At 46.5% G+C, this 144,179-nt stretch overlaps 1 protein-coding gene and 1 non-coding gene across 2 annotated transcripts; both read right to left on the bottom strand.

Annotated features, from left to right (window-relative positions):
- Nucleotides 1–24,404: 24,404 nt before the first annotated feature.
- On the bottom strand, nt 24,405–24,477 carry TRNAV-CAC (transfer RNA valine (anticodon CAC)). The gene has a single exon. It is a non-coding gene; the product is annotated as a tRNA-Val (tRNA).
- A 32,834-nt stretch (nt 24,478–57,311) lies between these two features.
- On the bottom strand, nt 57,312–142,515 carry LOC138573619 (TIR domain-containing adapter molecule 1-like). The gene is made up of 2 exons (XM_069649352.1): nt 142,437–142,515; nt 57,312–61,280 (listed from the first exon to the last, which is right to left on the bottom strand). The coding sequence occupies exon 2, from the start codon at nt 61,156–61,158 to the stop codon at nt 59,122–59,124; it is 2,037 nt and encodes a 678-aa protein (XP_069505453.1). The 5' UTR covers nt 61,159–61,280; nt 142,437–142,515; the 3' UTR covers nt 57,312–59,121.
- Between the last annotated feature and the right edge of the window lie 1,664 nt (nt 142,516–144,179).

Here is a 144,179-nt window from a genome sequence, read left to right as displayed (position 1 = left end):
GACAGGGCCACCTGCAGGGCAGGAGGAGCGACACAAGTGGCAGGGTGTCTGGGCCAGTTGCAAAGCAGGCAGCGCGACACAAGTGTCAGGGTGTCAGGGCTACTTACAGGGCAGGCAGTGTGACACAAGTGTCAGGCAGGGCAGGCAGTGCAACACCAGTGGCAGGGTGTTGAGGCCACTTGCTACTTCGGTCTTTCCCCCAGGCCGGAGTGTGGGCAGGAAGCTGCCTGTAGCAGATGACGTACACCAGTGTGAGGGTGCTGGGGCTGCCTGCCCGTCAGCATGGCATGCAGCACCTGGTGAATTCCCCCCTCTCGGTGGTGGATGTTGGACAGGCAGCGAGACACTGCTAGCAGGGCCTCTAGGCTGTGCCATTCACTTCACTCTTTCTTGAGCTCTTACCATGGAGCTGGAATGCTGCACCCAGTTTCAGCATTGCAGTGCACTCTTCACACGATCTGTCAAGGTGGTACTCCTAATACTGAAGCGTGACACTTGTGCAAGCATAATGTATAGACTATGTGCCTTTCCAGTGCACCTGGTTGTTTGGATAACTGTCATTTAAAATATAAAATAAAACTGCCATTGCGAGCAGATGGAGTCCTGCACTGCATCGGCATCATTACAAGCATGCCGGTCCAGAAACAACGGTGCCGGTAAGCTTACCATGTAAAAACAAAGGACATATCGAGGCTGAGTACCACAAAGGAAACACACCAAACATGGGCTATAAAGATTCACAGATCTTTTATTCTGCGCAGTTTACAAAAAAACATAGATACAGATAGGTATCTGGCTCTCAACACCCCACAATGAGTACCAGCCCGTCAAAGAGAGGAGAGAGAGTGCTGGACATCTAGACATTCATACTTTTTATACACTTCTCAGAAATATTGCCCAGCCCCTCTACATGTTAAAATTCTGTGGTCTAGAGATTGTGCCTAGTTCACATACAGCTTATACAATAGTATGCATACAGATTATATGAGTTTGCATTTCCATCAAGTTAAAATGGCGATGTATATTCTTGGATCCCCCGTTAAGCCTTAGTCTATATCCCTTCACAATGCAGTTCGGCCTATGTCCACGCTTGAGATTTACTCCATATTGTCCCAACCTTTACACAGGGGTGAATCTCATGTGCGCTGACAATACTCAGATGGCAGTTCATACGGAGCACAAGGTCTCTTTACTCAGTCTAAACAGTCGGCTCTCGGACAACCTAAACATTAACAAAACTCAAAGGTCGGGAGGCTTGGTTGCAAGTTGGAAACACAGTCCACCATTTTAGAACAGAGAATCATACGAACAGAAATCAAAATGGCAGATGACTCTAAAATGGCAGCGAGGTCGATCCAAAATCGGAACTTTGCAACACGGTTTTCTCCATAGAGCAACTAGGCTTATGCCAATATTAATCAAAAGGAGGCACTATATGATTTTCGTTTAACAAACCCTCCTTTTGGCCTAAGCCAAGTGCTAAACTTGAGATTAATTGTTTTACGAGTAACCCCACATTTCAATATCCACACATCCTGAATCACATTGATCAGATATATCAATTGCCATAAGATCTGCGGCAGAAATTTCCTTCATTATAAATTTGTTGGTCATTCTTCCCGGTGCATGTACTTTTGGTCTTAACGTTCCCATAGTCTGTGCACAACATCCCCCTAACATTGAACATATGGCAGGAAGACATTGTATACAGCAACAGCAAAACAACAGAATACCCAAAATTATCAACAAGACCGAGAGAAGCTACCATCCCCAAGATCACAAGAAGTCCCAGAACCAAGTACTAAGATCCCAATTCCCCTCGAGAACGTGTACTTCAGAATTTAGGACATGCAGATTTTGTATTGCCTTAAAGATGGTCGGGGAGGAATCTGGTACGAATACGCAGCAAGGGGACACCGCTAATTTGCATACTGCACCACGCTCAGCCAAGATGACGTCTAATACCATCCGGTTTTGTAGCGCCACTAATCTGATTGCCTTTTGCTCTAGAGTCATGTTATAGAGTATGTCAGTGGTACGGTTGATGGTTTTCTCCAGTACTCTCGCTAGTCTCCTAATATCCTCAGAATTCATAATTTGCCCCCAAAATGGTACAAAAGATTTTGCAACATCACCCAGAATTTGTGGAGGAGTATCACTGCTCTCGTCCCGCCTTGGACGAGCCCTAGAGATTTCAGTGGTGCTAGCTATAAATACCCCTGGTAGCAGAATTCCTAAATTACAAGTTCCCTGCCAATCCCTAGGTAGCCATGGAAAAGCTTCATTACCGCAAACGGAGTAGACAGGTTCGCCTACATACAAAGGTCTGTCCTCACTGGTCAAGTTTACAACATTGGTACAACCCTCGAAATCACCCATTGACTGAGTACCATTCCTTTGTATGCAGAAAGAAACAGAGTTGAGGCTATGGTTAACAGTATAAGAAGGTGGCGTGGCATCCCTATTACCGATAGGAGCCATCTTAAAAGAACCCAGAGATTGAAAAGGTCGGGACAATCTATCAGAAGGCCTAAAAGAAGCAACATTAAGCTTGCTCCTATTTGCAAAGAGTGAGCATCCCAGAGGCGTTAGAACTCGCCTTTCAAATTCGTTCAAATTTGTCCCATCAAAATTCCCTGAGATACTATCATTCCACCGGCCAAAGAATAGTGCCCGTAGAGAAGCATAACATGCAGTAGTTAGAGGCAAAGGATGAATATACCAGCCCAACCCCTTTTCCCCATGTTGCGGTAAATGAGAGCAAATCCAGCAATCTGTCTTATTCAAAATTACATGGGTTGCGTTCATTATTAACAGTAATGTATTATTATGATAGCTCTGACTATGTTGAGAGTCTCTAGGAGATAGAGTGTGCAGGTGCACGAAAGGTGTAGATACAGTAGGAACATTCTGAGTAGGCAAGAATGTTTCAAGTCGGCGTACTTCTTCCATATACCAAAATCCTAAGGCAGCTAATACTTTGAAACTGGTTAACGCAATTACAAGAAAACAACATGTTTTAAAAGACCATGTATTTGATCGTCCATTGTCATTGTTGGCCACACAGTCACTTGCTTGTTCCGCACGAGTAGGAGCGATAACAGGCATTGTTCCTTTGAAGCGGTTCTCTTTTTGAAATGATTCCTGCGGAAACTCTGTAGTCCATTTGCTGGTGATCTCCTGATCACGTGTTTTCTTAGTCTTTGCCTATGCCCAGCCACCTACTTTCCTTCAGATGCAAAAGATGGGGTGAAGGACAAGCCCTATGGTTACTCCCCTGTGGGCACAGCCGAACCGTGCAGTAAGTCTAGCTCAGTGGACGCAGATTGTACCTTGTGACTCCTGGTACAGTGTGATCTGCGAACAGCGTGTCGTTGCTTCCTGATGGAAGTGATGAATTTGCAGCAGAACCGGACAAAGATGCAAAAGGATCTGTAGAGGAGTGCAGAGATGAAGCAGCAATTTCCCCAGGCCCCGCGGGGTCAGGGAGTGTCTCCAGAACACCCTCGATGTTGCTCAATGCTGATCGATCGTTAGAAAACAGGGCAAGTAAGTTTCTCCTTATCTTCTTCGTCGTGTGGCAAAGGGAAAGGTATCCTCTTGACATGCGACACATGGATCCAATGACACTTTCCTTCCACTCGTACAGCAGTCTGTGTGGCCAGGAGGACCTAAAAGGGCCCTCTCCACCTCTGTGCGACACAGGATGCTCTCTCAAATGCTTTGGTCAGCACCCAGTCACCAGGTTGGATGCTATGACCTGGCCCCTCATATTTGGCTGGGAGGACTTCTCGCACTTGTTGATGAATCAAATACAGATTTTTCGTTAACCGGTCACAGTATTCAGAAAGAAGTACATGCTCTATATCCCTCAAAGCCCTGGGTTTAGGAAGATTCCAAATGTTAGCTGGCCTTTCCATAACCACCTCATACGGGGAGAGCCCAGTCCTAGTCTGTGGGGTTGTGCGCATAGAGAGTAACACTATCGGTAAGACGTCCGGCCATTTCAAATTGGTGCCAGCACATGTCTTAGTGAGTTTGTATATTTAAAATTCCATTGTGCCGCTCTACCAATCCAGCACTCTGAGCATGTCTGGCCGAATGGATCTGTTTATCGATCTGTAATCCCGTGCATATTTGTAGGATCACAGCAGCGATAAAATGTGGACCATTATCCTACCAGATGACCCTAACAGGGGTTGCTGGGTTTGCTCCAGGTAACATGATGCCTGCTTCCGGGGTTGATGGACTTGGTCTGGATGCCTCGGCAAACCAAACCTAGGAAAATATTCCTTAAGCATGGTTTTCACCGTCGTCATTGCTGTGGCATCTTTTACAGGGAAAGCTTCAACCCATTTACTAAAAGCACAAATGACTACCAAGGATTATTTGAGGTTATTGCAATGCTCCATTTCAATAAAATCAAAGTGAATTACCTCAAAAGGGACAGAAGGTGGACCAAAACTACCCCTTGTTGTTGATGTACCCTTCCCCACATTGTGTTGTAGACAGACCATGCAACTCTGGACAAAACACTCTGCAGTTTTTGGGAAGTTAACATTTACCCAAACAGTTTCTAACATTTTACAAATCTTCCTAGCACATATGTGGGTGGGAACATGAACCATTGAAACCATCATAGTGATGTACGCATCTGGCAACATCCATTTTCCCTCTAAGTTATCCACCCAACACCCATCATCATCCAACCTCGCCAAGCCCTCAGCCCATTGCTTAGTTTCCTCTAGAGTTGCATTAGCTTGAATATTCTTTATGGAATCAATTCCTTCATCTATAGTACAGACGTTTGTGGCTTCCTTGTAGTGTACATATCTGAATAGAGATCAGTAGCAGTCTGTTTGGCTATCTGGTCAGCAAAAGCGTTCCCTTTTCCTACATCATCTATGATTTTCTGATGTGCCGCGCATTTCATAATTGCTAGCTGAGTGGGAAGTTCACGTGTGAAAGTAGCTGAACTATCAAGGTGCCATATTGAATTTTTGTTCCATGTGAGATCAAGAAACCTCGTTCTGCCCAAAGTCTACTGAAGTTGTGAACCACCCCAAAAGCATACTGACTATCAGTGTATATATTTACTCTAAGCCCTTCGGAAAGTTCACAAGCTCGGGTCAATGCAATAATCTCTGCAGCCTGCGTGGAGTTATGCAAAATTCTTTTTGTTTCCACAATCGTGCTTAATGTAGAGATGGCATAAGCAGCAATGGATGTACCATCCGGAAGTTTGAAACAAGAGCCATCACAAAATAGCTCTCCTTGTGGATCGTTTAGAGGTGTATCTTTCAAATCTATACTGCCTTTAGTTTCTTGCTCTGTGGTATAAAGGCAGCCATGTGACATTTCGTAACTGCAAGCGATATCTTGCGGAAGGGGTAATAATAAAGCCAGATTCAATACACAACATCTTTGAATTTTGATATGCGGTGCAAACAAGATTAATTCATATCTCATTAATTGTGCAGAGGTAAGATGTTGTGTTTGCGTTCTGTTTAACAGAATGTCTACAAAGTGAGGTACCAACAAGGTTAAAGCATGGCCTCGGACCATTCCCTCGCTCTGTTTTACAGACGAAGCAGCAGCAGCGACAGCTCTCAGACATCTCGGCAAAGCGCATGCAACAGGATTAAGGATGGAGGAAAAGTAACCGCACGGCCTATTCTTCCCCCCATGTTCCTGCGTTAACACAGCCAAAGCACATCCATCACGTTCACATACAACTCGAAGGCCTTTTCATAATTTGGTGTGCCCAAAACTAGTGCTGAACACAGTGCAGTCTTGAGCAAATCAAAAGCTTTCTGGTGTTCAAAGTTCCATGGCAATGGTAAAGAAATGCCCTTCTTTGTCAAAGCTAGCATTGGTTTGATCACTAGTGAGAAGTTTGGGATCCACTGCCTACAGTAAGAAGCCATTCCTATCAAGGCTCTGACTTCCTTCTGCGTATTTGGGACAGACATGCCAGAAATGATTTTAATTCGTTCAGGTGTCAATCTTCTTCCCTCCTTTTACAGGAGATAGCCTAAATAGGCGAACTCCTGTTGACAATATTGAAACTTTTTCAGTGAAGCTTTATGTCCATGTTTTGATAGATGAATAAGCAATAACACAGCGCCTTCTTTACAAGCACTTTCTGAATATGCAGCCAAAAGAAGATCATCGACATATTGAAGCAATATACAAGTAGTAGGCAACTCAAATGTGTTGAGCTGTTCTTTCAAAGCCCTACTGTAAATGCTTGGACTTTCCGTGTACCCTTGTGGTGCACGGGTGAATGTAAACGAGCGTCCCACTAGGGTGAACGCGTACAGGTATCTGCTATCCTTGTGTATAGGAATGCTAATGGCATTCTTAAGATCTATGACACTAAAATGAGTAGCAGAAGCTGGTATCATTGTTGAAATCATTGTCACATCAGGCACAATAGGAAATTGTGGAGTGACGATCTTATTGATAGCGCGTAAATCAATAATGAAATGGAAAGGAATTGCATTATCCCCTTTCTTATACACCGGTAAAATCAGACTATTGCACAAACTACCTGCAATTTCTTCAATTACCCCACAGTGTACAAAATCAGAAACTATACACTTCAAAATTGCCCACCAACAATCGAAATCTTATACTGAGGAATACGTGGCAACTTTACTCCAGGTTTCAAGACAATTTTAACAGGATCAATTTGTAAAATGCCAACATCATTGTCGTAAATTGCCCATACACATTCCGGAACGGCACTAAATTCCGGCGGCAAAGGTCTAGTCAGAAACTGACAGAAGATTGTTGTGGTGAAATTGTCAAACGCACTCCATCCGAAGAACAATGAATTACCGCATTTAATTCCATCAACATATTCAACCCCAGCAAATTCTCACCACAGTTTGATGTCAAAGGAAACGGACAGTGATACGTGAATAGACCCAGTGAAGTCGGTATTGGCAAAGAAACCAGACGAACCACTGGCGTACCAGAAAACCCTACAGAAACATTAGTTTCCCCTGACAGTGGAATGTCTGGAACCCGTGAATGGTCAATGGAACAATTCTGTGCTCCTGTGTCTATCAAAAATAGATCCTATTTCCCACCATCATCTCAACGTAGGGACCTTTCTGATTAACGGGAATAGGTATATGTTCCAAACCCTGCTTCGGGCAATCCTAGCGAAACAATATATCATCAAAGGGAATGTCTTCAGAGAGATATGCAGTAGAAGGATGATCAAAAATGTTTCTATTATCCACACTCAGTGGCTGATTGTCTTGTGAAAAGGACTGAGAATTCTGAGAAAACTGGCTTCTACCAAGACCCCCTGTCCCAGGGCAGCCTCTGGATCATCTACCCATAAAACCATATGTATTATTTGACCTCTGCTGGAGGTTCGGGCATTGTGCTCGCCAACGACCCTCTTGTCTGCAATAAGCACATTGGTGCACAGGACCCAATGGAACATTACCTTGTGGAACATACTGTCCCTGAAACTGTGTACTGCCCCCTCTAGGTCCTCTAACAATCTGTTGTAACAACACCTTGGTTTTTAAGTCTCCCTTCTTTTTCTCAATCCTTTCCTGCTCATTATTGACTCGGTTTTCATAATACTGAGCCAAATGCAACACTTCAGACTGAGACTTAGCTTGCGATGCACTCTCAGAAGTCATAATTTGCGACTGGATGTCGGGTAACAATCCACACACAAATTTGTCCACAAATAATCTTTTTCCAGACTCTGTGCTTAAATCCTGTCCACTAAAATCTGAAAATACTTGTTCAAACCGATTAAAAAATTCGGTAGCACTCTTAGGCTTTCCTTGGATACAAGCAGTGAGCTTGTCCCAAACTATCCTTCTTTCAGGAATTAAGACTTTCAATTTTGTCACTATTCTATCAGGCAAAGTCAGTATTACCTGCGATGGTCTCTCACCAGCTGGTATATCTCTATCTTGTCTAGCCAAATTATCCCATGTGTCCCCTAACCCTGGTACATCGTCTATTGTCTTAATCTGTTTCCACAAATCAGCAGGTAGGAGCCCAGGAAATAACAAATCTATATCACCCAGAGTAAATACTGACGACTGCAAAACAGATTCTATCTCTTTATAAAACCCTGTCGGATTCTTTCTAATATCTGGGATGGATTGTCTGATGGTATTCACTTCCTGTCTTGAGAACAGGACGTGAACAAACTGCGATACATAATGTGCATCAATATCATAGGCGGCAACGCCTGTTGCAGCATTAACCGGAACCTCGACTTTGGGGACAAATGTTGGAGAAACCTCTCTCATAGATAACTGATAAACAGGTGCCTCTGAACGCTTACTAAGTAACAAAGCTAAATCGAGTGCTAAAGCAGCTGGAGGGGTGTCAGATGAAAAGGCTCTCTTATAGATATTCAATAATTCTGCGAGACAACAAATCTTTCTCTGTATACATTCATCCTGTAGGTACTCTACCATTACCTGTATCACTTTCCTCTGCATTTCTGGCGTATACTGACTATACGTGTCATATACTTCTATGGGAGATATCGACATAACTAAAATCCATCTAAGTGCATCTTTCGTGCAAATTCGCGTTTCTTCACTCATCGACTTACTAAGAGGAAGGAACCGTTTCTGTACAAAAATAGCGCTCAAACTATCACCATCTATTTCTTCATTCCGTAACTTTTCTAGCTCCTTTCTAAACTCAAATACCCTCTCGACGTGCTCATATACTTTCTCCGCAGTATCTCTTAAATATGCTAAAACATTTAGATCCCTCAACCCTTGTGGGATATCTGTATCATTCAGTCTGTTCCACATTACGGATAAATGGATTCCCATCCCTTCAATAAAAACAGTTTTCTCAGGAAAATTATCCAGATTAGAGAATGTAGCAAAGATATCAGATTGTTCACCGTTCTCCATGCACTGTCTAGCCCATACATTCAGATCTCGCTTTCTTTCTTTAGAAACTGTATTGCGAGTTACAATCTTCGATTCCTCTCCCTTATCAACTACAAGCGGAGCAGAGCCACTTGGAAGAGAAAGAACAGACAAATCTTGTACAGTAGGTAATGAAGGTGCTATCACCGATGTACAAGACAAATCTACCGGACCCACGGCAGCAGGCAAATGTGGAGGTACAGGTAGAGGAGCGACAATAGGAAGTGGAGCAATAGCTAGTAGCGGAGGAGCAATAGGAGGAGTAATAAGGAGTGCAGAAATTACTGCAGGAGGAGGAACAACATGTTACGCTCACCTGGCTCCCACAGGGGTGTAGAGCGGAACTGGACAGCCACGGTCTCCACCAATGTGATGCGTAGTGCAGAGATGACTGACTGGACTGGCCCACCTAGCTTCGTCTGCTTGACCCGTAGAAGTAGTCTCCTAAAGACGGGGAAAGGGAATTAGCCACCCATGGATTTGAATATTAACACCTCACTGCGTCCCCACTTATCACTTCTGACATTCCCTTTCACAAAGCTCACCTTATAGTTTTGTATGAGGAGCTCTCCATCCTGCGAAGAATGCAGGGGCGCGTTGATGGCCAGTTACTTCACTGGCTTGAGGATATTGGAAGAGTTCTGGACAAATCTTTGCTCCAAACCTCTGAGCGAAAGGCCGTAAGTATATAGTTCTAATGAGTTCAAAATGTCCGATTAATCACTCTTGTCCAATTCCTTGTTTCTTTTGCAGCTTAGACCCAAAAGATGATCGTCTTGTGGCAGCTGAAAGTGTTCAGGTAAGAGTCTGTGTTTTGTAACACTGTCCAGTAAATGATGCCAAGGTTTAACTCGCTGCTTTCTCTTTTCTTGCAGGTGCAGCGTAGGAAGATTTGGCGTGCTGGTGGATAATACCTCCTGCGGTAAAATCAGGTAAGCATATGGTGGCAAGAGATTGTCCTTGTTTGTTCCCTTGGCTCACCTTGTTGTTTTCTTGTCCCCCTTAGGCGCTGGAATGCGGCAACCAGGTGATGGAGACAGCACCGGATTGTAGAGATGCTGCGAGGAATGGTGAGTATGGCGCGGCGCTGCTGCTGGCGATGCGACGCGTTTAAAATTAAGTCTGTTTCTGGTTCGAAGATGCGGTAAATCCGAAATCAGGTAAGAAATCCAGTAAAGTTCTTGTTCTAACCTTTATTCTTCTTTCCCTTCTTTCTAGGCGCTCTGGACTCGAGGTGGGCGTGGCAGGATGCTGGATGCTGACTGCAGACACGGTGAGCGTTACGCTGCTGGATGCAGAATAACACGAAGCATGTGCTGCTCTTCGGGCGTGGTTTAAATAGCCTTCAAAGCAGTCCCAGGTAAGTATTCCTCCACAGCCACACCCGAGTAACAAAATAGTCCCTAAGATAAAATAGTCCCTTCAAGCCTCACATGGGCTTGGATGCTCAGATCCCTTGCAGCATGGTCTGCATCAGGTAAGTTTTAACATATGAGCCTGGCGCCTATGGCGCCAGGACTGATGTCCCATATGAGCCTGGCGCCATAGGTACCAGGACTGTACCCAGATAGCCCCTAACAGGGGTTGCTTGGTTTGCTCCAGGTAACATGATGCCTGCTTCCGGGGTTGATGGACTTGGTCTGGATGCCTGGGGGTAGGCATCATGACACAACAGCAGGAAGAGGTAAAGCAGCAGGAATAGGTACATACGTAGGTGGCGCAGTGGCACCAGGCCTTCGTTCATTTAAAAGCTTATCGATTAGTTCATCTGATGCATGAAAATCTTTAGACGGGTATATTTTCTGAATGCCAAGTTGAAAAGCCCTATCCATGTTTCTAACTGACTCTGACTGTTTCTGTTGATCGTACAATAACGCTTTCTCAGCGTTTGACATATGTCGGCGTACATGTTTCTCTCTACTTTTAAGTTGCTGCATAGCTTCTTTTTTCCAATTTTGCAATACATCAAATGCTGCAGGTCTAGCTTTTTTCTTTAATAGTATAGATTCTAAATATTCTATACGAGAAATCTCAAAGCTACCATTGATTGGCCACTGAAGTTCAGAAGCATGTCTGGTTTGTCTGTGCCAAATATCGTTAAACACTATAATACCAATGCCGTACTTACAGTACATAATACATGCCGGCGACCCCTCCTGTGGTGCCGGATGACCAAATTCCAAAGATTGTCTGTCTCTGCGGAATAATTCCCTAAAACAGGCAGACAATGTCTCAGGCATGCATATCAGATTACTGGTGCTACCTGGTCAATAATTGTACTCGTGAGGACAATGCGCCAAATCAAATATCAGGATACTTAGGAATCGGGGCACGACTCACCTGATCAAAGAACTAAGGGAGGTCCGATCGGATTACTAAGGACAACAAAGGACCCTTATGGTTGGTGATTTTGGCAAAACTGCCCGCCTCGATATATGGACCCTCGTCAAGATGCCGTCTCGGAATCGCGTGCTCACCGTCCGGGGATCGGGTCATGCAGTACTGTTGAGGTCCGATAGCCGTGTCAACTCTTCAACGTGATGGCATCGATCTTGAGGGTCCCTATTCGGGCGCCATCTGTAAAAGCAAAGGAAATATTGAGGCTGAGTACCACAAAGGAAATACACCAAAGACAGGCTATAAAGATTCACAGATCTTTTATTCTGCGCAGTTGACAAAGAAACATAGATACAGATAGCTATCTGGCTCTCAACACCGCACAATGAGTACCAGCCCGTCAAAGAGAGGAGAGAGAGTGCTGGACATCTAGATATTCATACTTTTTATAAACTCTCAGAAATATTGCCCAGACCCTCTACATGTTAAAAATATGTGGTCTAGAGTTTGTGCCTAGTTAAGATAAAGCTTATACAATAATATGCATACGGATTACATGAGTTTGCATTTCCATCAAGTTACAATGCTGATGTATATTCTTGGATCCAGCGGTAAGCCTTAGCCTATATCCCTTCAAAATGCAGTTCGGCCTGTGTCCACGCTTGAGATTTACTCCTTATTGTCCCAACCTTTACACAGGGGTGAATCTCATGTGCGCGGACAATACTCAGACGGCAGTTCATACGGAGCACAAGGTCTCTTTACTCAGTCTAAACAGTCGGCTCTCGGACAACCTAAACATTAACAGAACTCAAAGGTCGGGAGGCTTGGTTGCAAGTTGAAAACACAGTCCACCATTTTAGAAGAGAGAATCATACGAACAGAAATGAAAATGGCGGATGACTCTAAAATGGCGGCGAAGTCGATCCAAAATCGGAACTTTGCAACGTGGTTTTCTCCATAGGGCAACTAGGCTTAGGCCAATATTAATCAAAAGGAGGCACTATATGATTTTCGATTAACAACCAGCACTGTTGTTTCTGGACAGTCACAATACATATCTGCTGGGTGGGTGCCTTCCCGCCTGGCAGGTCTGACCTGCTGGGCAGACCCGCACCAGCCTGCAGAGTTTCACGAAAGCACTGGCATCGTTATTACCGGTGCTGGTGTTTCCGTGGTTCCCACTCCCATAGAGTCCCCTGGGACTCTATGGGAATGGAGAACAACATTTTACTGGCGCCTGACTTCGCGGCCGCTGGGGTTGTAATCCCTGGTGTTACTAGCATGTCAGGCGCTGGTAAATGTTTACGGTCCAGCAGCAACTGGCCGGTATCACCAGCACGGTTACCGCCAGACCCGTAATGAGGCCCCATGTCTTTCTCGTCTGGTGCCTGGACTGGAATCATGTCCCTCTTTACTGTGCACGAGCCAGCTGGTTCAAGTCATGCAGGGCCTGCATTGGGGCCATGGTGGCTTTGCCTTTGGTGGCTTTGCTTTTGAACAATCATTTTACTTCCCCACACAGCCATTTGGTCCGGGAACTGCAGGGGGCCATAAACTTTGTTCTCGCTGTGCCCACATAGAGCACTTTATTTGGCCATTTGATCTGACATGGAGCACTTCACTATTCACTGCACCAGCGCCCCGGAGACAGAGCGTTGGCACCACAGGGTGCACTTTAGCTCCTAAATTTGAGTTTTACTAATTTCACAGCCGGTCAGCACGTTATATGCTGGGGGGCTATCACTGCTATCCTTGCCTTCTGCTGTCATCGATCGAGTGCTATTTTGCTTCCCTGCCGAAGGGCCCGGGATTCTCTTTTGTTTCACAGCTCTGACACTGCAGCTACTTGCACACCGCCCACGGCCCGGGAAATGTTGCTGTGTCTTCCTTTAACCTCTCCGACATTGGAGTATATTCCGGTGGGCGGCCCGGGCTGGTTCTACCTTCATTAGGCTGCTTTCACCACCAGCTGGGCCCGGGATTTCATTGGGAGCACATGCCGCTTCTGTGAAATCTCGCCCCACCGGGGCACTTCAAGGTGTTCATCACCTCACGGCCCGGCATATCACTTTATCCCACAATTGTACTGGGTGTCATGCAGGCCCCCTGTTCAGGCTCTGACCACTGAGCAAACAGATTTGCCTTCAAGGCACCTTCATGGAGCGCTTTACCTTTTCTCTTTTGCTCCAAGGACGTGTTCAGCAGTGTGTTAGGGAGAATTCTCATAAATGTGCCAATTCCTCCCACCTTAGAGCCCTCCAGCTCTTTTGCTACACTTTGGGATGTTATGTTATGTTATGTTAACAGTACTTATATAGCGCACCGTCACCAATGGAATTGATCCCCAGGCATTCTGGAGGATCTGTAAATGAGAAGGTGGGATGGGTTAATAAGGTGAAGAGGGAGTAGGATAGTGAGAGGAGTGGTGTACTGTTGGCAGCTTCAACTCGGTAGATACCGGGTGTTGAGCTTTGGTGCGAGTATTGGAGGGCGGGATAATGGAAATATACATAGCAAGAACACAAACATAATATCTTAGAACAAAAAGCATTTATTAAAATAGCTTTTTATTTTTCTAACAATTAGTGTCTATTTTTTTTTCTTGTGTGTGTGACTTATAAAAGCACATCATTGGCTTTTTGGATCCTTGGCTTCTCTGGTCCATCGTCCAACTGGTCCTCGATTTGTCCCTCTCCTCTGGTCCTTGGTTCCCTTGCATACCTGCCAGTTAGCCCCATGTCCTTCGTGATACTGAGCCAGCCCAGGTCTTTGCTGTTAAATGCTAGGACTGGTATTTTGTTCTTTCCATTATAAGTATGAGCCTACAAGCACCACCATGCAAAGTGAAAATCCAGGACTGGCTCATGGCGTCACACATGACATGGGCCCCCCACTTGGCAGCAATGCCTTTGTCAGTTGCTCCTCTTTTCTGTTGCCCCTCTAGTCCTTGACTCCCTTGTGAGTCACTCTCCTCTGGTCAGTCACCCTTCTGGTCTTGAACAACCTGGTTGATCGCTCTCCTCTGGTCCTTGGTTCATATGGTCCATCGCTCCTTACATTTTGATGTAATCATAAAATACCCAAGTGGTTACCGAGGATAATTTTGGGCGAAAAAGAGAAAGAATAGCTATGCAGAATGTTTGCAAAGTGTCCACTTTTACTCCCCAAGTGAACAAGCCAGGGCTATGGCAGTACTGGCAAAAGGACTCAATCATCTAATTAACCCTAAAGTTGGCCCGTCAATGTACTGAGAAAGAAGTAAAATTAAAACTACAGGAAAAATAACAACAAATGAACAAAAACACACACAATAAGACAGAATCATACATATTCAGTAGAAAAAGAACTGTCAAATGCAATAGTCCTGTTTTTATAAGATGGCGTATGTACACTTGTGTGCCTGTACAGCCTAATATGACAGATATTGACTGCATCACAATAGCACAGTGAGGAGAGCGCTCACTTTGACATCTGTGCAGATCGAGCAGCGCTCAGATACCTTAGGGTTCGTAGCGCTATATAAATGCTAAATTATTATTATTTTATTGCCTTTGTACTGGCATCTTACACCAGCACACTGTCAAATACCCAGCCATAAATATTACACAATAAGGTACATTTATTATATGGCTCTTGTATGGTTGGATGTTTCCATCAAATGTCGAAGTGCAGCCCATGGTTACATAAGTAAGCACAGGTTCTACTGCCATATGCCCTGTTACAGCATCACAAGCTCAGGCTTTACCATTATGTGTCTGGTACTGGTTAACATGCTAGTGAAATCTTTATATCCCTGGGTGCTGTCATAATGTAGCTACATCCCTTATATGCCTTTGTAAAGCTGTCCCCTCCAGTCTCACCTTAGACTCCTCAGCTAGAAAGAGAACTGTCCTTTTTAGTTTAGGTTATTATAATCCAACCCTATTATATTAGAGTACAGATAGGAAGAAATGGCATACGAGGGACACAAAGCTTGTTTGTGTTGTTTGGCTAACAGGCCACCTATTGACCTCCCATTGACATGCAAACCCCTTCTCATGGGAACTCTTTGAGATCCAGTTAATCAAGCCTTAGTATCAAACTTTGCACTCAAAGTGCGTGCCAGGTTTGTTTTTTAAAGCAGTCTTCTGCGAGTTAATGACTTAATTTGCGCTATAAACGCTACAGGTGTCGTACACATGTCTTAACCAGGTCTGCCTTCAGCCACTCAATATATATAAGCACTGTGCATGTCCTTCAGGGAAGTCATTTGGCAAAGCCAGCAGTTTCTGGCTTGTGTATGTGTATTAAGCATTTGCAAGGCTAATAGATTGCCAGAATTAGATATAAGCTTGCCCAGTAGTGCTTTTTCTGCAATTTCCTCAGTTCCCTTTCCTTTTCTTCCTTTAAAGGAAGACTGTCCTGCCTAGTGATTTGTAGCCTGCCATTGTCAATACATGATCAAATAGAAACTTAATACATCATTTTCAAAACAATCACTGCAAAAGGTGTTGTCGCCATATAACAAAAAACTCCACTTTGTCTAGAAAATGCAGCAGTTGCCCCAATGTGCTGTGTGCAATAGACTATGCAAGCAGTATTTTTTAAATGTACATTATATTTATCTAGCACTTATCTAGCACTTCTATATACTTAGCAGCAGGTGTCGGCGCTGCAGCGGTGAAGGGAAGAAGCACAACAGTAATCCACAGGAAAGTTAACTTCTAGAACATGACTGAAATAGGAGTTAACTTCCCCGTGGCTAAATTGTTGTGCTTCTTCACTTCACCTGTGGTGATGAACCCTGCTGCTATGTTTCATTACAAATTATATACTTAGCAGCAAGTACCGGTGCAGCAGCGGTAAGATAACTTCCCTGTGGCTTATTGTTGGCTTCTTTACTTTACTTCACTGGCACTGCAGCACCAACCCCTGCAGCTAAGTTAGGTAACTCCTATTTCAATCATAAATTTGAACATGATTGAAATATGAGTTAACTTCCCTGTGGCTTATTGTTGCTTCTTTGCTTCACTGCTGCAGCCAATGGAACTTTGCAGCAGCTATTGCGGAGCCCAATAAGAGGGGAACTTGAATAAAATGGGTGATTCAACATTGGAAAAGAAAAGGGAATGGTAAAGTATGGTGTAAGCAACGCATGGTATCAAAGAGTAAGACAGACACAAGTGATCACTGTTCAAGGTTGTTTATTTAACTTCCAATGGATTTGAAAAATGCCTATCTAACCCTAAATCTAAGGTTGGGAGCAAGCTACGACCATCAAATAATAATAATGCAGTCCTAGTGGTGTCTTGTCAATATAAAAGGGCCTAAACTAGTAACCCTATTGCCAATTCTTACTTCTAAATACAAATAGGGTACAAGGATTGTGGACTCGCAACACGGTACCTGTGCGCTATTTATCACTATAGGAGTCTGCAGTGAAAAGAAATCTCAGGGGCGGTGTGAGCAGCAGTCCAATCCCAGTCAACCTGGCCACACAGGTTGATACTAAATTAACAAATTGTGGGATGTTGTGCTGGATTTGTCTCATTTAATTTGTTCCATACTCGATTTACCGAGCGATATATTCGTCCCAGCCAATTGGCTTTTCATATTGATCAAGATATACATTCTTTAACGGGTACTTACCCATCATTCTCCAGTCTGGTTTCTCATATTCATTGCCATTTCTAAATACTTATGCCTTGAAGACGACGCAAGTGTCGAAACACGTGTCGGCTGTTCTTCATTCCAAACCATTAAAATACTGTACTTTGCGATGGGGAAGGCAGGATTCACAGGGGCCGGGAGGAAATAGTGTTCTGCTTCGCCGACTATTACAGCAAACTTTATTCCAGGCAAGCAGGCGAATCACTGGAAGATATCTCAGCCTACTTGGCGGAGCACCCCCTCCCCAAGCTATCCGACGAAGACATGGGGGCCCTTGAGGGGGAGATTTCAGAGGAAGAGGTGGAGAGCACCATTAAGAGACTGAAGGCAGGAAAGGCACCGGGTGGGGACGGCTACACGGCTGATTTCTATAAACAGACCCAATCGATCTTGGTGAAGCCCTTAGCCAAACTGTTCAATCAGATTAGGAGCCAAGACTCAATTCCACCGACGTTTCTGCAAGCCCTCATCACCGTCATACCCAAGTCCGGTAAAGACCAGACTGAATGTGGGTCCTATAGACCCATCTCACTCCTTAACCTAGATGCCAAGATTTTTACCAGAATCTTGGCCTCCAGACTTGAGATCTGCCTTCCACGCCTGATACACCCTGACCAAGTGGGATTCGTCCTCAACAGGCAGGGCTCTGATAACGTACGGAAGACACTCCATATACTTGCCACTGTGGGTGTCCGTGACGAGGGGGCTCTCCTACTGGCTCTCGATGCGGAGAAAGCCTTCGACAGGGTTAGCTGGGCTTTCATGGGGGAGGTTTTCGCATCTCTGGGGATGGGTCCTAGGTGGCTGGGGTGGATGGCCGCACTTTACTCCTCCCCCTCGGCTAGAGTGGTGGCAAACGGGACAGAATCGAGAGAGTTCCCCCTCCAACGTGGTACAAGACAGGGATGTCCCCTGACCCCGCTAATTTACGCATTAGTAATGGAACCATGGGCAATCTCAGTCCGCAATGACGAGGCTATTAGGGGAGTACAGATGGGAGACATGCAATGCAAAATCTGCCTCTTTGCGGACAACAACCCTACTCTACATCACCAGACCGTCCCAAACAGTCCCCCGGTTATTACAGGGTCTCACGCGCTATGGCGAGTTATCGGGTTATAAAGTCAATCTGGATAAGTCAGTGGCGTTTATGGGTGGGAACCTGTCAGATCCGGAGATGGCCTTTGTGAAAGGGCTCCCCTTTAGACGGACTGAAGAGGGATTCCGGTATTTGGGAGTACAGATTACGCGTGACCTTGAGGAACTGTACACAGCCAACTTCCCCCCCTCTGGTCCGCAATCAGAAGAGATGTAGAGAGGTGGGCGGGATCGGGGCTCTCCTGGATGGCGCGCCTTAACCTCATAAAAATGGTTCTCCTCCCAAAGTTTTTATTTCTCTTCCAAATGCTCCCGGTGATAATCCCCAAGACCTTCTTTATAGAAACAAAGCGAGTCCTGCTCAACTTCCTCTGGTCGGGCAAAAAGCATAGGATCTCCTACGAAGTGTTGACTAGGGCTAAGGAAGATGGGGGAGTGGGTTATCCTGACCTGGAAACGTACCACAGAGCTTCTCAGCTGAGGGTTTTGGTTGATCACTTCTCCCCAGATACGAAAAAACAATGGGTTGCCATGGATAACAGGCCCCTTGCCCCTGTCACAATAGAGGAATGGCTTTGGGTCCCGAGGAAGAATATCCCCAGAAGCGTCCTGAATCATCCAATCTTGAAGGTGCTGTGGTCCCTGTGGGGAGAGGGAGATTACTATCGGTGGCTCACGACGTGGCCATCCCCGTTGAGCTGCATTTGGGCCCCTCCCTTACTGGCCAAAATAGCAGAACCAGCGGCGTATCAGTCGTGGTTCGAGGCAGGCCTTAGCAGGACCGGCCATCTTTGGGTGAAGGGTTCTTTTCTGCCCTTAAGCGACCTCGAGGAGGCCCTGGGAATTGGTACCCTGTCCCCCTTTCGCTACCTCCAGCTCAAGGGTGTTTTTTTTTGTTAATTCATGCTTACACATGCTATGTACTGTCGTACTACATGGATAAAACTTAATAAAAATTGATTTTCAAAAAAATACTGTACTTTGATTGTTGTCCCTTAGCCTAATGGTGTTTAGTGCAATTCCATCCCCCACATCCCACAAATTCTAAATACAAATAGTGTGGGAAACCATGTTATGCAAAAGAAAAGTGTTCAAGAAATGATATGTCAGGATACTCCAGCCGTTGGCTTCCCTTCGCCACGTTTTCAGCATGAGACAAGGTGACACTGTCAAGCTTAGCACAGTCTCTGGCTTTTCTAGCACGAGGGTGCAGTTCAAATCTTCAACATCATGTTCCTTCCTCCATAGGGTTTCACATGTACATATTCTGAAGTGATTTTCTATTCACCCCAGATCCCCCCGCCGGGCTCCGACCCATTTCAACACAAAACCTTCTCGGCTGATTTTTGCTTCACCACGGGTCCACCTCAGTCGGCTACGACCCACTTCAACACAAAGCTTTCAATTGATCTCCCTCTGCCGGGCTCAGACCAACTTTATCAACTTTGCCACAAATGTTCTTTACTGTCTCAGCATCTAAGACTTTCAATTGTGTGCACGGTTTTGCTTGACCCGTCATAGCACCACTTTGATTCACGATTCTCTACAACTCTTTCACTTTTCAGCTGGATAGCTTACAGAGACCTTCGATTGAGCAACCATGTGGTGCCGGACCACTCTGTAAAAGGTATCTTATCTTTGTTTCAAAGTTCAATCACTCATCAGCAGTTCAACTTTAGTTGCGTCTTTCATTACACATATTTAAACAATGTTTGTTCTAGTGCTCGCCATGCAATGTTCTGGTTTCCAACCTTGGCTTCAACACAGACCAGTCTTGTATCAGTCTCCCCAACTCACCGGCTGTGTTGACCTCACTGACGCTGCTTTGTTTTTGGAGCCAAGGAGAGTACCACGGCGGGTAATTCTCCCCGCCTTGATACTTGACCCAGGAGGGTCTCGGGTATCTCTGACATACAATGCAGGATTCTACAGCCTGTTTTCCTGATTTTACGCTTTCCAATCTTGAGGGCTCATGAAAGCAACGGTTCCTTGTCGAAAAGGTCAAGGGATCTTCCCTCCATGCAATACCCTTCTGTTTCATCATATTTCTCCTCTTGTTAAACTGCCATCTTGAAAATGCTGTTTCCTCGTGTGCTTTGCCTCGCTCTGAGCGTGCTCTCATGCTCTGCCTTTTATCCATGTAGTGAAGCTTAATGGAAGTCAAGTGTGTGTGATGATCAGTACCTGCCTGATCTTGCATGACCATTGTATTGGGACACATCAGGTATTTGGCTCGGGTGTTAGTCCGTTTTCTCTCATAGCCGACTGTCAGTGAGAAAGTGCTGGTGTTGTAAAGGGGGGTGGGTGGTTGGAGTTCCTAAATATCCTACTTGGTAGGATGGGGTAAATGTCTTATAAAGAGGGGGATACAGAGTCTCGCCATCTAGTGTTCCAATCACACTCTCCTTAGAGACCTCCCGCACCTGTCCATGGCCAGGAACTGGATCCCAAAGTGATAACTGTGTGCTGGCCACCTGGATGACAGATCCTCATAGACTAGTGGGTGAGACACCTTCTGGCTTCTCACAATGGGGAGTTGATAAGGGGAGTGGAAACCCACATTTACAAATACAATGTTCAGCAAAGGGGCTAATTTTCTCATTTTAGGGTGTTTGTAAAGACCTAAAAATCACCAAAGTCTCAAGCAACGCTGTGGACAGCCATCATTTCTGGGTGTTGTCACAACAGCCATTCGAATTAGATGATTGTAGTTTAGACTTTAGTATAGGAACATTTTTAAATAAACATCAGCACTAGATATTCGCCAGTGACGACAGCAATAAAAAACGTTTAGAACGTTTCTACATCTGAACTTCGGTGGCATACTACAGTGGACTGTAAAGGATCTACAAAAGTTGGTAAAACGGGAGGACTGTCTCTGAGGTGGGGTCTGAGAGCCCTAAAGCAGTCCAGCACACTGCATTACAATTCTGATGGCCTTGGGCAGGAAGAGATGGGGTGCATGTAGTCTCTGAGAATATTTCAAGGCTAAGCAGGGTCCTGTCTGTGGCATGTGGAAAGGTGCAAAACGCTGAGTCATACTCCTGTAGAATCTGCTTGTTGTGGTTGTTGTCCTCTTGAACTGAACAAGTGCAACCATACACGCTTAATATGGGTAATAAGCGGACAAAAACCACGACAAGCAACCTGCAAACACGATAAGTGACTTTGGGCAAAAAGAAGCCCAAAGTCGCTTATAATAAGCAGACATGTAGCGAAAGAAGATAATCAGCCATTCCCAGTGACAGAGCTGTTGGTCAGGGTCTATCCTTGTGGCCATGCTCTATTTTCATTTTCATGCTGTATTTATGGCTCTAAGCATCTGTGGTTGGGTGGGGCTACCCTGTTACCCTATAGGCTAGTCCGAGCCTGGTCCCTGCCTGCAGCAGAAAGTGGTTTACCATTTAACATTGTATGGAAGGCAAATTGCAGAACCGCTGGATTCCAGTCATGGAGGAATGTGCTGCTCTGCCAGCTGTAGTTTGGGAATGAAGGATGGGTAGAGTAGGCAAGCCCAGAGCTTTCGATGCCATGTACTGCAAGGCACACTTGTTCGCAAAGCAGGATTTATTTTTCCCATGTGAACTTCCGTCTGGCTGCTTGCAAGCTACTTTCATCGTCACACTATCATCTAGGGCTGCGCATTAAAGGGAGTTTTCTTTGGATCCCAACCACTTTTTGGGAAAGAAATTCGCCAAGGGCAAGGTTTAGCCCTAAGGCGAGAAGCCTCTAAATTAAATCTTGTTAAAAAGGCACACGGAACTGACATGATATGATATACGTTGCACTGTGCTTAAACTTGCTGCATGTGGTTAGTAATGAGCACAGGATATGTGTGTGCCCTGTTACATGTGTAGAATGCATTTTAAAATGATGGAACCGGATTCCCGGTGGGATGTGGACCACAAGTAAGCTATGCAGTCCCCATATTTGAGTCCTTTGAACAGCGGTGTTGTACAGGGGTGCTATGAAACCTACATTTCGGGTGGGATAAGTGGTGATGGGAGGGGCCACTTCAGAAAATAGGCGGGGCAAACTTGGAGGCTCCATCCCCACTGTGCTACCCCCACATTCCCCATGGTCTGGTGTGGGGACCAACTATCAAATAGTATATTTTAAAGCGCAATATGCAAATAGGTGATGGAAGTCTTTCTTGAAAGTGTCAGCTTTAAGATTTTACTGCATTTGTTCAAGTACATTTTTCTGAACAAATACAGTAAAACTTTAACACTGTCAGTTTCGGGAAAGGCTTCCCTCACCTCGCTGCCTAACAAAATGCAAGTGCGCACATCCAAGGGTGCACGTAGGCTAAAATTTAGGCTGGGGCTAACCCTTCCAATGCTGGGAGAGGCGCTAACTTCAGAGATGGTGGAGGAGTGACACACATACTTGTGTAGGGGCATCTAACTTCATTACTCATTGTAATGAGACTATTCTAGTGCAGCTTCAATGTTACAGTCAGTTAACTCTCTCCTTTAAGTCTGAAAACACCCAATTTTTGCAGATCCTGAAGGTCCTAGAAAGTGTGAAAATGGCAGATGGTGTGCAATGAAAGACTCAATATCATAGCATAACAGGACATAGCAGAGTGTGAGGCAGTACTTTGGACGGCCCAAGAAACTTCAGTGGCTGGGAGCAACAGGGGGGAAAATGTAATGTTGGTTCTACCTGTTAGTGCGCTATACTAGAATCTCTGGTGCACTGACTGGATGGTGAGACTATGTCTGCCTGTCAAATCAAGTGTTACGAGACTGGCGCAGGACAAGTGCAGCAATAATGCAATTCTAGGTGAGAGTATTGGAGCCACTAGCAGAGGAGCACCAGCGTACACTAATTTGGCCCTACACTTATAAAAACTGTCCCATTGTAAGGGTGTAAAAATAATCACTTATAAGCACTCCAATTTTTGCAATTGAAGTCAGGGTGAGATTGCATTATTTGCCCAAGATCACACACTTGCGCTAAACAATGAAGCAGGGATTTTAACCCACTCTGCAATTTGGGCATGGCCACCTTCCTCCACACTTTACTTGGAACAAATATTTATGTTTTGGGTGTCAAGATCTACAATAATACTGTCCAATAGAGTTTACTTGCAAAATCCACAAATTGCATAATAAAGCATCATGACAACATGTAACTACTTATAACAGCAGCGTGTTGGGCCAAAATAATATCAGTGTACCTTTATTTTCCACATTCTGAATGGAAAAATATAAGATACAAAAGGCAAAATATCAATGTACCAACTATTTTCAGCACTTTAAGACACACAATACAAGAGGTGTAAAAAACTCACTTAGATTTGGAGGTGTGTTGTTATGTGTGTTTTTTTAGAACATTCAACTAAAGACATCAAAACACATTTTCAATGGGTGCTTTATTGTGTTGCGCACTTTAACTGTTGCCTATTTGCAGGGTGACTGGACACTTTAACTGTTGCCTATTTGCAGGGTGACTGGAAAGGCTACATTGCTGATGACAAAGGAAACAAGTGGTCAATTTCATTGCAGCCTGAGTGTCCGTGGTGTTCTGTGACTCGGGGAGGAAAACGTGTAATGCTTGATGAGCCGAGCATATAGTAGAATTGCCTGGAAGAAATAAAATGCGCCAAGAAGCATGTTCTTTGAACTGCTAAGGAGTTCAGAGGCACAGAAGCCCCGAGCCCGCATTGCTCTCCTGCCTTCCAATGATATTCTGCATCCCCCACAAATGAGGGGCGGAGCTACAAGGACATCACTGGCCAATCCCGGGAAGAGAGCTGTTCAGCGGCTATAAGGCTGTATTTCCATACTCTGGAAGTGAGCGTGGCTCCGGAGATTGCCGAACACCTCCCACATGCTACCATGGGGATGCAGGATAGCATACAACACCGGCCACGTCTGTGAACGAGAAATTAAAGACTCATCGGCAACGCTCAGGGGCCAGAAGGGCGTTTGAGACAATGGATGTAGGAAACACAGGGGTAATCTTTATAAATAAAATTTACACACAGTAGTATGTACTTTCCAAAATACAAAAACAATAGGATTCAGAGTACAAATATCCTATATGTATGACAACCACTTCTCGGAGAAGTATATCTTTGTATATAAGAAGAACGCTCGCCCGAAAAGTGGGCGTTGGTGGTATAGTGGTGAGCATAGCTGCCTTCCAAGCAGTTGACCCGGGTTCGATTCCCGGCCAACGCATTCCCATTTTGATTATATTTCTTCCTTAGTGTTTTAAGAGTGTTCTTTTATTTGATTGTATTTTATTTTCACTGTTAATTTTAATATTTGCCACTCTTGTTCAATCACGCGTTACAAAACATCACCAGGAAGAGTATATCTCTTTTATATATTTTAATGGTGTTACTAATTATTTCACTCAAAAAATGAGTGTTTTCGCCCGGGATCGAACCGGGGACCTTTCGCGTGTGAGGCGAACGTGATAAGCACTACACTACGAAAACTTGCTCTGATATGGTGCAGTTGTTTACATTTCACGGATTGCAGTGCCCTACGTAGTGGTGTTACTAACAGCACATTATTTTCTGGTGAGAAGGAGTGTTAATATTCAATTATTCCTTGGCTTCGTTTTCATGACCAAGGTAACAAATAATATTTTCTTAGCATATGCTGTCAAAATATGGTGGGCATTGTGTCTAAGTACTGTCTCTGGGGGGTGGGGGAGCTGACACTTGTCAAAGCCCTGTGGGATGAGAGGTATTTGATTTACTGAATTACCTTTATTTATGAGGGCAGACATGTATGCCCTACACTCTGACTATTGCACTGTGGCACCTTTTTCCTGCCCCTTTGCTAGTACTGAAGAAAGATAACTGCATTTCAGCCACTTAGGTGCACATGGATGTGAGCCATCTTGGACTGTATGCAGACAATGGGTGCAACTGCAGGGGCCGGAAGCTTGCAGGAAGAGGAGGAGCCATCAGTGTTTAACAAGTGTGGGCTGAAGCTAACGTAGCTGAGCCCCTCCCAAGGGGAGCCCGCTGAGGGAAGTGGGTTTGTTATTGGCCAAATATATCAGAGCCCTAACCAACCAGGGGGTGGAGTTGTGGGGGTAATATCCCATCATACTGTCGTGATTAGCAATAGATCCTATGGATGGACTAGACGAGAAAGGTTTGGTACGTAGGGAAATTCCTGGGACAGCCCCCTGTATGCCGGGAGAGAGTAGGAATGGCTATAGTTGATCCTGTGTACATTCAGGGTGTGTTTTGATAAACAAGTTGTCCACGTGGGAGTCATACACGGCTTGATGGGTTACTCTCGACCAAATGGACAGACAAGCTATTTTGTATGCGTAGAACTAAAGCATGCGTTTGTCTTCTTTTTCCTTTCATAGTGAGCCGCAGATAAACTAGTACATCTACCTTTTGTTCTCCCGCATGATTTTGGATTATTCGAATGATGAGTATTCGAATGATGAGTATACCATCCATCCTGAATCTTCCGTGTGCGTTGGTGGTATAGTGGTGACCATAGCTGCCTTCCAAGCAGTTGACCCGGGTTCGATTCCCTGCCAACGCATCATTCCCTTTTGAAAATATTTGATATTCATTCCCTTTTGAAAATATTTGATATTTATTAATAGTTATAACATTTTATATGTTAACTATTGCATATATTTGTTAACGTGAGCATTGTAACGCTTTTCTTTGGTTCTTCAGAAGTTTCCGTATGCCATACAATATTTCCCACCTGAACAAGGATGCCACATTGGGTGCTGCACTTTAGCACTAATAATTTTGTTATTTATTTCAAAATAGCCTTCTTTTGTAGTGTATCGCTGAGTGCTGGTGACATCACTGACCCTGGAATGCTGGGATGTCAGTGGGTGTAGAGTGCTATGTGTTATGTTCTGAACAGGGTTTCCAACAGTTCCGCAGACCAACGGTCAGACAGAAAGAACCAATGCATCGTTGGAGCAATTTAGGAAACAGCGAAAAAAGTACATCGAAGTTAAGCGAGGAAAATAGTACCGCTACAACCGAAGGAGATCCCACGGAGACGAAGGCATGCGACGCGAGACGGAAAGAAAGACTCATAATGGAAAGAGCTGCCGAGACACCATGTAGAAGGGACTCAATAGAGCTCGCTGACCAGGTGCCGAGAGGCCTAGTTGAAATGAACTCCAATCTAGCGAAACGACGAAGGAACTCAGAAACACACTCATGTGGAAGAACAACTCCACAAGCAGAGTGGCAAAGATCGAAGGAAAAGAGCCTACACGACGTGATGATACTAGAAGCAAATACTCCCTCCTTCGAGTCTAGAAACGAAGAGATTGCAGTATCACAAAAAAGATGCAGAAGAAAACTAAGCTCTGATCTAGAACTCGAAGGCGGACATAAAAGATTTAAAAGTAACACGAGACGGAGTCTGACCCCTACACCAAAAAGAGTAAGGGAACAAATACAGAGCCAGGTACCACCTGAGTCGGAAGGCGAAGCAGAGTCTCTCCATTCAAAAAAGAAAAGACAACAATATGAGACAACTCCGATGGCTACGCACACTTCGGATGAAGTCACAACACTGGTCGAGACGATAATTGGAAGGCTGAGCCCCGTCTTAATGTCCGCGACGACGATAGCGGTAGCTCCGCTGCTGAAACTCTATGAAAATCTAAATGAGAGCCTTCGCGACCAAACAACATTAGTCGCCCTGTTGAACTCGAAAATTGTAAAGCTCGAAATAGATATGACGGACATGACGGCACAAGTCGTGGAAACTAGAAGAGGCAATGACATATCTCTAACAGCGCTAAGAGAGTCCGTAAAAGCAACAATCGAAGATAAAAGACTCTTGGCAGAAGTGACGAAACAAGCCCTGACTCTACTACAAAAAGATCGTGAACATAGAGCAGAGGCAAACGAGAACCGACTCCAATTGAACCCAGACATAACACATGATATGACCACAATTGACAGCAATGTCACAGCGCTGACAAATGAGGAAACAACAAAATTAAAATCTGCACCGACAAGAACAACGAAGCACAAAAGCAGTTGCTCTGTGACGGACTTGGAAACACCAAGTGTGATGAGTGATAGCCCAGAGAAACCAAAAAAGACAAAGGATCCTATGGATGGAGTAAGCGAAAGAGGCAACATAGAGAAAAACAATAAGAAAAAGGAACCCACCAAAGAGAGTAAAGATGGAGGCAAAAATATGAACGAAATCTCCCTCAAAACTGCAACAAAAAAAAAGAGGCCCCAAGAAATGGATATAATTGAGATTATACAGACTGAAAACGAGGAAGAAGGGTGTCAGAGTGTAGCTGTAGACAACGCTAGGACGAATACGAAAGGAAAAGAAATGAGACAGACGTTGTCAAATAATAAAGTCAACACCATAGCTGAAAAGAAGAACGAAGTGGAATGGTTTGACATCTTTGAGCCTAGAAACTCAAATAAGAGGTCCAGCTTAAGTCTTAAAAACAATCCTGCCATTTTAAAGCAGAGCAATCAGAAAAAGAAATCTAAAAATCAGCAAGGGCAGAAAGCCAAAAATTCACGAAGCGCTGCAAACTTCTTCCGAAACATCAAAGCGCTAACCATTACAGTAAACAACACTGAGCCAACGAGCACGAATAACAAAAAAAGCAGCCCAGACTCGAGTGAGGTCAGTACAATAACGGCCATAGAAGAATTACCTAAAGGTAAGACTAGACAGATCGAGAAAACCAAGGATGAAAGAAAAACAAAAACACCAGTGACGATCGAGGAGGAAAGCGAAGACGACGAAAATCTATTAAACATGTCAACCTACAGTTTACAGGCTGATGAAGAAGTCGATGAAAACAACGCCAGTGAGACAATTGACGAGTGTGAACCGATAATCCAACAAGACAAAAGGAGAGGAGAGCCAACTTTGACATGTAAGACACCTACAGAACCCGAACAAGAGGGAGCGACAGGGAAAGTAGGCAAAAGAGTCTTCCAATGGCCGGTGACCCCAAAAAAAGTAGACACAATATCAAAGAACAAAGAGCCCAAAGAGGAAAACGGCAAACATTTCTGCACGTTGGAGGAGAAACGTAAAAGGAGCACACAACAACAAAAAAAAACGTTTGTGGCGAGTAAACCATGTGGGGCATCACCTAATCCAACATTTAAAGACACGAAGTGCCAAAAGAAGTGTGAACTACAACCAATTACAGCACTATTGCCGAAAAACCAAAAAAAAACAGATAAAGCAATCGAGCACAGTTGGAAATCGCCGAAAGAGGAGAACTCCACACGATACAGAATACTAGTAGAAAAAATTGACCACAAACAGAACGACCCCGCTTTAAACAGACACTCGATACTGCAGATATTCCAAAAGATCCCGACGCTAAGAACTCTAAAGAGTCCACAAATTGATAGGGTGGAAATCATAGCAGACTCAAACCAGAAATTTGTATTGCTCCATATTGCTGAGAAAAAAGTTGCCGAAAGGATAATGATGGGTGAGAGACAATTGTTGAACGCTGGCTATCAAGTGTATGAGGTTGACAATGCACTAGGAGGAAACGACTGTGACAATGAAAATGAAAAAGGTGCTCAGCTGACAACCAAAAAAGAAGCGCAAACGAAAAGCCAACAGGAGAAAAACATAGCAAATGAAGCACAGGAAAACAAAATTGAAGAAAACGAGGAAGGTAGCGGCATACAACCCTCGCTGGAAGAGATAAAGCAGAAAAAAATTAGAATAACAGTGGTGAACTTCCAGGATCCAAAGAGGACAAGATGCAAAAACACACCGACCACTGAAGAAGACTCCCAATCATGGAGATGGATAGCAAAATCCTTAAATGAGGCACCTATGAGCTAATGCCAAAAGGGAAAATTGGTAATAACCTCCTGGAACACGAGGGGGTTTAACCACCTACTGAACTCAACACCAGAGGCCTTGAGAAATGCCGACATTGTCTGTATGCAAGAAACATGGCTATCTTGCATACCTTACATAGAAGGCTATGAAATAGCTTTCAATCCGGCGATCTGCAATGGAAAAGGTCGCCCAATGTCAGGACAACTAACTCTAATCAAAAGGAAAAGAGGTATAAGAATTAAAGAAACGTGGAATCTATCATCCCACTTACAAAAAACTAGTATTGAAGCAGTGTGTTCGTCACAAACTAACAACCAGACAATCTATGTTTTAAATGTGTACTGGAACACAACAGCGAATTCACATCGACAATTTGAGGATGACATCTTAGACGCAATCGACAGCACACTAGAAGGTGACCCAAACGCACTACTAATACTGTGTGGAGATCTCAATATGAAGTTGATTGAGACCGCGAAAGCTAAGGTATTAGTAAATCATAGAGAAAAAACAAATTGCGAACGTTGGTTCAACGAAATGTCCCTGAGAAACCTAGTAATGCTGAACGGAGCGATAAATGGTGACACCCCAGCTAAACCAACCTGGAAACGAGGAACACAAAAATCAATACTAGACTACATCTTTGTCTCTGACAACATATTCCAGGAAATCGACTCCTTCCAGGTAGTCTTGACTAACCACAGCGACCACAACATAGTGGTAGCTGAATGGAACAAGAACATCTCTGAGGAGCGGAAGCAATGGAGACAAGATCCCTCTGTGGTGCCTGGCCGAAACAGATTGCGCTTGAAACGACGCGATATTGAGACAATCACTGAACTAGTAGGGAGATCGCACGAACAGAATCTTCCGACGGCAACAGAATACCAACAATTGCTCGAAATCTATAAAGTCAAAAAGAAAACGCTGTCGTTGAGACTAGAACACAGAAAGCATCAGTTTGATCCGGAAGTCGCACGAAAAAAAAGAGAATTAAGGAAATTAATACGGAAATGCAGGGCACATCAGGCAACCGACATGGAAACTCAGATAAAAAAGGCGAAAAACAAGTACAATAACTGGAACAAACAACGTAGAGTAACAGCAGAACAAAGAGATGCAGAGTCAATGCTGATGGCATTAAATCGAAAGAACACTAGAGGATTTTGGGACATTATTAATAACACACAGAACTCCGACAAGGCACTGCTAGCAAGCATGGTGCAAGAAAAAGAGTGGGTAAAACACTACACAACGTTATTTCAAAGGAGAAAAACATCAGAGACATCAATTAAAGGCACTAGACAGCCGTGGGAAATTGAGATGGAAAAAGATGAAATTCGAGCGACCATCAAAAGATGTAACAATTCCCGTGCGGCGGGACCTGACGGCCTGTCAAATGCAGACCTAAAAGAAAACATCGACGAATGGTCAAATTTTTGTTATACACTGTTCAAAGCAATAAAAAAAGAAGGAAAAATCCCAGGGACATGGAAAACCGGGATTATAGTTCCAATTTACAAGAAGGGCGCCCGTACTGACCCCGCCAACTATCGCCCAATAGCCCTACTCGATGTTGTGGGAAAAGTGTTCGCATCGATGTTATTAACCCAGTTGACGAAGTGGATCCAACAAAACAAAGTATATGACGAACGCCAGTCAGGCTTTGTCAAAGGTACAGGCTGTAGTATAAACCTGCTGATACTGAACCTGTTAAAAATTGACGCCATAAGATCAGGAAGAAAAATATATCTCGCCTTTATCGACATGGCGAACGCATTTGATGGTGTGGATAGAGAAATCCTATGGGAAAAACTTAAAGAAAGAGGATGTAATGAGAGCCTCATTCATGCCATCAAAGATCTATACTCTGACACCTATATACAGGTGAGATTAGATCGTGAAGGAAATCTCACCAACCCCATACCAACAGAGAGGGACGTGAAACAAGGGTGCCCGCTAGGAGCGACCCTGTTTAACTTCTACATATCGGAAGTTGGAACAGCATTATCTTCAGTGGTCGCATTCCCGCCACTCATAAACGGAGTCCCAATAAATCACATCATGTATGCGGATGACATGGTAATTATAGACCAGACTCCCATAGGGCTTCAAAGAAAACTCACAGCTCTAAGAACCTTTGTCGAAGAGTTAGGCCTTGAGATTAATGTGGCTAAATCGGAGATCCTAGTATTGGAAAACCAAAGGGGAAGACTCACAAATAAAAAAATAACAACATGGTCCATAGGAACAAACAAATTAAACAAAGTGCCGCACACAAGATACTTGGGGACAATAATCAACTCGAGTATAAATGACACCCCAATGACAAAAAAACTCTTAAACAGCTGCAAATTATTAACAGCACAAGGCACCATTCTACAGCAAAAATATGGCAAATTCTCCTATGAAGCGGTAAGAAGATTCTACCAAAGTAAAGTATGCCCAATTCTCACGTATGGTGCCGAGAATATGTTCGGGTGCGACCACAAAATATGGGCCCGTTGTGAAAGCATCTTCTGGAAAAAGATTCTCCAGATCCCACTAAGCACACCCACAGCGTGCGTACTGTTTGAGTTGGGACTCTCCACTCTTAACGCGAGAATCACCTGGAACAAATTAGCGCTATTCAGAAAAACCTATGAAGCAGCAAACTTACCCCCCGCCAAATTCCTGACCGAAGACAAAGGACAACGAAAATCAGCATTAGGGGAGTGGAAACACCAATGTAAAGAAATCTTGGCGCAGTTGGGTTCAGATGAAAACACCCTATGGCAGAATCCAGAGCTAGTAAAACGAAAACTACTAGACAGAGACTGGATAGAAACCTACGAAAAAAGAGCTTCGCACAAAAGTATGCTGAATACTCCACCGGAAGCAAAAAGACGCAACACAATAGCGAAATACCTAATGCTATCACCATGCAAACGACTGCGAAGACTATACTTGAAATTTCGCTTAAACATCTATGAAACGAAAGAGATTCTAATAAAGCGAAGGAAGATCGCGGCAAGAAATTCGAAATGCAGGTTATGCGCAGAAGAAGATGAAAACCTAAAGCACCTAGTCCTGCACTGTCCTGAACTCAAAGTTCAAAGAGAAATATGCTTAAAGAAAGAGAGATGTCGAGTCTTGTCATATGGTACGGAGGAATGGTGGACACACCTCCACATCGGAGAAAGTAAATCCCTGCTGTTCTCAATGATGCGATTCCTCGACCAAATGCAAATGCGGCTAGAGGAAATCTCTCCACACGATAAGGACAAATTAACCACAAACGAATGATTAGACGATTAGTGGAGACACGGATCAAGGAAGTCATCAACTCTACATTCAGAGTTCTGAAAATGGAAGGCACAAAGCGTACAGAACGAAAAGAGAACTAGAAAAATCGCCAGAATATAGAGACATCATTGTGTAGGTGAGATAAGTAAAGGGGAAAAATGTCTTCCAGTGCAAGGTTCACTCTTGCTTTTAGAGGCAATTGTTATATTTTAAAAAGTGTTTTGCGATTTTGTAAGAAGTGTTTAAAAAAAAAAAAAAGTTTTCAAAAGGTTTGTAAAAACTGAATGAAAAATAAAAAAAAACAAAAAACAAATATCTGCGCTGTTTTGTGAATGTCCAACAAGACGACTGGGTGTCATATCTACCTTTAGCTGAGTTCGCATAGAACAATGTCCGCCATAGTGCCACCACTCTCAGCCCCTTCTATTGCTCCTATGGGTTTCATCCCCGGTTCATTCCAGAGTTGAGTCTACACTCCTCAGCTATAGCATCGTTGATGCCATTCTGTTCAACATAACTGAAGCGCATCGGACAGCCACCAACAGCTTACTATCTAGTCAGAAACGGTATTGTCAACAAAAGAACCCTCAACGCTTACCATCCCCATCCTGGAATGCTGGTACTAAGGTATGGTTATCAACCAAATATCTTCCCCGATGGCTGCATCCGTCTAAACTCACTCCACGATACCTGGGTCGTTTCTTAATTGTGGATCGGATCAATCCAGTTTCTTACCGCCTACGACTGCCCAGGCAGATGAGACTCATACATCCTGTGTTTCATTCCTGTCAGTTGAAAGAGTATCAAGAAGATCCTTACAAACGTAAGACCCCTGCCTTGCCAATCACTGAAGATCAGGCCCCTGATGAATACGAAGTGGCTAGTATTATAAATACAAGAGAGGGCGCTTAGAATATTTGGTACATTGGAAGGGATACCCCCATTCGGAGGATTCTTGGGAACCTAATTGCCTATTTACATGCGCCTAGACTCCCCAAGCTGTACCACCGAGCTCACCCAGGAAAACCGGGGGGCTCTCCTTTAAGAGGGGGCATACTGTCATGCGCTGCCTACGCAGTCCTCCTTGGCAGGTATGGAGTAGATGGAAGCTCTGCCTCCATTAAGTTGTTCCATTAGGTACCTGCACTTTCCGATTCTACGGTCTAGTCTTTCTCTCCTTTGTTTTCTTTCCGGTACTTAGCCACACCCCTCGGTCCTGACCGGTGTGTTGCAACCCTTCGCTTTCTGCTCTGGGTGCTTTCGCTCTCTTGTTTTCCCCTTCTGCAGTTTTTGTGCTTGAGCCTTCGCTGTGGGATTTTCTCCCCTTTTTCTCTGCCGTTCTGCCCTTTCCAGGGCTCCACTGTTTTCCGCTGGTTTTCCTTCTGTCGCTCACCCGCTGTTTTCTTTGGTATTTTCACGTGGCATGAGTGGCATTGCTCTCTCTTTCTCTCTCTCTCTTTCTCTCACTCGCTCCTGTGCTTCTTTATGCTTTCCGTTCACTCTCTTCTACTTAAGTGGGTCCTGGGCCGCCTTCGGTCCTGGCCCCCCCTTTTTCTCGTTCTCCCTCTTCTGTTTTCCCGGGGGCGGTGTCCTGTGGGTTTCCGCTCCGCTCCCTGACGTCTGCGGTTTACCGTGTATTATCCTCCTGCTCCACTTCTCCGAAGTACTTCCATCCAAACCTGGGACGTCTTCTATCGCCTGTATTACTCACCTGATGAACTTTTCAAAATCTCCAGAAGGAGCCAGACGTCCTCCCTCGGTACCAGCCGTTCAACACTAAGAGAGGTTTTTTTAGCTCTGCTTTTTTCCTCTCAACCGGAAGGGGGTCCCCTGTTACCCAGTCTTCTAAGGGTCCCAGGGTGGCTTCTTTTCGGGGACGACCATTTCTCTTCACAAAAAAAACGGACTCCCAAGAAAAAGGACCGAAGAAAGAAATCTTCCACAGAAGACTCAGGTGAGGAGGAAGGGGGTTTAGAAGGGCGAGAGGATCCAGGAGTTGACACAGAGGAGCACAGCCTTCTGCTGCACTCCTCTGGGCTTTTTGCTCACTTTGTTATGGGGAAACTGACATGCCCTTAAAGACAGTCAGTACTGGGAGAGTTTGTTTCCCTTAGTCCTTGTCAATGTTGCAACTTTTCTGCAACATGTTACAAGTGCACAATGTCCCTTCCAGTATAGTGTGCTTGGGTCTTCCTGTCATTTCTAAAGGACCTAGTTACTCTCGAAGGATTTTTTAGGAGAAGTGCAGATGTGCCTTGGACAGGGCTGGTGGCAGCTTATCTTTTAGTGTATTTTTAACTCTTTTCTGCCAGGTAAACCGCGGTTACTGCATTTGGCACGGTTAGGTGGCCTGGCTCCAAAATGACCATGCCACAAGGTTCTTTGTCCTGTCCTTTGGCCATCTTGCCCCTTCACCTTCCCCAGGTTGAGCAGACCTTATTTGGGCATGCATTTTCCTGCGAAGCGCCAAGCTTTCGCGAGCTTGTGCATGCCTTGAGTGTGTGCCCCCAGGATGTAGGCTGGACTGTCTAGTTCCAATACACATCCTGGGTGCCAGAGAGTCTGGTGTGATGTGAATGCCTGGGACCACCGTGGTCCATGATTGGTCCATGTATGGTATGCCTGTATGTGAGAAGATCTCCAACTGGGTCCTCTTCATTTTGGTGCGAAGGAGATTTTGGATAAGAAAGCTCCAAACACCCATACCATGTCGATCTCTGGAGTTCTCACTGAACGAAGGATAGGATCCAAGCATCCTGAAACTAAGAAACTGTCTCAAGGAACCGCTGGTGACACGCTGGAAGGTTTGGCACCCTGAGCCCGCTGTCGTCCCTCTGAAACCCTCTGCATCTGGTCGTAGAAGGTCTGCAAAGACGCTTCAACCCATTAGAATGGTGGCACCAACTATTCTCGGCACCGTCATCAAAACCGGCAAGTAAGCCTTTTCGGAAGTAACCGTGGGCCAACCGGTGGGCTGACAAGCTTGCACAGGACCTTTGCCCTGATACCGCTGCCGTTTCGAACAGGCCCATGAAACTTGGTACATCGCAGGCTCTGTGTTCACGGCACTCTCACAATGAATTTTGTACACTTGGTGTTCCCAGGTCTGGAGTAAAGTGAATGCGCCCGATCCAGAGTATACGCGGTTACTGTGTCGCCCAGCCGTGGTGACAAACTTTACAAGTTCATTGCAGCTGTGCCCTGAAGCCTGCTACAGCAGAACTGGTCTGATCCATCCACCAGGAGCAGAGAAATCGCCACTGTTCCGTTTGGGAATCAACGCTGTATCTTCGTCGCTAAAAGCTGCAGAGCCGCGAACTTGCCGCATTTGAACCTGCAACTGAAGTGGACTCGACTGCTGAAGTTTGGTCCGGAGTGCACCGGGGGTCAGTGAGTAATTGCAACCCTTACCGGTGCATCCATCTATTTTTACGCATGAGTGGCCCCTGAGGGCCCTTCTCTTTTCCACTGTTAGTGCAAATTAGCGAACTATTCCCCGAACTCTGGAACCTGCTCTGCCCTGTTGGGGAGAGCCTCCACGAATAGTGGGAACTTATTCTGCATCACCTCACCCACATTCCTGTGCTGCTACAGACCCTTCAAGAGACCATGTTTTGCCCATCTGCATTATTGTGTGCGCCAGCATTGCAAGTACATATGAGCAATACTCTCTCCTTAGGGATTGGACTGCCTTTCAGTTAGGATTGTGTTTGATGCAGGAGGGTCTAAAGACTATTTGCACAACCTGCTTCATTCCCTTTTTAGGTTGTGTATCCATTTTGTGTATTAGCCCTTTGGACCCCATTGGTTTTGTATATATGTATATTGATAGGATTGTGTTGCCTTAGAAGTGTAACTGTGATTTTATTTGTGTGTTGAAACTCAAAGGTCTTGTAATAAGTGTATTTGTATTTTTAATATATATACACCTTACTGGGAGTGATTTGTAAGTGTCCTTTACTCTGTGTGCTCATTGAGGTCTTTCAGTCACTCTCACCCCTCCTAGTCTTGACCGCTGCCAATGGTGCCTAGATTGGTCTAGCTTATCCAGCAGGTTACCCTGTTCCAAGAAACTAGTCTGGCCTTCTGAACCTCTGCCCACCAGGTCAGAGTTCAGAAATCCGTCTTAACAGTAGTTAGATAATAAACACCTGTCGAATCAAAGATAAATATAAATGATGATTGTGTTTAAAGATACACTTAAACACGTGTCTCATGTCAAGACATGACATATGCATGTTATTTTTTAAAATTTTTATATAGTATTTTTATTGGTTTATACAAAACCTTTAAAAAGAACAAGAAAACCAACCATGAAATAAAACACAGTAAAACTACAAAATAAACAATTTTGTGCAAGCGTAATACACAGAAAAACGAATCTCGATGTCAAATAGTAATTTCTAAAGTGTTAACTCAGTAAGTTCTTCATCAATGGTTTCCAAGAGAAAGGTCAGAGCGTACATTAGTTTTTTGTTGGCTTCAGTAAAACATTCCTCCACCATTCTTCCATTATTAGGTATGGTCTGAGAAAGCTTTGCACATAAGAATCAGATGTTTAATATTCTCTTCGTGGTGATCACAGAATCTACATTTCGGATCCAACTTCTTATATTTAGGCCATCTTATTATCACTTCCTTGGTCTTAAATTGGTTTAGCCCGAATTTCATGAGCAACATTCTTTTTCGCTTGTATGTCATGTTATGTTTATGTTGATTGACAGTTGTAAATCACACTTCTGCATTAGTGAGTACATCCGTCATCCACAATAAGCCAGTGGAAGTTGCAGCTTTAACCTCATATACATTGGCGTAACGGGGGACGTTGCAGCCCCTGCGGCCCCCTCTACCAAATATCCTTGGAGGGGGGCCCCCTAGACAAAAAACCCACAAAAACTCCCAATTTATTTACATTATTTTACTCACTCTGCCTTCATAAAGAAATTATTTATGTTACAGAGTACAGAGTAACAGAAAGTTTCTTTTTGAAGTCACTCTGCCTTTATAAAGAAATTATTTCCATTATGGTTCAGTACATAACGGAAATAATTTCTTTATGAAGTCGGAGTGACTTCAAAAAGAATCCATTTTTTTTTCAAGTAATAGGGCTCCCCTCAACCCCATGACATGTGTGAGTGTATGGTGAAAGGGTGCACAATTAAATGTATGGGTGGCTGGGTGTGCGTGTTGAGTTTACAGTGAACGGGTGCACACTTAAATGTATGGAAGGCTGCCTGGGTGTGCCTGTATATTTAAAGGGTGCACACTTAAATGTATAGGTGGCTGCCTGTGAGTGTATGGTGAAATGGTGCACACTTACTTAAATAGATGGCTGCCTGTGTGAGTGTATGGTGAAAGGGAGCACAATTACATTTATGGTTGGCTGGATGTGCATGTCGAGTGTATGGTGAAAGGGGGCACACTTAAATGTATAGGTGGCTTCCTGTGTGTGTGTATGGTGAAAGGGTGCACACCCAAATGTATGGGTGGCTGGGTGTTTCTGTGTGTGTGTGTGTATGTTGGGCGAGCCTGTGTTCAGGGGCACAACAAAACCTACATTTCGGGGGGGCTAACCCTTCAAATGTTGGGAGAGGTGCTAACTTCACCTGCGGTGGGGAGGGGCCAACGTATTTGTGTGGGGCATCTAACTTCTTTATGCATTCTAATGAGACTATTCTAATGCAGCTTAAATGTTACAAGCAGTTATCTCTCTCCTTTAAGTCTGAAATCACTCACTTATGGACTGCTGTGAGCTAAAAGATTATGCATTTGAATGCCGGTACTAACAGTGAAATGATTTACGCTAGTAATTGCTGGGTCTTTCTTAACAGCGAAACCCAGGTGCTGTTGAACATATGTGTCCGGTTCTGTCCGGCAACAGCTATTTAGGTCAGCCTGGTCGAGTCACCATATCCCAAAATTTTCAGGGGGGCGCTTCAGGGGCAGGCTGAAGCCCAGTCAACTCATGGCTGATATGTGCTTCACAGGGAAATTGGAGAATTTGGGGCAAATTCCATCCCATTTGACAATTTCGTCTGCCAAATAAAATTAGCCACTTTGGTCCTTTTCCTGGAATTACTACCAAACGCATGAGTCCAGAGCATTTATCCTAACCCATAATGGAGCCCTAGAGTGGTCTAGTTTGTAAGAATAAGTTCGTTTTGAAACCTGAAGACCTTACATTGGCTTCCCTATTTGCTCAGACGTGTTTGATGTTGTACCTATAAGTTAATCTCCTTGATTGTGATTATAATTACACTAAAAAACAATGTAATAAAACAAAACAATAGAAGAACAAAACTCAATAAAATAAACATTGTAACTGAAACAATGCTGAGTCAAACATTTAACAGAAACAACAATGGCAAAGCGAATTAGCAAAGATAAAAGTATTAAAGGTCATTGAGCAATTGTAGCAAGGATGGTGCAAGGGGCAGAGAAACTGGAGAGAATTCCAAAAACAGTAGGTCCGAGCTAAGTGCCAGGCTATTATGCAAGTCTATGCAAAAAGGACGAGCATACTCGTACTTGTTACTTAAGGGATCAAATAAGGGTATATCCAACTGAGCTTGGGCAGACTCTGGAAGGCAACTGCTACTGAGACTCGACAAGTTCCTGCACAGTCCAGATGGTTACAGAAGTGGCAGAAAGGAACAACCCTGTTACTAATAAGAGCTTCCTAAAAAGCTGGAGGGATACCGCTACGCCACACATGATTAATATAGCCTTCACATTTGAGCAAATGCTTTCTTTGTCTAAAGGACCCACCATTCTGTGCAAAAGGTTGCTTCAGTGGATAAAGTCAAAAACGTAAATAAGTTGCAGTGCATTTATCCTTCAGAGCTTCAAGGATAACATCCCTCGCTCATATCTAACAAAGCTAAGCTAGGTGAAACTCAGACGATTTACATCTTATTTGCGTTTCAAATTTCTTCCCATGAGGGAGTACCTGCGGTGTTGGCTACACAGCCCTGTTGAAGATAAAGGCAGTAATCTAAGGTGGAGACAGCATATCTTAACGGAATGTCAGGAGCTACAAATATTTAATGTAAAGGCCTACTCCAATTTACTGTCTAACTTTGACCTGCTCAGCTGCAATCAGTTTTGGGGAGCAATTTATTTAGCAGACTCTTTGGTAGTTGCTGCAGCAGCTTTTTATATTTGGTGTGAATTTTTGGCCTTGCTTGCAAGATATTAAATTGGCATGTAAAGGTATTCTAGTGTCTCAATCGATTTTGTGTATATAAGAGTGTTTTGGAAAATACTGATGGTAATGGATCGATGCAGAAGTGGTAATCTGCCACTTCCTATTTTTTTATTATTGTATTCAATTCTATGTCAAGACCGGAGGCTCCCATTATGCTTCTCTGTCTTTTATTCGACAATAAAGAAAAGAGCTCAGCAGCAAGATATTTATGCACCAAAAGTGAGTGTGCCATGAGTAATGTGCAGAAAACAGGTGCACCAAATATATATAATAAACATAGCAATATAACAGTAATATAACAGTAATATCTTAACATAAAAGGTAAGAGTCTCTGAAGAAAACATTTCCCAGGGAGCTTGGCTCCAGTTCATTTTGAGGCCATCAACATGTGACCTAGTCCACCAATAGTAGTTGAGATCCCCTGCATAAACAGTCCTAAACATGATGACACTTCCTCTTTCTTTGCTGCTCACAGCAAGAGATAAGTACTTCATGTTTAGCACTGCTTACGTCATCATTTTATAATTTAAAAGATAACGTTAAAAAATGTCATAATATGTTTACTGCATAGTTATAGACTTTTACTTTCAATATTCTTTAAAAAAAAAAAATTAATAATAATAATTTGTAATTTTATGTTGGGCTCCGACGTCAGTCCTCTGACCTCAGAGACCGCTTCACACGATTCCTCTCGTCCAGCGGATTCGCCGACGGCTCGCGCCGGCCTTGCCGCAACTTCGTTGCGCTCCTGAGGTACTAGGGATCCGGCGCGGCCTAGTCGGACCACGCTGCACCGCATGCAGGCCGCCAGGGGAGCTCTTGCTCTCCGGTTCCTTTCCTCTACATTCTGGCGCTCGAGCGCGCATGCCCGTTATAATATAACGGTTGTTGCAGCTCGAGCGACGGAACCTTCCCTCAGACAAGAGCGACCGTTTCTTCTCGCTGATTTTTCACCGCGCATATAGCAAAGAAATTCTCTATTCAGCATTTAAGAACAATTACAAAGCTGAACTGAAATAACATTACTGGGCAGTGAGAGAAGGCGTTCGGAAGCCCAGAAAAAATAAATAAATAAATAAATAAATAAAAATGAGTAAGGTGCATTTATTTTATAATGGCAGAACAGTACTCGCCTCAATCAGATCAGGCTTGGTCTGAGGCTGAGGGAGATCACTGTTACATAGATGAAGTGGCAATGGCTAATAGTTTTCAGAAGGTTCTGGGATCCTCTGTGGAGACCAGTGTTAAGAAAGCTGTAACGGATATGCTCATTCCCATACAAAATCGCCTAGATACTATGGAGGAGCATTTCAGAGGGACCTCCCCTCATGGGAGGAAGAGAACACAGAAAAGGAAGCACCTTACAGAAGGGGAATGTATACCGGCTCGCAAGAGTAAAAGCTCTACGACCCCCCCCGAGCCAGCCATTTAATGCCACAGCTGCCGTAACGGATGCCTTCTCAAGGCTGGAACAAGCCTTCATGAATAGGAAGGTAACCCCTTCCCATCTACCCTCTTACCCGAGGAGGAAACCAGAGGAACAAGACCCTCAAGCCCGGAGGGACACGGACAGGGCTCGGAAGAAGAAGATCTTAACAAAAACGTCTACGACGCTGATCTTTCTCACTCCTCTTCAGATGAGGAATTTCATTTTGAGGATTCAAGACCCTCTGCATCAGGGATTGCGGCAGACCCCATCCCTAATGATACAATCGGGACCAAACCTTCTACTGAAGGTACATTTACCCCGGAAGACTTAATACACCCCAGGTCCACCGACTGGGAACCATCTTCCAAGACGTCGAATTACATCCACCTTAGGCTGCGCAAGCCGCTTGATAATGAAGTTCGCGCCAGACTACGTGCTGAATGTCCACGACCAGGCATTGCGGATAAAGTAGCTCTGACTCCGGAGCTCGATTCTAAAATTATTACCTTTTTGGGGAAAAACGTTAAAGACCCCAGGAAGGGTATTGATCGCGCCTGGAAAGCCTGCCAGGACAAAGTATTGGACATAGCAGGTCCTCTAGCAAAAATCTCCGATCTTGCGAATGCAGCCATCTCCTCATCGGACCCCATCGACCCAGTGATACTGTCCGGTTGGGTCCAGAGGGCTATTTGCCTCTTGGGCAACGCCAGTTGCGCCATTTCAACAGAGCGACGGAAAGGCATCCTATACAAGATAGATGCAAAATTAACCGAACTGGCAGACACAGAATCCGGCCCAACGGCCCAAGGCCAGCTTTTCGGAGACCCTTTCATGAAGGAGATGACAAAATTTGTCGGGACATTCACGGCGCTAGACAAAGCACAGGCTTCAATAAAAAGAGTATTTGCAACCAAGGTTTTCTCCAGGGCCGGACGAGGAAGAGGTCGCTCTTCCGGCCGTTACTTCTTCGACAAGAGACCTCAACAATCTCGAGGTCAGCATAATTCCTGGCAAGAACGCCCTGACACTTTCTTCCCCTCGAGAGGTCGTGGTAGAGGGCGTCACTGGAGAAGAGCAGCCAGATACCCAGCCCAGCAACAACCCACAGGTCAGTGTACTGATAACTGCGCCAGCGCCACTAACACCTATAGGAGGGAGGTTAAGGATGCTTGCAAATGCTTGGGATACCTTATCGAGAGATGCCTGGGTCAGGGACACAGCTCGGGGTCTACACCTAGAGTTTTTTACACAGCCAGTTCAGACATGTCGCCCCGCTCCCATAGTAATGTCTCTATCAGACCAAACCGCCTTAGACAGCGAAATACTCAGTCTCCATCAGAAGCACGCGATTCGCCCCTGCTCAAGTCAGGGAGGCTTCTTCAGTCCCATTTTTCTGGTACGCAGGAAGCAAAAAGTGCGCCCAGTCATAAACCTCAGAGCGCTCAACAAGTTCATCCTTTACCGCCATTTCAAAATGGAAGGTATACACATGCTCAGAGATCTTCTCAGACCGAACGACTGGCTTATGTGCCTAGACTTAAAAGACGCTTACCTCGCAGTACCGATTCATCAAACACACATCAGTTACCTCAGATTCTCCTGGAGAAACCAAGATTGGGAATTCACAAGTCTCCCATTCGGACTCTCTTCGGCGCCTTGGGTATTTACCAAACTCTTAAGACCTGTAGTAGCTCGATTAAGAGCGCAAGGTGTTCGTCTCATAATTTATCTAGACGACATTATTTTCATGGCCCAATCACAGGAGTTAGTTCAGAAACAAACCGAACTGGCAATAAACTTGCTGCACAGCCTAGGTTTTCTTATAAACTGGGAGAAGTCAGTTCTACTTCCATCCAGAAATATGGAATTTCTAGGATTCATAGTGGATACACAGAATTCGCAGCTTCGACTCCCATCAGCCAAGATTCACTCTACCAAAAGAGAAATACGCAGACTCTTACAGAAGAACATGTTCTCCCTTCGGGAATTAACAAGAGTGATAGGGCTACTTTCATCTTCCATCCAAGCAATATTTCCCGGCCCTCTTCACTATCGGGAGCTGCAAAGATTAAAAAGCCAACACTTAAGGAGAAACCTTTCTTATTCTCAACTACTGACGCTGTCTCCTCAAGCATGGACAGAGCTCAACTGGTGGCTTTCTCACATTGAAGCCTGGAACGGCAGAGCCATCTTCGGCTCCGCTCCAGATATTATTATCGAGTTGGATGCCAGTCGCTCCATTTGGGGAGCGAGATGCGGTCCCATAGCCACGGGAGGGACTTGGTCCCCACAGGAGCTGGACCTTCATATCAATTGTCTAGAGCTTCTTGCAGGTTCCTTTGCAGTGCGCTCTTTTGCCAAAGACAAAGCGAGTTGCTGTATTTTGCTAAAGATGGACAACATCTCTGCAGTAAGATACATCAACCATCTGGGTGGCACCAAGTCGAGACCCCTAGCAGAATTAGCCAAAGACTTCTGGCATTTCAGTCTGGATCACCAGATTTCAGTTACGGCGGAGTACCTTCCCGGCCTCTCAAATGCGGTAGCGGACTGATACTCACGCCACTCAACAGATTACAGCGATTGGAGAATCAACAGAGAGATTTTCCTCCGCCTTCAGGAGATTTGGGGTCCGATGTCCATAGACCTTTTTGCTTCCAGACTCAACTCCCACTACCAGCCTTCTACAGCTGGAGGACGGACCCAGCAGCAGTTGCAACAGACGCATTCCTACAGTCATGGTCCCAGGGAATACTGTATGGCTTTCCCCCTTTCACTATGATAGCGAGGACCCTGGCGAAGGCCCGTCAGGAGCACGCAAATCTGATCCTTATAGCGCCGGTCTGGACATCTCAGACTTGGTATCCAGTTCTTCTGGAACTTTCTACAGATTCTCCAATCCTACTACCCCAGTTTCCGGATCTCCTATTAGATCCATCAGGTCAACGTCATCCTCTCCTCCTCAGCAGATCTCTGACCTTAGCAGCCTGGAGGACTTCAGGTCAAGATGGAGAGTCCCAGGCATGTCTCACAAAGCGATCAACCTTATCGAAGAGAGCTGGGCTCCTAGTACCCGGAAGAGATACTCCAACTCTTGGAGCATCTGGAGCTCCTGGTGTGATGAGAAAGGATTACATCCAATTTCAGCATCTATAGAAGAGATTTTGAATTTTCTAGCATCCCTAGCCGAAAAAGGGCTCGCCTACAGGTCTGTGAACGCCTACCGTTCAGCAATTTCCGCAGGTCATGACCTTTTCCAAGGAGTACCAGCAGAAGAACACCACCTCCTCTGCAGGTTGCTCAAGGGTGTAAGGCTTACCGTCCCACCTCCAGCTCGCTATGACAAGCTTTGGGACGTTAATAAAGTACTGAACCTTTTTCTGGCATGGCCTAATAACAAAAAACTATCCCGTACAGCCCTATCTGGCAAACTCACTACTCTACTCTGCTTGGTCTCCTGCAGGAGAGTCTCCGACATCCGAGCTTTAGATCTAGCAGGCAGAACATTTTCTCCTGATGGCATTGTCTTCCATATTCATAGAAGAACAAAGTGCAATTCCAGGGCGATTTCCTATCCCGCCTTTAGAGATCAACCGAAGCTCTGCTTGGTAAAATGCTTGAAAGTTTACGAAGGAAAGACGGCTCCACTCAGAACTTCCCCTAACGGCCAGCTACTGATCGCCCTGCGTAAACTGCACAAAGCAGTATCAGCACCAACCTTAGCACGTTGGGTCCGGTGGACGCTAGCTCGAGCAGGGATAGACACCAAGCATTTCGGAGCCCACTCAGTTAGAGGAGCCACGGCCTCTAAAGCATTTCAGGCAGGAGTTCGCCTAAAAGATGATATGAGGATGGCAGACTGGGCTAGTGAATCCATTTTCAAACAATTGTACCTAAAGCCAGTAGATCAGCCGGCATCTATTGTGGTAAGTAAGCTTTAAACAAGCATAATGGGAGCCTCCGGTCTTGACATAGAATAAAGATTTTCCATAATAACTTACTAGAAAGTCTAAATTCTATTAAAGACTCGGAGGCGAGCATTATCCCACCCGGCGAGAAAATAACATGTTACCTGATGTTAAGTAAGATGTAATGAAAAGATTAATGTTCTGAAATTTACATGTACCCTATCACAATAACTCCAAGATTTTCTCCCACCCTGATAAGGGATCTAGGGTTGTCATATACAAGAGACTAAAATTTTCCTTTTTCTTGACAGCGTCTGCAGACAAGTCCGCCTGATCACGGCCCGACACAAGTTCTTCTTCTTCAAGTTAGCTACATTTATCTCCTACTATGGACAGCTAAGTTCGCAGCCCAGAAAGAGGAAGTGTCATCATGTTTAGGAATGTTTATGCAGGGGATCTGAACTACTATGGTGGACTAGGTCACATGTTGATGGCCTCAAAATGAACTGGAGCCAAGCTCCCTGGGAAATGTAGTTTTCTTCAGAGACTCTTACCTTTTATGTTAAGATATTACTGTTATATTACTGTTATATTGCTATGTTTATTATATATATTTGGTGCACCTGTTTTCTGCACATTACTCATGGCACACTCACTTTTGGTGCACAAATATCTGGCTGCTGAGCTCTTTTCTTTATTGTCGAATAAAAGAAAGAGAAGCATAATGCTCGTCTCCGAGTCTTTAATAGAATTAAGACTTTCTAGTAAGTTATTATGGAAAATCTTTATTGTATTTAATGTTATTTTATCTGATTGTTTTGTAAATAGTTTTTCTTTGATGTGCTAAGGTTATGATTAGCCATGTGCACAATAAAAAAGAAAAAGAAATACATAAGTTATACACGCTTAAAAAGAGTGCAATCTAATTGAAATTGAATCCATGCCTCCAATGATAACCAATGCACTTGATGCGAAACCGGTGGGATTTGATCATAGGCTTGTGTGTTGCTAACGAAGGGTACCACGTGGTGGATTACTGCCTTCAAGTTAAGCAAGGTAGACTTGGACAAACCGATGAGTAGGGGTCGGCCTCATTGATATGTGAAAGGACAAGCAATTGCACATCAGGTCTAAACATATAGACAGGTAAAAAAGGGCAATTCTTCAAAGGCGAAAAGCAGGCATTGGGCTAGCAGAGTCTTCTTAATCACATGGGTCCTGAAAGAGGACAGAGAATCTAAGAAAAAGCCAGAAGATAGACTGATTAATGAAGTTGGAGGGCAATCCCATTTCTGTTTAGAATGGTGAGCCAGGACTGTATGTTAGCAGTAGAGCTCATTGTCCTTCCAATGGGCACAAGAAAGAACCTTGCATTAGTATTACTAAAACTGAGGCTCGAGGTATCCATCCGCACCTCAATCAGCGGGGGTTACGACTAGGGTCTGATATTACCGAATCAATGTGTGAGAGATAGAGCCTATCTATGTAGAAGGCCAGCTAGCTCCCTGAAGTGCAACGGGCAGTTGTATTGCCTCCTTGCAGATGATGAACCCAAAGCGGCAAACTCTCGGGGGAAGAAACCCCCCCACAAAACAGATGACTGGATGAGGTGAATCACAGCTGTAGCTGGATGTGGTATGCGTGCAGCAGTTCTAAAGTGGCAAAGACGAGGCAGAATTCACGGAGGATGACTAATTGTTAGACGATCCTCTGCACACCAGTTCGCTACACATCAGAACACTGCTCACATATCTCCACCATCCCCTCCCACGGTTCCAGGCTCAGGTGATTCGGTTAACCCAAAGAACCGGAAACCCCGTACCAGCTTTGGGGTACGGGCTCGATTGCAGCCCTTTCTGCATTGGCAATTGCCTTGGAGAGCGTATGGCAGAAGGGGTGGTGTTACGTCACCACGTCGGTCACGTGATCCAGAGTCACGTGTCCTTGTTGGACGTCACATGATCCAGAGACGTCACATGACTCCCAGACTCACAGTATAAAGGTCTGAGAGACAGAACACTCATTGCTTCTCAGCTGGCTTCAGACCCTGTTTGGCGTTACTACTTGCTCCTTGCTGTCTTGATCACGGAACTCTACCTCGGACTCCCTCGGACACCCCTTTGGTACCTTTGCTTGGAACTGTTGACCTGTTGCCGGATTTTGGACTTCACCTCGACTTGCCTTTGGATCATCCCTGATTACCTTGCTGAACTTCTACGCCCTTTCCCTTGTTTGGGATTCATGTCAAGCCCTCTATCCTACAGGTGGCTAGCCCTTCATCCACGCTAACCTGCGGTTCTACCATTCCAGGGACCGCCGCATCAACTGAGCCTCGAGCCTCTCTACTAGGTTACCTGGGTTACCCTTACACCAAATAGGTAAGACATTTTAGATCCTTTTTGTTTATCTGACTGTGTTGTGATTGCCTGGTACTTAACCCCTTTCCTTCTCGACAGCAGCATCGGTGTTCCAGAGGCTCCGTGGATCTGGGAAGACATCTCCCACCTGTGGCCTCAAAGGTCGCACAGCGGGTTTCTATTAAGTTCCCCTGTGCGTCACTTGGGGACAGAGGACTCATCGGTCTACACGACACTCAAGTCAGAACAGACTGAGAAGCCTTATAGTCGTGTTTGACGATGCAGGGATCCACGGAAGAACCCATAGCTGCTTTAGTCCAGGCAATTACAATATTAAGGGCAGATATGGCAGCCGCGAACACAGTGATCCACCAAAGGTTGGATTCCATACAAAGTGTTCAGCATTCCCTTCCTGCAGACCCTGAGTTTGGAGATGCCAGCTCCTTCACTACACCCCCTCCCTTGGCTACTTCTACAGTCCCGACTCCAATGATCCTCCCATCTCCTTCCCCTCTGGCTGCTCCGGAACGCTATCAAGGTGACCCCAAGAAATTCAGAACCTTTGTTAATCAGTGCAAGTTACACTTCTTATGCAGACCTTTGGCTTTTCCTACTTCCACTACTAAAGCCGCCTTTGCCCTCTCCCATTTAGCCGGAACGGCTGCCGCTTGGGCTAATCCCCTGCTAGAGAATAATAGCCCAGTCCTTTACGACTTTGATTTGTTGGTTCTAGAAATGTCTCGAGTATTCGATACTCGACACAAGGCGCAGTCCAGGGATTTGGAGTTTTTGGAACTGACTCAGGGTAGAAGGACTTTGATAGAATACATCACCCGTTTCAATCAGCTAGTTGCAGAAACATCATGGCCAGAAAACAAGCAGGCGGTGGTCTTTTATAGGGGGTTGAGTAACCCCATGAAAGATGCTTTATCAGTGATCCCTTCTATGCCTACTCAGTATCAGGAATTGGTTGATCTCGTCTTGCAGGTAGATGCACGACGATCAGAGCGTAGAGCTGAGTTGGGGGTCTCTTCCCATCCTACTCTTGCTAGTACTCCTGCTTCCAGTACAGAAGAACCTATGCAAGTGGGAGGTTTACGTAGTCCTATCACAACATCAGAGAGGGAACGTAGAAGGGTGGACAATGCATGCTTTTATTGTGGCACCACTGGACATATTGTGAAAGAGTGTCCTCGACGTCCCAAGAAGAGCCAGGATTTTCGGATGGCTCGACCTTAGATCCGGAGAACAGGTCGAGTGTCCCGTCATCATCTCCGGGTACCTCTCTTGCCTTTGCTCGTGTCCAACCCGTCTCTGTAAAGGCTACTCTATGTCCCTCTACAGGCCTTCTTCATGCAGTCAATATCATCATTGATTCAGGTGCCACTGGTAATTACATAGATATCGATTTGGCCCATTCCCTCAACCTACCTTTAGTGGTAAAAACACGACCGGAACATGTCCAAGCCGTAGACGGCTCTGCATTGGTTTCTGGTCCTGTTAGACACCAAACTGCACCCCTCTTGTTGAACATACAAGAAACACACACAGAAACCATATGTTTTGATTTAATTACCACACCCCAATTCGGTATCATACTAGGTATTCCATGGTTACGTGAACATAACCCACTGATCAATTGGCAGTCAGGCACTGTACTCTTCGAGTCCGAAGTCTGTCAGAATTACTGTCTCCCGGTCCATCAAGCCCCTGACACACCTTCTCGGGCCTTAGGAGCATTAGCTCAGCTCACTGTTGATGATCCAGAGATTGTTAATTCGCATACGGTTGGGGGGTTGGTGTCTGGGATTCCTCCTGAGTACAATGCATTCGAATCGGTTTTCGATCGAGGCTCTTCCGAGGTACTTCCTCCACATAGACCATATGACTGCCCAATCGAATTACTTTCTGATTCCGCTATCCCTTCGGGCAGGATCTATTCTTTGTCCCCTTCGGAGGAACAAGCATTGAAAGAGTACGTACAGAATGCCTTACGTTTAGGACACATCCGTCCCTCCACTTCACCAGCAGCAAGTCCCATATTCTTTGTACCCAAGAAGGAGGGGGATTTACGCCCTTGTGTGGATTATCGGCGTCTTAACGCTATCACAAAAAAGGATAGATATCCAATCCCGTTAATCACCCCACTTCTGGACCGTTTAACTCATGCTTCCGTTTTCACCAAGCTTGACCTACGTGGCGCATACAATTTAGTACACGTTCGCGAGGGAGACGAGTGGAAAACGGCTTTCTGTACTCGTTACGGCTTGTACGAGTATTTGGTCATGCCTTTTGGCCTATGTAATGCCCCAGCCACGTTCCAACGATTCATGAATGACATATTCAGGGATATTCTGGACGTTTACATGGTTGTGTATTTGGACGACATCTTAATCTTTTCTCGTGATCTTGGTACCCATGTAAGGCATGTTCGGGAAGTACTATCCCGTTTGAGAGAACATTCTTTGTTTGCCAAACCTGAGAAATGTCAGTTCCATAAAACGTCTGTTGAGTTTCTGGGTTTCCATATCACCCCTGGGGCGTTGTCCATGAACGAATCCAAGGTCAAAGCAGTATTAGATTGGCCAGTACCTCAAACACTCAAGTCCTTGCAGGCCTTTTTGGGATTCGCCAACTTTTATAGACGTTTCATTTCTTCTTTTTCCACTATTGTTGCGCCGCTCACGGCTCTGACTAGTCCTCAGGTACCCTATCATTGGCACAGGGAACATCAGGAGGCTTTTGAGGCTCTGAAAACCACTTTCACTACCGCACCGGTACTCCAGCACCCCAATCCTGATCTTCCGTTCATAGTAGAGGCAGACGCCTCTTCTTTTGCTCTTGGTGCGGTATTGTCACAAACGTGCCCCACAACGGGCAAATTACATCCGGTGGCATACCATTCCCGTAAGTTCTCCAGTACTGAGACTCATTACACTGTTACGGAGAAAGAACTCTTGGCTGTCATGGATGCCTTTCGTGTTTGGCGCCATCATCTTCTGGGGGCCAAACATCCCATCACGGTTTACTCAGATCACCGGAATTTACAGGATCTGGCCTCATTGAAGTGCATTAATAGCAGACAGGTCCGATGGCATCTTTTCTTTTCCTCTTTTGATTTTCGTATTATGCATCGTCCTGGCACTGCGCATGGAAAAGCAGACGCCTTGTCACGTTCCCCAGGGGGGGTCGAGTTGCCAACCTTTCCTGACACTGTTCTCGGAAAGAGTCATGTTATATGTCTTTGTACACCTTTATTGTCGTTGTTAGACTCGGTCCGATCTTGGACTAGCAATCACTCCGACCAGTTGCGAGAATGGGACCCCGTGTTTTCTGATGGGTTGCCTTTCGTACATGAACGTCTATACCTTCCCACACCTGACACTCGTAATCTGGCCCTAGAGTGGTCTCATGATGCCCCTTTTAATGCCCATCCCGGTCAAGAGCGCACTTTGGATCTTCTCAAGCGCTGGTGTTGGTGGCCCTCTATGAGGCGCGATGTAGACTGCTATGTCAATTCATGTGCAGTGTGTGCTCAGGCTAAGCATCGGAGAGGCCGACCGGTTGGGTTGCTACTTCCGCTTCCAGTTCCTCCCAGGCCTTGGCATACACTGACTATGGATTTCGTTACCGATCTCCCCAAATCACGAGGCTTTGACTCCATCTGGGTAGTGGTGGACACGTTTACAAAAATGGCTCGTTTTGTCCCATGTAAAGGTATTCCTTCGGCCCCGGTCTTGGCGGACTTGTTTTTTGAACATGTGTTCATGTTATTCGGCCTCCCTTCGGTCATTATATCCGATCGAGGATCACAGTTCACCTCTCGGTTTTGGAGGTCGTTGACTAAATTGTTGGGCATTGATACCAGGTATTCTTCGGCATATCATCCTGAGACCGATGGGCAGACCGAAAGGACGAATCAATCTATGGAGCAGTATCTTCGCTGCCTTATATTGCAACATCAGACCTCCTGGTTGGCCGCTTTGCGGCTTGCTGAGTTCGCGTACAATAACGCGGCTCATTCAGCTACAGGTTATTCTCCTTTCTACGCCCTCTACGGCCAACATCCCAAGGTCTTGCCAGTCCCTGATGCTTCTAGTTCTTCGAATCCTGCGGCCACGACGTGTCTTAGGGATCTGTCTGCTGTACATGCTAGTACTGTGGTGCATCTCACGGAAGCGAAGGCTGCCATGAAGGCCCGTGTGGATGGCAAACGTCTGGCTGCTCCCCCTCTGGTGGTGGGTTCTAGGGTCTGGTTGTCTTCACGTCACCTTCGCCTAGTGGGTTGCCGGAAACTGCTACCTCGTTTTGTCGGCCCGTATGTAGTCTCACAGGTAGTGAATCCGGTGGCCTTTCGTCTGGTGCTTCCTAGTTCTTGGCGTATCCATCCTGTCTTCCATGTGTCCCTCCTCAAGCCTTGCCCCGATTCTGTCTGCCTTCGTACCCCTGTTGCACCGGTGTCCCTGTCCTCTCCTGATGTCTTTGAGGTGTCGGCCATTTTAGGGTCCCGATGGTTTAGGGGTAGGCTCCAATATCTGGTGGATTGGAAGGGTTACGGCCCGGAGGAGCGTTCGTGGGTTTCTGCCTTGGACCTGAACGCCCCTCGGCTGGTGACCCGCTTCCATAAGGATCATCCATCCAGCCCACGGGGTCGTGGGCCGTTGGGGGGGGGGCTATGTTAGACGATCCTCTGCACACCAGTTCGCTACACATCAGAACACTGCTCACATATCTCCACCATCCCCTCCCACGGTTCCAGGCTCAGGTGATTCGGTTAACCCAAAGAACCGGAAACCCCGTACCAGCTTTGGGGTACGGGCTCGATTGCAGCCCTTTCTGCATTGGCAATTGCCTTGGAGAGCGTATGGCAGAAGGGGCGGTGTTACGTCACCACGTCGGTCACGTGATCCAGAGTCACGTGTCCTTGTTGGACGTCACATGATCCAGAGACGTCACATGACTCCCAGACTCACAGTATAAAGGTCTGAGAGACAGAACACTCATTGCTTCTCAGCTGGCTTCAGACCCTGTTTGGCGTTACTACTTGCTCCTTGCTGTCTTGATCACGGAACTCTACCTCGGACTCCCTCGGACACCCCTTTGGTACCTTTGCTTGGAACTGTTGACCTGTTGCCGGATTTTGGACTTCACCTCGACTTGCCTTTGGATCATCCCTGATTACCTTGCTGAACTTCTACGCCCTTTCCCTTGTTTGGGATTCATGTCAAGCCCTCTATCCTACAGGTGGCTAGCCCTTCATCCACGCTAACCTGCGGTTCTACCATTCCAGGGACCGCCGCATCAACTGAGCCTCGAGCCTCTCTACTAGGTTACCTGGGTTACCCTTACACCAAATAGGTAAGACATTTTAGATCCTTTTTGTTTATCTGACTGTGTTGTGATTGCCTGGTACTTAACCCCGTTCCTTCTCGACAGCAGCATCGGTGTTCCAGAGGCTCCGTGGATCTGGGAAGACATCTCCCACCTGTGGCCTCAAAGGTCGCACATCGGGTTTCTATTAAGTTCCCCTGTGCGTCACTTGGGGACAGAGGACTCATCGGTCTACACGACACTCAAGTCAGAACACTAATATCTCCAAACCAATGGTAACCAGATGAAGCACTTTATTGTAATGAAATCTTGGCCACAGATGACAGTGAGACTAGTGTAGGAACAGGAAACATCTTTACTTCAGTGCCAGTCTCATGTACAGTTTACAATGACACATAAAGAGACATCAGGTAAGTAACTTTGGGGCAACATCCACAGGCACCCTCTCTCAGTCAACCCATCTTCCAACTGACACATCCAGAAACATACAGAAGATAACATTCTCTCACACAACACTTCATGATATGATATATGTCTTTTATAACGTGCCTGTACACAAGTGTTTCTAGGCGTGACAAGACAAGGAGGGGGAACCAGAAGGAGGGCAAAACAACAATCTTACTAGGCCTTGTGTCATTCAGATCGGACAAATGCGGGGAAGAGGGGTGGGAGAAGTGCTAGTGGGGGGAAGGGAGAAGTGCAGGTAACTCAATAAGTGCTGCCAGACGGTGGCTCATTAGTGCAGTGAGGAGGGACTGTAGGGTTGTAGATACAGACCTTTAAGTGATGGGGGGCCCTGAGGCAGTGCGAGGGCAGCTGGACATGCAGGAGCCTGGGCCCGAGTTCAGTGGTTGGACAGGTGACCAATGCGTGGAGCAGTTAGGGACATCAGCCGGGGAGAGGAAGAGAGAAAGCGTAAGTGAAAAGGAAGTGCTTCCAAAACCGGAGGTTTGAGGGAGGCAGGGAGGCTGTTCTAGAGGGAGGCCCCAGTCGAGGAAAGAGATATGCCCCCCCACTCTCTGCTTGGAGAAGCATCTGACCCTCAGAGAGTTGGCGGTGGATGAGCGGAGAGCTCGAAAAGGAAGATGTTTAGGAAAATAAAGTTGGAGGTAGTGCAGTCCCAGGCCCCAGAAAACCTTGTGGCCGATGCAAAGGGTCTTGAACGTGATCCTTGCAGCCAGAGGGAGCCAGTGAAGAGATGGCAGAGCTGGAGAGATAACATCCCTGGGCTTGAGGTCAAGGACAATGCTTGCAGTCCTGTTCTGGATAAGTTGTAAGTGTGGAAGAGCAGAGACAGGCAGATTTAGAAAGAGGCTGTTGCAATAGTCCAGCCTACAGAGGACCAGGGCTCTGGAGACAGTGAGCTTCTGGGGGTAAGTGGGAAAAGGCAGAATACCTCTGAGGAGGTGCAGCTGAAAGTGTGACTTCTTTGAGATGTCAGAGAAGTGAGGAGAGAAGGAGAGGGTGTAGTCGAAGATGAAACCAAGGTTCTTAGCCTCACAGGAAAGAGCAGGAAGAGGGTCCAGGGTGGGCATCCAGAGAGAGAGGGGAAGGATGGAGCAGGTGTCCCAATGAGGAGGATATCAGTCTTACTGGCATTAAGGCAGAGATCATTGGCGGCACACCATTCCAGAATTGCGGCCAGACAATCTGGTATGAGAGAAGCAGCAGAGGTGGCTGAGGGGAGCCTGAAGGAGAGCTGGGTGTCATCCGCATAACACTGAAAGTTAGAGCAGTATGTAGCGATGCAGTGGGCAAGAGGTGCTAGGTAGTGGTTGAAGAGCCAGGGAGCAAGGTTAGACCCCTGGGGAACATCACAAGTAGAGAGAGAGATTGTTACGCTCACCTGGTCTCTGCGGGGGCGTTGGGGCACAGTTGGAGCCCTCCCCGGAGTTGACTCCCTCATGTCGCTTCTCTCCCCCAACTGCTGTCTTTCCGTGGGTCCGGAAGGCTGGACCTGTTCCTGTGATAAAATGAGAGGCAGTGAGGAAAGCGTGGTGGAGTCGTAGTTCCCCTCTGCCCTTTCGTGCCAAAATGTAGTGCGTAGAACTTTACCCATGCAAGCTCACCTGTTTGTTCGTAAGGATGAGTTCTCCGTCCTGCTTTCCTTCAGCAGGGGCGCTGCAGATGGACCTAGTTGCATCACTGATCCCAATTGCGGAGGTCCAGACCGGCTGCGACCATTCCGTCTTGACGGTAAGTCTTTTATGATTATGATTGTTGTTCGTATCCTTGTAACAATACTGTCCAAAGGAATATTGTTCATAACGGTATATTGTTCTCTCTCCCTTGTAGTGATGAAGATGACCCAGGAGTGCGTGATGGAGAAAAGAGTCTGCCCGATGCCCCCACCACTGGTAAGTAGGCAGTTTCAGAAGTTGCACCAAGTTCGTGAGAAGTGCCGCTTTAGCGAGTTAAAGTCTATGTGACCGCTCACCTTGTGTCTCTTATTCTCTTTGCATGCGTGGCAGGTCGACGATGGCCGGAGAGCGGTGTCCGACTCCTACTGGCTGCCGGAGATGAAGATCCGCGTGGAGGCTGCACCCGATGAAGGCCCCGTGTTGGTGGAATTCAGAACAGGTAAGGTTTCTGGGCGGTACCAGTAGAGGATTCCGGAAGACAGGTAAAATGAAGGCAGCTACGGTGGAGTCGGGAGCAGATGACAGCGCTCCCAGCGATGGTGTGGCCTCAGGTAAGGCGTGCGCAGTGACTGCAGAGTGTGAAGCGGATGGCGGTGTTTCCGGCGATGGTGTGGCTAATTCCAGGTAAGATGGTTGAGGTATCCGGTGACTGGAGATGCACGTGTTGAGCCAGGTAGGTGCTGGAGGTTCTGGAGACTGAAGGCGCACGTGCTGAATCAGGTAAGAGTCTTCTGAACGGCGGTAAGCATTATGCTGCACTCAGCAAACTAACGCGAAGCGCCAGTATGCTGGTGGGGCCGGCTTATATAGCCTGGCCCCAGCAACTCCCCTTAGGCTCTGCCTTGTGGCCCCACCTTGCTCCTTCTTCGGTCTTCTGAACATGCCTTCCCTGTGATAATAGGGCCCCGCCCGGCCTTACTGCATGTGCCTTCGGTGTTCTGTGTGCCATGCACACTTTGAAATGAGCTTGGTGCCAAAGGCGCCAAGACTGGGTCCATTGGGACCCTGCATGAAGTGAAACACTGGGCTCCTGCCCAGGGGTCATGACAGAGATAGAAGAGAGGAAAGACCACAGTTGGACCTGGGAGGGTCGGTCAGTGAGAAAGGAGGCCAACCAGGCCAGAGCCTGACCAGTGATACCAGGTTGTCACGGAGGTGATTGAGCAGGATGGCATGGTTGACTGTGTCAAAAGAAGAGGATAGATCGAGGAGAACGAGGACAGAAGGAAGATTAGAATCAAGATTGGAGGAAAGCAGTTTCCATGGTTCTGGCAGCTGTGAAGACAGACTGGTGGTTGTGGAGACAACCAAAAGATTTGGTATGCAGATTAAGCTGGGAGATGACCAGCTTTTCCAGGAGTTTGCCCATGAAAGGAGTGATTGAGATCGGACAACAGTTAGCCGGAGAGGAAGGATCGGCAGAGGGTTTCTTAAGAAGAGGGTGAACAAGGGCGTTCTTAAGGGGGGAAGGGAAGGGTCCAGTTGCAAAAGCGTGATTGCAGAAATCAGCCAAGGCTGGAGCAAGGGTATCAATGTGGTCCTTGATGGTTCTGGATGAGCAGGAGAGAACCTGCTTTGATGAGACATTCATAGATCAGAATTGTCTAGAAACATAGTATGGGGTGAACAGGACATTCATGTAATAGAAAATAGTTGGAAGCCTAATCTGCAAATGTAGTGCCTAGTCCCCCCTTCTCTCACGACTCGGTGCATCTGTCATTCTGGAACAACACTTGAGAAAATAAAACCAAATGAGCACCTCTGCTCTGCATGTCCTGCCTGCTCAGGAAACGGAATGGGAATGTCCACTACAACCAACCACCCATGAATATACCCCTGATCTGAAGATGTGTTTTGGCCAGTGTTCTTTTTGCCGAGTGACTCTTATAATTGCTAAAAAAAATGTATGTATGTAAATCACTTTGTTGAAAATAGACGATTGTTTGTAGGGAAGAGTAAGAACTCACTCACGCAACAAGGTGTTCACAAGGTCAATTTAAGACAATCGTATGCATTTCTTAGACGGAAGTTAGCTATTGGGTTGAGCATGCCAACAACATAAGAATTGGATCTGAACAAAACCTGTGGGAGAAGATCATTAAATATTAATTTTGGGAAAAAATGTCTAATATTACTCAGTTAAGTGACACACATTTCAAATTATTATGGCATTCCATTGACTGGATTACTGATCAATAGTTCCTGGTTACGTATAATCAGCCATGACCATTTTGATATTGGTTATTGAGGGCAGATTAAGATTTCTTGCAACATTTTATCCATATTGTATAAGTAAATAAAACATGAGACAAATACTGAATGTGACACATGATTCAAAAGTTTAAAAAATGTTATTTGACGTGAAAACGTACTTATCTTCAGAAGGTAAATAAAATAAACCTTAAATGTGTTGTATAAATTAGACAAATTTGAATTATATTTTTCAGGAAGAGTAATTATTGTGTCTGGGAGGCACGGGTATATAAATTGTGTTTTTGCATCTTTCAAGTGTTGTTTTGGTTTAGCAGAGGACCCTTGAAAAAACCTTACTGTGCAGTCATTATTTTTAAGTAGATTACTAATAGTACTCATTCCCCTGCCATGTGCTGTGCTTATGTGATTGAACCCTCACATAGATGAATATTTCATTATTGTCTATAATGTTTACCTCCCTTCAATGTTACGCTTTTACGCAGTTACTATGTCCTATAAAAAAACAAATACAACCAGAAATTCCAGGAATTCAGGAATGAATATTCAAAGTCTAGATGCAGCTCAGGCAGGAAGACGAAAGGTACACTTACACGGCAAAGCATTAAATCACAAATTTATTCCGAATTTTCAAGCATACCCAGAATGTTAATTCTGTGCAAGGCACTGGTATTGATTTCCGAAATCCACCATTATAGCAGCAAAATACACAACAACCTCTTAGATTGGAACTCTAGACCTTCCATAGGAAGAGGAGCTCGAGTAAGGCGGATACTCCAGTCACGTTCTAGCATCAGATTCATCCCACAGCAGGGCTGAAACACTTGGCCTAGGCCCTTGGTCACTGCCTAAGTTAAAAAGGTGTCTGTATAATTGGTGAATGCACTAGACAGAAGGAGGCATAATTGGGATAGAAGAAGGAAGGAAACAGTTAAATCTGCTCTCCATCCCTTTTTTGGCCATGTAGAGTAGCAGGACCAAATGACTGAGGCTTAAAAGTGCTATGGGAGGAAGTGAACCTTCAATGTGCTACAATGTAGAACGATTGTCTTCAAGTACTAAGCTTGGAGTTGCAGCTCATATCTCACCACAAACAAACATTCTTATGCAAAATTACTCAAAGAAAGCCTTGGCCATTTAATGCAAATGCTCAAAAAGATCAATCTAGCACTTTAATTCATTGAAGGGCCAAAGGACATGCAAAGCAAACATAACTACAATCTTTGCAAAAAATCAACTATAAACATTAGGGCACTGCTGCTATGTATCTGTGTAAAGGATGGCACCTCATTGGCTACAGCACTAAGTGAAGTTGGCCAACAAAATGGCAGCCAAGTAAGCAAAGTACATAAAGTCCTTACTAGTGATTACACATTACACAGTTGTCAATAACGCTTCTATGAACCAATACCTCTGAGCTTAAGTGCTGTATTGTGGGATGATATTAATCATTGAACATTTTGGAGCCCTGCATGTAACGGCCCAGTGTCACATTCATCATTACATGGACTTTCTCACAGAAAACGTGGGAGGCAGGCAGAATGTGCTGGATGACTGGCAGAGAATGGCCTAGAGACATTTGCTAGACATGATCTCAGATTTCTAAAAGAGCAAGACTCTTAATTTCTTCTAGGGTTAATGTACACACGGACGAGTATGTAATCACTTTCTCTCAAAATGTAACATGGTGCCCTACCCACTTATTGGCTATCTTCTTGACCAGATCCATTTCATTGGCGTTTGCCTGTCAGTGCAGAACATAACACAATGATTGGCTTGGAGTCACTCTTTCTTCTTTTTTCATGAGGATCTTCCCCATATTAAGGTACTTTCTACAAGGAACAAAATGTTGAATATGTACACAGATCACATGATCTCATCATTTTGTTTCCTGGTATCCTTGCTTGCCATCGGATCACTTTTCAAAATGTTCTACCATGAAGTCGCAGTCTCCTGATTTAGCTAGCATTCCATCCTTTTGATGGCTCTCAGCTGTCGGCAAGCACCCTGCTATGTGGATCTCCGCTGGAGTCACAGACTCTCATCAACTCCATTTTCTTGCTTCATTTTCTTACTGTCTAACAGTCAGTGATAAATGACCACCTACTTTGGGTCTAAGTCAAGCACTTGTCACAGTCTTACTTGGTGTTCCACCCTGTGAGCGGATCCCAGGAGGCTGGAGTCACGCTCTCGGCATACCTTTGTTTGGTACAACTTGCTCCAACTTCATCACTCCTTTGGCTTCCTGCATGCTGTGACTTCGACATACTGAGTTGTCTCCTGATTGGTGTTTATGCTTTTATTGTATCACCATCTGCGTGTCTCTGCCAACAGCCATAGATTCTCTCCACAAGTTCATGTGCTTCAACCTGTTATTGAATTACCTTTTCACATGAGATCTGATAAAAGTCATACACATTGCTCATCCTCATTAGTGCTCTCTGCTTCCTCCTCTGCCCCCTCAACCCTCATTTGGTTTTGGTCACCAATCTGCACACGACTTGCATGCTGAATTTGGATCACTTGGTGTTGCCCTGCAGATGCATACTGTGTTCCTGGGGGGGCACCAGCTTGCTGTTGGTACACTATCTGAGCGGGACCGTAAGCACCATGTGGATAGAAAGGAGGCGGCACATTATATACTTGGCTAGGTGGAAAGGGACAGAATGGGAATGGTGGATAATACCCTGGAGTGCCAGGTGTGCAGGGAAACTGCTGAAATGGAGGCACACCTGGAGGAAAAATGCCTGCTCCTCCATCCATAGAATGTGGCCACGGATAAGAGGGGTGAGGGGGAAAACAGTTTCGTTGCGACATCAGTTCCGAAATGACCTCATGATTTCGTCTGGCCAGATCTTTGTTAACTTCATCATCCTCAATTATTCTCTGCAATGCTCTGATTTCTTCTTCCTTTTGCCAGATTTGTTTCTGCCTTTTAATTTCCTGAGGATTGAATGTTCTCTTCACAGTGTTAGGAAAATTGGACAAGCTCTCATCCAGGGGATTCAGGGACTTCAACCACAAAGGCATTTTTTGTTTCTGCAGTCGATCCTCACGTGGAAGGAATGGAATGACTGTATTGTACTTAGGTTTATTCTCAATTGCGTTCATTACAGCAGCATTGGCTTGCGCATCGGGCCAACCAGACTTCCAACGCTTTGATAGGAGCAAGACAGTGAATGCAGAATTAACAATTGCCTCTTGCAGGCAGTTCAGAAGAGAACATCCAGGACGTAAAAACCCATCATGGAAGGTGGTCCCGTTAGCAATCCCTATACCTTCCAAGGTGTCTCGCACCAAAGAGGCAATTTCCTCATCTCCCTTGCCATGTAAAATAACGAAACTGAAAAATGTGTTCTCACCACTGTCTGGCTCAGTTGATAGAGTATTTGCGTGCAAGGGCTCAGGGGCTGGTGGCTCCTTGACTTCCCTTTCTTTTGGAGAACTGGCGTCTTCTATTGGCGTGCTGGGAGTAGACGGTACTTTCTCTTTGTCCACCATGTCTTTAGGAAGAGATGCCCCTTCTACTGGCAGCCAGGTTGGGCATGTGTTCTCAAGTAAAGGAGCAGGTAATAATGATGATGTCTCCTGTGGATTCTTGGCACAGATATTTTGTGTCTCAGTTACTCCAATCACAAGTTGTATCGGAGAAGATATGTCTGTACATTCCACTGGATACTGCTCAATGCTTGTTGCGGTAAGTACTGAATCAACAGAAGCAGATGCTGTCTTTTCCGTAGAGTGTATATTATGTACAACTAAAACATTGCTATCATCCATTTCGCCTAGCATCAGACCATGTCCTCCATCAGTAGGTTGTATGGGGTAGCTTGTAGTGTCCTCACACAGCTTGCGCAATGTTCTCTTTTGGTGGGTGTGGCACCCAGGCACAGTGAGAAATAAAGCAGTAGGAGATTGGCTAATTGCCAAATTACTATTTAAGGAATCCACACTGTTCGAGTAGCGTGAAGACCCAGAAACTGGGGTTGCCTTCTTTTTACCACTGTTAATTGGAATTCCAGGGCTACTTACTCTTGGCAGTAGTGGGGAGGGATGAGAGTCTGTTCTAGATATTAGTGTGTGTGGCTGATCAGTATCTGTCCACATATTTTCTTTTTGCAGGAGAGTGAGAACCTGATCAACAGTCTGCAGAAATTCAGGGTCATGTGGTTGGACTAACAAGGTGTCTTTGCATTGCAATCCCTCATTTTCTATTTTTTTCACTAAATATTGGGCCACTTTGGTATTTGGAAGGTCCCTCAGCAACTCCAAAGCAGATGATGTTTGTCCTAAAACATTGAGAACAATGGCTTCCAGAATTGTGCCGCTGTTTGTGGCGGGCGCATGCTGCAGCTTGGAACGGAGTTCAAGAAGCCTCTTTCGTGGGAAGGCTGATACGTTGTGAAAGACATCTTCTAAACTTGCCGGCAATCTTGAGAGCACCATCACCTCATTAATGTATGTAATCTGCAAGTTCTAGGAGGAAGCACGAGCCGCAGATCTTCTTTTGGGCAGCAGTTCATTGGATGGATGAGAAAGGCGTGTCCACTATCCCGAGGACACGACAACTAAAAGAGACACAAATATTAACAGTTATTAATTAACCAAACATGTTTTATGCCAAAAATAATTTCCCATAAATTCATCTGCATCACTTAAAGTGCACCGACAAAGCCAATAATATTGTTTTTGTATAGGCACTGCCCACTTGCCAATTAGTTGCATCATATATTCACATCATTGGCCAGGTATTGTAAAGCTGTGGTGCACTACTAATGCACCGCAACCCTTATTTTACAACGGCTCAGTGTGCTTTGCGTGCCTAGGAGGGCATGTACTGCCCAACAGTTCATGCTGAGAGAATCCTTTTGCACCATACTGCTCTGCAAAAGCAAGGATACATCTAGCATGTATTGTTGGCAGTGACGTCGTGAGTTCATGTGCACGGCCCTCTACCATATACATGATAACAGCTGGCAATAGGTAAATCTGACACCGATTAGCCAAAATTAAAAAGGAAAATACTATCCTATAGGAGGGAAGAAGGCGTATAAGTCAATGGTGGTTCCTCTTAACTAGAAAGTGAGTTCTTCTTTCAACCAGACTATTCGGTGTGTGCCATTTCTGAAAGCTGCCAGTTTAATTTGTCACATAAGCTATCGTCATAACTGTCTGTCCCTCAAGAAGAACTCAACTTTCCCTTTGTTGGGTACAATCTGCTGTGCCATCTGTCTAAAAGGGATAGGAAGAAAGGTAAGACTCATCTAACAACCCCCTGTGAAGAAGGGGTGAGAGAATGTGATTCCTTGCTATGTAAAGTCAAAAGTGACAAATAAAAAAATAAAAACAACTGTTACAGGAAATAACTGTTGCAGAACAATTGGATTTTCGAATAGACACACTGTCGGGAGTGAACAATCTCACGTGCAACAATTTGTAAAAAAAATGCCTGATGCGAGTTCTGATATTACAGTCAACAGTGTGGATTTCTCCATTTATTGTTCCCTTGCTGGAGTGTGCAAGACATCAGGAACTCGGGTGTAAAAAGCAGAGATTCACGAAACTAAGCAGTTCTTCAGCCGGGTATCTTGCACCCTAAAGAATATCCCCTTTATGATGGTCGACTGCTTCAGTGACAAAGTGATTACTGTCGCCTTCGTCAGGACCGGGAACCTATCTGTGCTTTTGTGGGGGTCTTCTGGGCTTCTCTTTTGCTCCAGGGATCTCAAATTCACCTCATTATCTTCATATTTGGTAAGACATGTACGACGATAGCTTATGTGACTAATTAAGCTGTAATCTTCCCTATGTGTGTTACAAGGTACATGATCCGAGACAGTAGAAACCAATTCCTGCATGTTAAGATTTGAGTCCTGATTTTTAAACTACAACCTATGCTAATCTCTGTACCTCCCAAACTTCCCCAGCCCTGATAAATTATTTTATTAGAAGTTTCAAGAAAATACGTATTTCTATAGCAATATTCACCTGTTCTGGGGGCTGAACCGGGTGGTATTTTTTTTATTTTTATTGACTTGCCTTAATTTTTTTATACAATTTTTGCAAGAGTGAACATCATGAGTTGGCTAAATAATGTAGAAAAGAAAGGTCATCCAAGCTGTTCCAATCACTTTAGGACGAGGTAAGGTGGCAAGAAAAAGGGAAAAGGAAGAGAAGAAGAAGAGAGAAGTGAAAAAGAGGGAGGAAGAGGAAGAAGGAAGAAGAGCCAAGTGAATGACCACAGCCTATGGTCATTTACGTAAGATCGGGCATCCATGAATCTTGGAGTCATTCTGTCACATTGGCTCTTCTCTGCATCAATTTGTGGCACCTTAGTCCGCTTTCTCCTATATGGGTTCAGATTGTTTGAGTAGGACCGGGGTTGTAATGGCCAGAGCCCAGGTTAATAATCATGATTGCAGGACCTACCTGTTACCACCGGGTACAGCCTCCATACCTGGGGATTATTTCTATTAGCACTCCAAAGCAAACCCTTGTGGTGTTGATATCAATTAAAAAAACAAAAAATGCATGCCACCACGAGCCTACAGCCTGTGGGAAGAGGAGGCGGGAAGAGGGTGGTTCAGGTGGAGGGTGGCAGGTCACAGGGCAGAGGCGGAAGGCAGTGGGCAAAGGGTGGGCTGAAACTGACACGAGAGTGGGTGTTTCTGGCAGAAGGATTGTTCCAGACCTGGGCTTGGATTGTGAGATTCAGACCAGTTTTGGATCAACCTGATTGGCTGGTGCACTCACCGATGGGGCTAATTTTGCATACATGCCAACCTGCCCCATATTCAGAAGATACCCAGCAAGTTCTATTACTTTCTTTGCATTCTGAGTCTTATAGATTGGAATTTCCAATTTTAAATCCAGGACTAGAAGTCAGAAAAAACAGAACTGGATACGGTTGGAGTTTTTGCCCCTTTTAACTGGCTTCCAAAAGGTCTTTTTTGCACTTGTGCATAGGGTATTGATGTTCACAGTTTACAAAGTTGCATGACTGGATATATTCATCACCATGGTCCACCAGGCAGGGAAAATCATCTGAGTAGAAGTGTTCTGAAAGAGGATGATAATTTGCTGATCCTGCTTTTTTCTTTTTTTTTTAAACTTTATTTATATTTTCTAATAAAACATATAACAGGATCAACAATAGGTAACAATTCTCAAAAGTTGTAACATTAGTATTTACAGAAAGTACAAACTATCAATGAGTTAAATGAGTAATTCCTAAAAGATTATAATTATCCAATGAGCATATTAACAAAAATTAAGCACCCCACATAAAACAGACACACCGCACAACCAGCATGCCTTAAATTTGTCATAACCTGCATGAACACGCAGCTATCAGATGTCATTCACTAAACCCACTTTTATACACCATACAAATCATTAAAGGGCGACCAGATATCCAAATAAATGTCTTCCTGATTTCCTCCTATAATACATATACTTTTCAAAATCTGATAACAACTGCATATCATTGACCCATTCTTCCACCTGCGGCTTTTTCCTAGTTTTCCACAATCGCAAAATTGGTTTCACTGCCACTATTAAAGCCTTATTAATCCAACACCTATACCTTCTAGCAGTCATACATCTTCCTCTATCTGATAAAAGAATTGTTGACAAGGGTGTCCTCGGAAAGCTTACAGACAATACTGTATCCAACCGATCTAACACATCCCCCCAGAAACTCATTGATCTTGAACAATTCCACATCATGTGAACCATAATCCCTCTCACTTACCCATAACCCCAGTTTACCTCATTATCTAGGAGAACAAATCCATGCATACACACAGGTGTCCAATACAGACCACCCAGAACTTTATGATGAACTAGATGTAAGTTCGAATCCAATTTACTCCTATAACCTGCCTGTAGTATCTTCCTCCATTTGTCTTCCGAAATTGAGCACTGCAACTCATTTTCCCATTTTTCTTTCAGTCTATCCCATGACTTAACATTAATATCTTCTGGAGGAATTAGGTTCACGTAAGTAGATACTGCGCGTGAAAATGACTTCAGTACTTTACATAAAACAGGTTCAGTGTCCAGTGAACCCGACAACATTCCTGTTACACTCACCTGGTATCCACAGGGACGCCACCGAGCCGGGTTACTCACTGGTATGCTTCTCAGCTTTGCCCTGATGTGGTCTGCGGGGAAGGTTCTGCCTTGTGGTAGAATTAGGCATGCTCTCCGTCCTGCCTTCTTTGCAGGGGCGCGTTGTCTTTCATGGGCGAGTTCTGTCCAGTTACTTCACTGACGCCGGCCCGTTTGATATTGTTCAGGTAGGTCTTATTGCTGTTCTTTAGTTTTGTTGCTATCCTGCATGGCTTTCTTTGTTTAAAATCTCTCTTTTTTTCTCCCTTGGGTATGCAGAGCTTCAGCGCGGCGAACTGGCTTGGTTGAGCCCCGCTGGTAAATGATGGCGCATTAAGAGCGCTATGATGCGGTAAGTAAGCGCTATGTGCAGAGCTGCGAAGTCTTGCCTTTGCTAACCTGTGTTTTCCTTTCTTGTAGGTCGCGGTGTTCTTCAACGCGAGTGGAATGTCCAGAGGCGACCAGTCAGGTAAGCCTTTTGAGCAGTTCGGAATTTGTAAATGTCTCTACTGATTTCTTTAATGTTGCCTCTGTCTTTCTTTTTCAGGTTGTTCTGTCCGGGAGGCGTGCAGATTTGAGGAAGCTGTTCTCAGTAGCTGCGAGTGTTTAAAGATGAAGACTGCAGGTAAGATGCTGCTGCTAATGATGTTCCTTTTGTCTCTGTCGTGAAATACAAAGTAAATTAACAGGGGGGTCCTGGGAGTCCCTCTGCCAGACATTAGTCCTGGTTACGAGAGACGTACCCAGAGTCTTTAGCTCACTATCTTTCACAGAGAAGAAATATCCCAAACATATCAGTTTTTGTCCTGCCCTGAAGCAGTCCAGCACCGAAATGCTAGGCAATTCTCCTCTGAACAAGAGTACCAACAGCATCCCCAGACACGTGTTTCGGTCTGGTTGGACCTCATCAGTAGGGAGGAGCTGTGCCTCTCTAAGAATAGTGAGCAAGGGGTCCACGTCTGGATTCCCCTAGTAACTCACTATTCTTAGAGAGGCACAGCTACACCCTACTGATGAGGTTCAACCAGACCGAAACACGTGTCTGGGGTTGCTGTTGGTGCTCTTGTTCAGAGGAGAATTGCCTAGCATTTCGGTGCTGGACTGCCCCAGGGCAGGACAAAGACTGATATGTTTGGGATATTTCTTCTCTGTGAAAGATAGTGAGCTAAAGACTCTGGGTAAGGCTCTGGTAACCAGGACTCATGTCTGGCAGAGAGTCTCCCAGGAAACCCCTTGTTATCTGCATATTTCAAGAAACTTTAGTTCTCATCCTAAGTTACTAGGGGAATCCAGACGTGGACCCCTTGCTCACTATTCTTAGTGAGGCACAGCTACACCCTACTGATGAGGTTCAACCAGACCGAAACACGTGTCTGGGGTTGCTGTTGTTACTGTTGTTCAGAGGAGAATTGCCTAGCATTTCGGTGCTGGACTGCCCCAGGGCAGGACAAAGACTGATATGTTTGGGATATTTCTTCTCTGTGAAAGATAGTGAGCTAAAGACTCTGGGTAAGGCTCTTGTAACCAGGACTCATGTCTGGCAGAGAGTCTCCCAGGACACCCCTTGTTATCTGCATATTTCAAGTAACTTTGGTTCTCACCCTAAGTTACTAGGGGAACCCAGACGTGGACCCCTTGCTCACTATTCTTAGAGAGGCACAGCTACACCCTACTGATGAGGTTCAACCAGACCGAAACACGTGTCTGGGGTTGCTGTTGGTACTCTTGTTCAGAGGAGAATTGCCTAGCATTTCGGTGCTGGACTGCCCCAGGGCAGGACAAAGACTGATATGTTTGGGATATTTCTTCTCTGTGAAAGATAGTGAGCTAAAGACTCTGGGTAAGGCTCTTGTAACCAGGACTCATGTCTGGCAGAGAGTCTCCCAGGACACCCCTTGTTATCTGCATATTTCAAGTAACTTTGGTTCTCACCCTAAGTTACTAGGGGAATCCAGACGTGGACCACTTGCTCACTATTCTTAGAAAGGCACAGCTACACCCTACTGATGAGGTTCAACCAGACCGAAACACGTGTCTGGGGTTGCTGTTGGTACTCTTGTTCAGAGGAGAATTGCCTAGCATTTCGGTGCTGGACTGCCCCAGGGCAGGACAAAGACTGATATGTTTGGGATATTTCTTCTCTGTGAAAGATAGTGAGCTAAAGACTCTGGGTAAGGCTCTTGTAACCAGGACTCATGTCTGGCAGAGAGTTTCCCAGGACACCCCTTGTTATCTGTACCCTCGTGAAATACAAAGTGCCATACTTGCCAATTAGGGCTTCAGATGACAGCATTAGCAGCTGGAAGCCAATAGTTTATTCAAAGTATGTGCTAAATGCTGAAAGTAATGCGGACAGTAATGTGTGGTAGCGCCTCTATTACGCTTTAGTGAGCTACAAGGAATATGCAGGCCTAGTAGGGGTGGCAGGTCACATTGTGCTTTGTGCATAGACAGACAGGGCAGAGGCCCCAGTTCTGTAACTAATAGAGACATTATTGGAGGGTTTGGAGCATTATAGCACCTATTTAGCGCTTAGATCTTTGAAGCGCTATGGGCACTAAGCTATGAGGTCAGGCCTGGTAGAGCTTGCTCACATGGGGTTAATTCATCTCGGGTTCTGTTAGAATATTCTGCCTTTTCTGTAGCTCTGCATGGCTATATAAACAAATCCTCGTTCCCTGAGAAGGCACTGATAAGACATTCCTGAGCTTTCGCAGATGGGCTCCAAGTTGGGAGGGGCAGCGAAGGGAGCACAGTGGAAATTCACTGAGCTGGGTCTTTCCATGGGCAAACCTATATTTTGCACAGGGAAGGTTCTGGCAATGTGCGTCATGTTGATTGATGGCACGAGAGCACAAAAGGTGCACTCACCCAGAACTGGGTGGGAGATCAATCTGTGGACTTGGTTCAAGCAAGAGCGAGTGTCCGGAACCTGATGCTCTATCGGCACCCTGCAGCGCTGTCATCTGAGCGAGGCTGGCAACAGCTAGCTTATGAGGGCCAGGGTCTCCTAGCGCTGATTAAGGGACGTAAGACTGTGTTTCTCTATGTTTCTCTAAGTTCTATGTTTCTCTATATTTTGTGTTTCTCTAAGTTTTGTGATTGCTCTAATGAGCTTTGTAATCTTCTCTAACTTGAATTCCAAAGTGCTGCTAAATTTACTGTTTATGCTTTTTGTCTAATAAATGCTAAACATTTTGAAGGTGTCATTTTTCACTACCATGAGTTCATTGCTCAGCACAATAGAACCTGTATTTTGGGCTGAATTGGGTAATTTTTGCTCTCAAGTGCTGGACCCGACGAAGATTTTCTCCTTTTCAAGACAATTGGTGGCAAGCTTTGGTGGGATCGTGCAGAGCAGTGCCTTGCTGTGAAATAACAATTGTGTGAGAGAACACAGTGCAGAGTGAGGAGCAGGCTGTCACATTTCCTTGGTCGTCTCACTGCAGCTCTGAGACATCAAAAAGACAGCACTTATGTGTCGGCCTGCCGCGGCCAATAGCTTGTGTGGTTAAGATTTTCCCCTTCAGTAAATCAGTTGTGGCTGACTTACTGCTTGGGAATGATGCCAGGGAGCAGAAGGTGATGAGCAAGCGGGTAATGGCTATGTTCAAAGCGCTCCGATGACAGGCGAAGAAAGATTTATGTTCAATTAGGAAATAATTTTTTCATGCGGTTTCCCTTGACAAAGTTGTAATTTGGATTGTAAAGTGAGACAAAAGTTCTCGTCCTATTTTGGCATGAGGGCAGAAAAAAAAGTTGCAAGTATTTGACATGCAAATTGTGAATAGTGATTTAACCATTGCGATTCAGCCCCAGTGTGCTAGCGAGTGGGGGGCTGTAAATAAGGAGGCGAAGGTTCGCCTTTTTAAAATTTATGCTTTTGAAGTGTTGACATTCCTGAAGATAACGTGGGAATGAGCCGAGTTTAGGAGAAAGAGTAACATCTGTGTGGAAAGATTTGAAGAGGTTTGTTTTTGGCAACTGTAAATTCCATGTGCTGGTGGTGCATTCTGTTTAAAGGAACACACTAAATTGCCTGCATTGCATTTTAGCTGTGCCGTGTTTACAATGGGTGAAAGACTCACGAGGGTGAAAAGTCAGCGAATGGCATTGGCATTTGAAAATGGTTGCATTGATTTGAAATTGCAGAATCAGTTTGCAATGGTTTGGGGGAAAAGACAATTTATATTTTCTAAATTGTCCCTAGAGTATGTGAATGTTCCCACGATATGCCATGGATTTGCTGCTAAAGACAAAGTTTTGTTGCTATTAAGTGATGCATGTTTTGGAAATTATAGTGACATGTTGACTATGACACATGGTGATAATGTTTTTGACAAATTAACAGCCCACAAGCAGAACAGAGTGTGGGTTATTCCTGCAGGAATCGTGCATTTGGCGCTGTAAAGGAAATAATTGGTTTTGGTTTGGCAATGGTACAACAGAATGAAAAATCTGTGTGTGATAAGACAGCACAAAGATTCAGTGGGTTGTGGGTTCTTTTGAAAGATCGCACATTGCATTGGAGTGAGTTTGTGAAGCCAAACTACAAAGTCACCAGAAAGAAACATGATTTTACATGGGACCTAGAGCAACAGTCTGTCTTTCAGCAGGCTAAGGACGCTTTGCAGAATTACATCACACTGGGCCCCATGACTAAAATTGATCCTTTTGAACGGGAAATTGTTGTCTACAATGATGTTGCTGTGTGGAGCTTGTGGCAAAAGCTAATGATAAAAAAGTGCCTCTTTTGAAAATGAGAGTTCGTGTTGGCTTGCTGTGCAGTGCTTGTGGCTTGAAGATAACTGGCACAGACATTCCTGTTATGGGCTGGCTGAAATGGCTGTGGGAGGAAGGCAGAAAAGCAGAATGCTGTGCTCCTGTTCAGTAAAATGGTGTTTACAGAAGCTGGCAGATATGGGAGCTTTTCTGAGTTGCTGAAGCAGCGCTGAAAACAGTTAATCTGGATGAACTGTCTGAAACGAGTGCCTTCCATTGAAGCTGCCCCAGTTTATGAGTTATAGGACAAGCTTGCCGCATGCGTATGGTGCTGCCATGTGCACAGGAATGATAAACAATGGCCGACATTCCTGCATTCCATCCCCCGTGAGAGACACTGTCAGTGTGAGCAAAGAAAGAGGTGGGGGTGCAAAGCCAGAATGCTGAAACTGAACTGAAGGCAATAATTGCCGTGAGTAAGAAGATAAAAAAGAGCGCAATCTACCTTACACATGCCAATGTACGCATGCTTTCTGACACTGGCATGCAATAACAGAGCTGATCAGAAGCAAGGAAATTGCCCAGTATCAACACTGGAAGAAAAAGAAATGCTGCATGCAAATGGCAGGCTGGGCGCATCACGCATCTGAACATTTGGGGAAACTGTGCACCTGTGAATGGGCTAAGAAAAGACAGCTGCCCATTACAAGAGACATTGCCGTGCAAGCTGCATCCCAGTGCCCCATGTGATGTGAAGTGAAGTAAAGCGCTGTGCACTGGAGAAGAAACCTCTAGGCGCTTTAAGAAGTGGAAATACACAGCCAGATAAATGGAAGCTACATTGCCAGGGTTGGAGTAACTGACAAAGACATTATGGCGTTCCAGATGGAAGCAAAACTGACAATGGTAGCCGTTTTGCAAGAGACAACATGCAGAGCAGGCTTTGGAGTATAACATGAACACTGCACAATAGCCATGATCCAGAAGCCTCACGGCTTAGTGCAAGAATGAATGTTGTGTTGAAGCAACTAAAGGAACTGATTCAGACTATTGCTCTCAAGGGGTGGCCCAAGAAATCAGCAGACACCCTTTGGGAAAATGTCAAGTCGAAAACCAGAGGCTTTATAGACAATGGCTGTAATGAAGCTGCTTCTGCAACTACAGGCGGTATTGGACTGCAGGACTTTACCTTTGAAATATGGAGTGATGGCAGCAGGGCAACTAAATCAAGATCATGAAACACTGGAGGCAAGTTGGCACCTGGCATTCGTGATCGCTTTGGTGACAAAGAAAAGCATTAATCCATTGAGAAGTGCGACCTGGGTACTTATTATATTGCTTTTGTAAAATCACAGATCAGTCTGAAGTACCATTGACCAACTATGTTCGCATTGCATGAATGAGTTTGTGATTAGGCAGTTACACCCTGTATGGTTGAGTGCAAATAAGCCCCCAGTAACACGCAGAAGGGTGACAAATAATTACAGTAGCAATGATAAAGTGTGTAGTTACCTGATGAGTCTTCTGAAGGCGGGGTGGTGTTAAGGGAAGGGGTGGATAACGCTGATATTGTAGTTTTGATGACATCCTAACGTGGATAACACTGATATTGTACTTTTGATGAAATCCTAACATTTCTGTTTGTATTTTGCCTAGGCAAAAAAACCAAGACAGTAGCGTGCCATGATTGGGGTAGATGTGTGCAATTGCCGGGTGACACTGATCAGTCAAGCAGACGCATTCTCAGAGAAAGCGAGTCACTGCGGGGTGATATGTGAACTTTGAACCTGTCCTGCACCGCACTCAATGCTGCTAACGTGTGTGACGCGTTGTCATGATGCCTACCCCCGGAGCACCAGGCCAGGCCCAGCACCCCCGGGAGCAGGCATCACGCCCCCGGGTAAAAGCCCAGTGGCCCTTAATAGGGGCTCTTTGGACTCTGTCCTGGCGCCGTTGGCGCCAGGCTCATGTTGGACATCAGTCCTGGTGCCATAGGCGCCAGGCTCATAAGGGGAAGTGTTTGGTGCACTTACCTGAAGCAGACCATGCCGCACACTCACCTGATGCAGACCATGCTGCATGAAGAACCAAGCCAAATGAGGCTTAGGAGGGACTATTTTTCTGAAGGAACTATTTTGTTACTTGGGTGGGGCTGTGGAAGAATACTCACCTGGAACTTCTTCCAAAGCTATTTAAGCCACGCCCGGACAGCCACAGGTGCTTCGCGTTGTTCTGCATCCCAGCAGCTGAACGCTTACCGTGTCTGCTCCTGCACCTGGACTCCAGCCACGCCCGCCTCGAACCTGGAACACCTGTAAGGGAATAAGAGAAGAGAAAGGTGAAAACCAAGAACTTATTCAACCTTCTTACCTGCATCCGGAATCTTCACGCCAGCATTCCTGAAGGAAGACTTCCATTCAAAAGCACCGCGTTGCTCGCTGCAGCGCCGCGCTTCACTCACCTGTTCCCGAGACGCCGCCCGGCTCCATCGCGGCTCTCAGCACCGGTCGCCACATCTTTGCACCTAGGGGAGAGAAGAAGAGACAAAAGGTGAGCAAGGGAACACAAGAGGAAAGCCGAATTTTCAGCCATATTACTTACCGGCTTTTCTTGGTGAACCATTCCACATCTCGGGTCGGCGCCGCATCTTTGGCAGGTACCGCACCCCGGCCCCTATGGGGAAAGGACAAAAGACATTACAGGGGAATTATAAAGACATTTATAGGAGTCGCCCTCATCACTAACTCACCTGATTATACCACCGGCAATTTAACCCCTCAACGCATCGCCTTTGTTCTGCACCTGAAATAAAGGACAGAAAAAACAACATAAAAGGAGGCTCACACTTGAACTTTTGCATCTTCATACTTACGGCGTAATGCTCAGAAAAGTCAAGTGGATGTGCCAGCGCCATTCTGAAAACCAGTGAAGTAACTGGACGAACGCGCGCCCCTGCACCAGAAGCAGGATGGAGAGTTCATCCTTCCAAACCATAAGGTGAGCTTAAACCGGGGGTTTTGGAGGAAGTCAGAGAAGAACGAAGAGGGAAAGGGGGGAGCAAGCACACTATTCAGCAGACAGTTAATCCCCTTTCTCATCTGCAGAAGGATATTCCTACGGGGCAGACAAGCAAGATTTGGTGGTCCTGTTCAATCGATGGTCCGAATTCTGCGCATCACGCTTGAAGAGCCCACAGCAACCCAGACCAGACCAGCGCCTCCGTGGGAGCCAGGTGAGCGTTACACGCGTGAGGACATTTGTTCTGCAACCTGCGAGAAGTGCCCAACAAAGTAATAACTTTTCCAGAACTGTCACGGTGCGGACATGGCATATTTTCAGGCATTTGATTCTGCACATTCTCATGATTCCGTTGATGGTTTTAAATAACCTGTTTGATTTGTTATGCCTTTTTTTTGTTGAAAGGACTGTGGACAAAGCAACCGTAATAGGTTGCGGACTGACATCATGCACCACAAACAGCTGTGTGACACAGCACTTGGATGCTAACACATTGAAAAATGGTTTTTGAATGCATTTTGAGATGAATCTGTGCAAAAACGAAACGTTTTGCTCTTCCAACTGAATTGCTTTAACCAGAGTTTTTTTATTGAGAATTACTAGAGTGAATGTACCCGAGAGAATGATTTATGAATTGTTGGGGCAGCAGGGTTATGCAAGCAGGAGCGTAATATATTTTGAGATAAAATGAGTGCGCACACAAAGTTAGCTGTGCATAGGTTAAGGTTCTTAATTTGAAGAAATGCTGCCGAGTATATTAGCTCTGATTAGAGATTATAACAATTGAAACACGAGGATACTTAAGGCGGGTAAATGAAACCATGACTGACTTGATACTTGATTTTATGACACAGTGTGGGAACACGGTCTTTGTTAAAACCAACAAGTTTCATGTTTCTTGGGGACGGCTGTCTCCAGCACACTGATGCAAAGAGTCACCTTTTGATTGTAGACATTTAGAGTAATTCATTAGAAAAGTGCTACAAATGAGTATCCACATGGAACTGCTAACGTACTGGCCTGGCACATTGTCAGGCATCTTTTGTCACTGACTCATATGACTGGTGCTTATGAAATCTTAGGCCCAAATGTTTCAGTGAATGGATCCAACAATTTGTTTGATGTTTCATGTTCTTTCTGACCAAAGAACTGCAGCAAGTGTTCTCGCCAAGATTTTATGGACTGTAACTTGACTAAATGCATTTCATACAATTCCGCTATGCAACAGCCACTGCCGGATGGTAGAATGGTGTTTGTATCAAAAACGAATATTGTATATGGTAGGCATCCCACTTGGAGAAGGGTATTCTCTAAGTCACACAAGGTAGAAACTGTGAACATGCTAGATTTTCCAGTAGTAAGACAACACTTAAATTGCAAACACGTAATGCACGTGTACATCATGGCAGAAGTACACTTAGACATAGATTTGATCACGAGGCAATGTTTCCTTATTACTACCAAGCTGCTACAAATGGAGTCAATTTATATGGCCCATCAGCAAATTGCGCGTAGCTAGGGGGCTAGATTCATTAATTGCGGGAGCAGCGGGGGTGCTTTAAACGCTTTTGACATAGAACCAGTGAGCAATAAGCTAGCCACTATGGGTTCTGATGCCAGCGCTGCTATAAAACTTCTGGCCCAGTGGGGCCCATTGATAAGCCCTACCCAGCGCAACACTGCTACAAGTATTGGCCACCACTGGAGATGGCAGAATTTTAGCTATGAAGACGTTTTTTCTGCCATAGGGCAGGTCAACAAGACTGCTAAAGACACATGATGCATTTTATGGCAAACATTGTTAAAGGGCTGGTCCCGATGAAGATTTTCCCCTTTTCAAGACAGTCTCCTTGCAGGTTCTGCTTCTCTGAGGTTCGAGGGAATAGCTGGACACAGTGAGCGTCACGTTGCAAGCTGCAAAGTAACGCAAAGCGTGTTGTCTTGCTCGGGTGTGGTTTAAATAGCTCCAACAAAATAGTCCAGGTTAAGTAGTCCCTAGGCTACCACACCCAAAACACTAGACCGCATAGCTTGGTTCTTAGGAACCAAGCTATGTGGATGCCTCCATCTTGCCTGACAATACAATAAAGTAGTTCCCAAGCACATTATTTTTCATGGTGTTTGAGCCTGGCGCCATAGGCGCCAGGACTGGCCCCATGAGGGCTTTTGAATCAGGCTCTAGAGGCCCAAGTCCTGACTCCACCTGGCCAATGCGTTTGCCAGAGAGGGTTTTGGGCGAGGGTCGTGACAGCTCCTAGCCTTTGACAGAGAAGTATTTTCACTTTGTTATACCTAGCAAACTCCCTCATTCCCAAACCAAACTTCCTCTGCAACTCTAAAAAGGGAACCATCTGTTTGTCCTGTATAATGTCCTCTATCCTTAAAATACCTTTAACAATCCAACTACTCCAATATAGAGTTTTGTTTGACAGGTGAAGATTAGGATTACCCCAAATTGAAGCCTTGGAATGCAGATAAATATTCTGATCATTATCTATAAACCAAGAAACTAGAGCCATACGTGTTGCATGTATAGTTTGCAATCTAACTCGTCTTGCATTTTCAGACCATTTCATTAAAGGTTTGCAGTCAAGTTGAAGGTGGCACAGCCACTTGATCAAAATTGCATCAACATTTGATGCAAGTACTTAGACTAACAAGCTGCTTAAACAGAAATGTAGTGGAGCAAGTTAATTTTGATCAAGTGGTGGTGCTACCTTCAACTATACTTCAAACGTTTGATATAGTTTGGAGTCTAGTTTGGAATTTAATATAGTTTAGAAGAGTCTAGAAATCCAACTTTAAACCTGGCTTTACTTATACATCCATCGGTTCCATGTCATTTCATCGCGGGATGTTTTTTCACAGGGTTTTTTACCACGATATTTATTTTAAGAAAAAACCCATCAAATTTTTAAAAAAATGTTTTGGGGGGTTTCCCCCCAACCTCCCTCATTTTCTTGCATTTGTATTTGTTCCCAAACACCCACACCCCATATATATATTTTACTAACCCCCCTAAAAAATTCAATTGGTTTTTTCAAAAGAAAATTCACAGTAAAAAACCCTGTGACAAAACATTCCATGATGAAAGGACATCGTACCACATCCCTCATCCTTGTTCTAGTCCTAATACCACAACTCAGGACAGGAACTCCATCCAAGCTCAAACTGAAAACTGTGCAACATTGGACATTAACTGCCTAATTTCCTTAGTAGCCTTCCATTTGTTTTTTCTGTCTCCAGGAGAGACAGGGCCTCGGAAGTGGGGTTCCTGGCAGGATCGGGAGTGTTGTGAATGCTCTGTAATCCCCACACTGCCTGGTGACAAGGAGAGGCACACAGAGGAACAACTGACGCCTTCCTGCACCCTGCTAGGCGAGGTTCTCAGGTAGAGATAGAGATTATGGAAGTCACAAAGCTTACCATGATCTTGGATGTCAGAATGTGGTTATTGCATGCAAGATCATTGGTAGCATGCAGTTTATGTTATGTTAAGTTGATTTATATCGGGGCGCTGTTGTGCGCCGTGGAAAATGGATGCCTGAATCAGGAGCTCCGTAGCCTACAAACCCTGCCTGAATAATCCTGCAGATACCCTCCACGCCTAACAGCATCTGATGCAGATATACGGACCGGAGAGTCCCGAGAACATCCTCGGCAACTTCCAGCCCGAATCGTGCCCTGCATATGCTGTAATCAGCACCTAGATCCTATGCCTACGAGCACCAACGGCTGCCGAAGTGCGCGCCAAATCTCGTGTGCCCGTGAACAACATCCACAGGCGCCGCTCACTTCAACTGCCCCGGAGCCCCTCAAATCCTCTTAGGCGGGCTGCTGCTTCCGGGGGAGAGACACAGGACCACTCAAAAAAACAACTGCCGCTGCATGGGAGCCCATAATCCCCCGTCACGGGTTGCAGTGGGCACCGGCAATCTGTGCGCTCGGACCACGCACATACTGGCCCGCTCCCCGACAACTGCCCGACTCCCTTGTCCGACTCCCTTGCAGAGGACCACGAGAAGAGTCCCCCCGGAGCCGCAATCCATCTGGCCCAGCACGCACAGAGAACTGCAAGGTACGTGGGGAGGGGACAAGCGGGAGCGCATATGAGCGGATTCACACGCCAACAGTGAATCCGTAGATCTACCCACATCAAGCCCCTCCTGGGAACGGCATGTGCTCCCCCCACCCCCACAGCACAAATAACTCACCTGAGGGGCACCACCTACCCACTGCAACAACGTGTGGGCCGGCGCCGGGGGAAGATTTTGAGCCCCCCTCCTCACCAATACAACAAGTGCCGCACTACTCAGAAGCAGAGCACCCAGCCATCCTGGACCAGAGAAAAACAGCAGGCAGCCACGACAGCCACAGTGGGACATATTCACACCAGACTCCTGGGACCACCTGTATCACCGGCTTCCCCCAGCTAAAGCATCCCCCACTCAAGTCCCTGCCTGTATCCTCTGAACGACAGAAGAGTGCAAACACGCACTCATTACATCCTTCAGCGCTCACTCCCCCCTCATAGGTGCTCGACCCCAACGCACCTAAACTACTGGCACCTAAACAACAAGATACAGCCAACGTTTGATGTTCCACAATGACGGGGGGAGCAAAGAGTACATAAAAATGCCCGATGGACGCATTCGCTAACTCCACAAATTCAGAACAAGCGATAACCCAACCACTTTCCCCACAGAGCCCCATGGCAGAAACTCCTGAACAATGCATGGCCCCCTACATGGTGGCAATGGAAAAGGGGTTCGCCGGCATCAATAATAAACTCGACGATATAGGGGACAACATACCATCCATAAGAGACGACATACGAAAGGTAAACACCAGAGTCACTGAGGCAGAGGAGAGGGTGAACACCCTGGAAGACACAGCCACCTCACAAGGCAAAGCTATTGATGACATACACAAAGACATCAGAACCCTACGTGCCAAGTATAAGGATCTCGAATCCGATCACGCTGCAACAACATACGCGGGGTCGGGATCGCAGAAGCCAAACTCAACATCCCAATGGAGCAATTCCTCGAAGGAGTCCTTCACAAACTATTCCCAGACACCCAATTCTCAAGCCAATTTCTTATCGAAAGAGCCCACAGAGCACTGGCCCCTCCTCCAAAACCTGGGGCTCCAGCCCAAACTATCATAGCACGTTTGCTAAACTACCGAGACCGGGACCTAATCCTAAAACTGGCGAGAGAAAAGGCCCCCCTGATATACGACTCCAATCGAATTCACATATATCCAGACTTTTCAACAGGGGTACAATCAGCTAGACGCTCATTCGACCAAGTGAAAAGATTACTCAGGGAAAGGAAGATTGTCTACGCTATGCTGTTTCCCGCTAACTTCGAATTCAACACTCTGGCAGGACCCAGTTTTTTGAAACACCGGAAGACGCTCTAGCATACATCGAAAGGAATATCCCCCCCGCCACAGAGGATACATGAAGGAAGCAAGGCACAAATAATATTCTGTCGCTCAGTCAAGATCCCTTATTTAGACTTAGCACTGACAAGACACCGTAGAGACCCCCAACACCCTTAGAGGCTACTACCTCAGGTGTGGAAACAGACCACACAGCCTCCATTGTTGCAAAATTGCAGTTGACAAGTTGGGATACACCGCCCGATTGGGGGGATGGTGAGGGAGGGGGGAGAACACACAACGGGTCTGTTGCCTGTAAAAGAGAAGACCCACCACGACAAAAGGCCAGTTGCCTTACTCCAGAAATGAAGAAACCACAAAAAGGAAAAAAAACAAATTGGGGAAAAGTCATAGTTAATGGTTACAGTTGTTATAATAAAATTTAAAAAAACCTGGCAACAGCACAACGTGATGAAGAACATCAAAACAACGAAGAGGCAATGGTCCAGAGGAGGTTTTCCTAAATGGCATCACAACACATAAAAAAAAGTACTAGACTCCTCTCCTGGAACGTCAGGGGACTACTCAACCCGATCAAGGCCAGAAAAATCCTATCCTATGCCAATAGACACAAAATCGACATCCTACTATTACAAGAGACTCATACTACTGAACAAATCTCTGCCTCGTTTGGCCGCCCCTGGGGCTCACAGGTTTTCACCACGAACTACTCATCACAGTCGAGAGGAGTACTGACGCTGGTCCATCGCTGGTGACTAAATCCGAAGTGGACACAGAAGGCAGATACGTAATACTATGGGGCATGTTACAAGGACAAGACACGATCATAATCAACACATATGGACCAAATATTGACACACCAGAATTCTATCAACAGATTATCACAATGATAACACCAACGGCGGAGGCGAGAGTAATATGGGCAGGAGAATTTAACACCATTCTAGACCCTCACTCGACAGAACATCCACCGCTCTACGGACAGAAACAAAAGCAGCACCCACCATTAAACAAGCCATGACCTTACTACCACTTGCCGATGCATGGAGAGAACTACGCCCCCTCATCAGAGACTACACATTTCACTCATTTGTCCATGGGTCGAGCTTTAGAATCGACTATTGGCGCAGCTCCACCAGCTGCATCCTGGATTTGAGTGAATGCACTATACTGCCCCGGACCCTCTCGGATCATTCCCCAGTGGTGCTGGAAATCCAGATAGGGACACCAGAACCAGACCACCATCTATGAAGAATGCCACCGGATCTCCTCCGAGATGACTCACTTCTGGAACCACTTCGAACTGAGGTAACTGAATTCTTTGAATGTAACCAAGAGTCGGTGAGCTCTCACAACACGATCTGGGAAACCTTCAAAGTGTGGCTTAGAGGATATATGATATCCAAAGTGCATGGTACACCTTGAGGAATTCGTAACCAGTTATCTACCGTCGATGATCACATCAAAATGGCTGAAGAAGCGTACACAAAGTCACCAGGACCAAGAACCATGACCTCGCTGCATAATACCCTGGCTGAATTTACGCTGGTGGAACAAGAGGTCTGGTATGTGGCTGTTAGGGAGAATTCTCTGTTTAGGCTGAATTTCCTAACCTAGTGAGTCCCCCAGCAGCTTTGCTGGATTTTTGGGGTTTATTTTTTTCTCCTGCCAAGAGTGAGACTCTTTTACCCTCACTCTTGGACATGATTTGAGTGTATCTCTTTGATTCTATATGTGTTTAATGGGTTATGGGGTCTTTTACTCCGTAGGGCTTCATGTGTTTTTGTGATGTGTGTTACACAGCACCCTCAGTGCAGTAACACAGAGGTGTCATAGTGACCCCCCAGTATAGACTCCATACCCTGGGACTGACTACTGTCTCCCAGGGCATGTAAAGTCACCATTGACTTTACTAGTCTCAAGTTCTGAACAGAACCAGTACAAACCATCATATTGTGGACGTACTAGCCGGGGCAATTCGATTGCCCCGGGGTCTGCTAGTCGAGGGGGCACGTCTCCGTCCCGCCTGATCGAGTTTTGGCTGGTGGCAGTGGATACTACTTTTTATATTCGACCGCGAATATATCCCTATGGGATTTCCTATTGTTCGAGGCTACCAACTTTAATTATTTAATTCCTATAGCCTCGAACATATCGCTGGTTTATTTATTTAATATTGATTCTCCGGTTGGTATTTTTTGCCAGAACTCGGTTCTAAAATGGCGTTTGTGTTCGCTTCTGTGACTCCAACCCAAGTTGAGCCCTTTGTTCCACTTTTTGGTGGGCTTCTCCACAGAAGCCCTCCAAGGTGGTGCCACTCTGTCTGGGGTACTTAGGAGGGGTGGAGGGGGATTTAGGCACCCTGGACTGAGTTGCCTAGGCAACTCAAGTCGCACTCCATCCTGATTGGCCCAAGTGGTGAGCCGGCCGGCTCACCACTTAGCATGTTTGAGTGACAGCTAGGCTGAGTGAATGGGGGTTTTCTGCATAAAAGCAGGGCTTTGGGGACTGGAACTTTAGAAGTCGCCACAGGACCTAAGAATCCGACGAGGGAGAAGCTGAGCCGACCTGCTACGACGACACCACCGGTGGAGCCCTGCTGAACCGTCTCACCACTTTTCCCAACGACAGAGGAGATCTCCAGCCCGGAGAGTCTTCTTCCTTCGACTGGTGGGGATAACCCGTCTGCTTCCTTTTTCGCTTCCTGGAACATCTCGTGGCCGCCTTGCCTGTGCCAAGCACCCTGGCAACCGGGATACCACGTTTTACCACTACCGCAAATCAAAGGGTAGTACCTTTAACCGGAAAACTCTGCGGCTGGTTTCTTCCCTGGCAGTGCAACGACCTTCATCTTTCCTCCACGTCGAGATCTTCTCTTCCTCTGGACGACGCCGTGACTTGCACCCGCTGCCAGGAACAACTGCCCCCGCTGGAGGATCCTTTCCACATAAGGTACCGTGTTCCGCCTGGCTTCCCTTGCAACCGACTGTACGGGGTAGATTTAGCCCCCGGCTTTCGACCCTGGGTTAGCCTGGGACACCCTGGCTAAACTTTTCTGAGCCTAACTAAAACCTTTCCAAACTCCCTTCAAGACTTTTTAAGCCTGTTGTCATTGTGTGATCTTGGGTGCATTTGTGCCCTGCTCTCTCCAAGAGTGGGCCCGGCCTATGGAATTAGGCTCACAAGTCACTTTTGACTTTCCTGCCTTGCTTAAGAGTTCCTAAGTATTAGTGTGGTGTATTTTCCTACATTCTGCCTTTTTACCTCCCTTTTTCGTTAACTTATTGGAGTGCCATCTATAGTTAAGCGCTCACCTCTGTTTGGAAATAAGTGGTGTTAACTAAGACGTGTCTGATAAGGAATAAGGAGTGTATATATAATAATAGTAATTGTGTTTAGAGTGATTTACAATAATAGTGCTGGAGTGTTTCAATAAGTGTGTTTTTAAATAAATAATTATATACCTTGTTACCAAAGCTCTGGTCAGTGTTTGCTTGTGCTATTGTATCTGAGTGCCTATTGTGTATACTTTGCATACTGCCTAACTCTTCTTGAGGGAAGTCTGACTGCTCAGCCACAGCTACCAGGTAAATCTGGGTGGTACAGACTGCTACCAAGTGGGTTTACTGCCAACATCTGTAGTCTTAAATCTTTTGCAGTGGTCCCCAAGGGAACTGCACAGGTTTCTGCCTAACAGTGGCACAACCGATCAAAGCCAGAAAATATGGAGAGAGTAACAAATCAGGCAAGATGCTGGAAAATCTAATCAAGTCTGAGCAGGGCCATAGACAAATCACCAGCATCACGTATGAACAGGGCATTACACACGTCCTTTCAGCTCCTGGCGCTTACCCTAGAGGAGAGAACTGCCTTAGACCTTCCACTGACCCTAGAAGACTTGAAACAAGCAATCAAAGACCTCAGGGCAGGCAGGGCACCAGGATCGGATGGGCTACCGGCAGACCTTTAGAAACTCCTCATAGAAGCACTCGCCCCACGCCTCTTGGAAGTATGGAAAGAATCCCTGGAGACGGGAACACTGCCGCCATCAATGAGAGAAGCCATCATCACGGTCTTATTGAAACCACACAAACCCCCTCGCTTTCCCTCCTCTTATAGACCTCTATCCCTCATCAACGTGGACACCAAAATATCCGCAAAAGCCATAGCCAATAAACTGAACCCGTATATGCCCAAACTAGTGCATCCGGACCAATCGGGCTTTATACCGGGCCGCTCCACCACCCTAAACCTCAGACGCTTCTTCTCCATCACCTTCCAGTTGGATCATCGAGTCAAAACTGTGGCGATTACCTTAGATAAAGAAAAAGCATTTGACTCCATTTAATGGAAGTTCATGTACGCAATACTTGAAAAAATGAGGTTCGGCCTAGGTTTCCTCCAACTCATAAGACTGCTTTACAGCAACCCTGTGGCCAGAGTACGTACTAACAAGACATTATCAACTAACTTCAAGCTACAAAGAGGCACCAGACAAGGCTGCCCACTCTCCCCTTTAATCTTCGCACTGACAATAGAAGGAATGGCGGCATGCCTACGACATAGACATTCCTGGAGAGGTATTCGTATCATGGGATCCCTGCAGTTTATTTCTCTCTACGCAGATGACACAATGTTGTACATTAGAGATTCAGATGTACATTTACCACCTGTGCTGCGAGACATAGCAGAATTAAAAAAATACTCAGGATACAAAATAAACCAGGCCTAATCAGAAATAATACCTCTGACCAGCTCCACGACCCAAACCACAGTTATGAACGGCCTCCGCTGGTCCCCAACCACAGCTCGATACCTGGGCATCATAATGGCACTAGACAAGAAAACCCTGTACAGCAATAACTATGCTCCATACTTGACGCAACTGGAAGGCAAACTCAATGCATGGGCTAGACTGCCACTATCACTGCACGGTACGGACGAATATCCCGTTTGAAAATGTTAGTGGTACCTAAACTATTATACCTATTTAGTGGTATTCCGATCTGGCCAGGTGGGAAATTCTTCCGTACATTGCAAAATATGTCTTCCCGATTTGTATGGGGAGGACGCCCGGCTAGAATCAGCTGGCCCAAACTATGCGAAAGCTATGATACTGGGTGAATGGCGGCCCCAGATTTTCTCTTATACTTCTACGCTGCACAAGCACACTTCGCTAAATACTGGAACAACACTGCAGAACAATTCGCACATATACATGCTGAAAAGTTTGTGGCATCTCCCCTGAACCTTAAAAGCATGATATTCTCCAAGATAGCTGAGGAAAAGATTCTAGCAGACCGCTATCATCTACAGTCCAGGCATGGACACAGATCCTCAAAAGAGTGGGAAGCGACATTCCATATTGGCCACACCTGCCCCTATGGCATTACCCTGATCTTGAACCCACCATGGATCGAACGATACAAATGAAATGGGATCCGGAAAAGCAAACCAGGATTGGGGACCTATTCCCAGAGGACCGATTTCTCACAGCTGCAGAGATCCAAAATAGGGCAGGACCGGACTAACCACAATACTACACCACCAGCGCCTTAAGGCAGCCTGCAAGAAGAAATGGCTGTCCATCCCGACAGCACCTCCAGTGAAAAAATTCCTATCTGACACCCTGACAGAGGAGGGCTTCACAGGCAGCATATCGACACTATATAGAACAACACAGAGCAACACCCCATCCAAAAACAAAATGAAAACTAAATGGGAAAGAGATCTAAACATTGAGATTGACGAGCAACACTGGACGAACTATTGCAGATATACTAAATCCATCTCCGTGTGTGCCAACCTCAGACTTATCCAGTTCAAAATCTTAAACCACTTACATATTACCCCTAGCCAAATCTCAAAATTGAATCCCACTAAGCAAAAGACATGTCCCAAGTGTAATGCAACAAACGCAAACGCGATACACATGTACTGGGAGGGTATCCATTTATAATGTGGAAAAAAAATGGTTGAATGCAAAAATGTCGAAAAAAATAATGCCGAAAAAAAATTTGAATGTGTTTTTTTTTATTTGTATGTATTTTTTGGTTTAGCTAGTAAAAATAAACAGGGGGCTGGGGGGAACCCCCCCATTAAATTTTTTTTTTAAAAAAAACATTCCATTTTTTTTTCTGCATTATTTTTGTCGACATTTTTGCATTCGACATATTCACTATAAACCTACTGGGAGTGCCCACCAATCAGGCAATACTGGGAAGAAATAGCAGAAACCATGAACGAGATACTAAACACAAGCATCCCGGCTACGCCACTAAAATACCTACTGGGGGACATCGGGAAGGCATCTGTCAAAACCCGCAGACTATTTGCAGTGGGAGGAGCAGTGGGCAAAAGGAACATCCTCAGGAAATGGAAATCCAAGACTCCACCCACACACGAAGCTTGGCTTCGAGACCTGGTAAACACACAAGAATGTGAAGAGACATATGTAAGAGGTATACAAACTACCTCCAGACCCAAGGACACGTGGGGCTGAATGCAGAAGAGATATAAGAGAACTGAAGCAACCACATCAAAGACTACTTAGCCCCCAATTCCCTTCCTCCCTCCAGCCCCCCCCCTCCATGCCCCGTACCTAATTGATCAGAACCGGCCAATGTCCCTTTCATACATAACAGACTTATTTCTACAATGATATTGTGATGTCATCTATGTTGTAACATGCTATGCCAGTATTAAATAAAAAATTTTTTTTTAAAAGTTGATTTATATCACACACCTTTAGCATTAGCATGGTCTCTAGGCACTCCAGTGCTTCTGTAATAAAGAGGGTGGGGTAGGTTAGCGAGGGAAGGGGGATAGGATAAAGGTTGTGCTCTTCTGTTGATGTTTGCAGAACCAGGAGAAACTGGTGTTTGTGCGTTCGGCTTTCTGAGTGTGCTTTGATTGTATGTACTAGCTTGTTGTAACCTGAGGAGTAACACGCCCAGTGTCTGGGATGTTTGTTGTGGCGGGCATGTGGGGTTTGTGTGTCGTGTGGCTTTGCTTTTGGCATGTGTGATACTTAGGCAGTGTGCAGTGTGTGCGTTGCATGGGTGGTGTGGCTGGCACTTTTGGGCTGCACAGTGGCAGGATAAGAGGGCAGTCGTACCATATTCAGCTTCACTTCATTGGCTATGATCAAAAATGGACCTAGATTATATACCTTGGCTGTCCTAAATGCTGCACCTAGAATCAGTACATTGGCTTCGATCAGTAATGTATTTCGTTTCAATACATTGGCTGTCCTCAGTAATGCACCTAGAATCAATACATTGGCTTTTCTTAAAATTGCACATAGATTCAATACATTCGCTAAGCTCAATGATGAGAATCAATACATTGGCTACGCTCAATAGTGCCCCTAAATTCAATACATTGGCTATGCTCAGGGATGCACCTAGAATCAATACATTGGCTACACTCAGTAATGCACATAGATTCCATACATTGGCTGTCCTCAATAATGTACCTAGAATCAAAACATTGACTTTGAAGTACCTGTTTGGATTGAGCAGTGCTTGGATCTGAAGTCTACTCTGCCATCTTCTCAATGAGGAGCTGCTTACTTGTTCACTGGACTCTGCATCGACCATGGCAGCTCCTCTCCTCTGCTCGCCTGCTGTGCCTAGTCACACTTCCATAATTCGCACTGTGGGCAGGGATTGTGCGTCTGGCGTCCTCTCTCCCTTGCTAGACCTGTTTCCTGTGGATGTGTCGGCGTAGTTTAGCTCTGCAGGCTTCGTGGAAGCTGTATCCTGATTGGTTCTTTCCATGACGCTCCTCTAAGGGGCTGCTTTTCTCGCATTGCTGCTGTTGTCCATGGATATTGAGCAGAGCATGTCTAATAATGTATATAGTCGTGTGAGCCTCCCTTTCTGTAGGACTCTTTCCACTGTGAGTTCTAGTGGATTTGCCTGCCTCGAACCTGCTTTCTTGACATGGCAGTCGGTGATCTAGTGCTGAATGTGCATATATATCTGAATCTCTTCTCCTCCCCAGGCAGAAGGTCTCTTTGCATTCTGCAACTGTTTGATAGTTTAGAGTTTACCTTCCTCCTAAAATCAATATTAAAGGATTTATAGCATTTTCATGCAGCCTTAAAGGTATTAGTGTCTTGGGAGGAATGGCGAATTATACCCCTCTCTGGGGGTTTCCTCTACCCTTAGGGGGAATCAACTCCTGAGGGATCCTGCTTACCCAGGTCCCCTAGGCGGTGACAAGTGTAGCGGGCTAACTTCCCTGGTCCCAAAGCGGTTGGATCCTCTTTGGGGAGAGGAGATGATCTCCTTGGATTCGTCACAGCCCTTTATGCACAAAGTACCAGTCTAGCCTTTCAAATGCCTAGTTGGTATCAAGTGCTAACAACCCCTTAGGGATCCCCATGTCTTGTCTCCGCTCCACCAGGTCTACAACTCTTCTAATATTGTCTAGTGCACACCAGTCCATTATGAATCGCGTTTGGTCCATATTCACCAAGAAAGGTAGGACCGGGGAAGACGGTTGGAGAGGATTTGAGAGCATATAGTAGCATTGATGCTCAATAGGCTAATGGGGTGATATGAGACACAGTCATTTGTCTCCTTCCCTGGTTTCAGAAGAAATGATGTAACAGATTCGCTCATTGTTGGAGTTATGTTAGCTGCTGTCTGGAAGGTATTAAAGAGCTTCTCTAGTGGAACTACAAGTTATGCTTTAAATGTTTTTATAAAACAGGGCCATGGAGCCTTCTGACCCAAGGGCTTTATTGATTCAGAGGTCCTTGATTCCAATATTAATCTCCCCTGCTGTAATAACCTATACCAAGCCTAGGAGAGTCTGTTCTTCCAATTTGTACATGACCACTGAGTCTAAGTATGTTTGTTGTTCCTCTGATTCTAGGTTGCCTCTTCCCAGAATGGTCTCAAAATATTCAGTTAAAATCCCTGTTTTGTCTTGAGTTTTACCAATTCATAGGCAAACATACAATTGGCTTTCTTTCTGCAGATGTAATAAATTTGCTTAATATTAAGTAAGGGCTGGGATGTCCTATCGGCGAGGTGGGCTTCCAATTTAGTTCTGGCCAGACGGAATTCCTTCAATGCTATTAAAGAAATCTTCTTGTGCTTATGCTCTTTCTCTTTGGCCTCCACCTCCCTTTCTAGCCCTTTATCATGTCAGCCAGAGTCCAAATGAGTCCTTCGTCTTGCTCCTTTCAAAGTCGTTGGATGATCCGCTAAGAGAGGGGCTCAGCCCTCTTTTAAAGCCAAATGAGCCCCAGTGATTGGTACATTAATGAACCAATACATGTTCATTACCAACAATCTTCTGTTATGTGTGAGGTCATAACTAGAGTGCTTTGCAACAGAAAAGGTAAGGGGTGACAAAATCTACAACTAAGTCCCACCCATCTTCCTGTCTGTTGCGGATAAAAGTGTCTCTCTGGTTAATTGAGCTCTCTGTGGCTCCTGATCAAAGGGCAGGTCTCCCTTGAGGTTTGTGGCGAGAACAATCTTTCTGTCTCCATCAAATCACATACTTCTTCCCTCTGAAAGAGGGTCCCCCAGCAGTCGTTGCCTACTGTAAACAGTTGTCCCAGACATGCAACTCACTGCCCTTCATAAAAAGGGGTGGGATCTAGCTTCATGATGACACATTGCATATCAAAGAGGTGTTGGTTTCCTGTTCCCTTTTGTCAGTTCTGCAATTGGGCCTCTTGCAGGCTTGTTTCAATTAACTCTCATCAGTATTCACTGCCACCAACAGAATTTTGACAATAGACAGGGCGGATCTATGGCGCCTTTGATATTTAATTAGGCTGGAAATGGCAGGAGGAAGGTGTTGCATTCCCCCTTCCTGAGATGCTTTGATGTACCCGTGGCTGTCACATTCCAGCTGAACATGACTATGTGTTTGTTGTGCGGCGAGCATAGGAAAATGTGTACAGTTTAGCCCCACTCATTTTTCAAGGTTGATCAAAAAAGCTCAGACGAGTGCACACTCGTCGTGCGATTGGTCAAATTCGTCACATGCCCCCCAGCCTCAAGATGTGAACCACCACCCTACTGAGGGTCTGGTTAGACATCAAGGTGAAAGTACCGGCTGAGACCATTGGCATTTCCATGGCATGTGCTGGATGTCCATATCTAATCCCTGTAGGGATATGGACCAAAACAAAAGCTTAGGGTTCTCCCCATGCATGGCCATTACCCATCGCAGAGGCCGGTGGTCTGTCTGGATCGTAAAGTGAGACCCAAAGATGTAGGGTTTTTGCTTCTTTACGGCCCACACGACTGCGTACACCTCTTTTTCTATGACAGCCCAGTTCCTATCCCTTTTTGTCAATCGCCAGCTAATGTAGGTAACAGGTTGCTCTACCCCTTCAGAGTTCAGCTGCGCTAACACTGCTCCAATCCCAAAATCACAGGCATCTGTCTGGATAATGAACTCTTGACCATAGCACTTTCAGAACTGGGCCTTTGCACAATTCGTCCTTTAAATCCTGAGAGGAGCTTTGACAGGCGGGGGTCCAAGTTAGCTTCTTCAGAATTTTCTTGGAGGTTACATCATTGAGGGGCATGGCAATGGTCCCATACCCTCTGATGAACGACTGGTAGGACCCAGTGAGACCTAGAAAGGCTCTCACCTGCGTCTGTGTGGTGGGGATGTTCCAATCCTTCACAGCCTGTACCTTTGGTCCGAGAGAAGGTTTCTTTCCCCCACCAACCAGGTGGCCTAGGTAAGTCACTGTGCCCTGCACTATCTGGCACTTTGTGGCCTTGATAGTCAGACCTGCATTATGCAGTGCCTGAGGCACGTGTTTCAGGTGGGATAAGTGATCCTCCCAGGTGTGCCTGAACACAGCAATGTCATCTAAATAGGCGACACTGCAGTTTTCCAGACCAGACAAAACCTGGTTAACCATCTGCTCAAAAGTGCCAAGGGCATTCTTTAATCTTAAGGGCATCACAGTGAACTGATAATGTTCTTCTGGGTTTGAGAATGCTGACGTCTCTCTCACTCCATCTGTCAAGTCGACTTGCCAATACCCCCCTGTGAGGTTAAAGCTACTCATGTACTTGGCAGCGCTGAGCTTGTCAATTAGTACATCTGCCCGAGGAATTGGGTGAGCAACTGTCTTTGTGATAGAATTGAGCTCCCTGAAGTCCACACAAAAGTGAACTTCAGTCTTCCCACCACTGGTCCTTTTAGGAACCATTACCACTGGGCTAACCCAGGGGTTGTGGGATGGCTCTATCACTCCTAGGGACTGCATCTTGGAAACTTCCTCCTTGGTGGAACAGCCAGTAAATCCTACTCTTCACCAGTTTACTGTCTCCAGTGTCCACATCATGGGTGCACCAATCTGCACAACCTGGAATCAGAGAAAACCGGCGACAGTCTGTCAGTTGCTGTTCTGACAAGTCTGTTGCAAGGTTGACACCTTTAACTGACCCATCTGTGGCTTCAGTGTGCAGGAGATCTGGGAGGGGATCAGTCTTCCATCAGTCACTAATGCCATGAACAAGTCATCCCGGCTATAATGGGGTTTTAGCCGGTTGACGTGAAAGACCCTGCACATCTGTTTAGGTCCTTTCACGTCAATGAGGTAATTAACCTCACTGATTTTTTTCCAGCACACAGTAAGGCCCAGTCCACTTGTCCTGAAGGGCACTGGGTTGGACAGGCTCCATAATACACACCCACTGGCCTGGAGAATAGAATGTCACTGTGGCCTTCTGGTCATGCCAGTGCTTCATCAGCTCCTGAATGGACTTTGGGTTCTTTGTCGACTGTTCCATGTACTTTGCCATTCTAGAATGAAGGCTGAGTACATAGTCCACCACATCTCGTGTAGGGGATGAGGGTTTGCTTTCTCATCCCTCTTTCACTAGACTCAGTGGACTTCTTACAGGGTGTCCAAACTGTAGTTCAAAGGGGCTAAACCCTACTCCATTCTGTGGCACCTCGCTGTAGGCGAACAGAAGGCATGGCAGGAGAATATCCCATTTTTCCTGAGGTGCCCTTCCAAGCCAACGATCATGCCTTTCAGGGTCTTTTTGAGACGCCCAACAAGCCCATTTGTTTGTGGATGGAAGGATATAGAGAACCCAGAGGTGACTCCACACCGTTCCCACATGGCCTTCATATACACTGATATGAAATTTGATCCCCTGTCAGAAATGACTTCCATGGGGAATCCAACATGGGAGAATATCCCACTCATCAAAGGGGGGTCTGATGCTCCTCAGAGGGAAAGCCTCTGGGTATCTTGTGGCATGGTCTACCACCACTAAGATGTATCTGTTCCCTGAGCTGGTTTGAGGATCCAAAGGACCCACAATATCCATTCCTATTTTCTCAAAAGCCGCCCAACCACACGTAGTGGAATTAAGGAGGCCTTGGTGGCACCACCTGACTTCCCAGAAGCTTAACCAACCAGGCAGGACCGGACACATTTCTTAAACTTTACGCCGAACTTCGGCCAGTAAAAGTGCGCAGACAACCGGTCTGATGTTTTAGTCACTCTCAAGTGACCCGCTAAAGGAATTTGGTGAGCCAAATCCAAAAGGAACTTTTGGTGGCATTGGGGAATCACCAACTTCCTGGTGCCCTCACCCTCAGAGTCTTTTGGCTCACTGTACTGGAGTCCATCCTCCGAGTACACTTTGAACAGGCCAGGGGCCTCACCCTTATCCTGCTCCTCTGCCTGCTTCCACAGACCCGCCACAGTGGCACACTCTTTCTGGGCTGTGAAGAAGTCAGTGTGATCTGGGGCCTCAACAGATGCATACTCATCCAGCTTTGGCAGGCCCTTCAGATCTGCGCCCACCTGGTCCTCCACCTCATGTTCCTGCGCTGTGCCAGGCAACTCAAGTCACTGAGTCCCCTGCTACCAAAGTAGGGTCCGCAGTGGCTACTGGCCCCTCTCCTGCAGGAGATGGTGACTCAGCAGTCTGTAAAGTGGACTAGGGGCTACGGGCCATGCCGGTCCTTCCAACAAGCCCTCTGGAAGCACTCCAGGATCTAAGACTCTCAGAGTGTTCAATCTGGCGATCTCTTTGGCCCTCGATCGTGTAGCCGCTCCGACTATCTAGGGATCAGGAAGATCATTACCAAACAGACATGGGACAGGGATGGAGTCTTTCACTGCTGTACAGGAGGTCCCAAATAAAGCCTGCACTCCAATCGCCCATTTTGAAGTACCAGGAACGTTCACACCAAAATATGTGACGTATGATAAGCAAATAAACCATCAGAGAGCCGCAGTAGGGCTCTGCCCAGTACCCATCAGAAGAGCAACACCTATTGAAGTACCAATACCCAGACAACCATGGACAGTAAGTTATCCATTGAGAAAACCATACCAACAAATGAGACGAAATGAAGATTGCTTAAGTACCGTCCCGGAAGAAACCAAAAAGGCCTTAATGGAAGACGAATGGTGATGTCACGAGAGCCCGGACAGACTCACAGATAGAAGAAATGACAACCAAAAAATAACACACAGAGACGAAACACCATGAATAAAGATTTTGTGAACCCAAAGGAGGAGAACGTTGTTGAAACACAAAGAAGCTTAAGCTGTAAGCAAGATGAAGATATTCAACCAGCTAACGCCTGTACATTAGCTTGGAACCGCAAGAAAGCTATGAAAACATAGTGCGGCTTGCTATGCTAAGTAGAAGAATAGTGCGGCAAGCGCCACTGTACCTAATCTACCTCAAAACGAAGCACATTCTAAGCAAAAGGAGAAAAGACGGCTCAATCGAAACTCAGCAGATGCAACTCATGCCAGGAGAGCCAATGTCATATCAATAGAAGGAGCGAACAGTAGCTACACATAATTGAAACTTAAGAGCAGAATATCCTGTCTTTGAAAGGTTGAGATAAGGAGGCGTAGGCAGGTGGCAAGCCGAATAAGAATTAAATGCACAAATTGAGAGAAACTAGACAAATTAATGGTGTGGGTAGCACGTGACCAGCCGAACGAGAAGCAGCACGGGTTCACGCCTATGCTTGGCATCCGCCCAGACAGAGATATGAGAACTTTTCCAGACAGAAGATGCAGTTTCGAGGCCAACCACAGTAAAATAATTGACACATAGTTGTTGAAGCGATGATTGATTGTAACCTTAATTGGAGGAAGGCCGGGTAGTTGAGGGGGCACCCTGCACCTGGCTGGCCGTTCTGCGTGCTGCTAAGTAAAGTGGAAATGTATGCATGGAGTTGGTGCCAACCCAATCACAATGGACCAAATAATCTAGGGTTCTATAGTTAGCAGAACTAATGGGACGTCATACTTTTAGTGACGTCTACAGTAGTCATTTTTGAAGGAAGGGCTTAGATGCCCACCTGACAGTGTTTGCCCGATCCCCTCACTCCGTTACCATATACAGATATAGTACCTATATTAAAGTTACCTTTTCCTAGCCAATGGAATTGCATGTTAACTTTTGAGTGTTACACGTCAATTATGATGCGTTTTGAGTATAAAAGTTATGATTTGTATGAAGCGAGACAGACTATCACATCACTGCTGATTGCCATGACTCCCCGTTTTTTGTACTTGTCATTAAACAGACTACCTTTGCCAAACCATTGAGTTGTCCTTATTGATTAGTGTTGGAGTAATAAATCTGCACCCCCATCCATCTCAAGGTGCAGCTATCTCATCTTAAAGTACTTCGGAGCAAACCTCGGCTCTATGGGCCGGCATGGGGTCTCCTAAGTACACTTGGTAGCAGAGGATGGTTATCGATTATCGATTATTGATTTGAATAAGACACCCATTGACCGTCGACATAAAGTAACTCTAGGTCTTCGGGCAAAATCACAAGTCCTTTGCCATTTGGCTGAGTAGACCGTGAAGCTCCCCGTTGACAGTGGTAGTGTAAAAGAGACTGCAGACAGGGCCTGAAGGAATCCGTGTTCCCCACGCATCCCTTCCCATTCCTACGGGCAGCAGAACGGGCGAAAAACCGAAGAAGGTTGTAACGAAGGCGGTGATCCTGAGGGTCCAGAGAGGAAACATGCAAATGGTGAGTGAAAAAGACTAATGTTCTGGCAAAAGTGCATGCTTTAGAACAAGTAATGGGAAAAGGTAACGGAGGGAGGTGGGAAAAAACTAAATATAGTTAGAAGTAGAGAAGACTGTATATATATATCTATAAGGGGATAATGACTCGGGAATAATTAAATAAATAAAGGTTACCGGGGAGGACACCTGAGAAGAGAGAGGTTACCGGGGCAGACACCCGAGAAGTGAGAGGATTCAACTTATTCCTACGCTTTTAATTCAAGCGGCTAGAAGAAACGTGTACCCAAAATCCCAGATACGGGTGAATGATTAGACTACCACAACGGTTAAAGACGTCGTGAAAGGGTTATGTTTAGACTCCATGAAGGGGTAATGATTAGAGGCAGAGATAACTGAACAGCTGTCTAGTCTGTGAAGCGTCTGTCTTACATGTTTTTTGTTGTGACGTCATATGTAAATAAAAGAAATTCTTAGAGAAATGTCACATATACTGGAGAGCAGGCAGGGGCAAGTTGGGTTAGAGCCTGGCAGACTAAACATGCCTTGCAGGCATCCAACACTCCCTTTCCACCCTCTCACAATCAGGTACACATCACAGTTGGCCACGGCCCCATGGGGGTATCTGATTGGTTCAGCCACACTTCCTATATACCCAAGATGGTCTCTGGCAGCCTTCCTGTGCATACAGTAGCACGTTCTAGCCTCTGGGCGTGGTTGGCTTTATAAGCCACGCCCAAAGACAGACCCGTGCTTTGTGTTGCATCTGTGGCATCGAGCAACACGCTCACCGCGATCCTCGACCTGCACCTACCTTGGCTTCCTCTGCACGCACGTTCCTGAACTCAGCACCTGGGAGAAAAAGAAAACACAAGAAAGTCAGTACCTGTAAGCGTTCGCGCTGAAAACCAACTTCTTCTTGCAAGCACGCACGCAATCTGCAGCATCACTTACCCAATCTTCTTGGAAACTTCAAAGCAGCATTCAGAGTTCTCGCTCACGTCTTCTTTCAGCTGACTCTTCTGAAAACAACCTGTGGAGAAAGAACAGGATTAGAATTAGTATCTGCAATTTCCTTCCGCGCGCAGTACTCGCCGCATTGTAAGAATTTGCAGCGAACACACAGAATAACCAGAATTTACCTACAAAGGCACCAGATCCAGGGAAGCAACTGTAATCCGAACTTACCTGCAAACAGCACCAGTGAAGCAACTGGAATCCGAACTTATCTGCTATATCATCACTGGGTGAAGGAACACAGTGAATGGCAGAACAGAGACTTACCCAGGGTCTAACGAAGTACCGATCCAAGGGTCCCAGAGACACACCGCCCCTGCCTAGTTCAGGATGGAGAGTTTGCCTTATCAATCCTAAAGGTGAGCCATACTCCTACACTTCACCATCACAGTACACACAAGGGGAGGAGGGAGAAATAGTGTTCGGGGTCCAAATTCAGGTAGACTAAGCATCTCACCTCTCTCTCTTGATACCTGTAGTACCACTCTACTAACCCCGGGAAAGTGGGGAAGGGGTCCGGAAGGCTTCATCGCTCCCGCAGAGACCCAGGTGAGTGTGGCAGAAAACCGTTTTAAAATGTATGCGATTTAATAGCTGAGATAAAATCGCATATGAATTGATGTTTTTTCAGTAAATCAGAAGGTATAAAATTTTGTAAAAAATTTGGATTGGAGCTTGCAGTGTTTGGTGCTCGCTCATATTGTTGGAACTGTTTAAGGCACACGAAAATATTGACCAGTGTTATATAAAAGGAGAGGGAATAGATTAAAGCATGGAGGACATAACTCCATTGACACATTTATGCAGTTGCCGCAGCACGCACCCAAACTGAAGAAATATAGTACAGAGTGGGTTAAAGGGACTGCCCACAAGATGTTTATGCCATGGTGAAAAGGTGGGTCTTTATCTAAAGCCGTCTTGCACCATATGACGATATATTTGCATGCCCCATACACAGGCAAAAAGCTAGAAAAATGCCTCGCTGTTCTGGAGCTTTGGAAAATGTATGGACAGGGAAAGGAGAAAGAGCCGCCAACAGATTGGATACTTAATGTATGCACAGAGTGGGGTGAGACACCTGCCGCAACCGAAACGAAAGTTGAAGAAAGTAAGGACGAGGATTATACCCACTGAGAGAACTCAAGGCAGCCACGGGGCATAGCAACCCCGCATATGAGTCACCTACACACAGTAGTGATGAAAATCAAGGGAAAGATAAGGATAATAATATTGCCTCCACAATCCCACGGGGAAAAAGGGAGACGTGATGACGAAAGAAGAGATCAGGCACAGACAAGTGCATCTCTCGACAAGGAGAGAGAAGGGAAGAGATGGAAGGGAAACAAAGATAGAACTGATGGGATAGCATTCGCAAAAGACTAATGGATGGGAGGGCAAATTTTATTAAAACTTGATGGCAAAGGCATTGATGACGCAAAACCACGGGAACGGATAGAGGATGTACAGGGAAAGGGAAAAGAAAAGGAGTTAAGAGACGAAAGAATAAGAAAGAAAGACAGACAAAGGGGAGAACAGCTATATCGTGAAAAACAAGAGAGACCGCTCGATCGCAACCCAAGAGCAGCCAATGAACAAGACAGACAGAAACAACAGAGGTTAGAGGAAGAACAACAAATACGCGAGAAAAGAATAAAGAGACGAAGAGATGAGGAAATTCAAAGGGCAGATGAATGTAGAAATGAAAAGAGAAAGGAAGAAGATAGGGTCAGAGAAGAGGCGAGGAAACTGTCATGGCCACTGGGCAGGAGCCCAGTACTTCACTTCATGCAGGGTCCCAATGGACCCGGTCTTGGCACGGTGTCCAGTCAACTTGTCGAAAAAAAACTGGTCGACTGCAATTTGGTCGACGCAATTTGGTCGAAAACCAAATGGTAGAATTTTTTTTATTTATATATTTATTTTTCGGGTTTTCGTTTAGTTAAAAAAGGGGTTTTTAGAGAAAAAAAGGGGGTTGGGGAGGGACCCCCCCCCAAAAAAAAAAAAAGGGTTAAAATAAAAAAAAAAAAAAATTCGACCATTTGGTTTTCGACCAAATTGGTTCGACCATTTGTCTGGTCGACCAATTTTTTTCGACGAAATGTCTGGCAACCCTTGGCACCTATGGCACCAAGCTCATTTCAAAGTGTGCATGGCACACAGAACACCCAAGGCACGTGCAGCAAGGCCGGGCGGGGCCCTGTTATCACTGGGAAGGCACATGCAGAAGACAGAGGGAGGAGCTAGGTGGGGCCACAAGGCAGGGCCTAAGTGGAGTGGCTGGGGCCAAGCTATATAAGCTGACCCCACCCGCATACTGGCGCTTCGCGTTAGTTTGCTGAGAGCAGCCTAACACTTACCGCCGTTCAGAGGACTCTTACCTGATTCAGTATGTGCGCCTTCAGTCTCCGGAACCCTATAACACCTACCTGGTTCAACACATGCATCTCCAGTCTCCGGATACCTCGACCATCTTACCTGAATTCTGCCACACCATCTCCGGAAAGACTGCCATCTGCTTCCACTCTACAGTCGCTGCGCACGCACGCCTTACCTGAATTCGCACCATCGTCAGAAGCTTCGGCATCCGCTTCTCTTATCTGAGGCCACACCATCGCTGGAAGCGCTGCCATCTGCTCCCGACTCTGCCGCAGCCGCATACACCTTACCTGCCTTCCGGAATCCTCCGCAGGTACCGCCCAGCATCCTTACCTGCTCCGAATTTCACCAACACAGGGCCTTCATCGGGCGCAGCCTCCACGCGGATCTTCATCTCCGGCAACCTGAAGGAGTCCGACACCGGCCGCCAGCCATCGCCGCTCTGCAGCGCCTGCAAGAGAATAAGAGACACAAGGTGAGCGGTCACACAGACTTTAACTCGCTAAAGCAGCACTAGTCACGAACTTGCTGCAGTTCCTAAAAACGACCTACTTACCAGTGGTGGGACCATCCGGAGCAGACTCTTTTCTCCATCACGCGCTCCTGGGTCATCTTCATCATCTGCAGGGGAGAGAGAACAATATACCATCACAAACAATCTAACTTGAGACAGTATTGTTACAAGAATACGGACGACAACCATCATTATAAGCTAATCTGGACCTCCACAACTTGGACCAGTGACACAACTGGGTCCATCTGCAGCGCCCCTGCTGAAGAAAGCAGGACGGACAGCTCATCTTTACATACAAACAGGAACAAGCCCAGCCTTCAGGATCCCTGGCAAGGCAGCAGTTGGGGAAGAGAAGTGACCAGAGGGAGCTAGACCCAGGGAGGGCTCCAACCGTGCCCCAACGTCCCCGCAAAGACCAGGTGAGCGTAACAGAAACGCAAAGAATTCGATGACGATATAGAACCTAAGCGAAGATAGAGAGCATGCGATCTTGAATATCTGGGGAGAGAGGTTACAAAACCTGATCCAGAAGTAGACTGGGAAGATATAGAAGAATTATTTCCTGTGTATGATGCAGGACTATTACCCCTGCAATAGACAGAAGAACAATGAGAGAAGAGAGAGAGGGCTATGCATCCCAATTTCCGTTGCTGGAGAAGGGGGGAGTAAGACCGCAATATATTCCATGGCCACACATGGATCGAGAACATTTGAAAAACAAGCTGCCAATGCTGACATCGGGAGCCGGAAAGTGGATACATGAGTTAGAAAAAATGACAGGAGGAAACACGTTAGCTATAGGGGACATAAAGGGTCCCCTAATCACCATACTTGGTGAGAGAGCAGACGATGTGTGGGCACGAGCAGGCTACCCTGGCGTAACCACAATACTGCGCACGACGGAGCTCCATTTAACAATTGTAGAGCCGCAGTATGGAAAGCGCTACGAGTGCTGTACCCAGATATTTCCAATATGGGAGCTATAATGACGTAAAAAATGAAGTAGTCTGAAGATCCGTTAACTTACATACAGAATTTTCAAGACGCATGGGTGCTCGAGACTCATGAATCTTGGACAAAATCTATACCTGTGTTTTACCATATATTGTGCAAAGAGCTGCCCAAACTGGTGCAGAAACTCAAGAAATTGGTGAGAATTGAAGCCAAGCCTTGGGCAGAAATACAGTTGACCATCGCACATTATTGTAGACTGCTGCAAGAATAGAATTGCAAAAAGGAAGCTGCTCGAAAGGGTGAGGAAGCAAAATTGGTGCAAAAGAAATTGTCAAAATATGCTCTTCTGGGAGCCATGATAATTAGCACAGCTGAATCAAGCATGCAGAAGGTGGCTAGTCCACAGCAGAATAATCAGGGCAATAAAGGGTTTTATACCAGGAGAAGAGGATTAAGGGGAAGAGGATGGCAGAGCAATCAGGGAGGTTTCCAAAATAATCAAGGAGGCTTTCAAAATATGCAAAATGGTAACCAAGACATGTCAAATGGGCAAATGATCCAACCACCGCCAGTATGTTGGTTGTGTGGGATGACAGGGCATTTGGCGCGCACATGCAGAAATCAAGGCATGATGCAGAACGGCCAAGGGACAGGAGCAGTCATGACAAACCCACCTGCAGTTTTACAACAGGGTGTTGCACAGAATCACACAGTGCATCAACAAGCGCCAGGAATGCAACAAGGTGTGCAACCTCAGAGCATGGGAAATTTTCCACAAGGACAATCCCAACAGGCTCCGTTGCAATTACCACAGACGATGAGCACGGGGCAGACTCCAAACCCTGGAATAGGAAGTAACAATGGGAATGGGGGAAATTCACAAGCGCACAGTGGGCGAAATTTGTATATAAACTAGGACAGCTTACTGGGTACCCTAATGTGTTCTATCCTATCAGTGACACCAGACCCTCACAGGGAACCTAGGGTGGATGTCGTTATAGGGGATAAAGAATATTCCTTCTTAGTTGACATGGGTGCAACACGCTCGTGCATACGTGAAGGCAAGTTTTCCTTCGCCGGCGAGGCCATAGATACTCAGAGTTGTACAGAAGCTACCAGTCGTGTTCCCTTCACAAATGCACTTCCAGTCTCCATAGGAGAATGTGAAATTAATGTACCTTTATTATATTCTCGGCAGACCCCAGTAAACATTTTGGGTCGAGATTTAATGACAAAATTAAACATGACAATCTCGTTCACGGAGGAGGGCATAGTATGTTCCACTCCAGGAATGCACTACTCAAATGTATGCAAAATGATTAGAGCATACGCAGGACATATAGCCATAAGGGCCATACCATTAGAGCCAGAAATCTTCGCATATTGTATGCGTGTGCTTATGGCAGGATTGCCAGGCCTTGCAGACAAAATCATTAGAACCCCTAATGAGTTCTTATTCAGACCCAGAATACCGATGCATGAGGAGAAGGCACAAGTATTTCCCTTGATGATACACACGGCTGCAGTGCGAGGGAGAGTGGCCTTGATTGATGGTTATGATGACGAGGGCCGACAATGGTGCGCAGTAATTGCCATTGAAGAAGGCTATCGATTGACTGACGTCACCGATAACGATCTGTTTGAAGATCAACCAGATATGGGAGACACAATGATATGATATGGTATTTGTAACGCGCCTATACACAAGTGTTTCAAGGCGCGACGAGGCAGGGAGGGAGGGAAACAAGGGGAAGACAGACAAACGATCCTACTAGGCCAGGTGTCATTCAGATCGCGCAAGTGCAGAGGTAAGGGGAAAAGGAGGAAGTGCAGGGGGAGGAGGTGGGGGGGAAGTGCAGTACAAGGTAAGTAGCGTAAAAAATAATAAATAATAAATAAAAAGGGCCAGCTGGTGGCAAGTGCGAGGTAAGTGCAGAGCAAGTGCTGGGAAGGGGGCTGTAGGGATACAGTGACAGTCCCACAGTGCAGGGGGAGCCAGGGAGGCAGTGCAAGTGGAGAGTGGCTGGGCCCTGGACCGAGGTTGCTGAGAGTGGCCCAGATGCAGGTTTAGTGCTGAATTCAGTGGGGAGTTAAGCAGGATTAGCAGGGGAGAGGGAGAGAGAAGGCAGAAGCGAAGAGGAAGGTTTTGAGGTGCTTCCGGAACCGGAGATGGTTCTCCTCAAGTTTCAGGGAGGCAGGAAGGCTGTTCCAGAGGGAGGCCCCTGCTGCGGAGAGAGATCTACCCCCAGCTCGTTGCTTCAAGAAGCGGCTGACCATGAGGGAGTTGGAGACGGATGAGCGAAGGGCTCGTGAAGGAAGATATTTAGGAAGAGAGAGTTGAAGGTATTTAGGTCCCAGGCCCCAGAAGGCCTTGTGGACAATGCAGAGCGTTTTGAACTTAATCCTCGCAGCCACTGGGAGCCAGTGAAGAGATTTCAGTCCTGGAGAGATACGGTCCCTGGGCTTGAGGCCAAGGACAAGTCTCGCAGTTCTGTTCTGGATAAGTTGCAGAGGGCGGAGAGTGGAGGCAGGCAGATTAAGATAGAGGCTGTTACAGTAATCCAGCCTTGAGAGAACCAGGGCTCGGGAGACAGTGAGCTTCTGGGGGAAGGAGAGGAAGGGAAGAATACCTCTGAGGAGGTGCAGCTGGTAGTGTGACTTCTTAGAGACGTCAGATATATGAGGAGAGAAGGAGAGTGTGGAGTCGAAGATGACCCCGAGGTTTTTAGCCTTGCAGGTAGGGGCAGGAAGGGGGCCAAGGGAGGCCGGCCAGAGAGCTGCAGGGAAGGAGGGAGTGGGTGTGCCGATGAGTAGAATCTCAGTCTTACTGGCGTTAAGGCAGAGGTCATTGGCCGCACACCATTCCTGGATAGCAGACAGACAGTCGGAGATGAGGGAAGGAGAGGAGGAGGCCGAGGGTAGCCTGAAAATGAGCTGGGTATCGTCTGCATAGCACTGGAAGTAGGGGCAGAGAGCGGCGATGCGGTGGGCAAGGAGTGCCAGATACTGGTTGAAAAGCCAGGGAGAGAGGTTGGATCCTTGGGGGACACCACAGGTGGAGAAAAAGATGTCAGAGAGGAAGGAGCCCATTTGGACCTGGGAGGGTCGACCGGAGAGGAAAGAAGTCAGCCAGGCCAGAGCCTGACCAGTGATACCCAGGTTATCACGGAGACAGTTGAGCAGGATGGCATGGTTGACAGTGTCAAAGGCAGAGGAGAGATCGAGCAGAATGAGAACACAGGGAGTGTTGGAATGGTGGAAGTGAGTCTCACCTTTTGGGTTAAAGTGATTAAAAGAGAAGTACCTCAAAGAATGATATTGGCACTAAATCGTCCTGAATATTTTGATGACAATATGGCCAAGGTGCCTGTCTCAGTATGGACAACAGGACCCTATGACGTAGGCCTCTTGAAGGGGGTTGGAGAAGTGAAGATTAAACTGAAACCAGGAGCAATCCTCCCAAGAGCACGGCAATATCCCATGTCCAGAGAGGCAGATGAGGGGATTTGTAAGACAATTTCGGCTATGATAGAGCAAGGCATCTTAGTGACGTCAGAGTCGTCATGCAATACGGCCAGTGTACCCTGTGAAAAAAAGTAAAGGGCGGTCTTGGCGTTTAATCCAGGATTTACGCCCAATAAATGATATTGTCGAGGCCGAGTTCCCTCTAGTCCCTAACCCGTCTACAATTCTATGTAACATACCCGTTGAGGCAAAAAATTTCACGGTGATGGAATTGAAAAATGCATTTTTCTCTTTCCTGTTGCACCGTGACTCACAAGATCTAACATCATTCACGTTCAGACAAATGCATCTGAAAAGCACAAGGCTGCCACAGGGGTACTGTGAGTCTCCTATTTTTAACAGAGTACTGCAGATGGACTTGAGCAATATTGCACTAGAAAGTGTCGTCCTGCAATACATGGATGACATCTTAATTTGTAGCACAACAGAAGAACAATGCAGGCACAATTCTGTTCAGCTTTTGACTATACTGGCTGAGAAAGGATATAAGGTTGACAAAGAAAAGTTACAATATTGTCAACAAGAAGTGCTGTACATAGGCCAGCTGATCCCACACGAGGGAAAGAAAGTGACCCCAGAAAGGGCTGAAGCCATATTTAACACGGCTAAGCCACACACGATAAGGCAGATGCAGAGCTTTTTAGGTCTATGCTACTATGTCAGGGCATGGGTCTTCAACTACAGCTCTTACACCAAGCCTTTACTTCAGGCCATAAAGAGGCCCAAGTGATGAAAGAAAAGATTGAATGGTCTGAGACCATGGAGAAAGGGTTTGCTGAACTCAAAAGAGCTATTTGTACAACTCCCGTTCTTGGGACTCCCAATTATGCAGAGGAATTCTACCTGTTTTCGCACACAAATGGCAGTGTTATGACAGCAGTACTCACCCAGAGAACCACGTTAGGGTACAAGCCCCTGGCATATAACAGTGGGAATTTGGACCCAGTAATGAGAGGTAATTTCCTGTGCGAACAAAGTTTAGCTGCTGCAGCGTTCGCCATAGAGAAGGCTACAACCATTGTAATGGGATGCTCAATGACGTTGTACATCGAGCACTCACTATTTGCCATTCTAGAGAAACCAAAGGGCACATTGACATTTCAGAGAGCTTCTGCTTATGAAGTGATCATATAAAATCCATCGATTAAAATAGTCCGATGTAAAATAGTAAACCCAGCTATGTTCATAGCAGAGCCAGTCACAGAAGGAGAGCCCATACATGACTGTGCAATTTATGAAGAATTCTATGATGAAATCCCCAGGGTAAAAGAAAATGCCTTATGATATGATGATAGGTTATTTATAACGCACTTAATATCCAGAGGTTTCTAAGCGCAGACCCAGGGATCGAACCTGTGTTGCTCCATGTAGTCTTGCTTCCAAGGCAAGCACGTTGCCGCTGAGCTATCCTCCCGAGACCTTGGCAGAAGGAGAGATCGTTTTTATTGACGGGTCTTCAATGATCGACCAAAGTGATGGGCAAAGATACACAGGCGTTGCTGTGATGAAGCACACAACAAATGGAGAGTTTCGAGTGCTTCTTAGTGCAAGAATACCATCTCATTATTCAGCACAGGCTGCAGAATTATTGCTCGTTAATACTCGCCATTGAGAATCACGCAGACCAGGAAGTAACGGTGTACAGTGACTCCGCCTATGTGATGTCGACAGTGCACGCAGGTTTAGCGTGCTGGAAAAGGAGGGGCTATCTCCAAGCAGACGGCTCACCAGTGCAGCAAACAGCCTTACTAGACAGGCTGATCAAGGCACTACAGCTCCCAGTCGGCATAGCGGTCGTGAAATGCGCCGCCGACATGAAAGGGACAGATTTTATCTCACGCAGAAATCAAGCAGCAGACACGGAAGCCAAGCATATGGCATCCTAACGTGAGACAATCATGGCAGTGGAAGTTATCCATGCCAACGAGCGAATGATGGTTACACGAACTGCACCTGAAAGTTACAGTAATTTGGGACAAACACAGCTAATGGAACTCCAAGCGGAGCCACCACAGGAAGAGAAGAACCTGTGGTAACGTCGAGGGTGTTCTTTAAACCCCTTTGGCAGCTTGTGGTGACAGGACAGCACTGGTAAACCAGTAATGCCTGTAGCCCTATTAAAAATAGTGCTGGAGCAGTACATTACCCGGCGCATATGACAAAAGAGAATCTTGCAGCAACGCTTGCAGAAGATTGGTTCATACCGAATTTAGCTGAGCACGTTGCATTCTTTATGGTAAACTGTATAATCTGCCAGCAATTCACGGCTGACGTGGGTCCCTTGCTCGCTGCGCCACAAGGAACCAGGCTGCACCTCACTGAGGAGGTCCAACAAGGCCGAAACATGTCTGGGGTTGCTTGGTTTTCTTTGCAGAAGGGATCTGGCCTAGCAGTTCGGGCTGGGCTGCTACCTTCGGTGGCGGCAGCTGCTGACTGATTTGCACATGGCTGGTCCCCTTTTGCAATGGCGCAGACAGGCTAAAAAACGGTGGTGTGGAAGGTTGCCCAGAGCAATTGTCAGTGGTTTAGATTCATTCGAAACCTTCCACCCATCACTTTTGTGGTCAGCAATTCACAGCTGGGCACACATTAAAGGCAATGAGAGGAATCATCCCAAGGCCAAATGGGCCTCTTCAGCACTTGCATGTCGACTACGTCCACATGATTCAAGTATGTAACGGGTACAGATATTCAATTGTTGTGGTGTGTCTATTCTCTAGATGGATTGAGGCAGGTCCATGTACACACCCAGACTTTACCTGTGCGGCCAAATTCTTAGTGAGAGAAGTGTTCCCCAGGTGGGGGGTGTGCGAGATCATGAGATCAGATAATGGCCCTCACTTTGTCAATGCAGTGTCCGAACAGATTAGCTTGCTGCTTGGTATAAAGCACAAGTTCTCGTCGGCGTATCATCCACAAGGTAATGGGTTCTATGAGAAGCTCAACGGCTTGTTAAACAAAAGGATAGCCAAGTCGAAGCTTACTCTAAAGAAGGGATGGTTGCACTGCCTTCCACTGGCACTGTATGCACTTCGGAACCAACCCGGGTCCAACCATCATCTTATCCCACATGAGATAGCCACAGGAAGAAGAATGAGAACTCCTCTGACACCCTGAGATAGAGCTAGATGTGATGCCCAGTCAACAGGAGAGGTTTTAGGGTCTGAAAATGCAAAACTATCTGAACTGCATGACATCTTGCCTTACTTTAATTTCAGGCCAGCTGCAACGACGATGAAAAGGGTGCAGAGCAGCACAGAACACAGAAGGAGACACTACAACAGACCAAGTTCAAGGTCTACGTGTTCCACCCGTCTTCCCTGGAGACGCCGTCCTTGTGAAGAATCATACAAGGAATAGGTGGGACGAGCCAAGGTTCAACGGTCCTTTTACAGTAGAGGACTGCACTCCGTGTGCAGTGAAACTACAAGGCAGGAGAGCTTGGATTTTTCTCTGCGATATTAAACCCTACATCTGAGAAGGCCCCCTGCCTGCACCCCAACAAGAGGAATCGACGAGCGACGGGGAAGAACCACAGCACGTGCAGACCAGATCCATGACACGGAAGAAGGAAGCATGACCAGCCAGACAAAGAACTTTTTGCAAGTTGTGGCTTAAATTGGACACTTCCTCTAAGCAAAAAAGGGGATAAGGAGATAAAAAACAGACACTCCGTGCTTCCTAGTTGCAGGGTGAAGAAGAACATTGCACATACAAGGCACAACACAGTCTATTAACTGCTGAACTTTGGACTGAGGCGTACTTAAGCCTTGATGGGAAAACAATATGCCACATTTTGACTGAGGACACTTACATTGGAAGCAAATACAGTATCCTGACTCGTTCCACACTGAGACCCTATTCGGAATCTCTTATGGTGTCCCGCAGTAGGGACATCGCCAAGGATGTGGTCACCTATTTTGATCTAGTGCTAAGATCATACCCGTCATTGGTAGGGATGCTCACCAGTGTCACAGACTTTCTTCAAGATCCTGAAAACGAAAAGACAATAAGACAACTGCTCACTGTCATTGCCCAACAAATTATCCTACTCCCTGAGTACAGTGAGGAGAAACCAAATGTCCGAAACACAGGTGGAAATCAATGAGCTTATCAACACATTGTTCTTTCGTATAATCGAAGACTGTCCAACTCTTGTCGGAAGAACAACAGACACACTTACGTTTCTTCGAGATCCAGCAAATACAGAACACCTAAGCCATCTTCTAAATAAAATCGTAATTCTAGTCACACTCCATGCGACCGGACATGCAGACATTGTTTACATTAAGGAAAAGAACACATAATCCCAAATTCCAGCAAAAACAGGACAGATGTCCTTGTCACCAGAAGACAGCAGGTTGGCACACAATGTCCTCTATCGCTGTCATGGGTATCAGTCAGGTAGTTGGGGCAAGCTGGGTGGAGGCTTGGCAGGCCTGGCATAGGCACACAAAGAACCCATAACAAAACCCTCTTTTCATTCCTTCCTAGTGTTTGTAGTAACTTCCTGGTTACCACTTCCTGTTGCCAAACAGGAAGTGCATGATAACTCATGAGCTCTCTAGTGTTTGGGTGTGGCTGGCTATATAAGCCACACCCAAGATTCTTCCAGTGCTTCGTGTTGCTTACTGTGAGCTGTATCAGCAACACACTTGGCGTGCTCTGGATGAGCCAGCTTCTGCTTACCTGCTCCGGATCATCCTGCTTCTGCTTACCTGCTCCGGATCATCCTGTTTCTGCTTACCCGCTCCGGATCATCCTGCTTCTGCTTAACTGCTCCGGATCATCCTACTTCTGCTTACCCGCTCCGGACCATTCAGCTTCAGCTTACCTGGTTCTTACTCCACACCGCAGCTATCTCCAGTCAAGAGAGGACTTCTACACCGGCACCTGTAAGAACAAAGAAGAACAGCGTTAACACGCGCACATCAGTAACACTGCGCATACTCACAGAATCTTCCCGCAACGCTGGAATCCAGGTTAGTTGTACGAGCGCAAAAACCCCTGTAAAATAAAGAAGAGACATTATTCATTGCGCTCGCTCCAATAACGCAGACACTTATTTCCCTGCGCTCTCTCTCTCTACGCGGTGCATACTTACCAAAAGCTTCCGTGCAAACTTACCTAACCACCAAGTCTCCAGTAGCGCTGAACCCGGACTCGAGGCGCTAATACCACATAATTTCTCCTGCAAGGGAAAGGGACATGACCAGGTGCGCTCGAACTGAAGGCGCTGTGCGAACCTACCAGCAGCTAGCTTCTACCCGCAGCGCTACTCACCCACAAAAATACTGGCAAACAAAGACAATACGGAACATTTTGGACACTCAAAATTCCCTGCGCAACGTGCACTTGTGGAAGGACTTTCTAGCTAGTGAAGAAACTGGTGCCTAGAACTCTTGGCCTCGCTGTGAAGGCATAAAACAGCGTTTGGCATCTGAACTCAGCCTACAGACATTGGCACCAATCACAAGAGTGAATCGCGCCCCTGCAAATGCAGGATGGAGTGCACACCCTACTAAAGATCAAGGTAAGCCCATAGGGGGACATCACAGCACACAGTAAAGAGAAGGGAAGGGCCCAGGGGAATCGGGTGAATTCAGGTCTGAGTGTACACCTTGTATTTGACAGGTATTCCTCCGGGTGAAACAGGGGAAGTGAAGACTCTGCGTCAAGGGAGGCACGTCCATCGCTCCTGCAGAGACACAGGTGAGTGTGATATTCACCTAGTCACTGACTTTCCAGACCTAGTGGGGAGACCAATCAATGTTGACGTCCTCACATTTATCAGAGATCCAGCTAATATTGTACAGATGGGAATTGTGCTCCAAGTGGAACTCTCTAACCATCAGCGGAGCTATGTGATGAGATTCTAAAAAGCCTTTCGCCGAGGGACAGATCAAGGGAGCAGTGGCAAGAACTATACTTGTTATATTTGTTGTTATTTTTCCCTATTTCTCCATACTGATCAACGTACACTATGTCCTCAGGACTGAAACAAATCCGAGGAGTGGATTGGGAGTTTACCTATTTTGAACATGCACAGTAAAGGGACTCACTACAGTGTTATTTTATTTTGATTTTTCCCATAGTCTAGCAAAGGAACTGTATCCTGACATAAGAGACAATTTGTCACTCGCGAGAGGGGGGGACACTTGTGGTACACCTGACACTCTTAAACTCAGAACGCGGAAGACGATATTGGTTAAGGGACTAATAACATTGACATTTGGCGAATGATCGAGATGGGGGTCCAGAGCAGCAATTTGGTCCTCCCACAAGAAGAGAGGCACCCCCGCTTCTCTGGAAGAAAATGCTGCCGCCTGACCTACAGGGGCATAATGTACCTTTGCATCATATTCATTATTGTTTTACTGTCATTAACCCACCTAATGATGCACGCATAAAACTCACAAAAGCACCCAGACCTTACATAGTCATTCCAGTCCCTAGAAGATCTGATGGTGGAGTGAATGAACCTGAAATGGATGTGATTAGCAATGACACACACACACTTGTGGTCATGAACAAACAAAAAAGCCGGAGACAGGGTCGACACAGAATGAGTGAAGTAAAATCACTGACAACTACATGCACGCAAACACTGAATGCACACGAAACAAGCTTAGTGTCAATTACTGCAGAACCACAAACCAAAACAGTAGAAAAGAAGAGACTGCCTGCCATAAGAAACTTCACAGAAGATGTTATGAGAAAACAAGTAGAGTTAAGAGAAAAACCAACAGAAGCAGTCATATCAGAACCTCTTAAGAAAACAAGGGCCACCTCAGAGAAACTCTATGCACGGACACAACTGAAAGTAGACCAATTATTTCTGCACATAGCCAGAGCAAGGAAACTGCAAGAGGAACTGAAGAACAAAACTGCAGAAACTGTATTGCCAAGCATATATGTTCCAACGCCAGGGACAAGTACCAGTTCTACAATACAACCATACACCGGACCAGTGTCAGGCAGCTTGGCATGGGCATTTGTAACCAACAGGAGAAGGATGTATGAGGAGATGGAAAGAGCTGCCAGACTCTTGTCCACTCAAATGGTGCAGATGAGGAAGCTTGCACCATGGACCGGGATACCTGAAAATCCCCCAGCAAGCAAGAGCCATACAGATGCATTCAGAGGTGTAGTAATAGCAAACTACAGGAAAACACTAAGAATCAAGAGAAGCATGCATGGAGATGACAACGAATTCAACGACTACCTGGACAGCACAGCACATCTGGGAAACACCATTTGGTACCAGCACATGAAGGAAGTTGGAAGACGGAATTCAGAAGGGGAATGCTTTGTTTGTGCACTCCTGACAAACAGCATGGGGAAGTCCAAGATCTTCGTAGCTGTAGAAATTGATGTCCCGACAGCACACTGTCTCTCACACATAGCAATGTGCAAGACCAGAGGCCAGTTCATGGGAAGTGATGCCTCGTTAATATGGGCAACTGAAACAGCCCATCCCGATGAAGAAGATTATGTCCAAGACATCAAGACACGAAATAGAGCTCATACGAGGAATCATGTGATCAGGAACGAGAAGCCTGAAGTTAAAGGAGCAGGAATAAGATGGGAAGTGAACCCGAGACTAAATGTCCAATGGAAAACTCCAGAAGAAGCTAAAAATTGGAAAAACAGAGGCCAGATGCAGATCTTGGGAACAATGCTCTCACCAAACGGATGGGAGAAAGGAGTAGTAATCCTCAGAGCATGGATGGTCCTCGCAGCCTGCAAGGAAGCAATTGAAAATTCACAAAGACTGGCCAAAGCTTGCAAAACTACTGACATGGGTCAAAGACAGAGGAGGACCCTTACAGATAGTACCATTGGAAAGCCCGAAATTGTGCTTCAGGAATAATGGCATAAGAAAGATGGGAGAGAATCAGAACTGCAGACACATTTTCGATGCTCCAGGAATGGTACATGGAACTGCAGTAATTATGGATCATTATTGGGCATGTGGATCCAAAGCATACATCAGACTGCCAAGAGACTGGGGAGGCATATGCACGATAGTGAACGTCCACGTTCCAGCATTGGTGATCCTGAAAAGTGACCTAAATATTGACAGTTTCCCGAAAGCAGATGCTCACCTGAGAAAGAAGAGATCTGTGGAACTGATAACTCGAATGAAGAGAGAAAATTACTTCTCTGCTAAATCCAAGTTGGAGTAAATACTAAATGGGTGCAGATAACCAGATGGGAGTTACTGCAGACCATCAACACGACCATAAAATGATTCAATACAATCAAGGAAGAGTTAAGAGCCATCCGACTGATGACTCTCCAGAACAGATATGTCCTTGACATGATCACAGCTATGGATGGAGGAGTTTGTGCAAAAATTGGGGAATCATGTTGCACATTTATACCTTCTCACGACAAAGAAAATTGAACTTTAACAGAAGCCATAGGTATGCTGACGAAGCTACAGAACCAGATGATCGACGAAACTGAGGAAGTTGATGATGACAGCTGGTTTGGATCACTATTCTTTTGGGTCCCACAATAGATGGCAGACATATTCAAGTTTCTGTGAGCCCTACCAGTGATGATATTACTAGGATTTTGTGTTATCAAGATAATAATCTCGCAATGCCAGAAAACTGCGAAGAAAGCCATTGGGATGAAGATCATGATTGATGTCAAGCCAGGATGGAAGCCCAAAAACCAGACTGATGAAGAAATAAGAGACTTTGAGAAGGCCAGCATTCACAGACCAGAAGGAACAAAGTTTCTCTATCCCAGGAAGCACAGAAACTATGTGTGAATATGGGTTTACTGTAGCCCAAATGGACAATGTCAACTAATGACATGGAATAAAGACGAACATGTAAGGACGGCAGGAAGCCTGAAAGGAGTAATAAAGATATGGACTCCAAAGAGACACTTCTTCAAACCATCATGTATAGACCCAGAAGATGAAGAAGGAATGAACCCAGGCGATGGAGTGAAGATAAATATAGAATAATCAAGTGAATTGCCTCCAAAAAAGGAGCTGAAAGTGGTTGATGAATCGCCCAGAGTGGGGAGTGTAGAGGAGGTCCCAAATAAAGCCTGCACTCCAATCGCACCTTTTGAAGTACCAGGAACGTTCACACCAAAATATGTGACTTATGATGAGCAAATAAACCAGCAAAGAGCCGCAGTAGGGCTCTGCTCAGTACCCATCAGAAGAGCAACACCTATTGAAGTACCAATACCCAGACAACCATGGACAGTAAGGTATCCATTGAGAAAACCCTACTAACAAATTAGACGAAATGAAGATTTCTCTTAAGTAACGTCCCGGATGAAACCAAAAAGGCCTTAATGGAAGATGAATGGTGACGTCACGAGAGCCCGGACAGACTCACAGATAGAAGAAATGACAACCAAAAATTAACACACAGAGACGAAACACCATGAATAAAGATATTGTGAACCCAAAGGAAGAGAACGATGTTGAAACACAAAGAAGCTTAAGCTGTAAGCAGGATGAAGAAATTCAACCAGATAACGCCTGTACATATGCTTGGAACCGCAAGAAAGCTAAGAAAACAGTGCGGCTTGCTATGCTAAGTAGAAGAATAGCACAGAAAGCGCCATTGTACATAATCTACCTCAAAACGAAGCACAATGCTATAAGTGCGATTTCACTTTGCACGAAAAGCAGAATCAACTCAGGTTACTAGAGACCAAACAAGACAAGATTCACATTCTAAGCAAAAGGAGAAAAGACGGCTGAATCGAAACTCAGCAGATGCAACTCATGCCCGGAGAGCCATGGTCATACCAATAGAAGGAACGAACAGTAGCTACACATAATTGAGACTTAAGAACAGAATATCCTGTCTATGAAAGGTCGAGATAAAGAGGCGTAGGCAGGTGGCAAGCCCAATATGAATTAAATGCACAAATTGAGACAACATAGACAAATTAACGGTGTGGGTAGTACGTGACCAGCCGAACGAGAAGGAGCACAGGTTCACACCTACGCTTGGCATCCGCCCAGACAGATATATCAGAACTTTTCCAGACAGAGGATGCAGTTTCGTGGCCAACAACAGTAAAATAGTTGACACATAGTTGCTAAAGCGATGATTGATTGTAACCTTAATTGGAGGAAGGCTGGGTAGCTGAGGGGGCACCTGGCTTACCGTTCTGCGTTCTGCTAAGTAAAGTGGAAATGTATGCATGGGGTTGGTGCCAACCCAATCACAATGGACCAAATAATCTAGGGTCCTATAGTTAGTATAACCAATGGGAGGTCCTACTTTTAGTGACGTCTACAGTAGTCATTTTGAAGGAAGGGCTTAGATGCCCACCTGACAGTGTTTACCCAATCCCCTCACTCCGTTACCATATACAGATATAGTACCTATATTAAAGTTACCTTTTCCTAGCCAATGGAATTGCATGTTAACTTTTGAGTGTTACACGTCAATTATGATGCGTTTTGAGTATAAAAGTTATGATTTGTTTGAAGTTCGTTGGAGTTGAAGCGAGACAGACTATTGCATCACTGCTGATTGCCATGACTCCCCATTTTTTGTACTTGTCATTAAACGGACTCCCTTTGCCAAACCATTGAGTTGTCCTTATTGATTGGTGTTGGAGTAATAAATCTGCACTGCCATCCATCTCAAGGTGCAGCTATCTCGTCTTAAAGTACTTCAGAGCAAACCTCGGCTCTATGGGCCAGCCGGGGGACTCCTGAGTACACCGCTACACAGCGATGGGTCGTTTCACCTCGCTAGCTGAACTCTACTATCGCCAAGGGGCACTTACTCTTTCCATCAAACCCACTTACACTACAATCAGGCCCATGAGTATACTGGCCTGGCTATACCCACTACTGGGTGACAGCAGTAACGCTAGCCGCCGTATCTCAGACTACAGGAATTTTGTGTCCATTGATATACACATGTTCTAGATAGAGTTGAGCATTATTGGGAACTGGCATCTCTTCTGGAGACACAGTACCGTTTCTACTCAGTGTAACAAATCCACATTCGCCCACTCCCTGGCCTACTTGGAAGTCCTCCTCTAAGTGGCTCACACTAATGATGGCCACTTCCACGAGTCCAACATTCACTATGGCTTGCTTGGGTAAGCCCTTGCAAGCAGGATCCCCGAAAAGCCAGCTCAATTCCTTCAAACCAGTCAAAAATATTCTTCCCCACTTCATAAGCCTGCACTAAGTCTTTGGGGATGTGCCTCTGGGGCTTATCCCAGCAACTCTGGTTTGAACCACTACTGCTGCTTTTGCTAGAGGTGGATCTGTTGACCTCTTTCTCTTCAAGCACCAGCTTGCGCAGCTCTATGTTGACCATGTCCCACTGTTTCTGTTCCTCTAGCGCTAGTCTCCTCTCCTTGAGCAGGAGCTTTCTAGATGCTATCTCATTAACAGTCAGAACAATTACTGGGCCACTTAGAGACTGTGATGAGGCCTGGGACCTGCCGGATGCCGCACTAGCCCCTGTCCTTGCTAACACTCTTGAGTGTTGAGAAACCACACTTGCCCCCCTGGAAGGATGATTGGCAAGAAACACTGCTCATGCGGTCCTCCTCGTCATTTTCCCCGACTGGAAGGTCTTGTTCATTCGGGTATACAGGGCATAGCCTGTCCCCTGGGGTCTTCTCCCCAGCTGCCCTCGCTTCTACCCAAGCTTGCAGGCTGGTCAGCAACTCAGGTTTATTAATCTTAGCGCTGTGGGGAAGCCCCTTTGCTTGACATAAGATGCGCAGGACATCCATGGTCATGCCTTTTACAGTCTCAATGTCAAGATCCATGACTATTACTAATTCTAGCAGTGACTAAACGTTGCTTGCAACAGTACTTTTACCGTTGGGTGACTAAGCTGTGCGCAAGACTCCAACTGATCTGACCACTTGCCACCAATGTAACAAATCTACTTCCAGAGCACCAGTGGTCCAGGGATGAATATCGGTTTCTAAACCATCAATCAGCCCCATACCTCTAGTACACCAGATGGGATAAAAAACAGATTGGAAACACTAGTAAATTATAAACCTCCTTGTCCGATTTTGGTAACTTGGACGGAACGGCAGGCTTGAACATATGGCCCTTTGGGTAGCATGTCATGCAGTGGATGGGAGGCAGAGTAACTCTTACACCAAATAACATAACCAACTCAGGAAGATGGCAAAGTATTTATGTTTTAATATCAATGATCTAAAACAGGGAGTTACAACAGACATCAACTGACGTTGCACAAGCTCTCCAACAGTTTGCATAAAAACACATCTTCATACTAAAAATTTGCCATAGGTGACATCATACTACGTGGCAAATAAAAAACTATGACGGGTTGTGATAGGATAAAGGGGAACATCGAAGTATACTTTCTTTAAGGGGTTGGGTTGTGATTGGATATCTACTCTCAGGTGGACAACTTATGCCCTCCTCTAGTGCAAGTCATCTTCATCATTATTAAGTACACAGTATCTCATTGGCTCTCAGACTATAAGGCCCTTTATTATATGGTCCGCTACAATTGGTTGGCATGCTTGTGCCAGTCTGCAACATTCGGCTCATTTCGTAGCATGTAAGCTCATACCCAGGTGCTAGGAGGTGATCATAAATTTGCCTCCCCGCCTAATTAGCCCAACGTCTCTCATCATCCATGCCTTCTGCCATGAAGATTGTCTTTGAACTTGGCCTTGCAGAGTATCCGTGCCTCTGGGAATATAAGGGAGTGTGAGCATGCGCTATCATAGTCCTGGAAGGCCATGCCCAACTCTATTTCCATCCTTGACTCACATGACAGGAGACCATGACATGGTCAATTTTGCATAATTAAATGTCTTAACTGAATAAAACTTGCCATGCATGGTGGTCTTTCTTTGCACCTTAACAAGGAGTGATTCATCTCCTCATGTTTGCTGCCTTGAGAATAGATAACCGGCCTTGGCTTGCTTCAACTTTGATACCAGGCCAAACAGCTTCACCATTCAAGTCCGCGATCTCAGCTAATTCTTTGTTGCAACACAACTCTCAATCATTCTTTCTCCGCGAGTCTGAGCTTACTAATTCATGACACCGATGTCTAGCTTCTATACAATGGCGGCTCCACCTGCAGTCTATTCACTATGTATTTCCAGCTTCTAAGGTCACTTAGTCTTCTTTCGTTGCTGCATCTTTACAATTACTAAATGGCTTGTATGTTCTACAGTGCTGTTCACATGTACAATCTTCTTTTTGCATATGAAAGTGTGCTTGATTTTTTACTTTGTCACTAGTTTCTAGAAAGTCCATATGTCTTCTTCTTCTATCAACCTTCTCAGGGCGTCACGTTCATCTCTTGTGACGTCACCAGCTCCTCTTTTGCTCTTTCTCATATTCCTTCGGCCAGTTCCTCACGTTAGGAGAACCCATCTCTTAGGGCATACATCTGGTATGGTTTTCTCAGTGGATACATTTTCTCGAATATTCGCTGTGGTATGGTCACAACTGCTGGTTTCAAGTTTGGCACAATCTCAGGCTCCCAACATACTGGAAGGAGGGGGCGGGACTCCCTGTAGAGGCATTTAGCCGCTCCTCTACAGGCTTATCTCTGCAAGTTCGTGGATCGTTGGTTAGTTGCAACAACGTGAAAATACAATTATTACCCAATGGTAAAAGGGACTGTCCAGTCGTGGGGAGTTTCACACGCGATTGGCCCTGTGCGATCGGGGTACGTGTATTACTGGGGTGCACGGGAAGTTTCACACGCGATTGGCCCTGTGCGAGCGGGGTACGTGTATTTCTGGGGTGCGCGGGAAGTTTCACACATGATTGGCCCTGTGCGAGTGGGATACGTGTATTTCGGGGGTGCGTGGGAAGTTTCACACGTGATTGCCCCTGTACGAGCAGGGTACGTGTATTACTGGGGTTTGTGGGAAGTTTCACATGCGATTGGCCCTGTGCGAGCGGGGTACGTGTATTTCGGGGGTGCGCACGAAGTTTCACACGCGATTGGCCCTGTGCGAGCGGGGTACATGTATTTCGGGGGTGCGCTGGAAGTTTCACACGTGATTGGCCCTGTGCGAGCGGGGTACGTGTATTACTGGGGTTCGCGGGAAGTTTCAAACGCGTTTGGCCCTGTGCGAGCGGGGTACGTGTATTACTGGGGTTCGCGGGAAGTTTCACACGCGATTGGCCCTGTGCGAGCGGGCTACGTATATTACTGGGGTTCGCAGGGAGTTTCACACGCGATTGGCGCTGTGCGTGCGGGGTACGTGTATTTCGGGGGTTCGCGGGCAGTTTCACACGTGATTTCGCTGTCAGAGCGGGGTACGAGTATCCAGTGGGGTGCGCGGAGAGTCCCACATGTGAATTGGCAGTGTGGGTCCTCCCAGGTGTGCCCTCTACCCTCTCCACAGCCCCTGCAGGCAGCCCACACCACAGGGGACTACTCAGCACCCCTGGTCATGTCCCGCACACAGCCCATCCACCATGGGCATGCCCCCCAGCCAGCCCACATGTCACCTTGCACTAGTGATCACCAACTCATGTCCCCCAGCACCCCCACCCCCCACCAGTGAGCCTCAGGCCCTGATTCATGTCCCCCAGCACCCACGCCCACCCAGCAGTGAGCCTCAGGCCCCGACTCATGTCCCCCAGCACCCCCACCCCCCAGCAGTGAGGGGCACCTGCCAGCAGGCCCTGACTCATGTCCCCCAGCTCCCCCACCCACCCAGCAGTCAGCCTCAGGCAACGACTCATGTCCCCCAGCATCCCCACCCACCCAGCATTGACGGGCACCTGCCAGCAGGCCCCGACTCATGTCCCCCAGCACCCCCACCCACCCAGCAGTGAGCCTCAGGCCCCGACACATGTCCCCCAGCAGCCCCACCCACCCAGCAGTGAGAGGCAGCTGCCAGCAGGCCCCGACTCATGTCCCCCAGAACCCCCACCCCCCAGCAGTGAGAGGCACCTGTCAGCAAGCCCCGATTCATGTCCCCCAGACCCCCCACCCACCCAGCAGTGAGCCTCAGGCCCCGACACATGTCCCCCAGCAGCCCCACCCACCCAGCAGTGAGGGGCAGCTGCCAGCAGGCCCCGACTCATGTCCCCCAGCACCCCCACCCCCCAGCAGTGAGGGGCACCTGCCAGCAGGCCCCGACTCATGTCCCCCATCCCCCCCACCCACCCAGCAGTGAGCCTCAGGCCCCGACTCATGTCCCCCAGCACCCCCACCCACCCAGCATTGACGGGCACCTGCCAGCAGGTCCCAACTCATGTCCCACAGCACCCCCACCCACCCAGCAGTGAGCCTCAGGCCCCGACTCATGTCCCCCAGCACCCCCACCCACCCAGCAGTGAGGGGGAGCTGCCAGCAGGCCCCGACTCATGTCCCCAGCACCCCCACCCCCCAGCAGTGAGGGGAACCTGCCAGCAGGCCCCGACTCATGTCCCCCAGCACCCCCACCCCCCAGCAGTGAGGGGCAGCTGCCAGCAGGCCCCGACTCATGTCCCCAGCACCCCCACCCCCAAGCAGGGAGGGGCACCTGCCAGCAGGCCCCGACTCATGTCCCCCACTCCCCCACCCACCCAGCAGTGAGCCTCAGGCCCCGACTCATGTCCCCCAGCACCCCCACCCACCCAGCATTGACGGGCACCTGCCAGCAGGTCCCAACTCATGTCCCACAGCACCCCCACCCACCCAGCAGTGAGCCTCAGGCCCCGACTCATGTCCCCCAGCACCCCCACCCACCCAGCAGTGAGGGGCAGCTGCCAGCAGGCCCCGACTCATGTCCCCAGCACCCCCACCCCCCAGCAGTGAGGGGAACCTGCCAGCAGGCCCCGACTCATGTCCCCCAGCACCCCCACCCCCAGCAGTGAGGGGCAGCTGCCAGCAGGCCCCGACTCATGTCCCCCAGCACCCCCACCCACCCAGCATTGACGGGCACCTGCCAGCAGGCCCCGAATCATGTCCCCCCCACATGACATAAAGATGCACAATCATGGCCCACATCTCCACCAAAATACCGCAGCACGCCACCCCAGTCTTGAGACACAATGATTTCCCAATCCACCCCACACTGACATGCCTAGCTCAAGACACAAACCAAAAGTCAACTATGTACATCAACACATGTCCGTCACACACACACACACTGGTTGGCATTGATTGTGTAAACCCACATTTTCACATGCATGAACTCAAAGAGCGAATTACACACATGGAAGTAAAATATCAAAATGTATTCTGGACAAAAATAAAGCAATGAAATGAAAGCTTAAAAAAATTGGAAACATGAAATGAAAAGCATGTCCAAAAGATGAGTACATGAAAAGTATAACCAATCCAAAGAAATCCAAAAGAAAAATAGTACAAACTCTCCCACCACCAAAGCAAATCCAAAGGAAACGTAAAAAGCAAAATCCATTAATCCATGGTGAAATTCAAAGAAAAAGTTCCAATAAATCCATTGTCCAACTATGTACAATCAATTGTCAAGGGTCCATGAGCCCAACGAAAGAATAGAAACCTATGAAAAAAACTACCTAATAAAAAAACTATATACAAATGTGTGGTGCAAAGTCCAAACAACCCAAAATAAAGGAAAACGAAAATGAAACCTAACACTAAAAACTATATACAATGGCGGCGGGCTAGTCTGACGGCTCACTTTCCGATTTCCCGGACCAGGGCATCATCGAACTCCTGCTCAATGTCCTGGAGGCGGTCCTCTTCCATGGCCCCGAGGGTTCGCAGGGACGATGCCATGTTGGACTCCAACTCCCTGCGAATAGCCTTGAGGCACTTCACCCGCCTCAGTGGCCTCTGCATGGAGTTCTCCACCCTGACCATTGTGAGCCGTGCCTCTTCTGCCCGCCGCCGCTCCGCATCTATATGTTGGGCCAACCGCAGCCACACGGAAGATACACCCATTCCAGGGTCCTCCTGCCCTCTGGCCGATACCTGCCCCTCTGATGTCGATGGCCCAGAGCCATCATTGCTCCCACCTAGAGCCTGCTGCTGCTGCTGTCCATGTGCCCTGTCTGATGATGCCTGCACATCCTCCATCAGCTGGTCTCCAGTTGTTGTGGTGTCCACCCCTGCTGGACCGCCGACTCCCGACTGTGGCAGGGATGGGATCTCTACCAAGCTGGCTTGTTGGTCAGTCCAGGTCCACAGGGGGCCCTGGTGGAATCTTGGCCGGAAGACGGCATGGAGAACGACTGGCGCATAGTCTCCACAGAGGAGGAGAGGTCCGCCAGAGTGCGCGACACATGTAGGAACCCACCGACCAGGACCCCTCCCAACAGTGCCATGTCGCGACGCTGCTCTTCGTGATGGCGTGCGTGCTCCACCCTGGAAGCATGCACGTCATCACGAATGTCACGCATGCGCAACGCGACACCAATCAGGACGGATCCCATACGTTCATGGGACCCCTCGTTCGCAGGTAGTGGAGAAGCAGATGACGTGGCACTCCCCCCTACCTGCGGACGGGCCTGGGACGGGGCATCCCTGCTGGTGCATGGTGGTGCAGTCACAGGGTCAAGGACAGCGACATGCACAGGCCCCTCCGCGGTGACCTGTGCTGCCTCCTGACCCTGGCCCTGGACTGCACCACTTGCACCAGTGCTACTATCCCCACCAGGCCCCATGTGTGGCTCAGTAGCGGGCTCCTCCTCCTCCTCTGTGGAGACCACCAACCTGGATGTCTCCACACCGTCTTCTGCCATTGCAAGCCCCTGTGAGGGCTCACCCGGCCCTTCCGCTACAGCCGTAGTGGCAGACGCGGCACCAGTCCCCTCACTACCGGATGATGGCAATTCCTGGGAGGGTGGCTGGGCCTTGCGTCGCCGCCCGGTGGAGGCATCCCTGCCGCTTGGCTCCACAGCGCCGTCTCCGCCCTCTTCGTCACTTGACGCTGCATAGAGGGAGACATAGAACACAAGCATCAGGGTACAGTACAATATTCCCCTAGACAGGAAGAAATAACACATGAGTGGCACTGTCAAATGTCATTTCCATCCTGTCCCTCCACAATACATGGGTGAATGCACGCAACACACATGCAGAAACAGGCACGGCGCCTGCAATCAACATCAGCATCCATGTACAAGGGCCTCTTTTAACCACAATTTTGCCATCAAACTCACATGCATCATGGCTCACACTGATCCCATGCACACACATCACCGGAGGGTCATGCATCATGGCTTGTACACCACAGACACAGTGGATAGACACAGTGGATACAACGGTGACCGCACTGCATGAGTGAATCTACACATCTTAACAGACATGTGTCATGCAGCCATGGTGTTTCAAAGTCACACACACACTTCTCAAACACACACACATGTGCACCATACATGTACATGAGAGCAGCACCCATCCCTCACCCCCCTCCATGTCCAAGAACAGAGACTGGCATGCATTCATGTGTGCATTCCGCATACAGCTTCCCCATGTTGCAATGGAACACATGCACCATCCATGTGGTTCACACATTACTGGTCTCACATGCATGACCATGATGTCCCTGCACACACACATCCATACATGGCCTATGTCACACATACAGGCAAGTATCAGACTACCAGCACACTGCAACATGCCCTGTCTCACAAAGCAATGCTTGGCCACTTACCGCTCAACTCCAGACGGGTCTGCCTCCGAAGGATCTGGGCATGGAGCGCTGGGCCTACGCATTCCAGGACCCTCATCTGGATGTTGCTCATGCTGACCCGGCACCCCTCTGCATCCTCTGCCTTTGTGAGGTGCCGGACCTTGTAGAGGGTCCTGGACCTGAAGTCCTTCCAGCGCTTCCGGACGTGCTTGATGTCGAGGGTTGCCACCCCCTCTGCGTTGGTGGCAACCACTGCGTCCTCCCAGATCCTCTCCCGTCCTTCCTTGTTGGCGCGTGATGTTCCGAAGAGGGCATCAAAATGCCCCAGGACATGCGCCACCAGGACACCAACTTCCTTCTCACTGAAGCTGGTGGCCCTCTGCCTCTCTGGCTGGGGGTCACCAGTGGTCTCAGATGGTGTTTGCCCCGACATGGCGACCCCCGAGGCAGGCGTGGATGGGCACCTGGGTCCTGGGGCTGGGCTGTGGAGCGATGGTATCCCAGTCGGGAGTCTTCTGTTGCAGCAGGGGATGACATAGCAACTGGACCCCTGCAGATGGCTGACGTGCAGGCACCAAATAGCAGGGCACTTGGGCAGCAGGCAGGCAGCAGCAGATGGCTGGTGGGAGCGTGCTCGGGGCTCTTGGAGGCAGGAAATGGCCTTTTGGGCAGGAGCGTGGTCTTCCGTGTGTTTTCGCCTGGCCAGCTTTATACGGAGTGATTTGGCATGTGAAAAAAGTGCACGTCAGCATGAAATCCGAGGAAAGGCCCCTAGCGCATAAGCGCGTAAGTGACGTTACGCGCGCGGGCGTTCCCCACAACATGGGTGCATTGTGAATCAGCACGTGAGAAAACTGCACGTCACTGTGCTATTGGAGGAAAGGGCCTTAGCGCGTAAGCGCGTAAGTGATGTTGCACGTGTGGGCTGGCTTAAAAGGTACAAGTATCACGCTATTTTCTTGTACGCGCTTTTTGTGGAGAGCGAGCGGGTGATTCTTGTACTTCTTGTCAGTTCACACGCAATTACTTCACAACGTTTCCAGTTCGTACTCCCTGTTTCCTCAGACTGCGTTCTTTTCTTCTTTTGGCAGAGGTGTTGCCAACACGCACACGCGTGTCTTTTTCACGTTCCTTTTCAAGGCAGACGGTGAGTGGCGCACGTATTTTCCAACTGTGGTTGCCCCCGTGTGTCGCGTACCCCTTCAGAGGTCATTGTAGGCTCTGTGTAACACGCATACGCTTATTTTTGTGTTTCTGGGTGCCACAGCGTAGTGCGTGTTCATTTTTCCACGTGCGTGGTCTACCGGGGGTTGCGTGCACGTTTTTTTTTGTTTTTGAGGTGCCTGTGTGTTGCGTGACCCATCATCTTCCCCCAGGGGTCACATACAGCCTTGCTAGCGCACTAGGGTACGAATTCCATCTAGTGCCCTACCCCTTTCACCCCAATTGCCCAAGACAATTGTTTACCGCAACTCCCATACGCACAACAACATCAATGCCATTGTTGGGAGGCGACCAAGCAGTAAGGGAAGCAAAGGTGGCCGACCTCCAAAAGGTGGGTGTGGCGGGCACGGTAGGGGACGTGGCCAGTATTTGCAGGGTGACCCTTGAGCCCCGTGTGTGGAGGGACAATCGGGGCCACCTATGCCCCCCCAATGGATGTGGGAAACATAGCTGACAGAATCCCAGCTCAGCCCTTGTTGGACCAGCCCATTTTGTCACCTGAACCGGCACAGGATGACTCCCAGGCTGACTTCCAGGTCAGCAAGTCTAATCCACGTGTGGCGGTGAAAGTTGCTGTCACCAGGCCACGTGGATCTGGGGCAGCAATGTCATCTGCTGCCCCAAGAAGGCAGGGTGGGGAGGCTACAGGGGCAGCTGCAGCTCAATCCACCCGAGCTCCGAGTCTCCCAGCCGGGACAGTGTTGGTCCAGGTACATCACACCGACGTTGGCCCTGCGGACATCACCCTGCAGCCAATGCCTGCACCAAGACCTATGGTCATTATGCCTTTACAGGCTTCTAGTACGCAGTACACCTGAGCTTCTGCCCCTACTGACCAGAGCGTAGTAAGCCACTCAGGATCTGCACCACCTTACACGAAGAAGAAGAAGGGTGCTCTTGCACTACAGGCTGAGACCCAAGACACGGCTACACACTCCGGCATGTCAAGGAAGCCTAGCTTCAATGACGACGAACTTGATGCACTTGTGGCCTATGTGTCGGCACATAGCCGTGAAATGTTGGTGACTGCAGGCTGTAAGACTACGGCTGCTCACCATAGGGCCCACTGGCAGACCATCGTGGACCACATTAGTGCCCTTGGATTTATGAGGCGCACAGCTGATGATTGCTACAAGCGGTGGAATTACCTTAAACACAGAGCAAAGAACTTGCTGGCTTCCAATCATGCCTCTACTCTGGTGACTGGCGGTGGGTCTCCACCAGAGGACGACCAACTCACTGAACATGAGTATGTTGATCTAACCTTCGTCACAGAGGAACAGATCCAAGGCGTGGGAGACCTACCAGATTATGAGGCATTGTCCGGTGAGTGGCCATGCAAGTTTGTGTAATCCATGTGTATGTTTCTTGGGTGATGTGCAATGATTGAATGCCAGGTGAGGGTGTGTACTCCTGAGTTGTATGGGTCACCCATGTGCTTCCTCCATTCACCGGCCTTGGGTTTGGGTATGACAGTATCCCTTCTGACCACAGTAGCCAATTAGCGCCACATTACTGCAGTTGCCCATGAACTGTCATCTTGCAACAACATTGTTCTGATTTTTCAGTGTTCATTCAGCCTGATTGTTTCAATCCTCCCATTTTTGCAACACATTTTTCTGCCCTAATGCCACATATGTGACATGCTTCTGGCATAGATTACAACCCACATTGGCCCACATGTATTACCTTGTTATGGGAATGATTTGACCATTCAGGCTGATTGAGTAAGGGCCTGCTCACATTAATTTGTGGGGCCTGTTTGTTGTTTCCTGTCATGTTGAAGTGACCAACCATTGATGTATCCATCTGCCTGCCATCACTGTTTAATTGCACACTGGATGTGTTGCACTGTGTGGCACATGCGTATTTTGTCACACTATTTTGCATTTTTCATCTCATCATGTCCATCTCACATGGATGGGTGACAGTACTCATTCACTGACATATGGTTGTACTTGTCAAATGTACCATGGCTATGCTACGTGCCATCTGTGTGCTGGCATGTGTCATGTATGTGGATTGCCCATGCCACTCACAGGCTAATCTGTGATGCCAGTGCTAGCATGTGTTGATTTTCCATCTTGGAGTCCTCAGTGTCTGCTTTTTGCCTCCCCTTCCAACTCATTGACAGTGCATGCATGCCAGGGTTATAGTCGTGTGGGACATGTGTTGTTCATGTACTGGATCTCTGCCTTGTCAGGCCTATGTGTGTGCTATGATGCTCATGCCTGTTTCCATTTGTTGTCTTTCATGTTTCTGCAGGTGATGACGCACTTGATGCTGTTGAGGTGGAGGTGATGGTGCAGACCAGGAGGAATCTATCATGATGCCTACCCGCAGGGAACCAGACCAGGTCCAGCAACCCCAGAAGCAGGCATCAAGTTGTTTTGAGCAAGCCCAAAAGCCCCTGTTAGGGGCTGTTTGGGTGCGGTCCTGGCACCTATGGCGCCAGGCTCATATGGAGAGTCAGTCCTGGCGCCTATGGCGCCAGGCTCATAGAGTAAACTTACCTGATGCAGACCATGCTGCAAGCTTACCTGGTGCAGACCATGCTGCAGAGCTCCAAGCCAAATGAGGCTTGGAAGGGACTATTTTACCTAGGGACTATTTTTTTACTCAGGTGGGGCTGGGGAAGAATACTCACCTGGACTACTTTGGAGGCTATTTAAACCACGCCCAAAGAGCAGCACACGCTTCGCGTTATTCTGCATCCAGCAGCGTAACGCTCACCGTGTCTGCAAGCCTGCATCCAGTCTTCTGCCACGCCCGCCTCGAGTCTGCAGCTCCTAGAAAAAGGGAGGAACAGAAGGAGAAAGGTTAGAATAAGAGCAAACCTTCGATCCTAACCTGGATTCCAGATCCACTGCACCTTCGAACTGGAAGAAAGAAGCATTTACGCGTGCCGCCTCGCCTGCTGCAGCGCCGCGCTGATCTCACCGGCCCTCGCAGCATCCTCACGATCCACCGCATCCATCTGCATGTTCCGCCGCATTCTGGCACCTAAGGGGAACACAAGAACAGCAAAGGTGAGCCACAGAAATAAACAGAGGCAATAGTAACTACCCCCATAGACTTACCCGATTACCGCCGGGGGTACTATTCCTCTTCATGGGTCGGCGCAGTCTCCATTGCATCCTCGCCGCACCCCGCCCCTTAAGGGGAACAAAAGGATGACAAGGTGAGACAACGGGACAATAAGGGGAACTCTTCTCACCACAATAGACTTACCTAATGTTACCACCGGAGCATAATTCCTCGAACTTCATATTTTCTCGCCACACCTGAATAAGGGAACAGGCAGCTTACATTCTGGCCTTATTTTATTGAACTGTGTAGGATAAGCCAAATCCTTACCTGAACTTCGTCAGCTACCACGAGGAACTCTTCGCTGGGGTCAAGCTGCAAACTGCAAGGAATCGGACAAGTGTGAAAGTCAGACATGTGAACTCTTACGAACTACATATTTTTTGGAGTCATTATTGTTCTGGAACTCACCGATTACTTCGAGCCTGTGAAGCAACTGGTTATCAACGCGCCCCTGCACACAATGCAGGATGGAGAGCTCATCTTTTCAAAACATCAGGTGAGACTATAGGAGGGGACATCAAAGGTGATCTGTGGGGAGAACAGCGGGGGTGGGGGGAATTTACACTCGACTCCACGGGTGGTTAATTCCCTTTCTCCATTTGAAGAAGGATATTCCTACGGGCCAAGCAAACGAAGCTAGGTGGGCCAGTCCAGTCCGTCATCTCGGCCCTACGCTTCATGTTGGTGGAGACCGCAGCTGTCCAGTTCAGATCGACGCCTCTGTGGGAGCCAGGTGAGCATAACAGAATCTCAGCCATGACCGGGCACCAGTGGATGACGTGGTGTGGTAGTGGGTGAAAACCCTATCCTCCTGCAGACCATAATGTCCACGGGTGTCTCTGGGTGCACCTCCCCAGACCTCTATGATTCAGGTGCTGAATCGGACAGTGGAACTTATGTGCTGTCGCAGGTGAGTGTTTCTGGCGGGGATGCTGTTCTGTCCAAGCCACCTGCTCCGGGGGTAGGCCCCTCTATGGGGATGTCAGTGTTGGTAACTCCGCCTTTGGTGGTTACGGTGCAGGGTCACACTCCACTACATCTGATCCTGTTCCTGGGCCAGCAGATCAGAGGGGGAATGCAGTCCTGCAGCCTCAGGCAGTCCCAGCACAGCAAGGTGCAGATCGCCTTGCCCCAAACAGGTGTGGTGCCCGCCGACGCGGTGGCCGTACGCCACCAGGCAATACTCTATGGGAAAATTCCATTTACAGTATAGCAGCACAACAGGGAGCATCGGTTGAAATTATGGCTCAGGCAATGGAGAGGGAGGCCACTTCCATTCTCCCCCCTGAAAGGCAGATGGAGCAACAACAGCAGGAAACAGACTCCATTTGCCAATCACACAGGGAAGACATGTTGGCGTCCAACAGGGACCGACGGGCGGCACTGGAGACTCTGCGCGAACCCATATCTGTAGAGACACAGGGCCACAGGGAAGCCCTGAGGTTAGAACTCCATTTCCTCAGGGAGAGTCTGGGTGAACTTGAGACTTCCCGAAATTTTAGGTCAGAACAGCAGCTGAGCAGCTCACACGTTCGCTCTCAGCTGAGCTGCAGGCAACTCGTGAGGAGATCCGGGCATCACGCGAGGCCATGCGGGCAGAAATGCAGGCAACCCGTGAGGTGCTGCATGGGGATCTCCGTACTATCATCCTCCAGAACCAGACCTTCCACACCCGCATGCTTGCTGCCATGGAGGACCATACCAGGGCTTTGCGTGGGCTGCCTCCCATAGCACCGCCACCTCCTGATGTAGAAGCAGAGGGTGAAGAGAGTGACAGCAGTTCTCCCACATTGGCATAGCCGTGCAGGCCATGAGTCCATGGAGTTATTTTTTTTTCGCAACATCCACGCAGGTGGTTGTTGGTGTGCACCCTGTCCTCGAACCTCCTGGGGGGCCTCCCCGCCAGCCCTGGTCCACACATGGTCATTTTCTATTTTTGTATTTTTTTTTTTTTTACATTGTGTTGCCTTGTGTGGCTCCCGTGGGCATCCACTGCGTATTCCAGCTGGGCACATGCAGGCTTGTTCTGTCTTTGGGTTATATGCTTGGGTTCATGACACACACACCCCTCCTGCTTCCCCTTTCCATGGGCTTGCAAAGGGTGTGACCAAGTGACAGTGACTTACACAATGACATTGGGCTCCCATGAGCTGTGTGGGCAGTGTGTAGTCAAAACTGTGTGGACATCCCTAGTGGGGAATGTTGTTGTATTGAACACTGCATGGTGTATTGATATGTGCTTGTGCATCCATGTCTTCCTCCTTATTCACAGGTACCTTCTTCATATCTTCACAAGGCCGTCTCCTTTGCAGATGCAGTTCATGTTGTATGCAGTACACTGACACATTTGCCTGACAGCAACACTCTGCAGTTGGAAGGGCCGCCACCCTTTTTTGCCAACTTACTCAAGCGCCCAATAACACTGGGCAGCTTTCAATTTAAGATGATCCATATGGCAAGTGCCAGATAAATTTCAATCATGTGTAATGCCAAGATACTGTACTCGTGGACCACCTCCAGCAGAATGCCGTCCAGTTTCCACCCCGTTTTTTTGATTTTAGTATGAAGGGGGCTGAAGACCATAACCTTTATCTTATTGATGTTAATAGCCAGGAAGTTGCTGTCCGAGTATGTCCTCCAGCACTCCAAGTAGGCCTGTGGTCCATGAGAACTATATCATCAGCATACCCCATCCATAATAATAGGGAGGTGCCCAGTTTAGGTGCAATTGAAATGGGATTGTTCAACGACAGCACCATATCCGCTAGGTACAAACTAAAAAAGAAGCAGAGCCAGGTTGCATCCCTGTTTTAATCCCTGGCAAGTGGCGATCCAACATGAAGTGCTCCCAGTTTGATCTAGCCGAATTTCGACCCGTTTCCCCTCGTGAAGGACAAGCATCATCGAGAGCAGGCCAGCAGGAATGTTCCAGTATGACAGTTTTTTTCCATAGTCGGCGCGTATTCACAGTATCAAAAAGCGATGCTAAAGTTGACGAATGCCACATTGACTATGCTTCTCCGAATACCTCATGCCTGTTGTCTAACTGATGTTAATGCAACGTAGTAGTACTTTATCCCCTTTGAAAACCAGTTTGATTTAAGGGGATAAGATTTTCAACTTCTGCCCACTTCCATAGCTCACCTAGTAATAGGCGGGAAAAGACCTTGGATGAGGCATCTAGCATTGAAAACAGGCGGTAGTTACTTGGGTCCTCATGGCCGTCCTTCTTCCAAATCGGCACAATCATACTATCGTGCCATGATGCTGGAATGGTCTGGCATTCTTCAATCCAATGGAACAGCCAATTGAGCTCAACAGCACAGTGGGTAGCATCCTTCTTGATCAACGTGCTACAGATTCTATCTGGGCCTGGCTCTCTCTAAGAGTTACTGCCTGTAATCAGCTCCAAGATATCCAGGGGGGTGGGTGGAGGGAGGGTCCTTTATAGCAACTCCTTTTAGCCGGTTTAACGGGTGGCATAAGCAGGGGAATCCCTCCGTTTCCTAAGGTTTTAGTAAGGAAAGCGGCCCATAGCAGTTCAGGGACAACAATGATGTTGCGTTGTACTGGACTATGTCCCTAAACTGTCCTCTGAAATTTCCCTGCATCCTTGTCTAACGCCAGCCCAACCAAAGATCGCTGGTAGGCACACGCTAGGTGGTATCTATGGCCCTTCAGCCATTTTTGATATTTACTCTTAGCTAGTTTAGTACTGTAAGCAAGAGCGGCTTGGTTAAGAGGTGATCTTGAGAGTTCACTCAGGGTTCTTTTTTCACAATATACACATCATACAAATGGTAATGCGTAGCTCGTGTTGTCTGACGAGCTCTAGAGTTTCTCTTAGCGAAGGTCCCTGCAATGATCAATGCAACCATATAGCTGAATTCATTGATAGCAGCTTAAGGGGAGTTTGGCAGTTTTTTGGCGGCTCGTTCTTGGCTATGCTTGACAAAGACTCCTAGGGCAGCTTATATGTTAGTAGAGACCTTGTTGAGGCGCTGATTATTCCAAGTGATGCAATTTTGTGCTGCGTTAATAACCAGTTCCCCTGGAAGAATTGGCAACAAGGGCGGGGGCAATACATTCAGGCTAAGGACCAAGGGAAAACGATCACTCGCAAGCCTATGCATAACCACAATATCAGCAATCGAAGTAGCTATATTAGCCAAAAAGGCATAGTCTAAAACGTTACAGGACTTTGGCCAATCCTGGTATACTGCAGTGGGGAATCTAATGGAAACGAGCCATTGGTCATTGTGAATCCAAAGGGATATGTTACACTTGCCCACTCTAGTCCCCGTTTGCAATGTTTTTCAAGAAGATCTCCCTCCTCTAGCATCAGGGATGAGGTGCGCTCCTGTAATAATGACACAAACTCCTTAGGGATTTTCGAGTAAAAATCTCCACATATGCTACAGAGGAGGCTTCCTATTTGGCTAACCATCAATGCTTCCACTTCCACCAAGACAGTTCTACGTACATGGCTATATGGTGGGTCGTAGATGTTGACGACAATAAAAACGATTTTGTTGCCATTGAGTGTTACCGGGCCAGATACCTTTCTGGCCAGAATGTTCAGAGAGTTTGTAACTAGCTCTTCAATAGTCATTGGTTCCTTAACATCCAGCAATAGCCCTCCCTTGGGGGACCCCGGTCGCCCTGGATTGCTAGTCTGTAAGGAAAATGCCAGTCGTCCACAACAATTGGGTCAGTATGCCAGGTCTCCTGTAAGGCCACCAGGAGGTATTGGTCGATGTTTTTCATCAGTCCGTCTCCCTCAAAAGGGATAGGAGTTACCCCTGGTGTTCCAGCAGATCAGCTCAGTACATTTCTCCACTTTGACACCCAATAGCAGTTACAGCTAAACTGAAATCAGTTTCTACTCAATTGGCTGTCAAGCAGCATGGCTGCAACCCATCAAAACATGTTGCACTTTGCTAGCGGCTGGGGTCACAGTTCCACTACTTTTTTTGGTACACTTCTACCACTGGTGTGACGCCCCTTTGCAGCGGTAACCACACAATCTACTGGTTTGTCCCAGGCCGGCACGCTCCCACAGCTGGAGCCACCATCTTCGATGGTTCCATGTAATAATGCCCCCACAAAAATATCGCCATGCAAAAATATCGCTGAAAAATGGCCGTTTTTTGTGGGGACATTATTGCATGGAACATGCGGGGGACACGCCCGCAAGCCCCAAACCCTTTTTTTTCTTTTTTCTTTTTGGCTGCCCCTATCCCCATATATATGGCCACCCATATAATATCGCCACAACCTTTTCCCGGCGATATTATGTACGGCGACCATATATATGGGGATAATATTACCTGATACCTCTTCGATGAGGGGCTGCTGGCTGCATCTGCCCACACCGGGCCTCAATCCATGCTTCAGGCGGTTGCCTATTTGAACCAGTGAACCCCATGGACCTGGAGCTCAGTGGTGCCTGTGTCTCTCTCAGCCCCCCTCCCTCTGAGCTCTGAAAGGTAAATGAAGGACTGAGACAACAGGCTACAGCGAAGCGAGCCAATGACTTGTCTCATATGGTGCTCCACCTAGACCCCCGCGCCCACCAACACCTCCTGGCTGTCTTGAAACGTTCCTTTTGAATCGGTTCCCATCCAATAGGCCTTAGACCTTATTTAAACAATTCCCACTAAGATAACAAACATATAAAGGTGTTGAAGAAGTGCCACATGTGTTTCCTGTTGTAAGAAAATATGACACAAGTTTTGCCAAGCCAATAGGTCTACGTTTTGTATACTCAAAAGCTTTTCTGCGAAGCATGAACATATGTTTGGTGCACTATTTTGCAAGACTGTGGAAGAGTGGTACGATGCTCATTACAAAAATGACATTTGTCTAGTGATGAAAAGGAGTGCATTAGATTTGTCTAGCAAAGTACCCTTAGTTTCACCAGTATTTTCTATTGCAGTTCTTTGTTTCCAGCCTGATGATGGTGCGTCCTCCGTTATCCGGAGATGGCAAACTTTATTGGCACGGGCAAAGGTGGCTAATGACCACAGGCCAAGGCCAGTGGCCCAATGACCCATCTGGGGTAAGCGTCCACTGGACTTTGCAGAGGGTAATACCTTTTGGAAAAGTGTGAAGGTTGGAAACGTACCCACCTGAACACATCTTGGGGGATTGGGAAGGATGGGTAATGAGTCTCTGCCTTCTCAACCCAAGTTTAGGCTTATCATGTTGTTGGCGCTGTTCAGTTTTTGGTAGCACGTGCTGTCCACATACAGCATGTTTCGCAGGGCTCATACAATTTTGAGAGCTAAGGGAACGACAAGAGAACAATTTTCCCTGCATCACATGACTTGGCCAAGTGTGGAAACGAGGGGACAAGGATTTGCAAAAGCGCATGCAATTGACAGATTGTGTCCCGTGACATATATGTTGCCCTCCTCAACAGGCATCAGAGCAACCAGAATGCCCAGGCCATGACACCTATGCATGGGAATATGTAAACTGTAGGCCAGGGAGCAAATATCGACAAACATGTTTGGCAAGTAGTGGGGGTTAATATCGTTCACTAGCTTTGTGTGCCTCAGCAATCAAAATGAAACGTATTGATGCAGCTAAACAACTCCGAAACATTTGAGAAGCTACATGTGTTACCAAGCAGGGTGGGTGAAAATCCACCAGAGACGAACTTGGGTAAAGCTTCCATGACCATTGTCACAATCTGCAGTACGATTTATTTATTTATTTTTGCATTTGTTGTAGTGTGCTGAACCCGTGGGTATCTAGGCGCTAGTTACATTGTGAGGCAAAAAATAAAATACAGAGTACAGCAAATGCAAGAAACAAACTAGAAAACATGTCGGGCAGGGAGGGGGTGTCGTGGTGTCTTAAACGTCTTGGTTTGAGGAGCAGGGTGGAGGATGGAGAGACAGGTATCTGATACAGCTGTAAAGAAATGGACACAGAAACTGGCAGAGTATTTCCGTCTCAAAAATATGGACCCAAACACAGATTTGTCAGGGTTTTTATATGGGTTTACACAATGAGCATAATATATAAGACAGGGGTATACATTCAGTCAGTGACATTTGACCAATATACTTCCTAACCGATCATCAGACTATCCATGTTACAAAATCTCCACCTGTGTCAGATGGCTCCATCATACGTAACAAGCCACGGTCTGTGACAGACCCTTTGTGACCCTATTCTGGTTCTCATGCAACCGATATAGCTTTAAAGCATAAACATAGAACATGATGGATCTTAATAGTTGACCTGATAAAAACCTATGAAATTCAGTAAAAAACGTGCTTGAACGGACATTATTTTTGAGGTCCAAAAAAAAATCCACCAACAATTTGCCAGTTATGGTTTCTAGAGGAACCATAACTGAGCCGCCGCCACTGTAAAGCAACCATAACTGAGCCACTGCTTTGGCCAGTTGCCACCCTGCCTGGGACATGGCTTTGGGCCATGCCCCAAGCCCAGCTTAGCCAGTCAAGCTACCTAGTGCATTGGTCACTTAACCCCCATGCTAGGCCCAGTGGAAGCTTACCCATATGGGTCATTGGGCCACTGGCGTTGGCTTGTGGTCAGTAGCCACCTTTGCCCGGGCCAATGAAGTTTGACATCTCCAGATACCAGAAGCCACACCATCACCAGGCTATAAACTAAGAACTGCAAGAGAAAAAAACAGGAAATTGTCCTTTTCATGCAACATACCGTGCCTCTGGAACAAGTTCCCAATGCACTTCAGGAACAATCTGAAGACCCTACTCTACATAGAACATGTTACTAATCATTAGCTCAACCCTAAATCACCCTATCTGGAACTTCACCCTCTCCCAATTACCCGATCCATCCCAGCCCACCTGCTGCCCAAGCACCCTAAATGATAACTCTATGGTGCACCACTATGTGAAGCGCTCTGTTACTGGTTGGGCTTTATAAATCCCATGAATACAGCGGTGAATCGAGGGAGTTTGTACCTTCTCCCCAAGGGAGAGCCCCAGCCTGTGAGGCTAGGGAGTTGAACTTTCTCTGCAAAACCCTCCTAAGGGCAGAGGCAAGTGGGACCTCACCGGGAGAGACTTCCCCTTTAGGGACAAGGTCTCCTATTTCTCTGAGGAACTCCCTAGAGAACCTGCCAATATCATCTCGTCAAACATATCCTGTAAAGAGTTACATGAAGGAAGTGTCAATATGTGCTATTGCTAAGAGGAAACTGCGAGTGTTCCTTAACTGAGATAGCCTCATTGACTGGGACAAAGAAGATGACCTATGGAGAAGAGAAGTCATGGAGAACAGAGAGAAAGGACTTTGGATTTGTGCCAGGGAAATCCCATGGCTACGTAGGATATGAAAGGGGAGGAGTCTGGGGAGGACAGAGAGAAGTCTGCAGGTTAAGAATTGGCTCGCTCGCCAGCGTTAATCAGAGACTGGACAATCTGCGTTGTCAACTCGGGAGAGAGCAGGAATCAGAGAGAGAGAGACGATTGGCATCTTGCAAGGACGAGCAGGAAAGAAGTACCGTTGGATGCACAGCGTCCTACATGCTGGGAGACAAATGAGAGAAGAGTGGTGGCGTGACCACAAGCAACCTGTGATGGACCTATGGTCCCATTAACAAAGCTGATACCACTCAAGCGCACCGGAATAACCCGGTAACGGGGAAACAAGAGTGCCTTCAGTTAGGTTACCAGACATTTGGTCGAAAAAAATTGGTCGACCAGACAAATGGTCGAACCAATTTGGTCGAAAACCAAATGGTCGAATTTTTTATTTTTACCCTTTTTTTTTTGGGGGGGGTGTCCCCCCCCAACCCCCTTTTTTTCTCTAAAAACCCCTTTTTTTACAAAACGAAAACCCGAAAAATAAATATATAAATAAAAAAAAAATTCGACCATTTGGTTTTCGACCAAATTGCGTCGACCAAATTGCAGTCTACCAGTTTTTTTTCGACCAATTGACTGGACACCCTTCAGTTACAGTGGCACGTAAGAAATGATGTGCAGGAAATCAACTGCCAACCTCACAAAGCCGACAGATGACCAGGAGGAGACAGAGAACCCGGTGACATTATCCCTAAGAGCCAAATGTACCACGGAAGAGGGGAAACCCGGGAGGAGGACAGGGAACCATTATTGGAACGCTCATACTAGTCCCAGTGTGGAGAAAAGGACTATACCATTAAAAGCCAGTGAAGTGAAGGCAAACCATTGTTGGAATGCTCATACTCGTCCCAGTGTGGAGAAACGAAATACAAAATTAAAAGCTGGTAAAGTTGAGGAGAAGCATTATCGGAAAGCTCATACTCATCCAAGTGTGAAGGAAGATACTATAACATTAAAAGCAAGGGAATCTAATGAGCATTATTACTGGAAGACTCATAACCGTCCCAGTGAAAGAGAGAATATCAAGTTAATGGCCAGAAGAAACAAGTGTTGGGATCTCCATTCTCAGGTCAATCAGGAAAGATTAAGAAAAGAAGAGAGACCACGAAACAAAGAAAATATTAAGGGAGAAATTCAGAAATATCGGATAACCCTACCAGGGAAAAAGAGAGACAGTATCATTAGTAGGAAAAGTCAAAAGGAAAATAATAAAAGACTGGAAATTCATAAACCAAGCGAAGGGAGAGAAAAAAAAACAAAATTATTGAAAGAACTGTGTGAATTGATAAAAGTAGTCACCAGAGACTATTTGAAGATAACATATTCAATTGAAGTTCACAAGCAGCAAACACATCCGGGGAAGGCAGTCACTCTCCTGTCCTTAGTTATTAGGATAGTGGTAGGGTCAGATAGGGTTAGTTTTGGACAGTGGGTGGATTCATTTAAGATTTTTCACTGACGACTGACAAGCACTGTAGCTAGTTTTGTTAGGAATGGACGCCTCATAATATAGGCAAAAGGTAGGCATTTCTTATTTTGTTTAATCCAGAATCCAGTTAAATGAATCAGCAGAGTCTGTGTCCTTCTCCCGACGCACCACAATGCGTACCCCAGGCCCACCATGCAACCCAAGGTGGCCACTTGTCCTGGCCTGCGGTCAGGTTCAGGGGCCACTTTGCTCCGTTTTGGGTCTATAGGTCTATCTGTCTCTGGCCATGGCTATTGGCTACTTTGTCAAGACTCGTAGCTACTGGTAACAGATAAACATTTTGTTTGGTTTTTGGGGCACAGTTGACACCTCTGTGGCCCCCTCATGCTCCTTTGGGTCGTAGGCACCTCTAGAAAGCCACAAGTTGCCCTTGTTTTAGTTCCAGGTATGCACGTACACGATAAATTACCAAGTTCTGCAATGGCAGTTATTTGAAAACTTTTGCTATCCCGCAATCAGACTGTCTATTTTTTCAAACAGCCAATCTGGCTGCCCCCAAGTCTGTAACCTGGAAGAGTAATAGACGGACCCGAACCCAACATAGCCAAGAGGATGGTAAATATGGTATATATGAACCCGGATAACTGACTGATTTGTTCAGACTTTAATAAGTAAATAAATCGTTTTGAAGATTTACGACACATTTGTGAAAACACACTTTCTGGACCAGTACAGCCGTTCAGGTTGCAGGCGTAACCAAAGAATCATACATGCAAACATACCCCATTCCATTTGGGAGATGCAAGTATAGTCTTGGTTTTAACTTTGCATCCTGGGACACGTAGTTCCGGATTTCCCCGTTTTAAACCGAGGTCTACAAGTCCAAGAATACAAAGTTAAGATCAGAACTGGACTAGCATCACCCGAATGGAATGGGGCATATTGACATGCATAAAGAATTCTTTGATGGAGAATGAAGGGGAAAACATTCGGTTTATCCTTAATCTGCGCTTTTGTTCCCCCTATAAAAACACAAACATCTCCCCCTCAATAAAACCGCACAAGCATTTCCCAAATATGTCAGTCAGGTCTTTTTTTTTAAAGAATGTTTTGCACAGATTCATGGAACACTGCCAAAGTTATAATCCACCTTGTGATATTGTCACTTTAAGGCTGATCCCCACATCACGTGGGGAGGTACAAGTAGCAACGGGAAGGGGAGGGGCGGGGCGGGCGGCGGGAAGTTCAGTTCACATGTTACGAGTTGAGAATGAAGACGTGGCTTAATCTCCTGTCTCCGCCTCGTGACTTGCAGTATGCATGCCTGAGGCCATGTGGGTAAGCGTCTAGAGAGGTCCTCTGGACATGACATTGGCGACAAAGAGGTCCAAAGAACCCGCGTGCAATAAACCCTCCTCGTGACCGAGCTAGTTGCAGAGGGAGAAGCACTCGCACGCGGCGCAAGAAACGCCCGAAGCAGCAGCGGCCAACGTGGAGCGGTCTCGACGCGTCAGTGCCGACAAAGGAATTAACAAGGCCTGCTCAACTCCCACTTTGAATAGGGCGTGCGAGAGCGGTCTATGCACACTGAAGTGCACAGACGTGAAGCCCACATGCGGAGGCAAAGGAGAGGCCAACGGAGAGGGAAACCAGGCCCTGGCATCAGCCCAGCCCAGATTTTTACAAAACTACGGCATCACAAGCGCACATGTGCGCATAAAAAGGTATTTACCAAATGGTTAACTGCGCGCATCCCAGCCCATTAAGAGCGCGGAAGGAATTGAAGGCTAGTACGCACAGCATAAGTGAACTAGGCGAAAAGCGCCGCAGGCGCACATTCACAAAAGTATCTGACCACGTGGCCAGCAACACACATCCAGCACAAAATAGCACAAAACGGGAACAAAGGCCATTTTCCACCACGAAAAGGAGATCAAGCGGCCAAATCAAACCCAACCGTACCCAGAAACAGTGCAAATCACTCATGCTACGCAAGGGGACCACGAACACTCGAGTAAAATAAAGAGAGGGAAAGGGAAGAAAACAGATCTTCAAACCATCTCAGAGAAACAAGCAACTACTGAGCACCATGTCTGGGGATGATACGCTCACAGATCCTCTCACTCCGGCCCGACACTACCGTCCCAGATTCAAGATGGCCTCATTACTCAATTGCCCACACACTTCAACCTCACTGAATCCAGCAGCCTGGGACCACGCTGGAAAAGATGGGTCAGAGATTTTGAGGTATGCATTAAGACGATTGGTCCTGTGGATGAAGAAAAAAAGCACAGCCTCCTCACACTGTCCATTGGCCCAAATGTCAGGGACATAGGGGAGGAACTCCCCACTGACTCAACAGACACCTACACAACCTCAAATCCGCACTAACGGACTATTTCACCCCTCACACAAATGTGGATTATGAGAGGCATATTACTCCACACGACGAAACAGATTAAAGACAAATCCATGGACAAATCCGTCATGCTACTGAGATTAAAAATGAAACACTGTAACTTCAATAACTACTCCAATGAAGACGCCCTACGGTCTCAAATCATCGCTGGCTGTGAATGTGCAGACTTTTGAAACGACTGCTGCAAAAATCTTGCTCACTAGAAGAAATACTACGCCTTGCATGTTCAGATGCAGCCCTGGCATCCCAAATTGAAAGTCTAGGCGACATCAAAATTACCCATGGCAAATGTGACAGCATCAATAAACTGGACTTTACGACCAAAGGCAATGGTCAGTCGTTCTGTTATGCAGCTATTCCTGCACGAAGGTCCGTGCCCCGCAATGGGTCAACAGTGTTCAGCCTGCGGGGGAGAAAATCACTTTAAAGTGGTGTGTTGTATATACCGGAGTCAAATGAAAGGGGAAGGAGCAGGAGGGAGACCACCCTCAGGTAAAGAGTGGCAAGCACAGAGTGCGGCCAGATAGTCGAACCACCCATATGAGCCACCTCAACGGCGGGCAAGAGAAGAAAGAGGAGACACAAGACCTCAAGAGAGGAAGTCAGGAGATTGGCGGGATAACAAGCCAACGTCATCAAGATCAAGGATAAGGCCCAGGAGGCATGTACGCTACCTGGTTGAGAAATACAAAATTGAGAACCGGCTACCCCTCTCTCTGTACTACCAGGTCAGGCGAGGTGATCTACAGAGTCGTGGTGGACAGAGCTTTCACTTACCAATGCACAAGGCAAAGAGCAGAAGAGAACAGAACCATCTCATTCAAAAACTAACAAACAATCACAACATGACATCTTCTATATTAATTTATTCAGTATAAAGACCAATTTCGAAATTTGTTAAAAAAGAAGAACTGAGAGAACATCAACAATGCAGGCATAAATATGGTGCATCACCAATTTCTTCTCGCTTACTTATTAAAAAACACAATATATTTCATATGGGGTTCGTCATTTTAGTGGAAACCACTCTATCTATTTAAGAAGTTTGCAAATACAAGACTATGTACTTTAGGTAGTCTATTGTCATGTGTCAACCTGGTTGAACACTCCCAAACAGCAGATCAAGTGCATCCTCAGAAGAGGACATCCGAAGGAAGGAAAAACATTGTGATGAGCCCAAGAAAAGGGGCTATCTATATGCACTTGGGAATCCAACAGCGAAAGAACACAGTCCAATCCTCCTAATTCAAGTGAACAACTTGGCAGCCAAATTCCCAGTGGACACTGGAGCGACCGTAAATGTGATACGCGAGGAAGTATACGACAGTCTACCACAGGCTACCCGCCTTCGACCAGTAAAAGTCCACATTTACCTGTATGGGTCCAAAACACCCCTACCGTGCAAGGGATACTTTATGGAGGTGTGCTCCTACAAAGGGCAAACAAAAGGACCCCGATGCATGTACTGAAGGCAGCCACCAAAAAGCAGTTGCTTCCTGAGCTACAAAGCCGCTATTGACATGGGCCTCATCCACGTGTTATACAGGCTCATGGCCCACAAATATGTCGACCCAGCTGTCAAGATCGAGCAACTATTCCTGGCACTATTCAAGGGCCTGGGGAAACAGAGAAAGGCAAATTGAATTTCCCATTGATCCTCAAGTACCACCTGTAGCACAACACTATCGGGGTAACCCCATAAATATACAGAAGCAAGTGAAAGAGGAAATCCACAAACTTCTTGAAGCAGATATTATCGAGCCTGCCGAAGGACCCACATCCTCTATCCCGGTTTGCCCCAGTACCAAAAAAAGATTCCACTGACATCCGCATATGCGTTGACCAAATGAGGCCATCCTAAGGGAACGCCACCAAGCACCACGCATCACCGACATAGGTCACTTATTAAATGGCGCCACTGTGTTCTCCAAGTTGGACCTCAACAAAGGGTACCACCAGTTGGAATTGAACAAAAACTCCAGCTGCATCACCACATTTGTCACACATTTAGGCTTATTTAGATACAGAATCCTCTGTTTCGGAGTCTCATCCGCAGCAGAAATATTTCAATCCAAAATCCACAATGTCATAAAACACATACCAAATTGCTTGAATTACAGCAATGATATCTTAGTATTCGGACAAGATCAGGAGCAGCATGACAACACGCTAACTCGAGTCTGCATGGCCCTCGAGGAGGCTCATCTCACCTTGACCAAAGAGAAGTGTGAATTCAGAAAGCAAAACACAGATTCTTTGGACACCTCTTTTCATCTAGTGGTCTGACCCCAGACCCTGAAAAGGTCACTGCACTCACAGACGCAGAACCACCAAAAAACATATCGGTCGTTCGCTCTATTCTGGGGTGGGCCAGCTATTGCACTCGTTACATAAAAGACTTTGCATCGGTTAGCGAACTCCTAAGAGCACTAACAAAGCAAGACACAGAGTTTGTGTGGAGCGGTGAATGCCAACAGGCATTCTAAACAATAAAACAACGCGTATCGGATGCAAAGAACATGGAATATTTCATCTCCAAAAGAGAGACAGAACTCATAGTAGATGCCAGCATGGTAGGACTTGGCGCCATCCTAACGCAATTGGATTCCAAGGAAAACCATACAAGACATATTGTTTCATACGCCAGCAAGAGACTATCAAAAATGGAACAGGCTTATTCGCAGGTGGAAAAGGAGGGCCTGGCGGTGGCCTGGGCCTGTGAACACTTCCACCTCTTTCTTTACGTTAAACCATTCACAGTGGTCACCGACCACCAGGCCCTGTAATTCATATACGGAAACCTGCAAGGAAAAATGCTGCCGAGGATTGCACGATGGGCACTCAGATTACAGGACTACAGCTTTCAAATAACACATCGACCAGTGAAAGGTCACAACCCAGCCGATTTTCTGTCACATCATCCCTGCAAAGAGTCACAGCCCGCCACCTCCATCGCGGATCAATATATACATTACATCATGCAGGAAAATATGCCAAAAGTACTCGACCCTCACCAAATAGCACAGGAGACGGAAAATGATCAAGGTCTGTAGGTGATACTCAGATGCCTTGAAAAGGGACACTGGAAACAAGCTAAACAGGCGGGGGAGAGCACCTGTGAGGAAGCAAAGCAGGACATTGGCTGCCTGTTAGCCGTCAAGGAGGAACTCACCAAAACGGAGTGAGGGTTACTGCTCAAAGGAACCAAAATAGTGATCCCTTGCACACTACGCCCGAAAGTACTAGAACTATCACATGAAGGTCACAGAGGAATAGTATTCACGAAGAGAATGCTCAGGCAAAAGGTATGGTTCATTCACTTAGACTCCCAAGTCGAAAGTCTACTCAAACAATGACCCACATCTGCCGTACTGAATCCCCACACTCTACCAGAACCCCTGCGCATGACAGATCTCCCAGAAAATGCCTGGGACGAAATCGCAGTGGATTTCTTTGGACCACTGGAAGGGGGTGAACACATTCTAGTAGCAGTGGACGAATACTCGCGGTTCCCAGACTTACAGCTGGTACTGTCCACATCAGCAATCCACACCATACCTGCCCTTGAGAGGATTTTCGCCACATATGGCATCCCCAAAGTTCTAAAATCTGACAATGCACCTCCTTACACTGGACAAGACGTCAAAGTATTTGCGGAATACATGGGTTTCATGCATCGCAGAATTACATCGTTATGGCCACAGGCCAATGGTACAGTTGAAAGTTTCATGTGCAACGTAAAAAGGAATATACAAACTGCCCGGCTGACTGGGGAACCGGTCGAGAAGGTATTGTGCCAACTGCTGCCAGAATACCGCACAGCAAGACGGGAAAGCTGCCATCAGAGATAATGTTTGGTAGAAACATAAGAACGAGACTACCACATACAACCAGTTTAGAGGAGAGTTATCCAGGAGATGCTGAAATGAGAATGCAGGATACCAGACAAACTGTGAACATGAAAAAAGAAGCTGATGAAAGTAGAAGAGCCAGAGACAATGACCTGGAGCCAGGAGATGTAGTCATAGTGCGACAACCTCAGAGCAGAAAGAACATGGCTGTGTTTGATGAAGAACCCCTGATGACCCGTGTGAAAGGCTCCCTTGTGTCAGCTGAAGGTGAACATCGAAGAATTACCCGAAACTCCTCTCATTTCAGAAAAATACCAGGTGTCATCCTGTTGAGAACACGCCTATCAGACCCTCTGTCCCAAAGGTGGGACCCATCAGATGAAGGTGACGGCGAAGACTCTTGTGAAGTGAGAGTCAGGACATGTCCTGAGGTTCATGATGACAGCTCCAACCAGAGAATGATTGTGCGACCTCAGAGACAGAGAGCTCGAATTCGACCTCAAAAACTGATTGAAGAAATGGACTAAGGTACATCATTGCGTTTAGTACGGGGGGAGGGGGCGCGGTGGTGATATTGTCACTTTAAGGCTGATCCTCACATCACGTGGTAAGGGGCCAGTAGCAACGAGAAGGGGAGGGGCGGGCGGCGGGAAGTTCAGTTCACATGTTACAAGTTGAGAATAAAGATGTGCTTTAATCTCTTGTCTCTGCCTTGTGATTTGCAGTATGCATGCCTGAGGCCATGTGGGTAAGCGTCCAGAGAGGTCCTCTGGACAGTACACACCTAAAAAGAGGTTTCTCTATGGGGAGTCCAACTTAACCATAAAAAGTACTTTCATGGAATTTAACATTGTAATAAATCAGACTGTACAGAGTACCTTTGGTGTGTCTCCAAACATATACCAGAAAACGAGGCTTTGCATTGCAGCCCTCTATCACAGTTTCCTAAACGAAAATGTTCACAGTTTATCATAGGACACCACAATCTCCCTCAGCATTTTTCCAGCATGCCCACTTCCACTTGGCAGATGCTTGTCTATAGTCCTGCTTTTTTGTTTAGGTTATTAGGCGGTGCTAAAGAGCCACCTATAAGGCGAAACTATTGCGTTAGAGTACAGCTAGGGAGACATGGCATACGAGGAGGGACACAAAGCTTGTAGGTGTTGCTTGGCTATTGATCCACCAATTGACTGTCCATGGCCATGCTAATCTCTATAGGCATTATCACCCACTTTCTGCCACTCTCCGGCCAAAACACATCCTCCTGGGATCTCTTTGAGCTAACATTATCAAATCTTACCATCAAACGGTGCTCGAAGTGCATACTAGTGTTTTTTCAAAGCAGTCTTCTGCGAGGTAATGACTTAATTGGAGCAGAAAACGCACTACTGGTGTAGTAAAACTGTCTTAACCAGGTCTGCCATCAGGCACTCGATTTATAAGCACTATAAATGTCCTTCACGTTAAAAACGACCACTGGCAAAGCCAACATTTCTGCCTTTTGTATAAGTATTAGGCATTTGCCAGGACCTGATATTATATGTCTATGTACTTGTAGCATTTGGCAGCTGCTACCATTGACTGCGAGTTAATACCACTACAGCAATGCCTGTCAAAAACATTTAGCATGCCTTCACAAACGCCAAAACTGTTGACATTGCCATTGCTTGTTTTCTTTGCATTGTTTTAGTTGTAGGTCTGGCTTAACAATGGGGAAAGCAGAACTGGGGAAAGCAGAACTACAATACCCAGACTGCAAAGCAAAATCAGGACTACATAAGGAACCACAGAATGAAATGTGACACATACATTCTACAATTTAACCCATTCACGTAGGGACTCCACAGGTAGAGAAAGAGTATAGAATCCTCTAGGTTCTCGGTCTTTAATTTCTCAGGCAGGACGGATCTGAGACTTTACTGTCCCTCTCACGTTACCACTGTAGATGTGTCCTGTGGAGTCACAGTGGAGCCGTTATTATCAAACATATAGTAACACGAGTCACAAGTTGCGTCTGCCAGATAGGATGCTGATAATGCCATAGTGGGACGTGTTAAATCGAGGCCCCATAAGACTTACCTGTCACTGTCAACCCTTCACATGTCAGTCGCAACCGAACCAGTTTTCATTTCCTGCTTTTCTGCCACCGCCTACTGAATGACGTCACGAGTTCGTGTGCCCAACCAAAAGCTAATAGTTGTCGGGAGATGTATTGCAACTTCTGTGAAAAATAGCAATGCATGAGCATGCTGCCAACTTGTGAACTACAACTCCCTTAAACAGTCACGCACTGGTGTTCTGGGAGATGGCATAGTCACTGAGCCGGACGTACTTTCGGTTTAGTTAGGCATTTCGTGTTTTGTTTGTTTTGAGTGTTGTTGCTAGGAAAGGACCGCCACACCTCTGCTATCAGACAGACCCCATTTTAACCCCCTTAATTTTGCTGTCTGCTTTTGTAGCTTTTTGGGTTGACATTTTGTAGCCTCTTAGGGTTGAAGCTAGTGCTAAACTCTTGCACACAAGCCAACAAAATAACAGAATAATATCCACATGAGCAAACGAAGACACCGCCTTTGAGGCCACTTTTGACATACCCTCCAGCATAGGGCACCAAAAATTACTCATCTTTTTTTTAAGGTGTGGGCATATTTTTCCCAGAAAAGTTCATAACAGGGAACCTGTAGCTACAAAACTAGTAAGCGGCAAGCACTCAAATAAGATGTATGGTACCATACATGGCAACTTCTCTAAACCAAAAGAGGGTAACGTTTTGGTTTTGGACAGCGTAGAAGAGTCTTTCTTGTTGTATCTGTTGCTGCACCCGCAAAGCATTCATTGTCGCTTGTTCTGACGTTAGTGCAAGACCGAGCTGAACGTACTAATGCACTAACATGGGCAGTCGGGTACAGCTCTCCCCCCACCTGGCAAGATACATGACCTGCCGTGTAGACCCCACCCCTAAATAACTGAGGCCAGACCAGTTTTCCTCCTTTGTGGCATAAAAAATGCTGCAGGTTATTTTAACATCTCTCGCTATCACAACAAACCACACCAGGCGCGCAACGTCATTGAGCTGACCGGCTGAAGCCCCGCCCCTTGCCCCCAAATGTTATCTGAGGGGCGGAGCTTCTGTGCCCTTTAACAGTTTAAAGCGTCAGGAACAGGCTTCTGGGTGATTGAAGCCCGCCCCCCCCACCCTCAAATGTTAGCTGAGGCGGGGCTTGCATTCCCTTTCACACGCCAGGGCTTGCAGCCGAGGTCAGAGGCAAGCAGCACATTCCAAACGTAATACGACAAGGGGCCATCTGCAGAAAAACTAAATAAATCCTCATAAATTGCAGACCAGAAGAGCTCGATTTCATGGTACTCGATCACGTGATGCGGCCGAGCTAGACAATGGTTATTCACCCGCAGTGGGAAGACAAACAGTTCTCAGCACCACAGACAGGAAGTGAAACATGAACAATTTAACGTTGCAACGTGGAAAGCACTCTCACAGGTAAAAGTGGTACTGCTAACAGATACATTGGGAACACATAGTCATTCCCAACACCTTGAAGAGGTGTACAGAGTGCTGAGAACAGAACTGGGTGCCAGGCCTGTGGAGACCAATTACAGCCAATCAGGGGACAGAAATCCAGGGGTGAATGGTAGAGGGCAAGTGCCAATGGTAATCCTGCACCCCTGCAATAATGTACTAGATATTTTCATGGGGAAGGGGCAGGTGCACAACCTGACATGAGAGGGCAAATTAACTTAGATCCATAGGGGCAACCTATACTGTATACCACTTTGATCACCCAACCAGAAAGTGGGATGAAT

The sequence above is a fragment of the Ambystoma mexicanum genome, chromosome 1p, assembly GCF_040938575.1.
Source record: "Ambystoma mexicanum isolate Mex_15411 chromosome 1p, UKY_AmexF1_1, whole genome shotgun sequence".
In the NCBI taxonomy this organism is placed as follows: Eukaryota; Metazoa; Chordata; class Amphibia; order Caudata; family Ambystomatidae; genus Ambystoma; species Ambystoma mexicanum.
The sequence above is the reverse complement of the archived record's forward strand: the minus strand, read 5'-3'. Positions and strand labels throughout refer to the sequence as shown.

What these genes read in the sequence shown, in the direction of transcription:
- LOC138573619 (XM_069649352.1), bottom strand. Translation starts at nt 61,158, where the DNA reads ATGGTGCTCTCAAGATTGCCGGCAAGTTTAGAAGATGTCTTTCACAAC.